Genomic DNA, 142,272 nt, shown 5'->3' with positions numbered 1-142,272 from the left:
GTGTTAATGGCGCAAGAGTTCGATATGAAGCCTGCAGATTCGACTGTGGAGCCGACACCTTTGGGGAAGGTGGGTTGTGCATCGAGCTTCAAGGAAAATGGAGCGATGCAAAGACAGTCGAGACGAGTAAATGCTGCGAGTAAGGTACATTCCAAACACTGTGATAGTGTTTTGCATTCTAACTTGTGTACTTGGCAAGAACGTGAGAGCCCTTTCGAAGTTCTTGAGCAAAGAGGCCGAGAGACGGTGGCCAAAGCGAGGCCAAGGGTGTTGAATCAAGAGGATTCTGTTCGAGTCAAGTTAGAATTTGGGCAAGAGAGTGACATAGCTTCTTGTCGTCGAGATGTACAAACGAGTAGGAAACCACGAGTTAAGAAGCGGCGGAAGCCAAGGCAAAAGTCCCAAAGGAAGGGAAAGGCTAAGGCATCAAGACGAGACTGAGGCGAATCAAGTCAGTGCCATTCGGAAGTCACAACGAGGACGTTGCAAGAATGAGTGGGGGAGAATGTCACGAGCCGCAGTTCAAAGCCCGTGACCATCGCACCAAATGTATCCAATGGAGGTCTATTGCTCAGATGGGGATCATTTGGCCCACGAGAACTGGCCCGATTCAATGAGCAATTGGAGGAGCCTGTCAGATTGAAGCCCGGTTGGCCCGATAACGAAGAGATTCAGGCTGATATAGTAACTAATCTTAGAAGATAGAGGGAATCTTATCTTGTAAAGATTAGATTGGATTTGATAAGGCTTATCTTGTAAATCCCTAAAATAAAGGGATATAGTTAATCTCGTCCGTCGATGTAATTGTATCTTGACCGTCGGTTTTGGGGGAGCTCAACTATAAATAGAGAGCCTCCCCCTCATTTGTACTGATTCCATTGTATTCTGAATTCTTAAGAGTAATAAGAGTTCTGAGAGCATTTACTCAAACACCTTGTGTGCATTCTTTTCTGTGGCTTTCTGTTGTTCTTTGGCTTAGCTTCTTTTGGCTTAAATCGCTTCCGCTCTTCAATTGGCGCCTTGGAGGAGTTCTTAAGGAATCCTCATTTGAGTTAAGGCTGACTTAGGCAAGTTTGGAGCAAACGGATCGCCTAAGGCCGCACGGTTTGCGAGACGAAAGGTCTAGCCCCGTGACACTAGTAGCAGCCATTACAAACGCAGAAGCAAAATCCCTGACAAACCCTGCAACAAAATAGCCACCATGACAGACCACGAGATCCAAAACATGAATTACGTACGGTCGCCAAAGCAGAACACGAATGATATTCGTTATATGCATGCATTTACGTTCAAATTTGAGGGCTAACAAGTAGCTATAAATTACACTGATATTTAAATCGGGAGACAATCTTATTTATAGGTCAATAGGTTTTATCTAGACTATAATTGAATTGTTGACTCAAAATTAATTATACCAAATTTTAGGAAACGAATAAATTTATTATTATTTTATATTAAATAAACATAATTATTTATGTATATAATGGTAACGATATTAAAATTGCCAAAATAAATAAATATAAAATTAAAATATTATAATTGCATTAAATAAAAGCTTTGATAATGTATCGAATCAAATTTTCCGTACAATCTTAAAGAAACTAAAGAGTCTTTTGTGTTTAATGGTTGGAGATCCTTTGTATGATATCATGCTGGCTTTCCTGACCATCTACGAATTTTTTTATTCATATTGAGCAAATTGAAAATTAATATGTTGAAAACAAAATTCCAAATATTTTATATTATTACTATTATTATTTAGTCACATGGTTGATGTTTATTTTTTGTCAAATTGTTGATGTTATTATATTCATTCTAATAATTATTATATGCCTGCATTGATGTTCAAATTTGAGAGCTAATAGTTAGCCATAAATTACACTGATATTTGAATCATTCAAATGGAAGACAGTCTTACATATATGGTGAATAAGTTGTTTGATTAGATACGTAATATGAAACTGAGTATTATTTCCTTTTTTGTTCAATTTTTTAATTCATGAAATTTGACTTCAACCTTAATTTTAAATTTAGTACCGTTTAGAATTTCCTTTGACTAGTGCCCCTCTTTCGTCTTGCATGGATAATCAAATTAAAAAAAAAAAACTGGGAAGTTAACATAGATGTTTCTGCTCACCACGCCACCCTTGAGCAAATGATATAAATAGACCTGAATTCCTAGGTAAAGACGAACCAAGTTAATTTACAAGCTCATTTAGTTTAAGAAAACATTTCCTTGAAGTATTAAAAAAGAGTTTAGGACATGGGTGTCAATGCTGAAATTGAGTTCCCTGTCATTGAGTTCCGTTCATCAGATTTGCAACGAGGAACTGGTGGGTGGCATAATTTGTGCAAGAGAGTTCGAGAGGCATGTGAGACTTTCGGCTGTTTCGAGGTGGTGTACGAAAATATATCGCCAAAAGTCCGAGAAGAGACATTTGGGTTGATGAAAGAACTAGTTGAGGTCCCAGTGGAGAGGAAACAGAAGAACGCTAGTCCCATGCCTTACCATGGTTGGGTTGGACCATGCAATCAGGTCTCTTTATTGTATGAAGGCTTCGGACTTGGAGATGCCTCCAACTATGACTCTGTTAAAAGTTTTGCTCAACTTATGTGGCCTGATGGTCACCCACGCTTCTGGTAACAATAATTCTTTTACCTTTTTAAATTTTAGGTTCTTATAGGCCACTTGTTCTAGCCATTTTATATTTGGACCATTTTTTGTTGGAGTTGAGCAAATTCGAGTTTTTGACATTTTTTTTATCTTTTGTGCCAGCAATACTATACATACTATGGCGACTCAAATAGAGGAGCTGAACAAGTTAATCTGGTTAATGTTAATTGATAGCTATGGATTAGGAGAGAAATGGGAATCAGTGATGATAAACTACAAAACGCTAGTGCGCTTTATGAAATACATGGCCCCTCCACCTGGGGAGTACGAGAGAGGACTCTTTGCTCATACTGATAAACCAGTCAGCACAATCATTTGTGATGATCAAGTTTCGGGGCTGGAAATTGAGGTCAAGGATGGCCAATGGATGAAGTTGTCTTTATCTCCTTCTTCCTTTTGCTTTGTGGTTGGAGATCCTCTCAAGGTATGCAAGTATATAAATATATGTGGTCAATGTTCGATTTTTTATTTACTCAAAACTGATCATGCATGCATAATTTATGTGAATAGAACTTGAAATATAATAGTCAAAATTTTGAACAATACCATGAAATACTGAGCGATCTTGACACTATATCTCTTGTTCAAAATTTTGATTAACCCCTTTACCTTTTTAATAAAATATACAAAGAGATATTAGATTAGTGATGTTGAATGTGAATAATAATAATATACTTATTCATGCTGATTTTGGAAATTGAAGGCATGGAGTAATGGAAGGTTAAAAGCAGTGAATCATAGAGTGATGATGAGTGGAGACAAAGATCGACTTTCTCTAGCAGCATTCGCCATTCCAGTTGAAGGTACCATAATCAAGGCACCCAAAGAGCTTATAGATGAGCAACATCCACAACTTTACAAGGACTTTGATTTCATGGACTTCTTCCTTTTTGCCTTTTCTGACCCGGCAAAGCACATTGACTCCGGCGAGCAGCTCCAAGCCTTTGCTTCTCTCTCACCACCAATTTCCTATTGAAACCATGTCTCTATCGACAAAGAGAAGCCCAATTTCGGCTTAAAATCAATTTTAGAATAATAATTTTAAGTCCTATACTCGAAATCCATTACTATGTTTTAGCTTGTTAATAATTGTATCGAAATCCATTACTATGTTTTAGCTTGTTAATAATTGTATAATTGTAGTACCAAAGGCTTCTAAATCTATCATGTAGAGTTATTTTTGTGTTCTTTTTGTCATGAATAAGTAATGGAACTTCCTTCGCCTTTTGTATTGTAAAAGTAATTATGGTGCATTATTTTTGAAGACTAGTTTGGATTCAATTAGACATACAAAATTTATGGGCAAAATGTTGAATACCAATACCAACTTATAATCACCTAAGTATAGTAGAAATATATTTTGTTAGTGCTTTATGTTGTATAAAGTTTAACTTATGTAGTATCTAAGTATAGAGTGTTTTGTCAGTAGGGAATGGATCTCACATTGCCTAGGAACAAAATACAAAGAAATTATGAATCTATATAAAACTCATATCCCATGTTACTTAGAAAAACAAAGGTAGTGAGACCTTAAGTCTGTATAAAGGCCTATGTTATGAGTATTATTTGCACTAAATTAAATATTGAATCTTCTATTTGGTTTATTTAAATTCTTCCTTTATTTTCTTATTTTGGAGCGTTAAGATTTAGTTTAACGGTGCCATGGGTGTGGGTGTTTTATAATTGGTAGTAGAGCTTGGTTGGAGGAGTGAAAATTTTCTTAGTATGCTTTATGGTTGCAACATTGTCAAATCTTCTACATCAGAAAAGCAATTTTCATAGTTACTTGAAGATTATCTTTGGTTGTATAATTGTTGGAAGAAAGCGTGGTAGTGTGAAATTGCATATCTACGCCAAATATTGAATCTTTTATTTGTTTTTTTTTATTTCTCTTTTATTTTATTTTATTTTATTTTATTTTTGAGTATTAGGAGGTGTAGCTAAATTTTAATTTAGGGATGCAGTAGGCATAAATGTTCTACACCAAACACCTAGTTTTAAATGATAGCAACATGTTCTCTTCTATCAGACCTTGTCTAATTGCCTACATCATTATCTACTTATCTATAAGACGAATGAATTGAATTATTTTAATTACATTTTCATATTTCATAAATATAAAAATTAAGATGTGAAAAAAATTAAGTAATGTATAAGAAACTAAACTAAATTATTAAAAAAATTGTTCTACAATTAAATTATTTAATTGATTGAAAATAAATAAATTGTTTGATTTTAATACATTTTATAACAATTCCCTTCATCGCACGTATCAGCATCGAAGTTAGTGTTGACCTCCCTGTTGACTCTATTTGAAATTGTGCCTTGCTCGATCACTTGTTTTGATTAAGGGAGCACCAACACTCTATGCTCTTGACCACCCGCTCTCAGCACCCTTTGGGAAGACCATCTGCTCCTCTAAGAAAAGGCCAAACACCCATTTTTTAGGTGTAAACACTATTTAAGTGTGAACACACCCTTAAGATCACGAGAGGCTCATTTGAGCATAACAATCTCATATTAATGGAATGAATAACAGAATGTGACCCCACGGTGCACATATTTTACATATTGGATGATGATAACTTTCTTCGTAACAATCTACTACATCACACTAATGGACAAAAGGACGTCTTCTATAAATTCCTTGATCAATGATGAAGAAATGATGAGTTTTCGAGCACCCTAAAGTTACCTTGAACAATATCTTCCTAGTCAACTGATCCTCTTGTCCTTGTTTCGGTTTTCATCCTCTTTAGGTGAATAGGCCTCCACAGCACCACCATAGTCTCCTCATTTCCCCTATTAGATTTGACTCTAATCCGACAGATTTATGTCATCTTATTTCTAGGATTGCATGCAACTATACTCAATTACGCAAGATCTACTCTTAAACAGGGTCTATTCAAACTTTGATTTAAGCACATCATACATAGATCAATACTCTAGAAATATTAAACAAGGTCTATTCAACCTTGGATTTAAGCAAATCAAACATGGATCAATACTCTAGAAATATTAAACCAAGAATTAAACACACAAAATTGAGAACAAGAAACTAAGTATTTATTACGTAAAATTAAAATCAAATGACAAAATCCATCATAGGGTTCATCTCCCCTAGGTATTTTGAAAATTAGTTCATGCTTGAAAATAAAAACATCCAAGATACAGTATAATCGAAAGAAACAAAGAAACTCATGATAACGTATTAAGAAATCAAATGGAAATCTTTAATCTTGACGGAAATCAGCTTCAAAATCGACTTCAATGGTGTTTTTTGAGTTATTTTCTTGAATATTCTATGATGGTTCACTCTTATCTTCTTATTTTTGTCATGTATACGTCTTAGAATGCCCAAAAACCTAAAAATTGTGATTTTCCATTGTTCAGTGTGCAATTCCGTGAAATCAACATGATCTACCACACGTCTATGTGGCTCCTGCAGCTTGCTCCGATGCTCCGATTTTCGCTTATTTTTCTCCCAAGTGCTCTATTAAGCATTAAAATATGAATTTAAAGGATTAGGAGTATAAAAGTCAAAATTAACATCGGATAATCACCCAAAATCGCATTTAGAATGAGGATAAAACATGTTACTTTTAGCATTTATCGATTCCTCACAAACTATTAGGAATTTACTTACCACCTATTGTTCAATGTTGGGTGTGGCTACTAACTAGAAAAAATATGAATTGTACCTTAGCAAGTCATGTAAGGCTATGCGAAAGCACTGGATTTCAGCTATCTTGGGTATTCTGATCTTGGGTGTCACTTGGGCTATATGATAGAGATATTAATTTTTCAAAATATTATTGCAAGAGTGCACTTGAAGCTAGTCGGATGGAAATCTAAATTACTTTCACAAGGAGTTCATCTCAGCCTCATCCGTTCCACTTTGTTAGCTATTCATCTTTACTCTTTCTAATGTGTTAAAGCCTCAAAGAAGATCACAGACAATATTGATAAGATTCCTTGCGACTTTTAGTGGGCTATAAGAAAAATGAGAGGCTTTTAGTAAATTCATTACTAAGTTGATGATTCAATTTAGAGTGGCATCAATTCAGTAAAACACTTAAATATAGGAATAGATAGATATTTCTATGAAAAAAACTATTTATTTCAGTTTTTGTATAATATCTAGTACATCCAGGTTCATGGGGATAGACCTTTCGTCTCGCAATCCGTGTAGCCTTTGGTAATTCATTTGCTTCAAATACGCCTAAGTCAATCTAACTCTCGCAAAGTGAGGATTCTCGCAGAATTCCTCTAAGGCACCAAAATATAGTCGAAGCAATCTTAAAGACAAAAGAAGCTCAAAAGAGCAGAATAGTCACAGAAACACAATGTACACAATGTGTTTGAGTAAATGCTATTAATATATTCTTTGACTCAAAGGATAGAATACAATGGATGGGGAGGCTCTCTATTTATAGTTAAGCTCTCCCAAAACCGATGGTATAGATCGAATTACATCGATGGACAAGATTGAGTCTATCTACAATTAAGGGATTTAAAGAATCTCCAAGATTACTGTAGTAGCCCATTTTTTCTCGGGCCCAGTACACTCAAAATAGACCAGACCAAACCAAATAATAAAACAGTCCCAGTCCATTACAAAACCTAATACAATCAAACCCAAATACAAGACCAACTAAACCCTAAGTAGCCCAGTGGCCCAAAACTTGAAAAATTTTAGAATGGCTAGAAACCCCAGGGCTTCTAGCGCCCCTCGCACCGTCCGAGGTGCTTCAGTCAAAGTCTGCTCCTCTGGCACCCTCATTTTACCAAAACAGCAAGTTGACCTTGCTATGTACCTGCAAACAGAGTAAAAAGGAAAACAAAAACGGAAGAGCAACAAAGATAATAGCATAAACGAAAGCAAAAGAATAGTGATAGCAATGTAATCGTGGCTATAAAAGCCACGAAAATAACTATGTAAGTTTTTTACACAGAAAATACAAGAGAAAAAAGAAAAATCAATCAGAAGAATCAAAGGTTGATATTTATTTGATTTTCTGGGTTCGTTTCGTTATTTATTTTTTATTTTCATTTTTATTTTTCTTATAAACAGAAATAAAAAGAAAAAGGAAGGGACTCACCTGTGTTCGGCTTCTAACGCCACCGGGACAACCGAGGCAGTCACCTCCGATGATAGTTGACTGGAAATCGAAAGGTTTCTTGGGTTTCTGGGGCTTTTTGGTTAATATTTTGGGGGTTTTAAACGCGGATTCGGGCTTAGAAGGTTAAAAAGGGCCAGACTTGAACTTTTCCCGCCCGACGACTGACGCGGCGGTCCCTTTGCCGAATTTTGGGCCGGTGCTCGGAGAAGGAAGGGGTTGAGAGGGTTTGATGAGTTTTTTTTTAGAAAGAAAAAAAATGAAAATTTTGAATGTTTTTTGGCTTAAATAGCCTAATGAAACGACGCCGTTTCACTTGGCCTCCCCAGGCGCCAAAATGGCGTCGTTTTGGGGAGGCCGACCCGAAATCGACCTGACCCGATGAAGGTCCGCGTGTTTTCGTACCGAAGGGTTATTTTCCTACCTGATCCTTCCGTTTCCGCATTGTTCTGCAATCTCGTCCTTTTTGTTTTTTAAATTTGGCCGTTTAATTTTTTGTGTATTCCATCTTAGTCCGTGCTGAAACGACGTGCATTAGGGCTGGGGATATTGCCCAATCGGTCCCTCGTCCTTCCAGCACGCCCTTTTTCAATCTTGGGCCATTATTTTTATTTATTTATAGATTTAAACCCCGAATTTTGTTTTAAAGTTTAATTTAGTCCTTTTGTTATTTCGTTTGTTTTATTATCAATAAATGTGATATTATTTATTATTAGTTTTGTTTTCTCTTTTATTTATTTATTTATTCATTATTATTATATTATTATAGAAATTAGTTTTGCATTACTCAATTTATTTTATATTCTATTTGTTTATTTTTAGTTATATATATATATATATATGCATATTTATCTTATTGTATCATTTTATTATTCATTATTTACTTCTAGCTTTTCGTATTTTCAAATTATTATTATTATTATTATTATTATTATTTACTCATTTATATCTTCTAATTCAAACTTTGTTATATATATACATACATGTATGTATTTGTTATATATTTTATAATTCTTACAAATGTATATATATACAAACATCTATTTTCTTTATTGTTATTATTGTTTCCATTGATGTACATTTATTTATTTATTTATTTATATGTCCATATTTTTAATGTCTTAGTTTTTATTCACTTGTTATTGTATATACATGATTGATTTGATTTTTTATTTATTTTTCGTTTTTGCTCATATTATTTTTGTTCATATTATCATGTTAATTATTCCATTATGAATATTAACACCATAATTCAAAAAAAATTTCTAGGTAAGGCAATATTTTGCATTTGGAAATTCGAGAAAATGTGCTCTAATGTGCTGAGTTTCGATTCCTCGTTTAGCCAAAATAGCCTAATACCCTCTTAAAGTTTCAAAGTAAGGGTAAGGTGATCTTGGTTTCGAAAGATTAAAGTATCGTATCCTAATGTGCTGGATGTGATATTCCTAATGTGTTGGATGTGATATTCTTTTTGAACAAGAGAATCTTAAATTCCAACCCATATTGTTCGAAAGTTTTTAGGATCGTATTTTCAAAATTCTTCAAAGTTTTCAATTTTTGACATTAAGACATCAACTAATCAACTAGGTACCAATTTTTTGGCGTTACGATGGTGTTAATCCTTCCTCGTACGTAACCGACTCCTGAACCCATTTTTTTAATTTCGTGGACCAAAATCGTTGTTTTAATAAAATTAAATCGTTTATTAAAAATAACCACTTTTTAAGGTGATCCGATCACACCTTATCAAAAAGGATTGGTGGCGACTCCCATATTCATTTTCTTTTTCAAAATCCAAGTCAACCCCGTTTTACAAAAAAAATGGTGTCAACAGCTTGGCGACTCCACTGGGGACTAAAATAAGAGAGTCAAACCACAAGTTGATTAATTTTTGTCTTTTTGTCGAAAATTGTAAATTCGATTTAAAATTACGATCCTTTTATCGCATTTTCATGGTCTTTAATATGTTTGCTTTTTTGGTTCAAGCCTTTTGATATTTCTGCACATTGCATTGCATGACCGTAGGTCACACCCTTTTAAGTGGGAGTAAGAAGCTAATCCTTCGTGAGGTTTTCACCTCCGTGCAGGATAGTGGATCGCTTTCGGGATGCATCTGTACCTATGTCTTCGTGAGATTTTCATCCCCGTGCAGCCATAGGGAAATGTATTCCCCTAAACCAAACTTGGTCCGCATGAGCCTATAATGGGTAAGGATCGAGGAATCTGCTGGTTCAGGTACCTTTGCCCTAGAAGCCAAACCACATATAGTGAACCTTTGGAACTTGCCTTAGGTAGAACTACGCCAAACCCTAATAAGTACCCAAATAGGTGCTTTTTTATTTGTTATCTATATTGAATCTTATTGTTGTACATGATACTAACTTGTGGTGTTTTATTTTTGCTGCATGGCATTTTGACTACATGACATTACATTATAAAAGGCGTTGATTCACATTCGGTTACTATATGGAAAACTCATCATGGAAAACGAATTTCTTGATAAAATGGAAAATAATGCGGTTGTCCGAATATGGTCAGAAAAATACAACTCGAGAAAGGTGATAGTCTGACGAAAGGGTACACATCAGAATTGTAGGACTTCACTTGTATCAGCGTAACTCAAAATAATCTCCAAGAGTTGAAAGAAATATGGGTCCGATGGGATGATGAAATCAAACAGTTATTTTACTGTAATTATGGTGATTTGCCGTATTTGCTCGACATCAAGGTGGATGAGCATTTATTTTGAGCTCTGGCCCAATTTTGGAATTCTGCTTATAGCTGCTTCACCTTTGGGAAAGTAGACATGGTGCCTACTATAGAGGAGTATATGGCCTTACTTCGTTGTCTGAGAGTTCAGGTGGATAAAGTTTATTCTAGAGCAGCTAATATTCTAACTTTTACAAAAAAGCTAATGAAAATCACTGGAATGAGTGAGCAATGGGTTACGGCGCGGATCAAACAAAAAGGGGAAACAAATGTATCCCTTGGAAAATTTTGCGAGATCAGATTTTGGCACACCCTGATACAAAGAAAAAGGTCGATGTTTTTGCTTTGAGTATTTACGGGCTGGTTATTTTTCCTAAAGCGTTAGGACACATAGACGAAGCAGTTACAGATTTGTTCAACCAACTTGATAGGAGGGTCACACCTATCCCGGCAATTTTTGCTGAGACATTCAGATCTTTGAGCGCATGTCGGAAAGCAAGTGAGGGAAGATTCATTGGTTGTGCACAGCTTCTGTTGGCTTGGTTCCACAGTCACTTCTGGAAGGTTGATAAGGTTTCTTGTCGAGTATTCTCTGAAAATTATTCTCCATTAAAAGAATTAGTAGCGACACCGAGACGTAATGGCATTACAGAGGAAAGATGGATGGCAGTCTTTCAAAATCTCCAAGATGAAGATGTTGAGTGGAAAGCTCCTTGGATGGTGTCTAACTAGATTTTGTACCGGTGTGGGGACTTCGACTGGGTTCCTTTGCTTGGAATTTGGGGAGCTATCGGATATACCCCTTTACTCGTGCTAAGACAATATAGATCAAGATAGTTCATACCGACAACACAGGGGCTGGCTTAGTGTGAGTTTTCTTACAAAGATGATAACTACAAGAGAAAGATTCGAGAAATGTCTAGCGCTTGGAAACAAATTCACCGGATGAAAAGATTTACCTCAGGAGCAATGGAAACTCCAGAATATTATGAATGGTGGTGTAAGAGGGTCAATTATAATATCCCCGAGCCAGGTCATGAAAACAACCAGTCGATGGAAGAACATCTACGAGTAGTCCCTTCTGAATTGGAAATTATAAAGTAAGATTTTGAAAGGAGAAATACGAAATTAGAAAAGACGATAGAGCAAATGGAAAAAGAAAAGATGAATTTGAAATTAGATGTGGATGTTCAGAAACTCGAGGCAGAAAGATTAAGAAAAGGAAAAACCAAGGCCGAGGAGGATCTAGATAGCTTAAAGACAGATTATAAGAAGCTGCGCTGAACAATGAGAACTGCTGGGTTGGGAAAAACTTCGGAGCAGTGGCGTGAAAAGATTCAAGAAGAAAAGAACAAAGCTGATAGATGGGAAAGGAAATTCTAAGAGCTCCAGACACGAAATGAGGCTTTAGTGGAGAGTTTGTCACAGAACCAAAGAGAAAAAGGTGAATTAAAAGATAAAGTGGCTGAGTTAGAAGGCTCTCTCCATCGGTATCGAAATCAAAACTCTGTGATAGAATTGAAAGCAAGCTTAAATAAAATTGAAGAAATAAAAGAAAGAACAGAAGAGTTAGAATCGGTATTGCAAAATTGTAAGATTCGGATCGAGTACTTGGAGGCTAATGAAGATCGTCAGAATGAACAGCTTCACTTTTTTCAGAACCAGGTCAGAAACAGATTTTTGAGCATTAGGGCAAAACCGTATATGTAATCTGTTTTATGTAAAGAATTTTGTTTTTTAGTAAAGTTTTCGAAATGAAATTGAATTAGAATTAACGCCTTTTTGTATTCATTTCACGCATTGCATCGCATCATATGCATTAATGACCATTAAAAGATCCTAATTGAATAAAAATATTTCAGTTATCCTGGAACATCCTTACGGCACAAGAAAGAAAACAAAAGCAATGGATCAAAGGTTAGAAAGATTGGAACAATTGCAAAAGGAAATGTAGGATCAAATGCAAGAACGACTGGATAAAATTCAGCAAGACATGCTAGAATCCCAGAAAGTTATGATGAACCAACTATCGCAATTATTGGCTGGAGCAAATGATAAAGGAAAAAGCCCAGTAATTGATTCTGGAGTTGATCATGAAGATCCCGTTTATCCTCCAGGTTTCACTCCGATAAATACCCATGCACAACCAGAAATGTGCCCACAGAAAGTACCTGTCACTATTAGGCCTCAATACCAAGCTGGTGCCGCAGTACCTATGAATTTTCAAATAGGCTCAGGTTCAAATCCAGGAGATAATCCGACCAACCCTGTCGTTCCTGATCTGGATGATGTAGCGGAAGTAGAAAAGGTAAAAGTGGATTTACCGAAGCAGCTTGAAGATAGGTGTAGGTGGCTAGAAGAAAAGTTTAGAGCAATGGAAAATGCCAATTACCTTCGCAAGATCAATGCCAAAGACCTGAGTTTGGTCCCTGATTTAGTTCTCCCACCTAAGTTTAAAATGCCAGAATTTGAGAAGTATAACGGGACTAGCTGTCCTGAAGCCCATATCACTATGTTCTGTCGGAGAATGATGGGATATATCGATAATGATCAATTGTTAATTCACTATTTCCAGGATAGTTTGATCGGAGCTGCGGCCAAATGGTATAACCAGCTGGGTCGTGCCCAAATTTGCTCATGGAAAGATTTGGCACAAGCCTTCATGAGACAATATAGCCACGTAGCGGACATGACACCCGATAGGATCACGCTACAAAACATGGAGAAGAAATAGAATGAAAGCTTCAGGCAGTATGCCCAGAGATGGAGAGAAGTAGCAACTCAACTCCAGCCGCCTCTTCTGGAAAAAGAAACCACAATACTTTTCATTAATACTTTAAAGGCCCCGTTCATCACCCATATGTTGGGAAGCGCCACTAAGAGCTTCTCAGATATAGTGATGACCGGTGAAATGATTGAAAATACTGTGAGAAATGGTAAAATAGATGCAGGGGAAAACTTTAAGAGATCGGCCTCGAGGAAGAAAGAGGGCGAGATAAATAATGTGAGTACATACAATAAGGGATATTCAAAGCCAATCACCGTTGGCTCGCCAAAGACGGTAGTTACCAGTCATCAGGGTCCTCTGAGGTAGGAAACCAATTCGAGGTCAGAAAGACCCCAATTTACACCTATTCCAAAAACTTATGGAGAGTTGTATCAAAATCTATTTAATGCACATGTGGTAGCCCTTTTTATCTAAAACCTATGCAACCCCCGTTCCCTAAGTGGTATGACACAAACACTCAATGCGAATATCATGCAGGGATAACAGGGCATTCGATTGAGAATTGTACTACGTTCAAGAAGGTGGTTGAAAGACTCATCAAAATGGGTATTGTAAAGTTAGATGACCCATCGGACCAAACGTAGCGGGAAATCCGTTGCCCGATCACACGGATAAAGGGGTAAATACAATAGCTGAGGGTGGAAGTAAGAGAATTAAGGCAGACATGATGGAGGTAAGAACCCTAATGAAATGTGTTTGGGAACAGATGGTATATATGGGTCTAATCACACGAGACTCAAACGAAAGGCCTAAAAGGGTAGAAACATATTGTGAGTTCCATGCCAAGGAGGGTCATAATATCCAGAAATGTGTAGAGTTCAGGACCATGGTACAAAATTTGATGGATAATAAGGAGATGGAGTTTTATGAAGAATTCAAGGGATTTGAAGAAAGAGAGGTCTGCGCCTCAGAAGAGGGACCCGTAGAAAGATTCCAGAAGGTCAATCACTCAGTAGTGATTATTTCACGGCCAAGGAGCAATGAAGCAGGGATACAGATACCACCGAAAGTTATAATTCAAAAACTGGTACCCTTTTCCTATAGGGATAACAAAAGGGTTCCTTCGAATTATGACTGTAACGTGACAATTCCAAGAGAGGGAAACCCGATAAATACTTCAGAAGAGAGCAATGATGATGGCTTCTACACACAAAGTGGAAAGCGTTACGATACATCAATTTCAAAAACAGAGTCTGTAAAAGGAAAAGCCTTGGTGGTTGAACAGAAGAAAGAAAAGGTGGTCCGACTTGAATCACCTGTCAACAAGCCAGCAACAGAGAATGAAGCTAAGGAGTTTCTAAAATTATTAAAACATAGCAAACAGAGTGTCGTAGAGCAGTTACATAAACAGCCAACTCGTATCTTGGTACTAGCGTTACTCTTAAGCTCAATGGTACATGGCAGCGCGTCAATAAAAGTATTAAATGAAACTTACGTCGCTAATGACATCTCTGTGAACAAGTTAGACCGTCTAATTGGTAACATAAGCATTGATAACTTCATTTTCCTTAACGACGATGAAATACCTATGGTAGGTATGAGATCGACCAAAGCTCTGTACATTACAACCCGCTACAAAGGGTATAAGCTGCCAGGGGTATTAATTGATAATGGATCAGCCCTAAACGTCTTACCCTTATCCACCTTGAACAGGTTGCTCATGGACAGCTCGCATACGAAAATGTGCCAGAACATAGTGAGGGCGTTTGATGGTACTGAAAGAAGAGTAATAGGAAGGATTGAAATACCCCTTTTAATCGGCCCAAGCATGTATGAGGTAGATTTTCTGGTAATGGACATCAAGTCTTCTTACAATTGTTTGCTAGGAAGGCATTGGATTTATTCGTCAGGAGAAGTACCTTCATCGCTGCACCAAAAGTTGAAGTTGATAACAAAGGGTCGGCTAGTGACACTCAATGCAGAGGAGGACATCATTACGGCGGTAACTAGTGACGCACCTTATATAGGGTTAGAAGAAGAAGCGATTGACTGTTCATTCCAATCTTTGGAATTTGTAAACGCAACCTTCATTTTTGAAGGGAATAAGATCCCCACACCCAGAATATCCAAAACAACGAGGACGGGCTTACAAATGATGGCTGGAAAGGGGCTCTACCTGGGAAAGGACTTGGGAAATACCTTTAGGGGAGGGTAGGGATACCCAGATTAATGGACAAACGAGACCGCTTTGGCTTAGGATATAAGCCAGATGCAAAGCAAAAGAGGAAAGAGTTGGAGAAAAAGTGGGAAGTGAGAAAAGCGCGTTTTGACGGAGAAGAGATTAAATGGGAGCCCATGATATTCCCTCACATATCTAGAACTTTCGTATCAGGGGAAACCATTTATTTTGAGCGGAGGACGTCGAAAAAAGGAATGGCAGAAGAAATGTTATGAAATCTGAGCATCAATGCTATATACGAAGAAGAGCTGGGAGAAGGGAATTCATCAGGCATTCACCCTTATGAGCCGGGAAGCGTTCTAAATAATTGGACTGCCGAGGAGATCCCTGTAACTTTTAAAGTCAATTCAGAGTAATATTCAGGACACACTTGTTGCTCTAAGCTTGGGAGCAACAAGAATCTTTTGTAAAAGGCATATGTCTAAAATCTTATTTCAATGAAATATATCATTCAGTCTCATTTTGAGCAAATATTCTTTTATTCTTTCCATTCCATTCATAAACATACTGTGCATATGAGTATTCTTAGATTCCTTTTCTTTGAATATCCTTTTCACCTCAATAACAGGTCCCCAGATATTAATGATATAAGCAACACTGCTACTAACTCAGAGTCCCCTTTTGAGCAAGACATGGGTATAGAAGATTCTCAGGATTTTAAATAGGATCGAGGTTGTAACTTATCTCCTGATTTGCTAAGAATCGTAGAACAAAAAGAAAAATAGATCCTACCTTATAAAGAGTCGGTAGAAGTTGTGAGCTTAGGGGAGGGAAAAGAAGTGAAAATTAGAGCTTGCATTGACGCGGAGATGAAGCGAGATCAGTGGTACACCGACTCCCTATAAAGAAAAAATGTAAACCAGTTCAACAAAAACTCTGAAGGATGAGACCTGATGTCTTGCTGAAAATAAAAGAAGAAGTTAAGAAGCATTTTGATGATGGTTTCTTACAGGTGGTCAAGTATTCGGAATGGGTAGCCAACATAGTCCATATTCCTAAGAAAGATGGGAAAGTACGAATGTGTGTGGACTACAGAGATCTAAACAAAGCCAGTCCCAAAGATAATTTCTCGTTACCCCATATTGATACCTTAGTAGACAACACTGCTAGTGACTCACTGTTCTCCTTCATGGATGGTTTCTCCAGTTATAACCAAATTAGAATGCACCCTGAAGACATGGAGATGACCACCTTCATAACGATGTGGGGGACATTCTGCTACAAAGTGATGCCGTTTGGACTAAAAAATGCGGGAGCAATGTATTAGAGAGCCATGGTAACCTTGTTCCATGACATGATGCACAAAGAGATAGAAGTTTATGTCAATGACATGATTGCATAGTCTAGAACAGAAGGGGAATATGTGCAAGTCCTTAGAAAATCGTTCATAAGGTTAAGAAAGTTCCAACTAAAACTAAATCCAGCAAAATGCGCCTTTGGGGCCAGATCAGGAAAATTATTGGGATTCGTGGTCAGTGAGAGAGGCATTGAGATCGATCCAAACAAAGTAAAGGCTATACAAGAACTACCCCCACCGCGTACTCAAAAAGAAGTTCGAGGTTTTCTAGGGAACTAAACTACATCGCTCGGTTCATTTCACAATTAACTGAGAAATCTGACCCCATATTTCGTCTCCTTAAGAAACACAATCTAGGTGTATGGGATGAAGAGTGTCAGACAACTTTTGAAAAGGTCAAACATTACTTGTCTAACACTCTAGTGTTAATGTCATATTTCCCAAATAAACCACTGATATTATATTTGGCAGTATTTGAAAATTTCATGGGATGCGTGCTTGGCAAACATGATGAGTCAGGACGAAAAGAAAGAGCAATCTACTATCTCAGTAAGAAGTTCACTGAATACGAGACGAGATATTCGCCAATTGAGAAAATATGTTGCGCTCTGATCTGGACAACTCGGAGATTGAGACAATACATGTTGTACCATACAACCTGGTTAATATCTAAACTGGACCCTCTGAAATACATGATGGAGTCGACTGCTCTGAATGGAAGAATGGCCCGATGGCAAATTATGCTGTCTGAATTTGATATAGTCTATGTGAACCGGAAAGCAATAAAAGGGAGTGCAATAGCAGACTTTCTGGCCAATAGAGCGTTGGATGATTATGAGCCACTAAACTTTGATTTCCCGAATGAGGATTTGATGTGTGTTGCAACCGCAGAAAAAGACTTTCAAAAAGGCGATCTTTGGAAGCTGAATTTTGACGGAGTCTCGAATGTTGTGGGCAATGGGATTGGGGCAGTCTTGGTATCTCTTGACGGTGATCATTACCCATTCACTAGAGGTGTATGAGGATTCTGCATTGGTAATTTATCAGCTCAAAGGCGAATAGGAGACAAGAGACTCCAAGTTGATTAATTATTGAAAACTGGTCCTAGAATTAATTGAGGAGTTTGATGACATTACCTTCTGTTATCTTCAAGGGATGAAAATCAGATGGCCGACGCATTGGCTACATTAGCCTCTATGATCAAGGTAAATAAAAAAAAGGATGTGAAGCCTATCCAAATGAGCATTTATGAGGCTCCGGCCCATTGTTACAACATTGACAATGAAGAAGAAAATGATGATCACCCCTAGTATCACGACATACTGCGATATGTAAAGAATTGCGAGTATCCTGGCCAGGCAACTGAGAATGAAAAGAAGACATTGAGAAGGCTGACCAATGATTATGTCTTAGATGGAGAGATCTTATATAGAAGAGGAAAAGATCAAGTGCTGCTAAGATGCGTAGACGATGTAGAGGCCAGGAAAATCTTGGAAGAGGTCCATGAGGGAATTTGTGGAACACATGCTAATGGTTTCACAATTGCCAAACAAATCATGAGATTCGAATATTATTGGGCCACCATGGAAGGAGATTGCATCAAATATGCCAAGAAATGCCATAACTGCCAAATTTATGGAGACAAGATTCACGTGCCCTCTTCACCTCTCCATGTCATGACTTCTCCATGGCCTTTCTCTATGTGGGGCATGGATGTCATTGGGCTGATCTCGCCAAAAGCTTCAAATAGGCATCGTTTCATATTCGTAGTTATTGACTACTTTACTAAGTGGGTAGACGCCACTTCTTACGCTAATGTTACAAAGTCAGCAGTCAGCAGATTCCTAAAAAAGAAGATCATATGTCGGTATGGGATGCCAGAAAGGATTATCTCCGCAATGTATTGAACTTGAACAACAGCACGATAGCGGAGGTCTATAATCAATTCAAGATCAAACACCATAACTCATCGCCATATCGTCCAAAAATGAATGGCGCGGTAGAAGCGGCCAATAAAAACATCAAGAAGATCGTAGGAAAGATGACTGAGACTTATAAGGATTGGCAAGAGAAGTTACCATTTGCCCTTTTTGCCTATCGAACGTCTATCGGGACCTCTACCAGTGCAACACATTTCTCATTGGTGTATGGAATGGAGGCAGTTTTGCCCATTGAAGTAGAGATTACTTCCCTCCGAGTTTTATCAGAACTGAAACTAGATAGAGCGGAATGGATTCAATCCCGATATGATCAACTAAATTTGATCGAAAAAAAGAGGTTACGAGCTATACGTCATGGTCAAATGTACCAAAGGAGAATGATGCGAGCTTATATCAAAAAGGTTCGTCCCAGGGAATTCCACGAAGGAGACTTGGTACTGAAGAAAATCCTCCCTATACAAGAAGACTTTAGAGGAAAGTGGATGCCAAATTGGGAAGGACCTTATGTGGTAAAGAAAGCGTTTTCTGGAGGAGCGTTGATTTTGATCGAGATGGATGGTAAGAACGTACCTAATCCCGTGAATTCAGATTTAGTCAAGAAGTACTTCACTTAAAAAAAAGAGTGAGGAGAGGCCAAGGTGAAAACCTGCAAAGGGCGCCTTGAGACCAAAGGGGTTTTGAATTGAAAATCTAGGAATGGGCAGTTCAAATTTTGATCAAAGGTGGGGCATACGATAGTTTTGTTCTCTCTGAATTAATAAGAATGAGAGATGTTACATCTTGGGGCATCAACAAAGTCTTCTATGACTTCTAAACACATATCAAGTCCATAAGGGTCCTCAAGAAGTTTGGGGCAGAGAAGCTCATGCTACGATATCTGGGGCACCTATTTTCATTTTATTCATTTTTTTGTATTTTTGACAAAATACGCCATCTTGATTAATTTATTCTCATTTTGTATTCTAGCAAAATTTGCTATCTTGATTCATTCATTTTGAGCTTTGCTCTCAACAAAATTTTATCTTGTCCATTTTGATAATCTTTTTCAAGCATTTTTCATTGAAATAATGATTACAGGACTAATAATATTCTAGCAAAAGAAGTTTTGCATATTACTCTGGAAGTTTCTAAATAGTACGAGGACCTAAAACAGGGCTATTATTTAGAACTAACCAACTTAAGGGTTAGAAGCATTGGAGAAAGAATAGTCTAAATTGTGACTATTTCTTTGGATTTTTCTGTCAAAGATACCGACTAAACAAGAAGGCATTAATGATAAAACCTTGATGAACAACAAGGAATGTCAACTCAAACATTAAAAATGGACCATTCTCATGACATTCTGCATTCATGCAAATATCATTCGTACACATCTAGTTAGGAAATTTGATTCATTCCGATCATAATATTCTAAACACTAGGCATAAATAGGTCCATGAAATGGATTTTGCGGGTCATGTTTCTAAAGAATAGATCAATGAAGTTACCCATACCCATGAAGTTACAGTGGGATGGGTTGAAGTCATCATAACAAGTCCTATCTCTCTGAGCAGCAGTGGAGTAGGTTGAAGATTGTAGATCTTATCTCCCTAAGCAGTAGTGGAGCAGATTGAAGACGGCGAATCTTATCTTTCCGAGATAGTAGGAAGCAGATTTAAGCCACCAGTTCTATCTCCCTGAGCAACAATGGAGTAGGTTGAATATTGTAGATCTTATCTCCCTAAGCAGTAGTGGAGTAGATCAAAGACGACGAATCTTATCTTCCCGAGATAAGATTTAAGCCACCAATCCTATCTCCCTAAGCAATAGTGGAGTAGGTTAAAGATTGCAGATCTTATCTCCCTAAGCAGTAGTGGAGCAGATCGAAGACGGTGAATCTTATCTTCCTGAGATGTAGGAAGCAAATTTAAGCCACCAGTCCTATCTCCCTGAACAGTAGTGGAGTAGGTTAAAGATTGTAGATCTTATCACCCTAAGCAGTAGTGGAGCAGATCGCATCCAGTCTTATCTCCCTGAAGTTGCAGTGGAGCAGACGAAAGAAACCAATTCTATCTCCCTAAAATTGTAGTGGAGCGGATTAAAATCACAGATCTTATCTCTCTGAAGTTGCAGTAGAGCAGATCGCATCCAATCTTATCTTCCTAAAGTTGCAGTGGAGTAGACTAAAACCACAAACCTCATCCCCTGAAGTTGTGGCAGAGTAGATTGAAGCTACAAGCCGTATCTCTCTGAAATGCAATGGAATGGATCGAAGTAACAAGACCCAGTGGACTGGAAAAAGGCTACCTGAAGAAGAAAGGCACCAGAACAAGTCAAGACTCGGTGAAACCGGGCAAAATTAGTCTTTCTTTGAAGTCTTTGCTCTATTCTCGTTATACGACAATGAGCAAAAAGGGGCAGCTGTAATAGCCCATTTTTGCCCGGGCCCAATCCACTCAAAACAGACCAAACCAAACCAAATAATAAAACAGTCCCAGTCCATTACAAAACCCAATACACTCAAACCCAAATACAAGCCCAACTAAACCCTAAGCAACCCAGTAGTCCAAAACCTGAAAAATTTTAGAATGGCTAGAAACCCTCGCACCGCCCGAGGTGCTTCAGCCGAAGTCTGCTCCTCTGGCACCCTCATTTCACCAAAACAGCAAGTTGACCTTACTATGTACCTGCAAACAGAGTAAAAAGGAAAACAAAAACAGAAGAGTAACAAAGATAATAGCAGAAACGAAAGCAAAAGAATAGTGATAGCAATGTAATCGTGGCTATAAAAGCCACGAAAATAACTATGTAAGTTTTTTACACGAAAAATACAAGAGAAAAAAGAAAAATCAATCAAAAGAATTAAAGGTTGATATTTATTTGATTTTCTGGCTTCGTTTCGTTATTTATTTTTTATTTTCATTTTTAGTTTTCTTATAAACGGAAATAAAAAGAAAAAGGAGGGGACTCACCTGTGTTCGGCTTCTAACACCGCCGGGACAACCGAGGCAATCACCTCCGAGGATAAGTGGCCGGAAATCGACAGGTTTCTTGGGTTTTTGGGGCTTTTTGGTTACTATTTTGGGGTTTTTAAACGCGGATTCGGGCTTAAAAGGTTAAAAAGGGCCAGATCTGAAGTTTTCCCCTTTTTCGACCACAGCGTACGGCGGCGCCGTCGCCAGTAGCCGGTGACCGATGCGGCGGTCCCTTCGCCAGATTTTGGGCCGGTGCTTGGAGAAGGAAGGGGCGTTGAGAGGGCTTGATGAGTTTTTTTTTAGAAAGAAAAAAATGAAATTTTTGAAGGTTTTTTGGCTTAAATAGCCTAGTGAAACGACGTTGTTTCACTTGGCCTCCCCAGGCGCCAAAACGGCGTCATTTTGGGGAGGCCAACCCAAAACCGACCCGACCTGATGAAGGTCCGCGTGTTTTCGTACCTGAAGGGTTATTTTCCTGCCTGATCCTTCCGCTTTCGCACTGTTGTACAATCTCGTCCTTTTTTGTTTTTTAAATTTGGCCATTTAATTTTCTATGTATTCCATCTTAGTCCGTGCTGAAACGATGTGCATTAGGGCTGGGGATATTGCCCAATCGGTCCCTCGTCCTTCCAGCACGCCCTTTTTAGTCTCGGGCCATTATTTTTATTTATTTATAGATTTAAACCCCGAATTTTGTTTTAAAGTTTAATTTAATCCTTTTGTTATTTCGTTTGTTTTATTATCAATAAATGTGATATTATTTATTATTAGTTTTATTTTCCTTTTATTTATTTATTTATTCATTATTATATTATTATTATATAAATTAGTTTTGCATTACTCTTTTATTTTATATTCTATTTGTTTATTTTTAGTTATATATATGTATGCATATTTATCTTATTGTATCATTTTATTATTCATTATTTACTTCTAGCTTTTCAGATTTTCAAATTATAATAATAATTATTATTATTATTATTATTATTATTATTATTATTTACTCATTTATATCTTCTAATTCAAACTTTGTTATATATATATATACATACATGTATGTATGTATTTTTATATATTTTATAATTCTTACATATGTATATATATATACAAACATCTATTTTCTTTATTGTTATTATTGTTTCCATTGATGTTCATTTATTTATTTATTTATATTCCACATTTTTAATGTCTTAGTTTTTTATTCATTTGTTATTGTATATACATGATTGATTTGATTTTTTTTTCGTTTTTTCTCATATTATTTTTATTCACATTATCATGTTAATTATTCCATTATGCATATTAACACCATAATTCAAAAAGAAAATTTCTAAGTAAGGCAATATTTTGCGCTTGGAAATTCGAGAAAATGTGCTTGTTTCGATTCCTCGTTTAGCCAAAATAGCCAAATACCCTCTTAAAGTTTCAAAGTATGGGTTTTGGAAACCATATGGTGATCTTGGTTTCGAGAGATTAAAGTATCGTATCCTAATGTACTGGATGTGATATTCTTTCAGAACAAGAGAATCTTAAATTCCAACCCATATTGTTCGAAAGTTTTTAGGATCATATTTTCAAAATTCTTCAAAGTTTTCAATATTTGACATTAAGACATCAACTAATCAACTAGGTACCAATTTTGGCGTTACGAGGGTGCTAATCCTTCCTCGTACGTAACCGACTCCCGAACCCGTTTTTTTAATTTCGTGGACCAAAATTGTTGTTTTAATAAAATTAAATTGTTTATTAAAAACAATCACTTTTTAAGGTGATCCGATCACACATTATCAAAAAGGATTGGTGGCGACTCCCATATTCATTTTCTTTTTCAAAATCCAAGTCGACCCCGTTTTACAAAAAAATGGTGTCAACAATTACAAAATCAAATCTTACCAGATTACAAATCTTCTAAGATTACTTTCCCTATTTACCAAGGTAACCCTAATTTACCATAAATTCCTAGGCCATAAAGACTTCAAGTAGATGGGCTTCGTCACTTGTTCTTCGAATCGGGCCAGTTTAATTGGGTCACATGAGTCCCATTTAATATATAAACCTCCATGAGATGTTTTTTGTGCTTTGGTCACGAGCTCTGAATCATGGCCTGTGACACATGACATAGGGACGTAGCTAGAGGAGGCAAGTGGCGGCCTTGGTCCCCTTAGCTAATTGGTATAATACTATTTTTAGTCCTTTTCAGTTATAAAATATTAAATTCTAAGTCCTTTTAAAGCAATTTTTTACATTTAACCCCTCAAATTTTTAAAACTTTATTTTAGCTCTCCGTAGTAGATGAATATAATACTTAATCTTTTTAAATATTCTTTTGAAAGATAAATAGGCGAATAAAACGAAGAAAAACAAAAGTCAATAGGGGCCAAACAAAGCAGGCATCCTCAACACCAACAAGAGTCAATCCAACATCACAGTACACGCCACTAAATAAGACATAAAATCAGACATGAACGACAGAAAACAATTACAGATATTTATTTAGCAGCCATTACAAACGCAAAGCAAAATCCCTGACCGCCTGCAGCAATACAGCCACCATAACAGTTCACAATTATCCAAAACAGGAAAGTAAAATGTACAGTGGCCAAAGCAGAACAGGAATGATATTTGATATATGCATGCATTCAAATTTGAGGGCTAACTACTAATTAAGTAGCCATAGCTGACAGTTATATTTGAATCATTCAAATGAGAGGAAAAGGAAGAGAATCTTATTTATAGGTCAATATGGTTTACTAGAAAAGAATAATTTTAACTATTCTTTATATGTAATAAGTAAACGTAAATTGATGGAATATAAGAAAATATGTTGGAATTGCAACATAAGTAAATGCGTGTTACAATTGCGTCAAATCAAATTTCTTTTAATAAATGTATTACACACCCTATTAATTGTGTTTTAACTAAGGCATCCCTCTCGTTTTGCTTGGATAATGTTATTTTTCTTTTCCTTTTTTGCGGCCAAAATATACCATTTATTAGTAGCCCAAATGGGTATTCTGGTCAATGATGTATTCACGTGAAAAGAAGTCTAATATTTATTACATGAAATTAGTATATTACTATATATGTGTTGAATTAGTAGACTTGAATCGTCATGTTTTCTTTTTTAAAAGGAAAAAAAATACTTCGTTTCACTAACAAATCAAAGAGCTAAACAGTCCACGTTTACATTTCGTCTACCCAAAATAATTAACTTGTTTGATTTGATACATTATATAAAACTGAGTTTTTTCAGTTTGATGAAATTTGAATTCAATCCTTAATTTTATATTAAATAGCGTAAAAGTTTTCCTTTGACCAGTGCACACCAATGGATGATCAAATTAAAGCACGGGGAAATCAATAGAGATGTTTCCTAGGTTGTTTCTCCTCGCCTCGCTACCTTTGAGAAAATGCTATAAAAAGACCTAAATCCCAACGTAAAGAGAAACCAAGTTAATTTACAAGCTCATTTAATTTAAGAAAACATTTCCTTAGAGCATTTAAAAAAGAAGTTTAGAACATGGGTGTCAATGCTGAGATTGAGTTTCCAGTCATTCAGTTCCGTTCATCAGATTTGGAGCGAGGGACCGATGGATGGCGCTGTTTGTGCAAGAGGGTTCGAGAGGCTTGCGAGACTTTTGGCTGTTTCGAGGTGGTGTACGAAAAGATATCAACAAAAGTTCGAGAAGAGACATTTGGGTTGATGAAAGAACTGGTTGAGGTCCCATTGGAGAGGAAACAGAAGAACGCTAGTCCCATGCCTTACCATGGATGGGTTGGACCATGCAATCAGGTTTCTTTGTTGTATGAAGGCTTCGGACTTGGAGATGCCTCCAACTATGACTCTGTTAAAAGTTTTGCTCAACTTATGTGGCCTGATGGTCACCCACGCTTCTGGTAACAATATTTTTTTACCTTTTAATTTTTAGGTTATTTTAAGTTACTTGTTCTAGTCATTTTGAGTTCTAATCATATTTTATTCGTGTTAAGTGAATTCGAGTTATTGACATTTTTGTTTGATTTTTTGTCACAGCAACACTGTACATACCATGGCGACTCAAATAGAGGAGTTGAACAAGTTAATATGGTTAATGTTAATTGATAGCTATGGATTAGGAGAAAAATGGGAGTCAGTGATGATAAACTACAAAACGCTAGTGCGGTTTATGAAATACATGGCCCCTCCACCTGGGGAGTACGAGAGAGGACTCTTTGCTCATACTGATAAACCTGTTAGCACAATCATTTGTGATGATCATGTTTCAGGGCTTGAAATTGAGGTCAATGATGGTCAATGGATCAAGTTGTCTTTATCTCCTTCTTCCTTTTGTTTTGTTGTTGGAGATCCTCTCAAGGTATGTATATGTTTTTTTTCTCAGCAAACAAATAAAATTTTATTAGAAATTTAGGCAAGTCAACAACCAAGCCAGACTACAACCAGTCCACAAATACAAAAAATAACCAAAGCTGGGAGAAATTTCAAAAATAAAATATAAAATTTAATGGTCAAAATTTTGCACAATTACCATAAAATATTTATTAATGTTGACACGAGAATTTGGTTCAAAATTTTGAGTTTATCTTTCTAGTAATAAAATATGTTGAGAAATATTAGATCAGTGATATTGAATGTGAATAATTATCATAAAATATTTATTAAATGTTGATTTTAAAAATTACAGGCATGGAGTAATGGAAGATTAAAAGCAGTTAATCACAGAGTAATGATGAGTGGAGATAAAGATCGATTTTCTCTAGCAGCCTTTGCCATTCCAGTTGAGGGCACCATAATCAAGGCACCCGAAGAGCTTATAGATGAGAAGCATCCTCAGCTTTACAAGGATTTTGATTTCATGGACTTCTTCCTGTTTGCCTTCTCTGACCCAGCAAAGCACATTGACTCCGGCGAGCAGCTCCAAGCCTATGCTTCTCTCTCACCACCGATTTCTCATTGAAATCATGCCCATATTGACAAGTAAAAGCCCGATTTTGGCTTAAAATTAATTTTAGAAATAATAAATTTGTGTCCTATATTCAAAATCCATTACTATGTTTTAGTTAATTATAATTGTATTATGCCAAAGACTATTAAATTTATCATGTCGAGTGATTTTTTATGTATGTCATGAATAAGTAATGGAACTTCCTTTGTTTTTTGTGTTGTAAAAATAATTATGATGGATTAATGCTGGAAGACTTGTTTGGATCCAACTTGACTTGGCTTACAAACAATTAATTTCATGGTACATTTAGTATTATCTCCATTACTGAATAACTCTATAATTAATAAATGAAAAACTGAAAATTACCCGATCAATCCTTCCGTTGGCTCATTATAACTTTGAACGAATTGCTTAACAACAACTGAGAATGAATCAGTGTTTGATAACAAAACATGGTCTTGTGATGAGGTTTTCTTTCTTACTAAAGTGCGGTCGATGTTTTGGATCAAATCCATCAAGGAGAACTTATGCTTACTGAATCTTCTTGGTGGGGCAGTCCTAAGGATAGTGTAGTTTTGACGAGGAGGATTGATAACCGTTTGACGATGGAGTGGGAACCTCCTTCTCCTGATTTCCTTAAATTCAATGCAGATGGCGCGACTATAGAGTGCCCAGGAATGACAGGTTCTGGTGGAGTATTAAGAGATGATAAAGGAGCGATGCTCGCTATGTTCTATGGTCTTCTCAGATCTTCGCTTCCATTTAATTTGTTGAGGAAATTGCAGCAATAAATCTTGCCCTTACTCTTTTCATCCAATCGAAAAGATTTATGCTAACGGACTGATTGTAGAATCAGATTCAAACATCAATTTGTTGGTGTAAAAACAAATCGGATAAACCATGGAAGCTTGGGGGCATCTTTTCAGACATTGTTAGGATGGTGACAGGGATTGGTTCAGTGTTTTTCAAAATGTGATTCCTGAAAAGAATGGCATGACAGATTCATTAGCTAAAGTCGGAAAGGAGAGGAGGTCAATGTTTTAACTCATGGTGGTAGTGGATTCTGCGAAAGGCTGGAGATATAAATGGGCAATGAAGCTTACTGTTTGATGGTTTTTGAGAGTTATGGACTTTGCATATAGGGACATCCTGTTATACTATTTGCTATTTGAAATTTGCTCAATTAGGTGGTTTCAGGCAGCTTTTCATTCAACATTCTTTTGCATTCGTGCTTGAAATGGTTTTACTTTGCAGTTGCCTTTTGGTGTTTTATGGACTTTTTGCCTGTTGTTTTTTGGTGCTTGTAAGGATGCTTGTCTTGGGTGTTTTTGTGCATCTTTATTGCACATTTGGGTGTTTCATCTTTCGCTGCGCAGCAGTGTTGTTGAGGCGTAAGGGTGTTGCGTTTGTATAACTTTTGGTTTACTCTCCGTTTTGGGGTTTTAATAAAACTTTTAATTTTTGGCCGACAAAAGAACAACTTCATTTCTAGATTTGTTCTAAATAACATTTTGTTTGCCCATTGTGATAATTTTTTTCAAACATCTGAAGTAACGATTAATGGACTGAATGTTCAAGCAAGAGGAATTTTGCATATTACTCTAGAAATTTCTAAATAATGTAGGAAACTGAAACAGGACTATTGTTTAGAGCACACTATTTTTAAAGTTTGAAATGTCTAAAAGGGAAAGTCTAAGTCAGGACTATCCTTTCAAATTTTGTTGTCCAAGCATGCATTGAACAAAATGACATGATGTCATATTGGTGACAAAGCTTCAATGAACAAACAAGCAATGATCACCAAATGATAAGAAGAGGTTTCTCGGAAGAGAAAATTTGCAATTGTGCATAAACTTTTGGTAACACCCTGGAAATGGTGTAGGTGACCAAGGAAATTCAGATCATGTACCCTTGAATTGTAATAGGAGAGGATTTGGAAGGAGCCAGATCTTATACTCTTAAATTACAGTAGGAGGAAGAGGGTTTTGAATCCCAAAATTACGGTGGGTTCAAATTTGAGAATCACAATTGATTGAACTTTGAAGATTACAGTGGGGGCAATCCGACCAAGTAAGAGATGGGCATTACCAACCAGACAAGATAACATTCCGACGAGTTGGCAATAAAGCCTTATTGAACAATGAGCAACAACAACTCAAACATTGAGGGATCATTCTCATGACATTTCTGCATTCATACAAATATCATTCATACACGTCTAGTTAGGAGCATTTGATTGATTCTGGTCATCCTAATCACTAGGCACAAATAGGTTCATAAAATAGAATATACAGGTCATGTTCCCCAGAGAACAGATCAATAAAGATAGCAGATCTTGCCTTCCTGTACTGACAGTGAAGCAGATTGAAGACACCAGTCTTGCCTCCCTGTACTGACGGCGGAGCAGACTGAAAATAGCAGATCTTGTCTTCTTGTACTGACGGTGAAGCAGATCGAAGACACCATAGTTTGCAATTAAAAAGATTGAAGCCACAACGGCGAATCTTACTTCCCTGGCGATGCAATGGAACAGATTGAAGCTACAATGGCGAATCTCGCTTCCCCGACATTGCAATTATAAGATTGAGGCCACAACGGTGAATCTTACTTTCCCTGGTAGTGCAGTGGAACAGATTGAAGCTACAACGGCGAATCTCGCTTCGCTGACATTGCAATTATAAGATTGAGGCCACAACGGTGAATCTTACTTTCCCTGGTAGTGCAGTGGAACAAATTGAAGCTACAACGGCTAATCTCGCTTCCCCGACATTGCAATTATAAGATTGAGGCCACAACGGCGAATCTTACTTTCCCTGGTAGTGCAGTGGAACAGATTGAAGCTACAACAGCGAATCTCGCTTCCTCGACATTGCAATTAAAAGATTGAGGCTACAACGGCGAATCTTACTTTCCCAGGCGATGCAGTGGAATAGATTGAAGCTACAACGACGAATCTCCCTTCCCTGACATTGCAATCTCATTTCCCTAGCGGTACAGTGGAACAGATTGAAGCCACGATGGCGAATCCCACTTCCCCAACATTGCAGTCAAAAAGATTGAAGCCACAACGGCGAATCTTACTTCCTTGGTGAACAGATTGAAGATAGCAAATCTAATCTCTCTGAAGTTGCAGTAGATCAGATTAAAGTTATAAACCACAGATCTTATCTCTCTGAAGTTGCAATAGAGCAGATCGCATCAGACTTTATTTTCTTAAAGATGCAGTAAAACAAGTTGAAGCAACAAGTCTTATCTCCTTGATGTTACAGTGGAGTAGACTAAAACCATGAATCTCATCCCCCTGAAGTTGCAGCAAAGTGGTTTGAAGCTACAAGTCGTATCTTTCTAAAGTGTAGTGGAGTGGATCGACGTGACAAGACACAGTGGACTGAAATAAAGCTACTTGAATAGAAGCGTCAAGAGAGGTCAAGACTAGGCGAGATCGGGCAAAAATTGGTCTTTCTTAGTCTTTGCTCTGTTATCGTTACATGACAACGAGCAAAGAGGGGCAGCTGTACAATCCCAATTTTTAACCCGGGCCCAAGAACCCAAAAATAATTCAATTAGCCCCCAACCCAAACTAAACCTTACCCACCAGCCCAAACCCGAATGGCCCAATTCCAAACCCACCTGACCCAAGCCACCGGACGTCCCATCCGCGCCTGCCCACGGTCACGTCGGCCACCCCACTTGCGCCATCACCTACAAAGAAGAAAACAAAGAAGCAAAGGACACAAGCAGTAGAAAATCGGCTATAAAAGCCAACAAAAATGTAACTTTGTTTCTTCTTCTAGCGATTTTGTAACAAAAAAACAGAGATTAGCAGAAAGAAATAAGATAAAAACTAAGTTTCAAGGTGATGGTCTTCATCATTTTACTTTAGACTTCTTTTTTATTTATTTTATTTTTATTCTTTTTGCATTCTATTTTATCTTCTTAATTTTCCTACACGGGAATAAAAAAAGGGGGAGGGAAGAGGACTTACCGTTTCGCCTTTTGGTTGCGCCGCCGTCGGAGTCTGTCCATCGAGGAAATCGGCCCTGAAAGGTCGAGCTAGGGGGCCCTTCCTCTTGGCTTTCCGACTAAGCGAACCTTGCCTTTGATTGGGTCTCAAAAAGGGGACTAGTGCCCTTTTGCGCGAGGCCGGCCACCGCCCGTGGTGGCGCAAAGGTGGCGCTGAGATGACCCAAAGGCCGGATCTCTTGAGAAAAAAAGAGGGGATTTTCGATAAAATTTTTTAAAGAGGAGTATGAAATGTTTTTCTGAAAAAAAATGGGTTTAAATACCCAAACCAAACGGCGCCGTTTTACCATTTAGGGTCAGGAGTCAAAACGACGCCGTTTTGGCCCTGACTCGCGCGGTGACCCGACCTAGGGGGAGGATCCGCGTGTTTTCTTTAAATGGGATATTTGCGCGCGCAGTCCCTCCGACTTTGCAGCGCATTGCAATTTGGCCATTTTTCATTATTTTCTTTTAATCTAATTTGGCCACAAAATTTTATTTCTGTTTCATTATAGTCTATAGCAGCGCAGCGTTTTGAATGCTTGGGAATTTTAAGATTTTGGCCCCCCCTCTTTCGGCTCGTGTTGCACTTTAGTCCTTTTCGTTCTTTTATTTTGAATTCGCCCTGTATTTTTTGTTTTTATTTCGATTTAGTCCCTTTTTTAGCAATTTTATTGTTTAATTAATTAATACCTTATTATTATTATTACTATTACTATTATTATTATCATTAATACTATTTTTGCTATTATTATTGTTTATGTTTTGTTAATTTCAATTTTTTATTATATATATATATATATGCGTACACATTTTTACAACGTATATATAAGCATATAAATTTTAAAACTCATATATATATATATATATATACATATTTAGATTTCCTTTTTACATTTTTATCATTTTATTCATTTCTTAACTCATTTTATTTATTTACGTTTTATTGTTATTATTATTTTATTATTATTAGTTTTTTATTCTTTTAGAATGTTTTAATATTATTTGTTTGCATATTTGTCTTGTACATTATGGATTTGTTTTTTATCTTATTAATGCCATTGTTGCTTGTATTATCTTTATACTATCGTATTTATTAGGTTTGCTATGTATATCAACGATATAATTTATTTTCGCATTCTTTTCATTACGACTTCGTGTTTTATTTTACTCGATATAACAAAATTTGTTTTAAAAAATGGCATTTCATGTTTAGATTCGAGAAGATCGCACCCTAACTTACTGGGTTTCGATTTTCACGGTAAATCTAAATGCACGAATCTTTTCAAACCAAAGTTTTAAATGATCTCGGTATTAAATAAAATCGCGTCCTAACTTACTGGTCGTGATCTTCTTTTTTTAAAATCCGAGATAGCTAAAATATCTTTTAAATAAGCATTTTTTTTTACGTATCGGGAATTCGAGACATTGTGTCCTAATTTACTGGATATGATTCTCTTTCTCGATTAAACGTGAAATATGCTTCTTTTCCCAAAAAAAAGTTTTAGCATTTTAATACAAGGATCGTATTTTTAAAATTCTTCAAGGTTTTTAATTTTCGACATTAAGACGTTAACTAATCAACTAGGTACCAATTTTGGGCATTATGAGGGAGCTAATCCTTCCTAGTACGTAACCGATTCCCGAACCCGTTTTTGTGAATTCCGTGGACCAAACTCATTGTTTTAATAAAATCAAACCGTTTATTAAAAACAACCACTTTTCGAGGTCATCCAATCACACCTCATTAAAAAGGATTGGTGTTTACTCCCGTTTTTTGTTTTCATTTTCAAATCTGAGTTGACCTCGTTTTCATCCAAAAAATGATGTCAACACTAATTTCATACTAATGATGTCAGCACATTGTCTTCTACCTAACTTTGTCTACTTGTTTATGCCATGTTGGTTTTCCAAACCATCTACAAAACCAGAGGCGAATACAGGGTTCGCAGAACATACAGTCGCCAAAGCAGAACACGAATGATAGTGTTATATGCAAGCATTTTCGTTCAAATCTGAGGGCTAAATAGTATCCATTGATACTTTGAGTTGGAAGAAAAAGGAAGACAATATTATTTATAAGTCCATAGATTTTACCTTGACATTTATTCATTCTTATCATAAATATATACATATTTCTATATGTAAAAGGATATAAGTATGTATTTTCTATTTATCAAAACCTATTTGCCTAATTTATTTTCCCAATGCTTATACATCATGCTAATAATTATTATTTCTTCACGTGATTAATTTTATCATTTTTTCAAATTATTAATGTTATTATATGCATGCATTGACGTTCAAATTTGAGAGCTAACAATTAGCCATAAATTACACTGATATTTTAATCATTCAAATGGAAGAGAATCTTACATATATGGTCAATAAATTGTTCCAGAATAAATTATATTTGGAGGATTTTAAAATATATAATTTTAAATACTAATGATATAATATTCTTTTATTAGTACCTAAAATTAATAAAAAATATAAATATGTGATATATTCATCTTTTAAAGATTATACAAATATACTTTTTCCAATATTATACAATTACTTAATTATAATTTAAAAGTCTTCTATTTTTAAATATTTTATATATTAGTTATTTTAATAATAATTACAAAATAAAAATATTTTATTAAAGAGTAAGACGTGATATCGAAAACTTGTATATCTAAAAGGATATAAAGTAAATAAGATAATATCCATTCCCCCACAACTCCATTGCTATCCTTATTAAAGAGGGGACTAGCTAGCTATCAAGACAGCTCCATGGCCGACTCCATGGACATGGACTTGCATTGTTTTATGTGAATGGGTTCCACCACCATACTCACATACAAGAAAGGAAGGTGGTGGAAGCCTAAAAATTGGTATATAGCCCCACCCTTTCAAGCGACCTTTTCCTTCCCCAACATTGACTTTTTCTAGCGACTTATGAACCTACTGTTACGTCTAATAAAGCAATATGCCAACTTGTGATGATGTTCATCCTTCTTAATTTGCAACAATTTTTTTTATATAATAATAAATTTAACCTTTAAAGATTATATTTTTATCAATTTTACTTAAGATAAATTTAGTCATTTATCTTTCAAAAAAAGTTAAATTGTTTTTCTTTAATGAAAATGTTGACTAAAAACTTAATTTTTTTAATGATGTTAGAGTGGCCACCCGTTGAGTTCCCAGTCATTGAGTTCCGTCCATCGGATTTGAAGCGAGGAACTAATGGGTGGCGCCGCTTGTGCAAAAGGGTTCGAGAGGCTTGCGAGACTTTTGGCTGTTTTGAGGTGGTGTACGAAAAGATTTCAGCAAAAGTCCGAGAAGAGACTTTCGAGTTGATGAAAGAACTGATTGAGGTCCCAGTGGAGAGGAAACAAAAGAACGTTAGTCCCTTGCCTTACCATGGCTGGGTTGGACCATGCAATCAAGTTTCTTTGTTGTATGAAGGCTTCAGACTTGGAGATGCCTCCAACTATGACTCTGTTAAAAGTTTTGCTCAACTTATGTGGCCTGATGGTCACCCACGCTTTTGGTAATAATAAATTCTTATATCTTTTTCATGTTTTGGTTCTTTTATGCTAGTTGTTCTAATCATTTCGAATTCATTTTTGTTTCGAGTAGAGCAAATTCCTGTTTTTCACATTTTCTTTTGATCTTTTGTCTCAGTAATACTATACATACCATGGCGACACAAATAGAGGAGTTGAACAAGTTAATCTGGTTAATGATAATTGATAGTTATGGATTAGGGAAGAAATGAGAGTCTGTGATGATAAACTACAAATCACTGGTGTGATTTATGAAATACATGGCTCCTCCACCAGGAGATTATGAAAGAAGACTCTTTGCTCATACTGACAAACCTATCAGCACAATCATTTGTGATGATCAAGATTCAGGGCCAGAAATTGAGGTCAACGGCCAATGGATCAAGTTGTCTTTATCTCCTTCTTCCTTTTGCTTTGTTGTTGGAGATCCTCTCAAGGTATATATGTGATTAATGTTCAATTTTAAATTACGCAAAACTTAAAATGCATGCATCATCTATATAAATATATAGAACATGAAATTTAAGGGTCAAATTTTTGAATTTATCTTACTCATAATAAAATATTAAGAGATATTAGATTAGTGATGTTGAATGTGAATAATTATCATAAAATGATTATCAATTTTAATTTCAAAAATTGAAGGCATGGAGTAATGAGAGATTAAAAGCGGTGAATCACAGAGTGATGATGAGCGGAGACAAAGATCGATTTTCTATAGCAACTTTTGCCATTCCAGTTGAGGGTACCATAATTAAAGCACCCAAAGAACTTATAGATGAGCAACATCCTCAACTTTACAAGGATTTTGATTTCATGGACTTCTTCCTTTTTGCCTTTTCCAATCCAGCAAAACACATTGACTCTGGCGAGCAGCTCCAAGCCTTTGCTTCTCTCCCACCACCAATTTCTGATTGAAACCATGCCCATATTGACAAGTAAAATACCGGTTTTGGCTTAAATTTAATTTTAGAAATAATCAATTTGAGTCCTATGCTCAAAATCCATTGCTATGTTTTAGTTTTTTATAATTGTATAATTGCATCATGCCAAAGGCTACTAAATCTATTGTGTCGAGTGATTTTTTATGTACTTTATGTCATGAATAAGTAATGGAACTTCCTTTTTCTTTTGTATTCCGACACTAATTATGATGGATTATTATTTGAAAATTATACACACCAATCTCTTGTACATATCAAACTATACCCACCAAGCCATTAATCAATCAATCCCTGACCGATACACTGTTGCAAGTTAACAGTATCAATCCTATCAATTATCTTCCCCCTAAGTCTAGCAAAAACGGTCTCTTAGACAATGTTCAGTAACTCCTTTGTTAATTTCTGAGTTCTCTTCTATTCCTCTCTTCCTATACAAAGTAAATTACAACATTCCAAACAAGTTTTTGGACCCTTTTTAAGTCTAGTATATGCCCACTGAAGCTCATGTTGGTGCCACCAAGCCAAAGCCCTTTTATCAATTTTACAATGTCTAACAGCAGCTTCCCAAATCTGTTGAGAAAATTGGCAATCGAAGAAAGAATGAGCCCTCGTCTCCAAACCACTATCACAAAGCTTACGTTGCCCATCCACATCAAGACCTTTTAGAATAAGTTCCCCTTCTGTAGCAAGTCTCGCAAGAATAGTCATCCAAGCAATAATAGAATGCTTTGGAATAAGTTATGGTTGCCAACCATACTTTTCAATTCCCCAAGCATCTCTTTTCCCGCTCCCTTAGTTGCATAGAGAAGAATACGTCCCAGTTATTATGATCGAATGTGGAGTCAACAGCATACTCCAGAACTCCTGCCACTTTATTTATCGCCAATCTGAATAAGTGAGGAAATAAAACTTTCAATTATTCCTCGTAGCATCAATGATCCATCTAGAACAACAAACTTGGTACATTTATAACCTTCCACAAGAAGCACTTTTCATCAGTAAAAGGAGTCGTATTTGTTGGTATTGGCTCATTTTTCCTACATGAAGAAGGGCATTAACAATGCTGCCTATCCACCACTATATAAAAGGCTTTAAGCTTTCACTTAGAAAATCATCCCAACAATTTTGTCTTCCCTCATTGGTCTATTTAAGTATATTTTGGGAAACCTTTTAATTAAAGTTTTCATTAGTGTGTAAATATTTTTTTGTGATAGAGAAATTATCTTTCGGTGTTGGTGCTCAAGGATGTAGGTAATTTGATAAACATCGTAATCACTCCTTTATTTACTTTATTTGCATCTATTGATTTTTCTAGCCATTTTAATATTTAACAATTATTTGTCAAGTAAATTCATTGTGTTTTGGTAGTTTCAATTTGGTATTGGTGTTCCCAATTCGATATTAGGGTTTGGTATTATAGCTAAAACTACGTGGGATATTACCCGGTGTCCACAACACTCGGTAAGTTAAAAGTTTACCTTACAATATACAATAGCTTTATCGACTAAAGGCAAAGCATATGGCAGTTTCATAAGACGTTAAACAGGTTGTTTGGCTTAATGGGCTATTGGAAGATTTAGGAATTGTTCAAAGTTGCATTAAGTTTTATTGTGGCAACCAAATTGCTATTCATTTAGTGAAAATTAAAGTTTACCATTCAAGAACCAAATTCAAGATTGCAAGAAATCTTTGAAGAAGGAAAGATTCTACTTCAAAATATTGCAACAACTAAAAATCTTACAATATGATCACATTGCATGTAATATCCGTGCTACACATCCATACTTGATTTATGTCATTTGGTTGTGTTAATACACATTATTAGGGATGAATTTAGTTATGATATATGTAACGGAAGTCACATTCATTCTATGCTAACATATTTAATGGACGAGATTGTTCCTAATACCTTTTGGATATGATGGTAAGATTTTCAGCTTATAAGGTTATATAATAAGATCTAATTATAAGGCAATTAGAATATAATTGTTAGATAATATGAACATCACATGTATAATAAGAATAATGTTAACCCAAATTATAAGTGATCTAATTTGGTTAATAATTATTGGGCTCCAATTATTAAATAAAATATGGGTCAAACATGTATAGATACTCTAGTAATTATTTTCTAATTAATTACGGGCTATTTAGAATCTAAAGTTAATGTGCAAAAGTTATATATTTGGATTATGGTCCCTAAATTACACATACGTAACTTTCTTTGACTCCAAATCGACATGATAGATCCTATTTTACAATTCTAACAAGATGAAATAATATTGGTCTATTTAGCATACTTTTGGATTTATCGTTATTTTCTAAACACATTTTATATATGTATATAAAATATTTACAAATATCAAACAATAAGACTAAATAAATCTCAAATATAAAATACTCATCAATTATATAAAATATTCTTTAATAAGTTTCACAAATACAATGCATCATTAAACAAACCCAAAATAAACAAAAAATTTATTTCATAAATTAAATAATAAGATCATCTCATACTATGCATATAACAACACATAATTAAATAAATTCAAAAGAAATAATAAAAATTTAAAATTATTTTTTGTACCTGTAATGGCCCAATTTCGTCCGGGCCCAAACAAAAGCCAAACCAAAAATAAAAATAACAAAATCCATTAAGTCCAACTCTAATTACAGATGGTCCAAAATACAAAGAAAACCTAATGGCCTAGTGGCCCACAACCTAAACTAAATTTTCAAAAAAATAGATAATAAAAAAACCCTAGTCGCCGCCTCCACGACGCCATGTCAACACAAACGACGCCCGAGGTCTGCCTCATTCACCAAAACAGCAAGGGAGCGCCTCTCCCTCCACCGCCACCTATAAAAAAAGGACACAAGGACAAAAGCAAGAACAAAGAAACAGTAGCGAAACAAGAAAAGAAAAAGAAAAAAATAAAATGTAAATCAGCTATAAAAGTCGGATTCAAGATATATTCTTGGACAGAGAAATAGATACGAAGAAAAAAGCAATCAAAATATACAAAAATCAAATACAGAAAGGTGATTCTTTTGATTTATTCTTATTTTTTTGAAACAAATAAAACATATAAGAGGGGTTATTTTTTCTTTTTACTTGTTTCGGCCGTCGAAGGGAAGAAGAAATCGAAAGCTCTCTTTACCTTTGGCCCAATTTTGTCGAGATTTTAGGGATTTTAAAACCCAAAACTGGGTTCCTAGTAAAAAGGGGGTTTAAAGGGGGGTTTGGCAATTTTTCAGCCACTAGAAACGGTAGTCACCGTTGCCGGCGACCACGACAGAGGCCAGCCATTCCTATGACTGGACTCAAAGGCCCTTTCAGAGAAAAAAAAAGGGGGGTAAAGTAGTTTTTTTTTTTTTAACAATTTAGAAATGAAATTTTTTTTAACATTTTTTACTTAAATAGGGCGTCAAAACAGCACCGTTTCAAGGTGGTCCGAAATGCCCCAAAACGACTCCGTCATGAGGCCGACCCAATTACCCGACCCAGATCCCCTGGGATCCGCATGTTTTTGTAAAGTGGTCTATTTGCGCCTTTGGTCCTTCTGCTTTTGCGGCTTGTTTCAATTTAGTCATGTTCTATTTTTCAGTTTTACCACTTTATTTTATTTTATTTCCATTTTGGTCCTTAGGCCGTACCTGAAACGACGTCGTTTCGGCTGACCCGACCCGAACCACCCCTAGGATCCGTGTGTTTTTTAGGGGGTATTTGCATTTTTAGTCCTTCTACTTTTAAATGTTTTTCAATATGATCCTATTTCCAGCCTTTTTCTTTTTCTTTAATTTATCCATTTAATTTTATTGTTTTTTTTCATTTCGACCCTCTGACCGTTGGGTCTCTTGGAACGGTGCATTTAGGGGTCTAGGAATAATTTCCCATTTGATCCCTGCTCTTTTTCGCGCGTTCGGTTTTGGTCCCTTATTCTGCCTTTTTTTATTTACAATTTATCCCCTTAAATTTCATTTAAATTTTGATTTAGTCCTCATTTATTTATTCATTTATTTACAATTTAGGCTCTTAATTTTATTTTGATTCCAATTTAATCCTTTGTTTATTTAATTTCAACCCTTTTATAGACCTTTTTATATGTATTATTGTATTTATTTATTTATTATCTCTTTATTTTTATTTTTATATATATTGAAAAATTATATTGTTTACATTCCTCTTATTTGTGCATTTTTGTCCGTTCATTATTATTGTGGTTATTGTTTTATTTTTACTTTTATTTTTATTTTATTATTTCTTTTATTATACTCTCACGTAACTATGCATCTTTCATTTTTTTTTTGAGATATCTTATTTATTTTAATATTTAGTTTGGTATTATGATCATTATTGTTATCCTTATTGCCATCAATCAAAGCCATCATTATTATTATAGTTATATTATTCATGATGCATTATTATTGCCATTGCTGCTATTATTTAATTTCCTATATTTTATTTACAAGTGAACTCTTGTACCAACTTTTTATATTATACTTCCATTCTATTTTATTATTGTTACAATTGTGCCCCGAACCGTGTTTAAATATATTTATCTATTTTTATATTATGTCCAAATAAGTTAAATGTACACCACTTTACATGTTACGTTCGTTTTTGCATGATGCATAAAAAGGAAAACTTTTAAATCGGGGCAATTGTTCATTATTTTTGGAATTAGAAGAGCCGTGTTCTTCACTTACAGAATATGACTTCTTTTTAAAATCGAAATAGTCGAATATCTATTTAAAAAAAAAGAGACTTAAGTAACGAACAAATGGCGTTTATTCTTGTCTTCGAGGATTTAAGGTATTGTAACCTAACTTACGGGACATGATCATTTCTTCTCAATTAACCTGAAATAAGCCATTTTCTCAAAAATTAATTTAATTAAGTAATGTCTTAATACAAAAAAAGGATCGTGTCTTAAATTCTCTTCAAATTTTCAATTCTCGATACTAAGACATCAAGTAATCTACTAGTTACCAATTTTGGGCGTCACGGGGGTGTTGATCCTTCCTCGTGCGTAACAGACTCCCAAACCTATTTCCTGGATTTTGCAGACCAAAAAGTATCGTTTTAATAAGTCTAACATTTTATTAAAATGAGTTTTGAGGTGACCCAATCACATCTAAATAAAAAAGGATTGGTAGCGACCCCATCTTCTTTTGTTTTAAAATAAAAAGTCGATTTCAAAAAAGGTTTTGGTAGTACCGGTCGGCATGAGCGAAATCAACCAGCATTGTTGATACTGACCGAAAATTTCTTCCGAAACAAAACTTAAAGTTTATAATTCTAATTTACTACTGGAACAGAACATTCTAACCGGTACAAGTAGTTAGAAACGAAATTGACTACTATGGTAGCACCTCCCTCGTTTTGCTTGGTCATATTTAGTCTAATAAAAATTTCATGGTGGCCGAGGCAAAAAAAAATCATGGTGCACCCCCTTTGCTACTATCTTATTATAGGGCTACAAATTGAAATCAAAGATGGACAGCGGGTCAAGTTGTGTTCTGCTGGAGATAATTGTAGCTGATTTTGTTTACTTGACTATATTATATTTGGTTTTCCTATCTTCGAGACCAAAAATGAAAATTAAGATGTAAACAAAATCAAATCATAGATTAAAAATTAGATAAATTGATCAATTTGATCCAAAATCCAAAATTTGTTTGATTCGATATATTATATAAAACTGAATATTGTTTTTTTTCATTTTTTAATTGATGAAAGTTGAATTCACCAATCGTGTGACCTGTATTCTACCTCTTCATGTGGAACTAATATTTTAATATTTATTACATAAAACCAATACTTAAATATTTCACTAATCATGTGTTGAATTAGTAAACATGATTTTAGGGATGCTTTATTGCAAATATAAAATTGAATCATATTAAATCAATTATAAATATACGATTTTAAAATTTATTTCTATTTTGAATAAATAAACGAAGAGTTGGAATATTAATTTTTTGGATAAAGTTGTGTCTATCACCCCGATACTTTTACATATAACACTATTCTATATTATGATCTAAATTATTTTTAATATAAACCAAATTTGAATTATTCATCCTTTATTTTAAAATATAATACACATTCGAACTTTGGATACAATATTGTTGCGAGGGGCGGCTACGAACCTCGAACATAAACCCTAAAAGAGATAGGAAGAATATGCGAAAAAAGATGTATAGTATATAATCGACTATAATTTTTTCCTCTTTTTAATATTTTTTTAGGCATAATGATTTTCCCCTCCAATTTTATCAAAATAAAAAGTCATTTTAGTCTTTTATTTTAAATTTTCGTCTCTTTTAGCTATTAAACTTGCATTATTTGTTAAATCACCCCAAAATGGAGGGAAAAATTAACATATGTTAACTTTGATGACGTGGTATACACATAGATTGCCACTTGTATGCCATGTTAGTAATTAATTGGTTTTTAAATTTTAAAAATATTTTTATAATTTTATTTTTAAATATTTTTTGAATTTGAAAAAATTAATTAATTGCTTACGTGGCATTTAAATGGCAATCTACGCCTTTGTCACATTAGTAAAGTTTACAAATGTTAACTTTTCCATCTACTTTGGAGTGATTTGACTAATAACGTAATTTAAAAGCTAAAATAAATGAAAAATTAAATAAAAAGTTAAAATGATTATTTTATTTGAAAGCTCACAAGTCTAAGTACCGTATTTGCTTGGTTAATGTCATTATCTTCATGTGAAAACATATGCTAATATTTATTACATAAAATTAATACTTAAATATTTTACAATATTTGAATTCAACCCTTAATTTTATACTAAGTATAGTATGAAATTTCCTTTGACCAGTGCGCCTCCTTCATTAATCAAATTAAAGAACTGGGAAGTCAATAGCGACGTTTCTCTTCGCCTCCCCACCTTTGAGAAAATGCTATAAATAGACCTAAATCCCTACGTAAAGAGATACAAGTTAGTTTACAAGCTCATTTAGTTCAAGAGAACATTTCCTTAGAGCATAAAAAAACAGTTAAGAACATGGGTGTCCAAGTTGAGATTGAGTTCCCAATCATTGAGTTTCGTCCATCGGATTTGAAGCGAGGAACCGATGGGTGGCACCGTTTGTGCAAAAGGGTTCGAGAGGCTTGCGAGACTTTCGGTTGCTTCGAGGTCGTGTACGAAAAGATTTCAGCAAAAGCTCGGGAGGAGACGTTCGGGTTGATGAAAGAACTGGTTGAGGTCCCGGTGGAGAGGAAACAAAAGAACGCTAGTCCCATGCCTTACCATGGTTGGGTTGGACCGTGCAATCAGGTTTCCATGTTGTATGAAGGCTTCGGACTTGGAGATGCCTCCAACTATGACTCCGTTAAAAGCTTTGCTCAACTTATGTGGCCTGATGGTCACCCACATTTTTGGTAATAATATTTTTATTTACCTTTTTAACTTTTAATTTGCTTGTTCTAGTCATTCGGATTAGGATCATTTCTGGTTCGGGCTGAGGGAATTCAAGTTATTGACATTTTGTTTTTATCTTTTGTCTCAGTAACACTGTACATGCCATGGCAACACAAATAGAGGAGCTAAACAAGTTAATTTGGTTAATGATAATTGATAGTTATGGATTAGGGGAAAAATGGGAGTCTGTGATGATAAACTACAAATCACTGGTGCGATTTATGAAATACATGGCCCCTCCACCGGGAGATTATGAGAGAGGACTCTTTGCTCATACTGATAAACCTGTCAGCACAATCATTTGTGATGATCAAGTTTCAGGGCTAGAAATTGAGGTCAACGGCCAATGGATCAAGTTGTCTTTATCTCCTTCTTCCTTTTGCTTTGTTGTTGGAGATCCTCTCAAGGTATATATGTGATTAATGTTCAATTTTAAATTACGCAAAACTTAAATGCATACATCATCTATGTAAATACATAGAATATGAAATTTAAGGGTCAATATTTTGTTGTCACTAGAATTTGGCTCAAAATTTTGAATTTATCTCACTCATAATAAAATATTTAGAGAAATATTAGATTAGTGATGTTGAATGTGAATAATTATCATAAAATGATTATTAATTTTGATTTCAAAAATTGAAGGCATGGAGTAATGGGAGATTAAAAGCGGTGAATCACAGAGTGATGATGAGCGGAGACAAAGATCGATTTTCTATAGCAACTTTTGCCATTCCAGTTGAGGGTACCATAATTAAAGCACCCAAAGAGCTTATAGATGAGCAACATCCTCAACTTTACAAGGATTTTGATTTCATGGACTTCTTCCTTTTTGCCTTTTCCAATCCAGCAAAACACATTGACTCTGGCGAGCAGCTCCAAGCCTTTGCTTCTCTCTCACCACCAGTTTCCGATTGAAACCATGCCATATTGACAAGTAAAATACCGGTTTTGGCTTAAATTTAATTTTAGAAATAATCAATTTGAGTCCTATGCTCAAAATCCATTGCTATGTTTTAGTTTTTTATAGTTGTATAATTGTATCATGCCAAAGGCTACTAAATCTATTGTGTCGAGTGATTTTTTATGTACTTTATGTCATGAATAAGTAATGGAACTTCCTTTTTCTTTTGTATTCCGACACTAATTATGATGGATTATTATTTGAAAACTATACACACCAATCTCTTGTACATATCAAACTATACACACCAAGCCATTAATCAATCAATCCCTGACCGATACACTGTTGCAAGTTAACAGTATCAATCCTATCAATTATCTTCCCCCTAAGTCTAGCAAAAACAGTCTCTTAGACAATGCTCAGTAACTCCTTTGTTAATTTCTGAATTCTCTTCTATTCCTCTCTTCCTATGCAAAGTAAATTACAACATTCCAAACAAGTTTTTGGACCCTTTTTAAGTCTAGTATATGCCCACTGAAGCTCATGTTGGTGCCACCAAGCCAAAGCCCTTTTATCAATTTTACAAAGTCTAACAGCAGCTTCCCAAATCTGTTGAGAAAATTGGAAATCGAAGAAAGAATGATCCCTCGTCTCCAAACCACTATCACAAAGCTTACGTTGCCCATCCACATCAAGACCTTTTAGAATAAGTTCCCCTTCTGTAGCAAGTCTCGCAAGAATAGTCATCCAAGCAATAATAGAATGCTTTGTAATAAGTTATGGTTGCCAACCATACTTTTCAATTCCCCAAGCATCTCTTTTCCCGCTCCCTTAGTTGCATAGAGAAGAATACATCCCAGTTATTATGATCGAATGTGGAATCAACAGCATACTCCAGAACTCTTGCCACTTTATTTATCGCCAATCTGAATAAGTGAGGAAATAAAACTTTCAATGATTCCTCGTAGCATCAATGATCCATCTAGAACAACAAACTTGGTACATTTATAACCTTCCACAAGAAGCACTTTTCATCAATAAAAGGAGTCGTATTTGTTGGTATTGACTCATTTTTCCTACATGAAGAAGGTCATTAACTATGCTGCCTATCCACCATGATAGAATTAAGTTACTCGAATCCTTATTTAAATAAAATATAGTGGTAAAATAAAATAAAAGTAAAATCCTTATAGAACTACATTTCTTTTATTTTATTTTAAAATAAGTTTTTTTAAACCTTATTAAACTCCATCTTTTTTAGAATAATGATAATTGATAGTTATGGATTAGGGGAGAAATGGGAGTCGGTGATGATAAACTACAAAACGTTGGTGCGGTTTATGAAATATATGGCCCCTCCACCAGGAGAGTATGAGAGAGGACTCTTTGCTCATACTGATAAACCTGTCAGTACAATCATTTGTGATGATCAAATTCCAGGGTTAGAAATTGAGGTTGATGGCCAATGGATCAAGTTGTCTTTATCTCCTTTCTTTTGTTTTGTGGTTGGAGATCCTCTCAAGGTATGTATGTGTATAAATATAGCGGTAATTTTTTTATTTTTAATTTACTCAAAATTTAACATGCATGAATGATCTATGTGAATAGACCATGAAATACTTATTGATGTTGACAACAAATCTCTAGTTCAAACTTTTGAATTTATCTTGCTCATAGCAAAATATAGAGAGAGATATTAGATTAGTGATGTTGAATGTGAATAACTATCATAAAATACTTATTGATGTTGATTTTGAAAATTGAAGGCATGAAGTAATGGGAGATTAAAAGCGGTAAATCATAGAGTGATAATGGGAGGAGATAAAGACCGGTATTCTATAGCAGCTTTCGCCATTCCCATCGAAGGTACCATAATCAAGACACTCAAAGAGCTTATAGATGAGCAACACCCTCAACTTTAGAAGGATTTTGACTTCATGGGCTTCTTCCTTTATGCTTTTTCCGACCCGGCAAAACACATCGACTCCCGCGAACAGCTCCATGCCTTTGCTTCCCTCTCACCACAAATTTCTAATTAAAAGCATGCTCGTATTGACAAGTAAAAAGCCTGGCTTTGGCTTAAAATTAATTTTAGAAATAACAAATTAGAGTCCTATACTCGGAATTCATTACTATGCTTTAATTTGTTATAATTGTGTAATTGTATCGTGCAAAGGTTATTAAATCTATCATGTCGATTTATTCAAAAAAAAGTTCATTGTCGAGTAATTTTTGTGTATTTTATGTCATAAATAAGTAATAAAACTTCCTTTATATTACGAAAATCACTCAACAATTATATTGTGCAAAGGTTACTAAATCTATCATGTCGATTTATTCAAATAAAAAGAATCCATTGTCGAGTGATTTTTGTGTATCTTATGTCATTAATAAGTAATGGAACTTTTGTGAAAATAATGTTTAAAGACTATTTTGAATTAAATTAGAAGTTTGAATATTTCTTGTGTTTATGAGCAAATTTGTCTACATGTTTTACTCCATATGTCCTTGTTGAATTGTCTACATCATTATCTTTTTAAGTTATTCTACTATATTAAATATAAAATAATTATTTTATACTATAAAATTTTAAATTATTTATAAATTTAAAATAAAATTCAATTTCATTCCTTTAATTAATCTCAATTTTTAATTTTTATTTTATTAATTGTTGCAACACTTCGATTCAAATCTATTCATAAAATTTTTATCTCATAGACCAAGATTATCGTCTTAAAATTGAAGGTGACAACTTAGAAAATTGGGTTCCAACTTACAACACATAGCTTTACAATTTTCATAACTTCAAAAATTAAAACCTTTAATGGTACGCTTGGATAAGAATTTTCAAAATTTGAAAATTTTTAGAATGTACATTATTTTAAAATATTATAATTTTTAAGAGAATTTAAGTTAATGAAATTCAATGATTTTATAAAAATAGTTATAAAAAATTAATGATATTAAAATAAATAATATAAAATGCAATATAGATATCATTTTATCTATAAAAATATTTTAAAGACTATAAAATATAAAATATATTAAAATTAAATAAATATTATATTTTAAAGTTAATGGTTTTTTCATTGTGAGACCACGTGTACTAAATAGGAGACGACGTCTATTTAAGTGGAATTTGTATAGAAAATTTGAGTTACTTAAAACTTTTGTTATTTTTTTTAAAACCTTTATGATTTTCTATTGTGTTTATCCAAAAAACTTATATTTTGAGGGCTATTTACCAATAAAAGCTTATTTTTTATAAATTTATCGAAATGGGCCCGGTATTTTATTATTTACCAGAATGGACCATTTTCCGGCAAATTGCGTCCACGTTAGCGCGATGTCAGACGTGGCCGCGATTTCCTGACTTGTAGGTTTTTGGATTTTAGGGTTTAAGATTTTAGAGTTTTTAGAATTTTTAGGGTTTTGGAGAAAAAAGTAAACAGATAAGTCGCGCCCACGTGTACGCGCTTCTTTATGGAAACATCTGCCCTTGAATCTACAAATGTTGAGCATGCATTCACTGAAATACTAACTCAAATACATCATGTGATCAGTCGAAAAGCACTCGAAGGAGGGAATGATCAAACAACATTGCCCAAGGGACAAACCATCAATGTCGGCTGTCGGGATGATGTTTCAGCTGTGAAGAAAGACGGCTGCTATTCTGCATAATTGTTAGATGATTCCGAGTGTCCAAATTTGCTTCCTCATTAAGCACAAGCTTTCCTCACCGTGATCTTTCTCAAGATCTTTCGTTGAATACGAAGAAATCACAGCATTCTAGGGATTTTCTTATAGTTTGTTCAGACAGATCTAGTTTTAGCATTTTAAATGATTTTCATTAGTTGTGGAGAATAAATTTTAAATTAGCTATCATAATGTTTTGTATTTTCAAAGGAGTATTTTATGTAATATAACAAATAAATAGGGATAATTTAGGTATTATAAATAATTTAAATAATTTAGTGCAACTATATACATGAAATTTCATTAGATGGGCAAGCGCGCTTTGTTGCCACGTCAGCAAAGCGCGCTGACGTGGCCGCGATTTCTTGGCACGTCCCCTGACATCGCGCTAACGTGGACGCGATTTGCCGGAAAATGGTCCATTCCGGTAAATAATAAAATACCGGGCCTATTTTGGTAATTTTAAAAAAATAGGCTTTTTTTGGTAAATTGCCCATATTTTGAAACAAAAATTTAGATTTGTTCAAGGGTAGGTAGCCTGCCTAGCCTCATTGGGCTGACCCAACTAGGGTCAGACTTGGACAAGAATTTTTATACTTCGGATCAGCACGAGCTAGCCCGAATTTGATTTAAATAATAAAAAATATTTATAATTAAAATTTAGTTATAAAAATATATAAAGTAGCAACTTGAAAATATAAGTTTGATATTTTATTAATTTTTTAATAATAAAGCGGGCTTTTTGAACGGCCCAACCCACCCAAAAAAAAGCTTAGACTTAAAAAATATTTTAGAATTAGATATCAACTCAGGAACACCTCTATTCTAAATCCTCACCTAAACACGCTTCTGAGTTGTATAAATATCTTTCCTTTTAAATTACCTCTGTAATTAATTTATTTTAACTTGTAAATTTACAATTATGAACAATTTTTTAACAAATTATAGTACCTAAAATTGCACAAACTTTTGGTTTTTGGGCTTAAAGAATAAGCTTACCAGCTCAATCATACATCAAATTCAATTTGACCGAAAGACCTGGGCTTTGAAATTTGAATAACGAACCTACACTAATATTGGGCCAATTTAACACTAATCTAAACTAATTAATTATCAATTTTAAAATAAAACTTCAATTTGTTTAAATTTTATTATTAATTAATCCTAAGATTAAGTCAAAATTCAATTTAGTTCCCAGTATAATATAGCAAATTCAAAGCCCTATCATCATAAAAAATCAAAATAAAATCCAAACAAAGTTAGATGTATATAATTTTGATAGTACCTAGTCGATTGCTCTTGTTGAGGTTACTAGTAATAATCTTCTACTGGTAGTAATCTCCTTGGCCATACTAATTGTTTTCGTATTTATATTGGTTGTAATATGAGTTCTGATAATATTAGTTACCTTACTCCTAGTTGATCTTGTTAACTCGTATTTTTAGAGTATTTCATACCAGTTGAATCATAGCTTTCTGTCCAGTTCATACAAACGTCATCAATTGTTATAACAATTTAAGTATGCAAAGTGTAGAACAATACAAGGATGGTGATTCACACCATAGGATGTAGAGAGCTACTAGAGGTGACGTTTTGGAGGTGTTAAAAGGTAGTATCTGAGTAGAGTGTTAGCTATATATCTGGTCTTGCGTCTCTCTCTCGTTGGAAGAGAGGGTATTTATAGATGAATAAGGGTTTGAAGTGGATCCCTCATAGCATGGTTGCCTTCTTAGTAGAGTTCAATCTAAACCTAGACTAGAGTATAGTTTGAACTTAACCACTTTCGACGTGTGGGGGTGTTCATATATAGCAGGCGTAAGGAACATTCAAGCCTGGGGGTGTAACAAAATTAAAACCAAAGATTCCTTTGTCTTTCATGGTTGAAGATCTTATCATGGTAATGATACTAACATATTATCTTCTAATTGTCTTTTATGATCAAATATCTTTTCATTATGCTAACATGTTATCTTCTACTTGAACTTGTCTATTTGATTATATCATATTTGTTTTCCCTGACTGTCTACAATGCTATGAAGGCAAATCCGCCGAATTGAATGACCTATTTATTTATTTTGATTGCTTAATGTTATATGAAAAGAATATTATAATATTTATTACAAAATTAATACTTAAATTCTTTACAAAATCTATGTCATGATTTTGATAGATGCTTTTTATGGTCTTAGGGAAGTTAATAGATGCTTCTCTGGTTGTTTCTCTTTGTCGCCTTTTAGAAAACGATGTTATATATATAGAAGTTTATTGCTACGTAATGAGAGACCAAGTTATATAATTTACAAGCTAGTTACTCTAAGAATATAAACTTGTTAGAGTATTTTTTAAAAAATCAAGCACATGGGTGTTGATGCTGAACTTGCGATCCCGGTCATCGAGTTTCGGACCGGTTCGCGGGATTTGGAGCGAGGGACTGAAGGATGGCACCATTTGTGCAAGAGGGTTCGAGAGGCTTGCGAGACCTACGGTTGTTTCGAGGTGGTGTACGAAAAGATATCGAGAGAAGTCCGAGAGGAGACGTTTGAGTTGTTGAATGAACTGGTTGAGGTCCCGTTAGAGAGGAAACAATTGAACGTTAATCCCAAGCCTTACCATAGCTATTTTGGACCATGTAGCCAAGCTTCTTTGTATGAGGGCTTCGGCATTGAAGATGCCTCCAACTACGACTCTGTTAACAATTTTGCTCAACTTATGTGGCCGGATGGTCATCCTCGATTTAGGTAATAAAAATTCTTCACCTTTGTATTCTTTTTAGTTAAATATGTGAATTTCATGTGTTGGTTAATCTGATAGGATCAATTTAATTCAAATAATTACTTCTTTTTTAAATTTTGAACCAAAATTAATACATTGAAGTATTAACCAAATCAGAACTTATTCAAATTTAATAAAATTGAACCAAATACTGCTCCTATCTAGGGGTGAGCATTCGATCGAATCGAATCGAATAAAAAATTTTCGAGTTAATCGAGTTTTCGAATCTCATTTTATCATCCTAACTTTATTTGAAGTTTTCTTGAATCGAGTCGAGTGAGATGGAATTCGAATCGAATCGAATCGAATATATTTGTTCGAGTTAAATTTTAAAAAATAATTTTGGGTCCTTGTAACCGTTGTCACCCATCGTAATAAAATTTGTCTACCTTAATCAAACTTTTTATTAACTTTCATCACCTCATAATTTATTTATTAATTTTTTATATACTTGTTAGCTTCTTTGCTTGCTTAGTTGTTTCAATTATCTTGATTCTTGTCACTATGTATTTTAGAATTAAAAATATATTAAATGTAAAAATATGATTTTTAATAAAAGTTATTTTAAAAATAAAATGTGAAATTGATACCAATATAAAATTTTAACACGAATATTTTATGGCATAATTAATAATTCAATTTTAATATAAATATTCAATATGACTAAACAATTCAATAATATAAATGATATAAAATGTGAAATTTAATTTAATAATATAAATAGTAAATATAAATAAAATTATTACTATTTATGTTTAGTGATTTTTTGGATAATTTTGATTTTTATTTGAGAGCAAAGGGTGAGAAGTAAAAGTTTAGGGGAAAATAAAAGTTTTGGGGAATAAAAGTTTGAGGAAAGTAAATAAGGGGGTAAAATTTTGGAGGAAAATATTAAAAAAATTGGAGGGGGAGGGTTTGGGGTAGATGGGAGGTGGGATGGGAAGGGAATAAAAGTTTTAGGGGAAAAGTGGGAATGAGTAAAAATTTTGGGAGAAAATAAAATGTTTTGAGGGTTTTTGGGAGTAAAATTTTGAGAAAAAGTAAATGAGAGAGTAAAATTTTGGTGGGAAATGGATTTTGGGTATTGGGGGGTTGGGAGGGGAGGGGAGTAAAAGTTTTGGGGGGAAAGTGGGAAGGAGTAAAAGTTTTGAGGGAAAAGTAAAAAGGTTTGGGAGTTTAGGGTAAAACTGTCAAATATTGTAGTTTGATATTCGAATTATTCGAGTTATTCGAATTCGAAAACTCAACTCGATTCGAACTCGAAATTCGAAAAAAAAATTCGAGTTGATTCAAATAACTCGAATAACTCGATTCGTTTAACTCAAAATTCGAATTTTTTTTCGATTTTTTCGAGTCGAATCGAGTTTTGCTCACCCCTGCTCCTATCATATCTGCTTTTTTTGATACAATGCCTGGAACTACCCATAACTCCTCCCTAACATTTAAATAGGAGGATAATACGTTTCAACACACTTAAATCTATGTCCTCCTGCACTAGCGACAATGCCACTACCAATCAAGTTAAAACTCAATCAACAATAAAATGACTCCTTTAAATATTTATATTTTAATAAAATTCAATTAATAAAAGAGTAAATTTATATTTTACCTCAAAATTATCTAGTTCAATTTTGATCTCCCATTATAAAATTTCTAGCTTCGTCCTAGCGAATTCAAGTTTCTATCATTTCCATTTAACATATTTGGAATTTAGACTCGTCAAGCTACTCAGAATCATAAGTTTTTGGAACTTTAAAAAAAATTCTAAATCCTTCAAAATCATTATAAATGTCAACTGATTGATATTTTGTCAATTTAAATCTAACAAGTCATTATGTACGTCAACTGATCGATCTTTTGTCCTAGCCAAACCATTAACACCATGGTGAAGCAAATGGAGGAGCTAAATAATATAATCTGGTTAATGATTATCGAAAGCTATGGATTAGGAGAGAAATGGGAGTCATTGATGATGAGATACAACATGTTATTGCGGATGATGAAATACATGGCCCCATCATTAGGTGAATATAAGAGAGGATTGCTTGCTCATACTGATAAACCAGCCAGCACAATCATTTGTGATGATCAAATTTCAGGACTAGAAATTGAGGTGAAGGACGATGAATGGATCAAGTTGTCTACATCACCTAATTCTTTTGTTTTTTTGGTTGGAGATCCTCTCATGGTAAATTTAATTACTTGATAATAATTGGCTTTCATTAACATATATTTTATTTGATCATATCTCTAGTTTAATTTTCAATTAATTTTTCACTGATAGACTATTAAATACTAACCTAGATTTATCTTTACATTTTTAATGAGAATGATTACAAACTTCTACTTTTAAATTTCCATTTAATATTCTTAATCAAATTATTGTTAGTTATCATAAAATAATTATTGATATTGAAAATTGAAGGCATGGAGTAATGGAAGAATGAAAGCAGCGAAGCACAGGGTAATGATGAGCGGAGTCAAAGATCGATACTCTATAGCAGCCTTCACAATTCCAGTTGAGGGTACCATAATCAGAGCACCTAAAGAGCTTATAGATGATCAACATCCTCAGCTTTTCAAAGACTTTGACTTCATGGACTTCCTCTTTTTTTCCTTTTCCGAGCAAGTAAAGCTCATCGACTCCCCTGACCAGATCTACGCATTTGCTTCTCTCTCACTGCCAATTTCCGATCAAAAGCATGGAAGTTAAAAATCTCGATTTTGATTTTAAAATTAGTGTTGTGGATTGCATCTTTATCTCATAATCCGTGTTTTAATATCGTATTTGTATGTTTTAATTTGTCGTAACTGTGTTTAAGGTATTATTTGTTGTAACTTGAAAGCACCTCGCCAATCATATTTGTATGTGATTTTTTTTTATATCACTAGGAATTTAAGATTTCTTAAGCCAAATACCCGTTCGCATAATTCATAGTAAGCTTATGTGTGAAATCTGAGTTGTCCTCCGCCCGAGTCATCCATATTATATAAACCATGTTTACATAAATACTTTCTTTATGTATAATTTAGGAGAGAAAAAGAAATGTTCCAGATTGAACCCAAATTCTCATATCACATGATAAAATAATAAAAGAGATATACGGATAACCCATATGTCCAATCATTTCATCATAAAACATGAGCTAAACTAATAATTCTAATTCAATTAAACATTCCAAATTCAATTAAAATGCTAACACTATTACTTGAGTTAATAAATATAACAAACCGATTCCATTAACTTTTTTATTTGTTCAACTTATTTCGATTTCGATTCAATGGTGATTCCAAATAATTCGCTCAAATTCAATATTTTTGTCAGAATTAATACATTTATTAATTATCAATTCAATCCATCATATTAATCGATCTAATTCGATTCTAACAAGATTATTGCTTTGAAATCAACAACCACATGGAACAAAACATGCTGCAATCACCAAATTCAATTTCACATTCAAACTTTGCAACTCCTGGTCAAAGTAGTTAGTCTTCCCACGTTGACACCTACCTATATACAACAAGCGCTGAGATCAAAACATGAGCCATATTCAAACCCCAAAAGAAAATCCCTAATATCCGCAACCCTCCATTAAAATAATCAATCCATGAGTACAAAAAATTCCTTAAAAAGCTAGTTAATTTTTTACATGAAATTATAAATTTATCATGACATGCTATAGATTAATTAAAAATTAATTCAAATATTCACAACACATAAATTAGTCATACACGTTTAACGTCATTAGTATCTTCCTTATCTTCATTAATTGGGAAATTATTTGCTAGCAAGTTGCATTTGGATTTGCATTTGCACACCATTTCAATTTATCTAAAAATAGGCTATTTGGTTTAAAGGGGGAAAACTGGTCTTTTGGGGTTAAAAGGGTAAAGTTAACCAAAATTATGAAAAGTAAAGATAAAATTATCGTAAAATGAACATTCCTAGTAATCTTATATTATCAACTTTTAATATTATTGATAATATTATTGATTGAGTTTGAGTTCGATTAGTATGAGCATTGTTGCCAATGCAGATGGATATGGGTTCGAGTGCGCTGAAGTGCATTATCCTCCTATTTATGGGTTGGGGAGAGGTTATGGGTAGTTTTAGGCTGTAACACCCCGAACCCGGCCTAGACGTTATGGCCGAATCTGGCGATGTCACGTGGAATGGAATTTGAAGATAAGATTGTCGAGTTAAAACCGTTACAGTTAGTTAGCTTTTATTTAATTCGAAAAAAAATAAGTACTAGTTGATTTGCTTTAAAACTTGTCTCTTAGCAGAAGCTTTTGTAACCAATTAATTTAGGGAAAATCATTTCTATTTATGAAAACCTTAGTTTTTAGAAAAACCGTGTTTTGTTGAGTTGCAATTTTAAAAAAATCCATAAAAACAGTATAAAGTCCCAAATTTAAAGTCAACCAATCCATAGTCCAAAAGTTACATCAAAAACCCCAAATAAGTAATAAATTTTAGACATTAACGGAAAACAGTCTAAAATTTATGTGTGGCCACCGTCGAGTCCTCCGCTGCACTTACCAGTCAAGTCTGGGGATTACCTGTACAGATTAAACAAAAAAAGGTGAGTTTTCGCAAACTCAGTGTGTAATCCCCACAGAAAACATGCATACAGATATTCAACAGCATTCAGTTAGATATAGTCTGGGACCTGGGCCCATCACAAAATCAGTTTGGGCCTTAACCCATTCAGATACAGTCTCAGAAATACATTAGGGCCTAGGCCCATATTAGATACAGAATGCAGATATAGTAAATCAGAATCCTACCCACCAGCCTCTCCCACCATCTCCGTCCAACCCTACACACCATGTGGGGATTAAATCAACTCACTCATCCCTACACACCATGCTGTACCGAAATACGGCACATAATCAGAAGGTTGCAGCTGAGCTGCCAGATAACAGGCTTAATAGTCTTTCAGACACTTCCTCCAAATAACATCAACCCACCCCGATGCAATGCAACATGCAAAATATGTCATGCCATTATGCAATTAATAGTACATACATTCAGATATCATAAATCAGAGAAAGAAATGACAGCAAGCAAAATAAAATAAAAAATATGTAAAAAGATGGTTATAAAAGAGCCATTTGAACCGATTGTAAGGGTTCCTCTTTTTTTTTAATACAAGAAAAGAGATTCAAGCAAAAAACAAAAAAGGCAAAGTAGATCGAAAAAGGAAATCTGAACAGGCAAAGGTTTTTTTTTTTTTAGTTTTCGAAATATTTTTTATTTTTGTTTTATTTCAAAAACTGTATATATACATATATATTTAGCAATATACAAAAAAAGAAAAAACTTACCGTTTGAATTTTCCAGCCACCGTGTACGGCGGCGCCGTCGCCATCGCTGGCGGCCGATGTAGCGGCGACCAACCGGAGCCATTGCTGGACCTTCAGGCCATTTCAAAGAAAAAGAGAAGGGTGTTTTGTTTTTTTTTTTTTAACTATTGAAAATGAGTTTTTTTTTTAGATTTTTTTACTTATATAGGCCATCAAAACGACGTTGTTTTGAGGCTGGCCTTAAACGCCCAAAACGACGTCGTTTCACCCCTAGGATTCGCGCGTCGACCCGACCCACCAGAGGATCCGCATGTTTTCGCTGTTGGGGATATTTGCGTAATTGGTCCCTCTGCTTTTGTGTCGCTTTCATGCAGTTTTTTCATATATTTGCAATTTTGGCTACAGAATTTTTCTTCTGTTTTAATTTGGTCCCCAGACCATGCACACGCGCCTCACTGGGACGACGCCGTTTGATCAGCGAGGGAATATTTCCCTTTTTGGTCCTCTTCCTTTCACGCGCATTGTGATTTAGTCCTTTTTGTGCTTTTCATTTTTAATTTCGACCCTAAAACCTTGTTTATTTTCAATTTAATCCTCAATCTGCTATTTTAGTTATTTTTCCAATTAAATTAATTATTTTAACATTATTAATATTATTATATTGCATCATTATTATTTCTTATTAATATTATTATCCTTATCTTTTATACCTTTTTATTCTAAAATTTTGTTATATATATATACATATACGCATACATTTTTCTAATATATATACGTATATTTTTAAGGTTATTATAAATATATTTTATATTTCATTTTTATACATACACATACCTATATCTATATCTACATATTTTAATTTAATACATATAGATATACATGTACATACTTATATATATTTTCCATATTTCGTAATTTTAAAATATATATACATACATATGTTTCTTTCATATATATTTCATAATTTTAAAATATATAAATACATGCATACATTTTATAATATATGTATGTACGAATATTTTTGATTGTCATAAATACATACACCTGTACACATACTATTATATATTCTTCTATATTTCATAATTCTTATATACATCCATATACATATGTACATATTTTAATTTACATACATATATATGTATACATACATACTTACTATATTTCTATTTCATAATTTTAAAATAAATATATATCCATATATTCTTCTTATTTTTATATACACATGTATATATTTTATATTTCCTTGATTGTTTCGTTGTTTCGCGTAATGTCTACCTTTTTATGCCTATTTTATTTCAAAAGCATTTTAATTCGACTCGTTTATTTACTATTTATCTTACATTAATTAATTCGTCTCTGTATTTATCTTTCATTTACTTGCACTCGTGCTATTCATGTTTGTCTTTATCATTGTTTTGTCATGCATACCAACGATATGATCTATTTTCGCATTTTTACGACTTCGTGCTTTATTTCACTCGATATATCAAAATTGGTTTCAATTCGTATTTTGAGATTCGGAAAAGTCGTATCCCAACTTACGGGATTTCAATTCTCCCGATAAATCTAAATATACAGATCTTTTCAAACAAATTTTTTACGATCTCGGGATTTAACAAAAGATCATGTTCTAACTTACGGGACAAGATTTCTTTTCTAAACCCAAGATAATCGAATATCTCTCAAATAAGTAAATTTTTCGGCATTCATTCTCTTATCGGAAATTTTAGACATTGTGTCCTAACTTACGGGACGTAATTCTCTTTCCCGATTAACGTGAAATATGTCTCTTTCTTGAAGATTTTTAACATTTTAATAAAGGATCGTACTTTAAATCTCTTCAAAATCTTCAATTTACGGCATTATGGCATTAATTAATCGACTAGGTACCAATTTTGGGCGTTACGAGGGTGCTAACCCTTCCTCCTACGTAACCAACTCCCGAACCCATTTTTTGAATTTCGTGGACCAAAATCGTTGTTTTAATAAAACCAAATCGTTTATTAAAAATAACCACTTTTCGAGGTGACCCGATCACACCTCATTAAAAAAGATTGATGGTGACTCCCATGTTCGTTTTTCATTTTTAAAATCCAAGTCGACCCCGTTTTACAAAAAAATGGTGTCAACAATGATAAATCAAGTATGTTATTACAACCATCTCATGATTGATCTTTGGGCATACTCTAAGAGTTTTAACCCATAAACGACTAAACCTTACCTTCAACCGATTAACAGTAATTCCCACACAAACTAAGACTCCGATTAGTGATTACGAGCCCTTGAATCCTCCCCTAATTGGTATAAACAAAACACTTTAGAAGAAAGTTAACACACGGAGACAAATCACTTATCTAAAACTTACCGAACGATCACAGACAAACATGGAGTGACACAAGGCAGAGTGAGAAAAGAAAAATCAAGAAGATAAAGGATGAAAGAAAGTAGAAATTTGACAGCAATGAAGAGAAAAACAACAAGAGGGTGGAGGGATTTTGGGGAAAGTAAAAAAAAAGGAAAAAAAGATGAACAGAATATTTGATAACCACCTCAATCCCTTATTTCTCTCCATCAAACTTCCCACTAAATCCGCTACTCAGATTTTTAGTCCATCTTAAACTCTCCTGGACGCACGAGCAAAAATAATGCCCACATCAAGATTTGAACACAAGACCTCCTTCACACCTACACTCCACTTATCCACCAGATTAACAAACTCATTCTTATAATTATTTGACAACTTTTACTTAAAAGTCTACTGACCAAAGATAGGGCTTATTCATAAAAATATCAAAATTTGTCCAATTCTTGGCTTGAACTTGGAACCTCCCAAACACACCCAATACACATAACCACTAAAGTATACTGATATTTTGTGTCACACATTCACAATACACAAAATTAAAATTTTGGGCGTTACATAGGCATTGTGTCAAAAATCGAAATAGTCCTCCTATGTAAAATTTCTTGAAACGTAGATATTTTTTGGCATAATGACTTTCCAACTTTACAAAAAAAAATCATTTTAGCCTTAAATTTAATTTTTCGTCTCTTTTAGCACTTGAACTTGCATTTTTTGTCAAATCACCCCAAAATGGATAGAATACCCTTTATTTTCTATTATATTACTAAATTATATTCATATTATTTTTATATTACATCAAATTTTACATTTTATATTTTATTTAATAGAATATATTCTTGTAACTGGAAGTCTCTTTTTGGAAATTATCTAATTAAGCTAGGATTGTATTCCACTCTCAATAGGATTATTCTAACTTAAACGAGGAGAAAAGGTTATGTTACTTTAGCTAAGACGATTATGATAGCCACTGACTCCATAGTTATATTAGTAGGTCTCTACTTATACATAGAATTACAGTAATTAATTAAATATCGTTAAGCTCTGATGTCTTATAGATGGAATTTTAGTGCCTCTATCGGTCAATCATACAACAAATTGTAATAAAAATTATCTATAATAAGATTATTGCGTAAACAACGTCTTATGGAGATTAATTTATTAAATGAAGCTCATTTGACACACTTGAACTGATTTAATTTGTTGAACCCATGAAAAAACCTATTTACTTGAAGCATTGGTGGCTCAGTGAAACACTCCAAAAAAACTAGAATTATCAAGATAATTAATGTAAATCTAAGGGATAAGATTATATAGAGTTTAAATCCCTTAGGACTCTCATCTTGTTGATAGGCAATAATCTTAATCATTGATGTAATTCAATTTGTATCAACAAATCTGAGGGAGCTCAACAATAAATACAGACATTCTTCTCACTTGTAACATTTCATTGTATTTTATTCTTGAGTTAAAAATACCTTTGAGAGCATTAACTCAAATAACTATTATTTTCTTATGGCTTTTTTGTTTGTTCGTAGCTTTAATTTCTGCAACAATTTTCATTCTTCAATAGTAAAGCTAACTAAAATGGATTTGAAGAATAAAAAGTATAAAAATAAAAATATTTTTATTAAAGAATAACACGTGATATCGAAAACTTGTATATCTAAAAGGATATAAAGTAAATAAGATAATATACATTCCCCCACAACTCCATTGCTATCCCTATTAAAGAGGGGACTAGCTAGCTATCAAGACAGTTCCATGGCCGACTCCATGGACATGGACTTGCATTGTTTTATGTGAATGGGTTCCACCACCATACTCACATACAAGAAAGGAAGGTGGTGGAAGCCTAAAAATTGGGTATAGCCCCACCCTTTCAAGCGACCTTTTCCTTCCCCAACATTGACTTTTTCTAGCGACTTATGAACCTACTGTTTCGTCTAATAAAGCAATATGCCAACTTGTGATGATGTTGATCTTTCTTAATTTGCAACAATTTTTTTTGGTATAATAATAAATTTAACCTTTAAGAATTATATTTTTATCAATTTTATTCTCTCTCTTTTTTAAATAAATTTAGTCATTCATCTTTCAAAATAAGTTAAATTATTTTTTTAATGAAAATGTTGACTAAAATCTTAATTTTTTAATGATGTTAACGTGGCCACCCATAGGGTAATCTACTTGTACTTCATGTTGATATTATACTATTTGCTTTACATGCCACATCAACAAATAATTTAAATTTTATAAAATAAAATATTCCAATTTCAAAAATATATAAAAAATTCAAAAAAATGATGAAATACATATGGATTGTCATACGAGTTGCAATGTTTAAAAATTTAACGTTTTAGAAAGTTTTTTTATTTAAAAAAAAATCAATTCGACTCTTTGAAAGGTTGATAGTCAAATTCGACTATTTTTAAAAAGTTAAATGTCAAATTTAGCTAAAAACAATAAGATCAAATTAACAAAAGATATAAACATTAAAGGCTAAATTTATCATAATACCAAACTTTTGGGCCCATAATATGTGTTGGATTCCTTCTGTGTACATTTCTTATGACAGCTTCCAAGATGTTTCAGTGAATAAAGCTTCAACATGGACTGCCACCCTCCATTTCAAGCATTTTCTTGCACTATATATATATACATATGGACCACCTAAGTTTACAAAGTCTACATATTTGTATATATATAATTAATGGGGAGTAATCATAAAAAATATAGCAGCTCCTGTTTTTCCTATTGGGTACCTAATATCAGCACAAAATCCTTTCCTTCTTCTTCAAGTTACCTATTTAAATGCATTAATAAGATATATATAACTTGCTAATTGGTTTTGAAATAAGATATATATGTGATCCAAAGTATAGTTTATTTTTGGATAAGTTCAATTTCACAAGCAATGTATAAATATTAGCAAAGTTATGAAAAGGAACACATGGTGCATACTTTTGTACATCATGTGAGCTTGTTGCCGACTTGCTATTTCAATCACAACATACTCTTTCAATGTGTCCCACCTGAATTAATTTTTTGGTCACATATGTTAAGTGAAGAGTTGGTAATCCTTTGTCATATTTCCCAAATTGATGTTCAGTGCCATTAATTGCATATTCCTCTTGCTCATTAAACTTCATAATCCTTCCCAAACATGATTAAAGGTCCCTCAATAAACTTGCATTTTGAGTGTCAGAATTGCATATTGCTTTGCCTAATTAAACTTTCAATTTATGTTTGGAATTTGTAAATATGGTTGGGTTTCACTACCTTACAACCACAAATGAGAGACGAAAAATTACTTTAAACATAGATATTACAAAGAGTTAATTCTACATAGGCGATCCAAAGGGGACCCTAGATAAAATGGGCATATTGCAATTTGAACCCCCCCTTATTATTTAGAATTACAATTTAATCTTTTTTTCATAATTTTTTTAAGTTTGTCACCCAACAATATATATTCTTATCTTGCCCTCTATGTTCAGGGGTATAGCCAAAGGGTGGCAGGCAGGCAGGCACCTTTACCCCTCTTGGTTGAAGGGTTTAAATGCTTAGCGCGTTTTAAACATAAAGAGAAAATTTGTAATTTTTGCCCCCTCCAGATAAATTTGTCTTATCTCGATTCCCCGTCATATAATTCTTGACTTTGCCTCTCTTTCTATGTTTATAGATCCTATTGCTTAAACCAACAAGAAATCTTTTCATAAATATTTAATCACCAAATAATCTTCAATAATACAAATTTAACCCATAATAAGATATGTGCATAGAGATTTTGTAAGTTAAGGTTTTTGCATATGCCCTTTGTTAACATACCTACATACATACAAATCATCTAAAAGATCCTACAATTGATCACTCAATGATAAGTAAATGTAAAAAATAGAACCATGGTCCACTAGGTGAGAGTAAGTGGGGTTTACTTTGTAGCTTTTGAACCCCAAAAGATGATACCTAAAAGTGACACTTATGCAGGGGGAAGTGCATGAAACATGATCCATTGTTTGCGGACAAACAACAACAGATCCATTGCTTATGGCCATGCAAACAATAAAATGAGTTTCCATCTTCCTTTCTTCCTTTTCTTTTTCTTTTTCCTTTAGTTTTTCTTTATAGTCAATGCCCCTACCTATTTTCTCCCTTATTCTTAGGAAGTCCAGGCATTTTTCACATGTACATAGATCTACTACATACACAAGTTTCCAAACTATGGGTTAACTGAATTCTCGAGTTGAAATATATAGATAAAGGTTGAAATTATAGAAGAATTAATCCCATCTAACATCCCTAAACTTCAAAGTATCCTAATTGAGAATGTCTGTTCAGATCTAACATGGAGCATATTTAAAATAAGTTGATCAAATTGTAAACATATGTGTACCTATCTCATGAACAATTTAGATTTGATGTGTTAAAATATATATTTTCCAAATTTTTGTATAGTAAACATATATGTTAACAATTTGACATTTAACACTAATGCTTTAAAACTTAATTAAAACAAGTTGAAATTTTGGACAAAATTAAAATCTAAAAAGACGTTTGTTTTGTACACCTAATAACCTTTACAATAAATCAATCATTCACTTAAAAGACAAATGCTTACTGGGTGTCAAAAGTACAAAAAATATTTACGAAATTAAAGTATTTTTCATTTTTAATGAATTTATAAAAAAATTGATTTTTTAAGATTTATAGTTATTCCTTTTAACAACATTATCTTTAAAATTCGATACCTAAAATTATAATATAGTATAATGCTCTTATCTTTTTTTTAAGGTATCTATTGTAGCGAGTCCAATAACTAATCATCCGCATTCTATAGACCCATTAAGGGGGTAAATGTTGATCACGAGTTTTAAAGCTACTCTATACCAAAGGCGATGATCGAACCCTCGACCACTGGTTATGGTACTAGAAATAATGCTGTTATCTTTAACCAAAGGAAACAATCAAAAACTCAGAGTTTAGAATGGTACGTTTCAGTCAAGGGGCCCTCTAAAATTATGTTTGCTTTTATAGTTTTATATTTATGCGAAATTAAAAGCATTAATTGGTAACTGGGTTTTTATAGCTACTCCATCAAGCATACATAAATACATGTCTATGCCTTACAATATAAACTTTTATTCATTCAGCTCCCACTCTTTCGCACTTCTACTTATTCTGACATATTGCCTTTATTTTACAGGATTTAAAATTTAAAGTTTAGGGTCTACAAAATAATAAAATATCATAATAATAATAATAATAATTGAAAAATTAAATATATAAATAAATTTGATATGTTATATTTTTAATTATATTTATAAAATCTAAAACTCTCAAATAATTACTTATAGTAATTTCAATATTTGGTGTGTGAAGGCTTGAAGGTGACAACTATCTAGAAAAGAAAAATTAAATCGAATGCCAATAAGGGTATGTATCAAAGATCTCATTCAATGTAATATTAAACAAAATACAGTGTAAGTCATCAATATTAAAATCACGTGAAGTTCACATGATGAAATGTGCTTGTCATCAAGCACCAATGTAGTTAATAGACATTGGAATTTTAGTCTAAAAGAAATTATTAAATTATGGTTTTAATTCTTATATTATATATTAATTTGAGAATTTAGTTGCTATAATTTGATATAATAGAAGGACTGAGTTTTAACGCAATTTGTATGGGTATTGTTGTCAATGTAGGAGGAGGTTGATTCAAGTGTGTTGAAGCGCATTATCCTCTTATTTATGGATTGAAGAGGGACTATAGATAATTCTAAGCATTATCTTAAAAAGAACAAGATCTTAAACTCGAAACCTTGTTTAACATTAGAAAAAATGATGATTTAAACTATTTCTTTTTGTGGGTACAACTCATATATCTTTAGTAGGAACAAATCACTATCTCGCACGTATTATAATTTAATCACACAATCGTCCAAGCATTAAGGTCGTAAGATTTTTTTTTTTTTAATTCCACCCAATGAGATTAGTGATTTAGGTTAACCTTAACATGATCGAAAATATAAGGACGAAATTATATCTAATTAAATCCATAAAATCATTTTTGAATTGTGTAGTGTCAACTCCCTTATAAACTAGGGTACCTTCTATTCTTTTTCCTTCATACAGTGAGTACTCCGACAGGAAAAAAAGTGAGGGAAATTATAAGATTAAGATCGAGAGATGGATAGGACAGCTACAATTCCAGTTATTGAATTTTCAGGTGAAGACATCAAAAATGGCAGATCATCATCATCACCAGATCAGAGGTGGAAAGCATTATGCAGCAAAGTAAGAGAGGCATGCGAGAGCCACGGTTGTTTCCTACTAATGCGCTACGACAAGATCCCAACCAGCTTATGCGAAGACATGTTGGTAGGGATCAAGTCATTGTTCGACCTCCCCGAGGAAACCAAGACCAAGTACCAGAACCCTAAGCCTTACCGCAGTTACCAAGGCAAATGCCCCGTGGTTCCTTTACACGAGAGCTTCGGCATCGACGACGCCACTCGTCTCGAAGCCGCTCGAGACTTCACTCACCTCATGTGGCCTCAAGGAAACCCTGCCTTTTGGTAATGTTTCTTCATCCTTTCTGTCTGGTTTTTACATGTTTTTTGGTGCTGAATGATGGGTCAATCAATCTTTTATGTTTGGTTGCATTGGCTATATGTATTCAAGCTAAAATACCCTAATAACATTTGATTTTCATTGCTATACTTTGTTGAAGCAAGTAACTTTCTGCTTTCAAAACAAAACCAGCTATAGTTTGATGAGATTTTCTAACATTTTTCTTTAATTTTCACTAAAAGAACGTACGGGGTGTCAAACTTTTCACTTGTTTTAGGAAAACCAAAAGGACCCTTTGTCACAATCAACCGAAAAATGAACTTGAAAAATCATAATATATGTATATTTATCTCTAATGACAATAAGAAAGCTATAGTTTTGACATGATAATGGCTGCCACCAAACACCTTCACTACCAGCCAATTCCATATTTAATACAGTGCTTATGCTTGAAATAGATTTGCATTTAATATACATTGCCAATGCCAGCTTTAAATTTCTTTAAAAAAGAAAAGAAAAAACATTTTTGTTTATTTTACAAACACATGCCTTCGCCAGAAAAAAATCATCATTCATCATAGAGAAAATAAAACTTATGGTCAGTCTCTTTGTAACTGGTCTTTTGGCTGCAGTTTCATTTAAGTCTTCTGTCAATTGCTCAGCTGTAATCTGGTCTACATATTGGCCAACTCAAAGCACTCCATCACCAATCATGAAATCCAGCATTAATAACATAGACAGACTGTTTAAATTCATTTGCCATTTAGTGTCAAAAATGGTAAAAAAATTTAAACAATTTTGCGTATTAGTGCCGTTTACAACGTCACTATTATTATTTAGCGACGTTTTTTTGGCTTCTCATTTCCGTCACTAAAGATTGATGGTGACAAAATCATAATTTTGTCACCAATTTATGTACTAATTGCACTCTTTTTTTAATCATTATGATAGTGAGATACTCAATATGATGAGTTCAAAGATGCTAGAGCTAAGTTTTATGATCCTTGAAATGATATTCGAGAGTTTTGATATCGAAGAAAAGAAGTATGAAGCTCTGGTGAGAGATAGTGTAAGCTTTTTGAGGGTGATGAAGTATAAAGTACCGACAAGTGAGGACCAAAATTTAGGGTTGGTGGCTCACACAGACAAGAATGCTATCACTATTCTATGCCAAAATGAAGTGCAAGGGCTTGAGATTGTCACTAAAGAAGGACATTGGGAACAAGTGGTGGTTCCCAAAGATGCTTTGGTTGTCATTGTTGGTGATGCACTTAAGGTAAGTATATATTAAAAAAATAATCATTCTTTCATTCATCATCCTCTCTTTTTCACTATGGAAATACATGATAGTTACCAATTTAATTGAGGATTTACATGAATATCATATAATAAAGAAATAAATTCAATAAATTTAATGTACCACTTCCTAAAAAATTTTGATTGTGAGAGAGTTTAATTAGTAATCACTTTCAAATAAGATGTCCTATTTTTAACTTTTTATTTGCGTCGTGTGCATCCCAAATATTTATACTATTTATAAACCTTCTAAAAAATTCCTTGTACTTCAATAAAGTTTTTAACATAATAACTCGACTTAACAAAATTCAAACAAACTACAACAACAGATGAAGTGTTGGTAAAATGAAAATTTTGTAGTTATTGAAGTTTTCTTTTGAATGAGAGAATGTTGAGAATGTTTTTTTTTTTTTACCAAAGGAAAAATAGTTACAGCTTTTTCTTACGTGGGGAAGGTTTTTAAGAAAGATTGTTGAATTGGTTTAGAGTTACTTGACTTTAATAGTTTATTTTTCCTGCAAAATAATGCCACGCGGCAACTTTTGTCAGTAATTAACATCATTAGAGGGAGATACTAAATTGGTAGATGATATTTTGAAAGTGGAAGTATTACATTAAAATTTTTATTAAAGTATAGGGGAATTTTTTTTATTATCCTTTCTTTTGTATATCCCAAAATTAATAATTCAATTTAAGTTATTTTAACCTAAAATTTTAATTTTTACCTCTCAATTTTTTTTAATTTTAACTTGATCTAATTCAAAATTCTTAACTTCATACAGTAAATTCTTGAAAATTAAATAAGGAAATACAACAACCAATAAATAACATATATCTTGAAACTTGCATAATCAAATATTATAGTAAAACAACCTAATATAGTAAGGTTTAAATACAAACACATGTTTTAAAAATTATTTTATTATTTTACTAGCCATTTATCAAGTTTTTAAACTTCACGTTAATTAGGTACATTCACCACCTCTTAAAAAAATGTAAGAAGTTGGACACTTGAATACATCTCTAGAAAAGAAAATGTAGAAGCAGATCGAATAGTTAAAATAACTTTTAATAAAAGAGAAAGATTGCAATTGTTTACATATAATCCCTTTGTTTTATATATATAGGCATGGAGCAATGGAAGACTTGTAGCAGTGAAACATAGGGTGGTGATGAAGGGGGAGAAAGAGAGGTACTCTTTCGGGCTGTTTACAGTGCCAAAAGAAGGAGCAATGATAGAGGCGGCGCGTGAACTTGTCGACAATGAACATCCGCTCCTTTACCGCCCTTTCAAATTCGCCGACTATTTCTCCTACTTTGTCTCCAATCTAAGCGACGATGCCCTTGAGATTTATGCCGGCGTTTGACTCACTCTCATTTTCTTCTCTTTGTTTTTTTAATTAATTTTTTGTAAACTAGTTTTATTATATATGCTGTTTTTTCTTTTTATATAAAAACAAAGTTAAGAATATTTAAATGAGATTTTTTTTATAATAAAGGATTTAAGAAAATAAAAATTATTTAATAATTGAATTCGAAATTTTTTGTAAAAATAATAATATGAACAAATATGTTTTGTTGTCCATTGACTGATGCTTCACATCACGTAAGCCATCGATGAGGGGTTGGTTTGCTTCTTGGTGTTCCATGCTTCCTACTGTCCGTTTGGTCTACCTTTATGGCCTTTCGCTTTTGACAATTCTTGTTTGATGTTTGGCGAAGCTCTTCTGCTTTTATAGTGGTGAAATGTTGACCAGGATCTGAGTATGCCGTGTCACTACTTAGAAATTATTATCTTATACTATTTTTCGCGTAAAATTTATAAAATCGTAGTTTGAATTAGTACCAGCCAATTGGCGTACAAGACGCAATAGTATAATACACTTTAAAACCCTTAAAACTTTACTGCAATTTCATTAGAAACGTAGTTTATCAAAGATAAGTTTTATATACAAATTCTTTCTCAAAAATAAACATATTGACATCACCCTCCCATGTCATGCATAATACAAAATAACAGATTTCTCACGGCAATACAGATCCTCTGACGTAGCCTAACTAAATTTCCTTTTCTTCAACAGCAAGCCTGAGAAGATAAGGAAACAGCGACCAGCACACGAGAATTTCCTACTTGAGGTGTGCATGTTGATGGCCAATTGCAACAACCACGTTGTTCTGAATGGGCCACAAGTTGCAGAGACCAACACACGAGAAGACCAGGGAGATGGGCCAGCAGTATACACAAGACCCACTCACAACCGCAAGGCATCTCAAAAGTTTACTGAGTTTGTTATGGGAGCCATATCAGCAGAGGAATAACGGTTTGGGGTATAAAGAGGACAGAAGAATGATGAATTAGTTATGCTACTCTATTGTAAATCTGAAATTTTATATTTCTCATCTCCTTCTCTCTGTGATTACTGGTTTTTGGTGTTTGAACTTACTGACATTCTGTTGCAAAAATAGATTGAATTACTCTTTCCTAGCTTGTTTTCCTTTGGGGATATTTTACTTTTGGTTGAAGGAAATCATTACACTCCACACGTTTGGTCCCGGTGCTCTCTCCCTCTTCTTCTTTAGCTTGGAGATAGGCCACACGGCCTCCTGGCCCAATACTCTTTTTCTAAACAGACCAGGCCTCAGGTAAGTTTTTTTAGCCCGGCCCAAATTTGTAAAAAAGAAGTTGCTTTTTGCTATTGTTTTAGTGTCGTTTCGCTATTATTACTACTATTTTTATTGTTATTGTTTGATATTATATAACTCTTGTTATTGTTTCTTTTCAATTTGTTGAGAAACATTTATTTGATATACTGTATTTTTAAATTTATTTTTATATAAAAATAATTATATAAAAAATTAATATGGACGGACTAAGTCAAGCTTGAGTTTTAACATTTTTATTCAGGCCAAACCAGATCCTAGCTTAAAATTTTATTGAGGCCCGACTTGACTCTTGATCGTCTCTATTTGGAGGTGGCAGAGTATTGTTAGGGTTTTTTGGGGACTGGGCTTAGTTGGGCTTTTTCCTTTGGGCTTATGGTTGTATCTTTTTAAATTTTTAGTCTGTGTTTGGTTAAGTGGAAAAGTAAAATAATAAATAATACTAATATTTCTTTCAAAAATAATATTAATGTTAATATTGGTAAGTGGTAAAATTTATATAAATAAAATTAAAGAAATTATATCAATTTATAAAGTCAACTTGCAGCATCATCTAGTGTTTTTTATTATAAATATTTTTATGATTAATAAAATTTATTAAACAAAATTGAGCTTTTTGCATTGCTATTAAATATTATAATATTTATAATATTTTTATATCAATCAAATGATAAATTAATTTCAAATTTTAAATTAAAATACAATTATTATATATTAAGAAAATGATTATATTTTTGGTGCAATTTTTTTGCACGTGTGTGATATAAGTAGAAACACTTGGGCCGAAACTGCATCCAATGGGCCCATTTAATGCTCAAAACCCTCAAACCATAAGCCCACTAACACCATCTTCTTCTCTAGCGTCTAGAAACGGTTTAACAGATCGTTAAAATTAAAGAGCTCGCTTTGAGTACCGCGTCAAGCTACGTCCGACTCAGTGCCCGAGTCAACGATTCCTCATCCTTAGCTGAATCTGATCCTGAACAATGCAAGAGGGCAGCAGCGAGCAGGAATTTAACAGTATAAGAGCTTCAATTGCGATGTTGAATTCAAATTTAGATCAACAGGTTAATCTTTTATCGAAAGTTATTTATTTTTTGTTATTATTATTATTAGGTAAATTTCCACATTTCTAATGACCTATTTGATGATACAGAATCAAAGGAAGATTAGCGTTCTCAATGAATTACAAAATTTACAAGAGAAAATTCGAAAGGAAGGTGCTGAATCCAAAGTGAAGAAATTCGTTTCCCTTTTGGAGAATTTAAAGGTTTGAACTTCTTTTTCCACTTATTGATATGTTTTAATTATTATTGCGCCATTTGAAAAAAAAAAAGCATTTTTTTTCTAATAAATTCTAGAATCTTGGATGCAAATTGTAGTTATTATTTCTCAAACGTTTTTCCAGTTACTAGAAAGACAAGAATCTGAAATTCGGTGTGATTTTGATGAAAAACGTTCTTCACTGGAAGCTGAGGTTAGTGATTTGGAGGAAAAAATAGCAGCTGGATCTGACAGCAAGATGCTTTCTCGTGGTTTAGATGGTTCTTTAAATGAATCATTGCAGAAGCTTAATTCAGCAAAGAGGGTAAAGTAACTTAACTTTTCATGGACTTAATCGCTTTTAAGTATATAAATAGTGACTAACAATTATGGTATATTTGGGTCATAGGAACTTGCAGCTAAACTGAGGGCAATAGTATCAATAAAGCGTCAGCTGGATGATGCACCCTCCCAGTCAGAACTCATCCAGTATGTTCACCTTCCTTTTCCATTGCTGTAAAGTTTTAGGCCTTGAAATCTTGATATTACATAGGTTGTCTGTATATGACTAGTTTGGTGATCATTCATGAGTTGTACTCAATTCTATGTAATCTGAGGTTTTATACTTGTAACTGTAAAGTGAGGTTTTATACTTGTAACTGTAAAGAGCATTGCTATATGAAACTTTTAGAAACAATTTCAACCAAATAGCAGTATGAAGCTTTTCATTTCATTTCAAATATGTTTGTACGTACAACTTGGCACTGCCTGTTATTATCCATATGATAAATCAAGAGTTTAGTTCTGGAGAATGTAGGTTATCCCTTAGCAATGTCTGCTTCCTCTGGGAAAAATAGACAGAAAAGAATAAGAGAGCAATTAATTTTAGAATTTAATTTTCTTTCTTCTAGGTAAAGTGTAATACCATTGTTGATTTAGCCATCACTTGCAGGTACGAGTGCCGGTTGTCAGAGCTGAACGCTCATATTCAGGTGTGATTTTGACCTAGCTTCTTTTTAACCCTTTGCTTCACCTTTTTTTTTTTTTTCATTTTATGTTAAGTTCTTATAGCTCTATTAGTGCTAATATTCAACATTTGTCTTGTAAAGGAAAAACTTCAACAAACTCGGAAATTCTATGCAACCTATAATGCTCTCTTGGAGATTAAAGAGTTGATGCTAAAGGAAACTTCCTTGTTGAATTCCATAAATTCACAGGTACAACTCAAATGAGTGATATTTCTATCATTTGTTTATGGTCTGTTATGCTTCTGTCTCTGAACTTTAAAACATTGAAGTTTCAACTTGTTTCTTCCTAGTTAATATAAGTTGCTTTTAGATCCTTCACACTACTTTGCCAGCAAATAAATATAGGTTAATGTTTTGACTGATTTATGCTCTAGCCATTTTGTAATTAGATAAAGAGTCTGGTATTTTGTTGAATGCAGTTTTCTTTGATACTTTTCTGCTGCCTGCTAACATGGTTAATATATTTATTAGCTTCACCTATCTTTTTCTGTGGTTCAGTATCTAGATGCTTTCATTTCTTAACCGTGAAACAGGAAGCAATTTTTAAATGTTAACAACAGTATAACGGCACACCTTGTAAAGATATAAAAAACAATATTAAATGACATAAAAGAAAATTAATATAAGAATTACCAAATGGAAATAGCATCTTTCGCTGTTACATAAAATGGTGACTCTTTTCCAAAAAGAGAAAACATCTACAAGTTTAGTTTTACTAACCAAATTGATGGTTACAATAACTTAGTTCAAATGATATAATGACATCCGGATTATTTGTAAACTCTAAACCTAATTCAGATATTGTAACTCCAGTGGATTCTTGTACTATCATAAGTAAAATTGTCAAAGTTTATACCAATCAAATTTAGATATTGTAAACCCCATACCTAATTCAGATATTGTAAACACTAGTGGATTCTAAAAGTAAGTTCAAAAGATTGATCATCAAGTAACATTGTCAAAGTGATCAATCAAAGTCTTCCACGTGTTAGGCCCTCAGTTATAATGGTGATTTGCACAATCAAATTCTCATGACTCTGAGATGAACTTGCTTTGCTTCGAATTCCAATACCATCATAAGTTATACCTTTTTAAAAATTCCAATACTGCAAAGGTTTAACCCTTATTTCTGTTTCCTAATGATGAAGGAAAACCTTAATCAAGCATTATTTGCGGTATATCCATGTTCACTCTGATTAGTTCTATGTCATCCTCCGACATTTGGCACTGTATAGTTTCTAACCTTTGCTGACATGTTTTATATTTCCTTTCATACAGTTTCAGGAGGCCATTGCTAGCACTACTGGTCGCATGAAATTACTCGAGTCCATGCAGGGAATTGTAAAGGGCAGCCAACAGGTAATGTTACCTTCCTTCTAGCAAGTTGAAAAATAGCAGGGATATATTTGCTTATTCTCACTTCAGTTTGTTCGTCTTGAGTTTGTTTCAACTACTCATTTTCCCTTGTACAGTGCAAAACTTTTGCTCTGGTATGGATTAATCAAACCTGTGTGCTTGGAAATTTAATGCAATCTAGTAAATTGGTTATCACATGAATGCCATTGGGAAGTTGAGATGGTGATGACATGTGATACTTTTAGTTTGTGGTAAAATATCAGTCATCATCCTCTATCTAGCTGACCATCTCTTGATCAATATAATAACCTAGGATGAGATTACCTTCTGCTTTTGGAAATCAAAGAGTGAGAGGAAAAAAAATGCAGTTTAGAGAGAGAATAAAATCCTCAATTCATTTACCTCCACTTTCCTATAAAGTATCAACCAAGCAACCATAGCTCTTTCATCACAAAGAATGTGACAGTAGATCTTTGAGGAAAATCCAAATTTGTGTCAAACACCCCAATACCAAAACAAACACCCACGAAGCATGTCTCCAGCAATTAATGTTCACTCCATTTCCAACACCACCTCAATTTCAAGGAAACAATAGTTTCACCGGCATTAAGACAAATCAATGGGGCCTATGCTGCTATGCCTTGTATTTTGCTCATATGGTCTAGAAATTTCTCTGAGCTACAATTTTTTTGGCCTCTTATCTAGACCTTACCCTGTACATTATACTGCTCTAAATGGTGAGGAAAGGCTAAATGGACTTGAATTTCCACCAATACACTTAAGCCACTGTGTAGTCTAACAAAACTGCTTTGAAAGTTTCCTTTTGTGTAGGTAGACTTGTGCACATTCCATGAAAGAAAAATGGTATAAAAAGGCATGCCTTAGTTTGCTTTCTTCTTTTGTTAATTCCCTTTTATCATAACTCTTTATATGCTGTATTTCACACTGTCAAAAACAGACCCATACAATGCATCTTTTGCATTAATAAGACTAGGATAATGTGGTGCACTTTCAGGAAAAATAGAGATATAATTTAATGATGATTGCTAATTAAAGAAGGCAATAAAAATGTTGTCAAGTTTTGGAAGTTCATTGTTGAAATTGTGTTGCCTTAAGTTTAGAACTGAAATAAATATAAGTTTTATCTTCTCTATTTACTTTTATACTATCTTTATACATATTTTTTATATTAGAACCAAACACGTTAATTATTCAGTTCCTAGTAATTTATTGTTGCTAAGTGATTCATACAAACATGGAACTTTTCCTGGTTAACTGAATTGAAAGTGCAGGAGTTAACAGCTCCATTTCCTACAGAAACTAAATAATGATATTAACCTACTTTGATATTGAGGATGTTTGAGTTTATTTGGGGTTGTAATGAGGCATTTCTTTTGCAGAAGCTAGGGAAGGTGCAACTTGGGCTTCAAGAAGAGCAGAAAGTTTGTGATGCTCTCAAAGAGAGGTATACCGCTGCAATGGCGGAGCAAAGACGCTGCTATTCTCTCTTAAAAGCTTTCCAGGTAGGTAATATTGCACATAATGGTTATGAAATTCTTTTTAAGTCATTTTAAAGAAGAAATGATGCAAAAATTGGAATCCATTTAAAAAAATTGAAAATAAGCTGTGTGCTAGTTTCCATGATCTAGCAGAACAATACAATTTGGTGTTCTAAAATTATGAGCTCTGATGCTCCATGTTTTGTTGAACAAGGATGTCAACCTTGCCTGCTCGCTGATGGCCTAATTGTTACTGCCAGATGCCATCCTCAGCTACACTTTATATGAGCTAGTAATAAGGAGATAACTAGTTCATACTGAATTCTTTGCCCAAATCATTTTTTGAATTCAATTGCATGTTTGGGTGGATATTGTGTTTCAGTTCTCATGATCTTCCTTTGCTGCTTAACTCGGAATTTTTACAAAGAGCTTATAATTTATCAGGAGGAATGTGCAAGGAATGAGAAGCTTCAGAGCCAGACTTCTGCCTAACTTCAAATTGGCATGTTGAAGCATCATTTGTACAGTCAAAGCTGCAGATCTCGTGCCTGCTGGGTGTCTAAACGGGACTGATTAAGTGATTCACTTCAAAAACATCCAGGTGGAGATCAAATTATCTTTGACCGAAAGCAAACCTTGTGGCCTACACAGGTTAGTGCTTTCTTGGTTTTCATATGCAGTTGATGATCCACACTGATGGTGCATCCATCTCACTAAATTCTACACAAACATTATTCACATGAATTGACATAATTACTGGATATAAATTCTTATTGTAAAATAGTTGCCTACGTCAGTTTTCAGATATGCTGGCAAAAATTTATGTGTGAACTGCTGGAAGATTTCATTCTTTTTCTTGGACAATCATAATAACAATATCCCTTGTATTTTTTTTAACTTCATCTGACAAGTGTTTCAGCATTTGATTAAATTCTAAGTCATAACATTGTCATCGTCATGCTAATACTAAAGCAAAGGAAGCTTGGTTTGACTTGTATGAAAACATGACTGCCTTGTTCTCAGGAAGTTTTTCAAGTTTCAAGAATCAAATGCAAGCAATGTTGTTGTTAAGTCAAATTTGTCATCTTATATGATTGGTTTCTTTCAAGGTTTAACAAGAGAAATTGTTACAGTTATATATATAGACCTTTCAATGGTGCGTGTCTAATTGGTTTTGGATTGAATCAATCTGAATCAAAGTCAAATTGAGTTTTAAAATTTTCAATCATTTTGATTCGAGGTTAAGTCAATTTTGAGTTAATATTGTTTTTTGTTAGTCATTTCAGGTTTGAGGCTCAAAGTTTTTAGGTTGGGTCATTCTAAGTTCTTGTTGTTTCGAATTCGGATAAATTTAAGTTCAGTTTATTGATTTTTTAAGATAAAATCAGGTTGAACTGGATTTAATTTGAGTTTAATTGAGTGCTTTCGGTTCAAGCCAAAATTAATCAGTCTAATTATTTACGCCAAGTTCTCAGGTATATACACACAAATCATTTGCTATGGTTTGGATTTCAAGGAGATTCGAGAAATTGTCGAAATGGTGCGAATGTATTGGTATTTTAAACAATTTATTAGGGCTAAGCAAAATTCGATTCGATTCAAAAAAATAAATAAATAAAATTAGACATCGAATTAATCAAATCGAATTATTCGAGTTATACGAATTATTTGAGTTAACTCGATTCAAGTTTCAAGTTCGAGTCGAGTCGAGTTGAATTTCACAATTCAAATAACTAGAATAATTCGAATAATAAATTTGTTTAAATACCTTTTGTCTCTGTCAACTTTGAAAATAAGTAAATTGATCTCTCTCAACAAAATTACAAAAAAATATTCAAAATAATTTTTAAATTCAAAATATTTATAAAATTTTTAAATTTTATGTTTAAAAAAATCTAAAAATATATATAAAAAAGTTAAAATTTTAAAATTTCTTAAAATGATAATTTTGGACCTAATTAAGCATTCAAATTTATTATGAGCCCAAATGATGGGTTCAATAAGATCTTGCCAATAATCACGTCCGCTGAATAGAAATATTAAACTAAAAGTCCATACAAAATGAGCACCTAAGAAAAGAATGTCATATGCAAATAATGAAGAACCATAAGACTGAATTGCCTGGGATGCTTGTGCCCATAAGAAATCGCGTAGCCACCCATTAATAGTAATAGAACTTTACGCAAAACTCCCTCCTTTGATATGAGTTACCACCCCTTGATCACTTATAATACCCCAAACATCTGAACGTATTTTCTAACTAAAACGGAAGAATCTTATTTTTATTATAATTTTTTGAAAGATTTTTAAATATAAATGGTTTTAAATTTATGTGCTCTAACATGGAATTAGTTATATATCTAATTTCATTTTTCTTTACTCAATTCGAAAAAAATTTTAAATTGAGTTAGGATAATAAAATAGGACTCGTGAACTCGATTAACTCGAAATTTTTTTACTCGATTCGATTTGATCAAACTCTCACCCCTAGTATTTATATATATGTTAAGTTTTAATTTTTTTTAATAAATATAAAATATAAATATTAAAATTGGTGAAAGCAAGAAGAATATTAAAAATTTTGTAGCAGTCTGGATGGGCTGATAAAGGTCAATATGGATGGATTGAAAGGGTTATAGCATATTATAGTAGTGATAAAAACAAAACTAATAAACTAAAATTATATTCTATCAATTGGTACGACTATGGACACAATTAGTCCTTTCCTTTGTCTTTTTTAGCAAAGTTGTTGGATAAAGCCCAAAGAACATGGAGAAATTTCAAAACCCAATAAATGCTGGCCACATTTTTGAACTTTAAACTAACCATATAAAAAACTCCATTTGAGGCTCAAAATCTTACAAATCAAACTTTGGGGAATTTTGGAGAAATTAAAAAAGCACAGAGAGCATAAGAAAAACAAAAAATGGCATCCTTGAGCTTAACTAGCATAACACCCCAACCGACAACAGGATTTTCATTGAAGAACAACAACAATTACAGTTACCCGACAACAAAGTTCCTTCCTAAGAAGAGACATGTTCTTCTTACATTAGCAACACCTTCTCCACAAACCAGTTCATCAACAACATCAGAACAGCCTGAAATCGAGCTGGAATTTCTTGGGGTACTTTCTTTTTAAGTTTTTTACATCCAAAAAAGATCAACCCATTTTTTTTATTTTCTTTTTCATAGAGATTGAATGATGAAATATGTGGTGGTGGCACAGCCGAAGCCAGGAAGTGATGGTTCGTATCCAGTGGATAAAGCTACAGCAATAAGTGGACAAAAGCTGCTGAGGAACATCATGTTGGATAACAACATTGAGCTTTATGCTGCCTATGTAAGTTGCTTTTAAAAACAATCCTTCTCTTTAGTTTCTGTTTCGTATAGTTGCGGATCAGAATTTAGCTCCTACTTTCAACACATTCATTATTGTCTACTTGAAAAGTTGAATTATAAGATATCCAGGTTATCGGTTGAATCAATCAGACTCAAGCGGTAGCATGAGTTCAAGTTCAACTACACATGACATCACACAATTGATGAAGTAATCTCACTTCATGAACCCAACATATTTTTAACCACTCCAACTCTACGAAAATAAAATCTCCCCAAAAACAATGCCTAATATTTTAATTTCATACTTTTTTTTTATTTTTATTGTAATATTCCTAAGTTGAAATTTTGAGATTAGGGAAAAGTGATGAACTGTGGAGGTTTTGGAAACTGTGGAACTTGCATTGTAGAGGTATGAAAATTAACTACTCTGTCACTCATTTTATTAATTGAAGGAAGCTTAATGTGGGTTATTTTCATTTTAATCAAAAAAGCATCAAATTCAAATAAAATAACCCCATTTTTTATTCTTTAATATTGTGATCAGATTGTAGATGGGAAAGATCTTTTGAATGAAAGAACCAAGGATGAACTTCGATATCTCAAGAAGGTATATGCTTTTTTTCTCAAGAAGGATGAATTTTACTTATTTTTATAATCTAATAAATATTATTATGAAGGTGTTATCATATATGAAATCTTTAAAATTTAATCCAAAATAAATTTTAAAAAATAATATCATAGAATCTCAATTTTATTATTTCAACGATTATTTTTTTCTTTTGTATTTTACAAATATATATCATAAATTTTTTACCAATATGGTGAATATATGATGTACAGAAACCAGAATCTTGGAGGCTTGCTTGTCGAACTATTGTGGGAAATAAGGAGAACTCTGGCAAGGTATGATGCTGAACTATTTTGCTAGCTTGAAAGGGTGGGAGTACATACTATATACTTCTAACTATTGCCAAATATAGGTATAGAGTTTGGATGGAATCTTAGATTATTTAGTATTCGAGTTATTTCAATTTGTTTTATTCAGTATTTAATACTTAAGTTTAAATGATTTTGGGTCGTTCTAGTTTCAAGTTATTTTTTATTTCGAGTTATATCGTCAAATCATATTGAATCAATCAGATCAAATTTTCATATTTAGTCAAAATTAACAAGCTATATAAACACATTAATGTGTTTTGATTTGTTGATTTTTAAGGTTGTTGTTCAAAGGCTGCCCCAATGGAAGAAGTGAGAAAGAGATTCATGAGTGAATTTCATAACATTTTATGTTTGCCACTCATTTTTTTTACTGTGAATTTTTAGTTAAAAATTTGTATTGTATTTATTAGAACATTGAAATTTTATGATGGTAGGATATTTGGAAATGATAGGACATGAAATAATTTTATATTAGTACTAGATTATGATAAATAATGAAGAAATGTCCTAAGCCATCAAAAGATAAATTTAATGCTTTTATATTATCCGATTATGATCAACTTTGTAAGGGATCTAGAATGATGTAACAAATTCAGTAATTCACCCAATTTCCTCTCTTGTAAAATCCTAAACACGCATTTTCAGTTTCTCTCTTTAAAAGGTCAATTTCCTTAAATTTTGAAAAAAGACCTAATTCACTAATTGACTTTAAAAACGACCTTTTTGCTAATTCTCCATTTGTTATTCAAATATAATTATAAAGATTTCAAAATATGTAGAAACTTTTTTAAAATGAGAAAGCTCACAGTCCAATGTTGAAGTATTCAAACATGATCTCAGGTTTTCAAAATTCAAATTTAACATTTTTTCATTGCTATAAATAAATTAAATGCTGAGGGAAATTAGTTAAATATTTAAGTCAAGTTTTAAATTTTAAAATCAATCAATTTAATCTTCAAATTAAAGAATCATTCTAATCAAGTTGCTCCATAAATTTAGTTAAATTTCAGTTTTAACTTGGGGATTCAATTACAATAATTTAAAATTTAACCCATAAATTGGGAGGTTTAATGCAATTAACCCAAAAACAGATAAACGTAGACGGCAAAAATGAGAGATAAGCCAGTTGTCTCAGTCCACAGCCAGCCGTACGGATAGGGGGGAGAAAATCCAACAGGTGTTTGAAATTTCAAAGTGCAATTCTTTAATTATTACAATTACTATTTATGCCCCTCTTATTCTTAACTATTTTATGGATCATCCATGCATACAAGCAAACAAAAGTAGGTTCAATCCATACATCATCATCAGATAAATATTATGGTTAATATAACATTCAGTACATGAGTTTGGTTTTAACGTTCAATTTGGTATCCTAATTTTTGTCCCAATTTAACACTTGAATTTAGCTTTAATGTTCAATTTAGTACTTAAACCAAATGAAAACATACGTGTGTTCTCAAAAAAAAAGTATAGGTACTTAATTGGGACAAGAAGAAAAACTTAGGTAATAAATTAAATATTAAATCCAAACTCAAAGTGCTTAATTGGGAAAAAGAAAACTCAAGTACCAAATTGAACATTAAAGTCAAATTTAAATACTAAATAGTATATTAACATTAAATATTAGGGCAAGTTACATTTTTCTACTTTTACAGTAGCCAACTCAGAACAAAAAAGATAAAATTAAATAGTTGAATAATTATTTTGTAATTTTTTATAATTATATAATAAAAAAAGAAATTTTACAATTTTATTTACCATCTCCCACCCGTATAAAGCAATACTCAACAAACAAACCCCCCTTGAGCATTTAACTCCTCACCTTTGAAAAGAACTAGACGCAGCAACAGCGCCTATCCACTCATCGAACGTCGACGTTATCTTTTCCGGTCACTTTCTCAGCTCTCACAATCCTTCTAGTTTCTGACCACCTTGGTACGATTCACTTCCGTTGACTGAGTATTTAATAGTTTCTTTTTATTCTGTTTGTTCAAATTTTTATTAGGGGTTGATCGTTTTTTGAATTTTAGTCAACGCTTCCCCCTTTTTTGCAGCTTAGGAGGAGGAATCGAGTTTTCTTGTTGATCGAGGAACCTAGTGTTTCATCCTTAAGAGGTATGGTACTCATTCGATCTTAAATACGGTTGCTATTGACTTTGATTTGAATAGTTTTTGGAAGTGAATTTTTTTTCCCCATTCTTGATTTTTGTTGAAAATTTTTGTAGGAATTAGAAGAAAAAATTTCTTTAGCAGCTGAAGAAACTGAATTGGCCACTCCGGTGGGGGTGGTGGGGGTCGGAATTTGGGAGGTGAGGAGGGTTTTCACCATTGATAAGAGTTTAGTTCTTGAATTGAAAGTGAAGCTGTTATCTTAATTGAGTTAGTTTAAGAATTTTTAAGAACTGGATTTGGATTATCCCCTCTCCACTAATTTTAAGATGAAATTTGCATAGTTTAAGACTTAATTCCATCCATAAGTTTCTTATTTGTCATAAGAAAGCGTCGAAGCCTTTGCTTGGTTGAGGAGACTGGTGAGTTTTTAATTCTTTAAATAAGCAGAAAGAAAGTAGATTGGATGTTTTTAAGGTAAATCCACGTTGATTTCATGTGCTGGTGTGCAGTTTGAGGGTTACAAAAAATTGACTCTGGGTATGAGCCTAATGCATGCCATTAGTTAGTTTTTTTCTTGCTATCTTTTAAATTTATTGTGTGAATGGTAATCTGTTGATTGCTCTGATGTTATTTGTTATTGGCCATTTATACTTCAGAAAGTATACTTAGGTTATATATGTTTCTTCTTTTCCATATATTAATTTCTGAAAGCTCAATGGTGCAAACCCTTTCATTCATTCTTTTGGATGGGGTTTAGGGCATTTTTTGGTTCTTATAACGAAAACCAGTGGGTTCGGTTTCTCTTTTGTCCTTTGAGTTTGATTTCTGCTTAGCCACTATTGTATATTCATTTCCTCAAGGGGGAGAAAAAGTTTATATTCTTATTCTGACTTAGTTGCATCTTATTTCTCAACTGAACAGGATTTGTTAATTTATCGACATCTTATGGTGCCAAATAGTTTAAGTCAATCATCAAAACTTGAACTATAACAGGGAAAAAAGCGTCTCTTGTTTCAGCAGAGTTAAGAAGTGGTACATAAAGCAAGTAAACTTTTTATAGGTTTCTATGCTTTCATCATTTTCAGTCGTGTTGGTGAACTTAGATGGGTGTTCCCTCTTTGGGACTGCATTCTGAATATCAAACTGACACTTGTCCATTGTTAATGGAGCAACCAAAGGACTTTAATGGACATGTTATTGACATGCCAAGGATTGGTGATACTTCTTCATCCAACTCATCTTATGAAACAACTTCGAATGGGTTGGATGTTTTGCAGCATGTGGATAGACCTTCTACTAGTGCAAGAGCACTAGTTTCACAACCTTCTCAACCTTCTCAACCTTCTCAACCTTCAACATCTTCATCCAATGGTACAAATTCAAGAACCTCATCTTCTGTAAGGAGAGGGGATACCCGTCGGAGGAGGAGTCCGTTGAATTCTGTTTTGTGGATTTCTGTTGAACTTGTTCTTACAGTGAGCCAGATTGTAGCATCTATTGTTGTCTTGTCTTTGTCACGGAATGAGCATCCCCGTACACCATTGTTTGCATGGATTGTGGGTTATTCATCTGGATGTGTAGCAACCCTCCCTCTTCTGTATTGGCGTTATCGTCATCGTAACGAGGCTTCTGAGCAAGACTCAGCTCAAAATCGCCATGCTTCACTCAATAATGCCCCTGCCAGATCCTTTTCTCTCTCTGTTACTAGGACTTCTGATGGGGGTGATCATCGAACTGCAACTACATCACCTAGAGGTGGCCAAAACATGGGAATAACAAGTGCCAGGTACAATTTTCTTTTTCGGAAATCAGGAAAAGAAAAAAGCACGAGAATTATACATCCTGTCTTAAGTTTGTTATGTTTGTTAAATTTTAAGATGAGCATCCAACCTAAAACCAATTAACAATAGGTAGAGTGACCCTTGTTATATTTATGTGTCCAATATACCCTCAATTTAACCAATGTGAGATTCACTTGATCTCCCTCAATACAGACCTTCAAATGTAGAAGACAGCAAACCTATCTTGTGGCATGAACTTCGCATGTGGAGATAATGACATATCATAAAATGGTAGAGTGCCTGCTCTGATACCATGTTAAATTTTAAAGATGAGCATCCAACATAATATCAATTAACAATAGATGGAGTGGCTGTTGTCCTAGACCAATTAAGGAAGGCGGAAAACACTTGCTTTGCTTTCACGCCAAATTTTAAGATGGGTATCCAATCTAAAAACCAATTGATAATAGCTAAAGTGGCTGTTGCTATATTTATGCGTTCGGTATACCCAATTTAGTTTGTGTGAGATTTACTTTGACTCCACTTTGATACTATGCACTGATAGCTTCCTTGAGTTTGGACTGGAAATATGATAGGTTTCACCATTTGATACTGAACTTTGACAGAGAGTCATCTCAATGAAGGTTATAATGGTCTATAGCCTTGGGGGTTTTTTTTATGGCCCCATAATCACATTTAGTATCCAATCAGCTGATTTTTATATTGCAGAATAAAAGCTCTAGTGGAATACTTCAAAATGATTTTAGATTGCTTCTTTGCTGTTTGGTTTGTGGTTGGCAACGTCTGGATCTTTGGTGGGCACTCATCTGCCAGTGAGGCTCCTAACTTGTACAGGTAGTGGCCGTTGCAGATTGCAATATTCTGCATTTAAGTTTTCATTTGTACTTTTCTTGACGATTCATCCATTTTGTTTCATCTTTTTTTCTTTCCAGGTTGTGTATAGTTTTTCTTACAATTAGTTGTATCGGATATGCAATACCCTTCATTCTATGTGCTACGATCTGCTGTTGCCTGCCTTGTATTATTTCTGTCCTTGGATTTAGAGAGGATCTATCACATGCAAGAGGGGCCACACCTGAATCCATTGAGGCTTTGCCAACATACAAGTTCAAGGTGAAGAAAAATAGAAATGGTGATGGTAAGGATGTCAACTCAGGTGCCAGTGAGGCTGGGGTTGTGGCTGCAGGAACGGAAAAGGAAAGGATCATCTCTGGAGAAGATGCAGTGAGTGTTTCCTTTCATTATTGTTTTCATAATTCAGTGACATGTCTTGTATTCCCAATAAGTATTCCCGATGATAAGATAAAAAGCATGGTCATTATATGGGCTTCTGAACTGCTTGGCTTCACAATTTTCCATTATACTTAACTATCTGATATCTCGGCGACCGGTAGGACTATGCTCTGATTACTTGGGAATTATCAACCAGGCTTTTTTTCCCCTAGATTTTTCTTCCTGTACATACTGATAGTATCGGAACTGCTCGGATTTTGAACAGGTCTGCTGCATTTGTTTGGCAAAATACACAAATAACGAAGAGCTAAGGGAGCTCCCATGTTCTCACTTCATGCACAAGGAATGCGTTGACAAATGGCTAAAGATCAATGCATCTTGTCCTCTTTGCAAGAACGACATTGGCGAGAATGTACTGGATGCAATATCCGGGACGAGCACAGCCAGCATCTTGAGCTCACTGTCGGGAGCACATGATAACCAGCGACGAGGTGAGAGAAGTGTGGACAACAATTATAGAAGCTCTGGGTTTTAATGATATATAGTAATAAATGTAACACATAAAAATATATATAAATATATATATTGATGAGTTGGAAATTGATATTGTGTGTGGTGCCAGCTGCATACAGTTTGATGGTGTTTCTACTAATGTGTTGGGTGGTCGTCCCTTCCATTCTTTATGGTTATCTTACGGGATGAAAGTGAAACACTGAGAATCGAGATGTAAGCTTGTTACTCTCACTTGACTGTGACTGACAGACACAACACAAACAAAAACAAACCAAACACACGGCAAATTCTTCTATCACCAAAATATTGTTGTTGTTGTTCCCCCATCACATTGGCATCGTGCATTTGCTATGTATGATCTGTTTACTCTCATTATCTGCTATATGTAATTACTCGCACACAACATATACATACATATATATATATAATTGCAACATTTGCAAGATATATAGGTTTTAGTTGGGATATGTTGTATTGGGGCTCCAAAAACAATGAAAATGAATGTAGTGCTGAATTTGAAGCTTTTCTTACTTCTCTCTTTTTGTTCATTCGGGTTGTACAAGTACACGAGTCAAGTTGAGCTCGTGCCGGTGCTAGAAAAATTGAAAATTGAAGGTAATCGATTAATCTCCTACTTTTATCCACTAAATGATCAATTTAAGTTTTAATTAATATTATTGAACCAACTTAACATCAGTTAGGTTAGGTTTGGCGAAAATTTATATATTTTAAAATTATAAACATATATTAAAAGTAGATCAAGATTGATTGTGAAATTTCATGAACATAACTTAGTTTAAAAGCTTGAATGAACCGAATTGATTAAATGACATTAGTCAGTTAAATCATTTTGAAGGGCTTGTCAACCTCAAATAATAAATTTGATTTTAACTCGTATGGGTCGAATCAAGCGGGTAGCTTTTTATGAACGAGCTTATATGGTACATGAGGTTACAAAAGAAAGAGATTGGGGATTAAGATAAAATAAGCAAGGGTTTTTTCCATCGTTAAAATATTAAAATACATAAATTTTAAATGTATCCCTTCCTTTATAAATTATATCGCTTAATTTCCTTGATTAAATGTCATTAGATTTGTGAAATCAGAACGTAATCCAACCTTTCATAATATCATTTTTTTAAAGTTCTCAATCCACAATTACATATATCCAGCATTCCTTTTGTCTCATCTACAGCACCAAAAACATGTAATAAACATACAAGTTTTAGTGTCAGCGGCTGCCTAATGAAGAATTCTTAGCAAGCAACTACAACCCTAAAACAATTTAAAATTTTCGTTTTAGTTCATTCAAATACAACTAAAATGTCACCATTTTCACTGAACCAAAGCCCACTGTTTATTTCATATTGTCATATGAACAACAATAAAATACATGTTCATATCTCAAATATATATATATATAAGAACGGGGATTTGTTTTTACCGCACTGGCTGTTGGTTGTAATGGTTCTTCTCTTTCTTCTTTGCTGCAGCTAGCCTTGCACTCCTTGCAGCTGCTTCTTGTGCGGCAGCTTTTGCGGCAGCATCCATCTCTTTACTAGATTTCTTCTTCTTCATAGACGCCACCTTCTTTAGCCGCTCTTTCACATCAACGGCAGATGCATCCTCCTCGGTCTGCTCAGTCCCAGCAACTTCATCTGGTCCATTGGTGGTGGCATCTGCACAAGTAGGCTGATCCTGTGATTCTTTTCCTTCCTTTGTTTTATCTTTCTTTTTCTTCTTCTTGGCACTTTTAGACTCTCCTACAGGGTTCTCCTTCTTTTCTCCCTCCCTGTCTTTCTTCTCTTGTACAGCATCTGCAGATATAAAAGATAAAAAGGCTTAACTTAGTACAGTATAGACTTTCCGTTGTAGATATTCAAGCATGGTAATCGTTCCGGGACTATAAATGCAATCTTACCGATAAGTGAATGATAGATAGCCTAAAGAGAATATTTTATGAATATAAAAGGTTGCATGCATGCGCTTGACAGAGAGAATTTCATATCCCAAAAGCAGACTCACAAACAACTTCAAGATCATTTATGCATTTTGTCCCGAAGAAGAAACATCAACCATCCATTATTGTATGTCAAAACAAAAATCACCCTAAAATTTGATTCTACTGCTTTCTAACCTCGAAAATGGGAATAAATAACAAAAAGACCCAACTTCCCACTGAAAATAGGGAACACTGTCGCAGGCAAACAATTACAGAGTACCATAAGAATAATATAAGCAAAAAGTAGGTTAAAGCTACCGTGTGACTCATCCTGGCCATTGCTCTCCTTCTGTGTAACTCCAAAATCAGCAAGAAGAGCCTCCAGCTCTGCAAGTTCCTTTTTCTTCCTTTCTTTCTTTGAAAGTTGTCTTTCTGGCTCCTTGGGTGGTGGAGGAACCTCAGGAGCCTTTTCTAGCACGGGCTCAGGATGTACTTGACTCTCTGGTTCATGGTCATGATCTTCCTCGATATCGTCATCACCTCCCTCTAAAATATCTTCTTCGCTCTCACTTTCCTGCAAATTTAAGATCAAATAAAATTGATACAAAACTTGCGGAAAGCAAACTAATTTCCATTATTCATTCTATATCAATTCAATCGGATAAATCACCAATGCTCAAGGGACTCATCATTTTGGCAAATAACAAAAGCATAAAAGGACCTGAGCGTTAGGAGATCCCAGAAGGAAACCCCAGCTGGCCCTCTGTTAGTAACAGTAGCTATGATGTTACATCTTATATGCCATCCAAATATTCTCCTAGACAAGTGTAAGTCAAGCCTATTGCACTTGTTTGTTTCCCTTCTTCAACCAGTTTAAATTGCAAGAAGCATACAATGAACTTCCACTTAGAACAAGAGAACTAAAAATGTAACACGACTATGGATAATAAGTGAATTGACAAAATGAACTGATATGATCTTTTTCCCCCACTTCTCCTTAGGAGGATTCCACAACAAATTTCCTATCTAAAGGAGAAATAAGATCCAAATCCAACGATAGAAGGCAGGAGTGGGAAACTAGATCATGTTACTGGTAGAAAAAGAGTTAATATCATAAAAAATGTATAGTAAGTTTATAACGTGATCATATTATAAAGTACTGGAAACACCCTAATACTAAATTAGAACAATATATAAAGGCAAACTAAAACCAAGAGAAACCACCATTCATTTCTATGATAACATAACATATATACATATCTATATAACATCATTCACAGAGTAAAGACCAATATTTTCTTCACTTAAGCTCTGTCAGTCAATAGTTCCGTTGTATCAAATGTTTCTCCTTTTTCTCTATTTCATTTTAGAGCAAGGTTCCTGAATTAACAACGTCAATCATAGTACACTTCAAAGTATCGCAATCCAAATAATTAGAGTATTCAAAGATGAACAAATGACCATGGTCTTCACCGTAAACTTGCCTATAATCCACTGCTGGCAAAAAGAACCATGAGTAGCATCTATTACTCAATTTACTTGGAAAATCCAGCAAGTTTTTTTTTTACTTAACCCTACTCTACAAGTTCCTTGGAAGCTTTTGGAGTTCCCACAAATACATTTGGCACAATACCATCGGTCAATCCATTAGCTTCTAAAAGTTCATTTTTTTCCCGTCCATTCTACCATTTCCCATCACGTAATCATCCAGAACCATTCAAATAATAACAAAACAAAATCCAACCAGAGGCTTTAATAATATAAATCTTCACAAATTGCACTACAGAATTCCATAGGACCAATTCTGAAAAGAAAAGACTAACTGATCGTTTGAGAGACAAATTAAGTCACCTCTACATGGGAATTGTTGTCTTCAAGACTGTGAGACGGCTCAGAGGACCCCCAATCAGGCTCAGGAGGAGCTGTTGTAGCATAATAATCATCGTCATCATCAACATCGGCCCACGATTTGCCCGTAAGCGGCGCCGGAGCCCAAAAGACCTGCGGCTCGGCTTCTTGTTCCGGCTGCTGCTGAGACTTGGAAGAAGATTTCTTCGAAGAACCTCGGTCCTTATCAGATTTCTTTTTCCTCCTGAGAGTTTCAAGAGCCGCGAAAACGTTCGTATTATTGATCACTAAAGAACCCTCCTGTCTACGGCTACTTCCTCCCGCCATTTCTCACCGTTCCCTCCCAACCGAAGTCAAAAAAAATAATAATAATAACCGTCGAATCGAAAAATATAAGAAACCTAAATATTTAAAAAAAATAAAAGAGAGAAACGGAGATCAAGATTTGATTAAAAAAAAGATAGAGAAGGCTAAAAAGAGACTGTGTTGGGGTTTATTCAAAAATGGGGAAGTGATACAAGATAATAAGAGAAGAGTGTTTGTTTCTCGGGAAAATGAGTGATGGAAACGGATGGGTAATGGTGGAAGAGCAGAGGATGCAAAGTGTAGGGTTTGGGTGGTAGATAATGTAAACTAAAATGGACTAATGGGAGAAAAAGCGAAGCGGTGGATGTGATTTTAATATGTTGTCTTATGTGCAGCTGTCTATCGCTCCGCTTCCACTTACGTCTCTCACTACTCTAATATATATATCCTACCCCACTCCATCCAAATCCAGATTTTTATGTGATTTCGTTTTTTTTTTATATATAGAAATTTAACGGGTTTTTTACATAAATAGGTTGAAAAATAAAAAAATTTACTGAAATAGGGTGTCAGAAAAAGTATTTACTAAAATGGGTTACTTTTTTTATTGGAGCCTATTAGATAGGCATCAATGAATAAAATAATAATAAATTTTTTTTTGAATAAAATATTTTTTTTTACTTTTTCGGGTTAGTATAAAACCCGTATAATACATAGTATTGGCGCCTATCTGGGAGGCGCCAATGGTGGTGCCATTCTGAGAGGCGCCAATGGGCCGGGCCGGGCCGGGCTTGGGCCTATTATTTTTGCCCGGGCCGGGCTTGGACAAAATTTCAGGCCCATATTTTGGGCCGGGCCCGGGCCTAGGAGTCGGGCCGAAAATTTTTTGGGCCCGGCCCGGCCCATGGACAGGTCTAGGCGCCAATGAAGGCCTCATAAATTTAGGATTATGTTATAAATTTTTGTGTTTGTAATTATTTAAAATTTAATTTATTAGTAATAAATTACTAAATTACTAATAAGTTACTAATAAATTTATAACATAATCCTAATTTACTAACAAATTAATTATAAAATAATTACAATATTCATACAAAAAATTACAATATTACAATATATACCGACATTACAATATTCATACAAAATTATAATATTACAATATTCATACAAAAAATTGCAATATTCATACAAAATTATAATATTACAATATTCATACAAAAAATTACAATATTCATACTAAATATAGATAATTTATAATTAATAATTAATAACAAAAATATTACAATTTTATATGAATATTGTAATTTTGTAATTTTGTATGAATATTGTAATATTATAATTTTGTATGAATATTGAATGTCGGTATATATTGTAATATTGTAATTTTTGTATGAATATTGTAATTATTTTATAATTAGTTTGTTAGTAATTTAAGATTATGTTATAAATTTATTAGTAACTTATTAGTAATCTAGTAATTTATTACTAATAAATTAAATTTTAAATAATTACAAACACAAAATTTATAACATAATCCTAAATTTATGAGGCCTTGGCGCCATAGACCTGCCCATGGTCATGGCGGCCCGACCCGATGGCCCACTGAAATATAGGAGGGTTCGGCCCGAATACAATAAATATATTTTTATTTTTAATTTTTAAAATACTTTTTTTTATTTTTAAAAATTTTTTGGTGTTTATTTAAAAAATGGGCCGGGTCGGGCCGGGCTTGGGCATATGATTTTTTTCGGGCCGGGCCTGGATAAAATTTTAGGCCCATATTTCGAGCCGGGCCTAGGAATCGGGCCGAAATTTTTTGGGCTGCCCGCCCATGGACAGTCTAGTAATGGCGCCTCTCTATAAGGCACCTTCATTGGCGCCTCTCTGAGGCACCTTCATTGGCGCCACCGATAGGCGCCACCCGACCCGACCTGTTGACCGTATTTTGACCCGTATTTTTTTAAAAAAAATTATTAAAAAAATATAAAAAAATATTTTATTCAAAAAAATTTTATTATTATTTTATTCATTGGCGCCTATCTAATAGGCTCCAATGAAAAAAGTAACCCATTTTGGTAAATACTTTTTCGACACCCTATTTGAGTAAATTTTTTTTTCAACCTATTTATGTAAAAACCCAAATTTAACATTATAAACAATTTTAAAATTGTAAAAGAAATCTCTCTCATTCTACTCTTCAAATCATGTAATATATATTTGTATTTTAATTTAGCCAAATTTAATATTTAAATCTTTGTACTTTAATGTGATATTTTTTATGAAATAATTTAATATGCACACTAAATATGTATCACCATTGTGACTGCCTTGCATAAAGCCAAACCAAACCACATTTCATCCATTGCTATCCTTCATTTTGGGGACCCGAATGGAAGATTTCTCGAATATGACAACGATATAGTTAGGAAATTTTGAGTGTTAAAAACTGCTCTAATCATAGTCGTAAAAAAAAATCTGCTACTGCACTTTGAAAATCAAAGGAAGACCTGTTCTATTAACACAATGACAGAATTAATACAAAACAATGAAAAGATGACACGCTAAAGTGTATAACGAGGGAGAGCCAAAAAGCTTTAGTAGGACAATGCCAATCATAGTTATATCTTCGCTTTTGTTTTGTTCTATTGTATCAAAAAAATAAAAACCCAACTAAAGTGAACCTTTAAAACTTGATTATTGGTATAGTTGGGCACAATATCATACTCCTTATCAAAAGTAGATAAATAAATAAGCTATAGTTTTTTTAAATACCTTCTACAAATTGCACGTTTCTACTCATACATACACATCACAGTAATAAAAATGGGTCCAATCACAACACAGCAGGACTGAATTGTGGGCAAAAAGAAAGATGGTATATATGAAAAGAACAGAACAGTCAGAAAAAAAAAAGGCATTATCATTATCGTTCTCTTTTCAATCTCAGCTTTGTCACACACTTTATTGACTATGCCACAAAGAATAGGAATACCATAAGGAAAAAAATCAATACAAAAAATATCTTCATCATCAACCACCTATTAGACGATATGCTGTTTAGGTACTTGAGCAATGCTCCTTGTGCTCCCTCCACATTTGATAATGTGTCATCCATGTTCTCATCAATCCTGTAAAATAACATATCAAAAGTCCCAATCAGTGGTCCTTAGATGCAATAAATGATTCAGACCGTGATATCGATGCACCTGTTCTTATTGAGTTTATGCCAACATTTTATCTTTACCCCAAAATGGTTAAAAGTACCATAGGGATTCCTGTACTAGGGAGTCCGATTGCATTTTACCCCCTCTGCTAAAAAATGGGCAAATTAGTCCTTGTACATTAGATCAAAAAGCAAACTGGTCCTTTTGTTTAAAATTTTGTCCATTTTTGCTGTTAAAAACTGATCTTTGTACATCAGCACGACGTAGACGTGGCATGCCACGTGCCACTGTCAGATTATTCCACCAGCCACACCAGTTTTTAACAATATAAATGGATAAAATTTTAAACAGAAAGGACCAGTTTGTTCTCTGATCTAACATACAAGGACTAATTTGCCCATTTTTTTAGTAGAGGGGGCAAAATGCAATCTGACTCCTAGTACAAAAGCCTCCATGGTACTTTTATCCACAAAATGCAACAAGCAACATGACTTTGTTTACTATAATAAACAAATGACATTCACAAATTCTTCCCAAGTACCAAATAGATAATGCATTTTCAGGACCACATCACTAAGTGGTAAACAAATGACTGCATGGCCAGTCATTTGTTTAGGAGGCCAAGACATTTACAAGACTTACAACCACAAAGTCAGAAGTCAAAATCAGTAGAACAAACACCATGATGCAGCTGCGATAATTTATAATTGATTATTGAATTAAATCATTGTTTCTGGCACGATGCAATTATGTGAAACTCAGATATTAGAAAATAATATATATATATATATGATAAGTGAAGTTCCTTCAATAAAAAACCTGATAGCAATTTCTCCTTGCTGAGAAACCAGAGTGGCTAGCTGGTTGAATATAGTGCCTAGCTCATGAATAGTGGATTCAACATTTTGAAGAGCTTCGGCTCTGCTCTGCATGTAACTGTCTTGCAACGGAACCATTTGTTGTTGATGCTGTTGTTGTTGCTGGAGCAATGGCTGACTCTCCGCATCCACCTGCTTTCTGTACAAATAAGAACCAAAATTGAAGTTTCACTATCAAACAGAATTTCAAGTAGATATAGTTCAAATAAGAAGTTAAACCCAGTTAGAACTAAAATAGAACAGTCAACAGCAGTTTTTTTAACACAAAAGTCAACAATAGTTCATTCCAGAAAACTAGAAAAAGAAATGGATTGTTAAAAGCAGGGGTGGGAGGATTGCATGAAGAATAAAAGCAGATGTGCAGCATTCAACCATCACAAGCACATGCGAACTGCACAAAAAGCAAACAAGAAATACAATTCTGTGCCTGTTCTGGACAAAAGAGGACAAATATGCAACTGTTACAAACTGCTACAAACGTACAAAAAATTTTAAAATGTGTTATGAACACGAGAACAGGACCGAGTCACAAGACAATTGACGGAGAATCAAGTCAATTGCCTTCCCTTTATCTCAATTACCTATAGTGATTGATAGTTCAGTTCATCAAAGGGAGACTAAAACATTAAGACTCGTTAGAGATATGCAAATCTAAAACTCTTTAGGGCCTTCTATAGAAATCCTGCTTGGGGTTTAGCATTCCATAAGTCCATTTAAATAAGGACTAGTCTTATTACATAAATAGGAAACTTATTCTAAAATGAAAATAAATTAACTGAAAGAAAATCAAAATCAAGAAACCCAAGGAATTAAATCAAATCGCAACCTGAGCCTTAATTAGAAAATTGAAATTAATGGCCTTTCCTAACGTAGGTTCAGCCAATGACAAAATGTTCCATATCCAGTAACAAGTTCATCATTAAATGGACTTGCAAATTCCAAAAATTCAGTAATTATTGTAAGTGCTATATTATTTCATGCGGTTAATAAGGCATGTTACATGTACCAAAGGGAAAGTTGCTTAACTGCAGATCATCTGAATAAGCTGTTACCTTGGAAACAACTGAGATGAAGATGCAGACCCATTAGCCCATTGAGGAAGGTTGTTTGAAGCTCCTGCTGCTGATTTGGCAGCCAGGGGACGCTGCCGTATAAAAGGATTTGGAGAATCCTTTGAAGCAGTGGAAGAAAATAACTGTCTTCTATTCTCGTGAACCTTTAAATTCTGGACAACACAATTTGATTGCCAGTCAAAGGAATCAATTGCCAATGACATTACTACAAGGAACAGTAGCAAAACAGATCAAATTAAACTAAGCAAATAGACTGAAAAACTCAGCCTTACCTCTGTTCGCATGGTGAGGACATCTTTAAACTCTTTTGTGGCACTCATTAAGCGATTCTTCAAGTCATCGACAACTGTGGTTGAATGACTAGATGTGTCACTGGAGACACCACCTTCATTTTTAGAATTGCAGAAAAGTTGCAGGTCTACCACAGCAGAATTAAGGGCAGTGATATCCTGCTTGATAACTGCAGTGAGCTCTTGAATTTCCATAGTAGGGTCATCAAAAACTGAAGTCCTCTTGGCCACTGAAAAGTAAAATATGGGATTTTTTTTAGTATCACAATAATAATAAACTACTATAAATATCTGGTCTTTTTGTCTTCTATATATGTTACTGACAATTGTACACACTGGATTTCATCAGGTTTCGCTACAGCAATAGTATGATCTAAACCAAGACAACCAAGATTGGACAACTTGCTACTTCAATTCTTACGATCAAGTTCTAACAATTGTTAATTCAATTCCTATCAAACCAAAGACAGGAAAAATAAGGGGAAACGGAAAAAGTTCATGGTTTTGACTATGGAAGTTTCTGCATAGCATAATATCTGCTTAAAGTGTAGTACTCGAGGATATACAAAATAATCCAGCAGTAAAACTGTAAACAAAAGGATAATGAAGTTTCTCTTACTGTGACCATAATCTTGAGTATTTTGTCTCAGTTCAAGGATGACCAATGACTAAACTAATTTAAAACCACCTTTCCATAGATGTAAGCAAAGTACAATTTGAGCATTTGACAAATGAATAATTTCCAAATCCACTTTGTACTAACCATAAATATCATATACAATAAACATAACCAAACAAATATCATTACTCACTGGTATCATTAAAGAGTTTGTCAGGGAGAAAAGGAGAAGGTGAAAAAGAGGAAAGAAAATGATTTTGCCTCATTCTTGGTCAGAAAGACAACAAAAGCCATTGCCATTTCCTGCAGGTGCTGATGTGGCTGGCAACCCACCCAAGCCCACAGGCCAGACCAATTAGGTCCATACTTTAGAGCCTATGCAAGTGTCTGACCCGATTAAATTATTGTTTTAATAATAATAAATTTATTTATCATTTGAAAAATATTTTGGATATTGGTAATAAAATAACATTATATTATTTTTATACTAAAATAATATATAAATGGGCGACCAAGGCTGATTTGAGGTTGACTTTTGAAAAAGGGAGGTTGGTTAGGACCGAACTGGCCCTGCCCATATTAACAAAAGTCAATCCTCTCAAATTACAAATCTTAAGGGAGAGAAAATTTGATGGTGTAAGTTTACTGCTGCAAAATGTAAAAACTTACTCACCTTTGTAAAAATGTTTGCCCTTCTATCTACACCTCACTTGAAAAGGTTATAAAGGATAACCATGTGTTTTCATTTTTCTTTCACTTTTCAATTTTATCAAGCATTCTTTAGAAATAACATTTTAATTTCGATCATTCTTAAAAATCACAAGCGAACAGTTCAACTAATCCTCCATTTATATCGGTGCTACTGATACCGCTATTAACAATGGTGGAAAGAAACAAAATATATTTTCATTCCTTTCACTTTTTGTTGCCTCTGAATATTCTAGCCTTACACTTTTCCACACTTGATACCAGATAAAGCATCAATGAACATCTTTCTTTAAAATCGTACTCTTAAGAGACTTTTGGACCCAACAGGAGCTTTGAATCGTTTCAAGCACATTCTTCCCATATATTGTTTGACTGAAATAGTTTCAAGTATCTAAGTTCATTTTTACACAACCCATAAGTCCATTAAATCTATAACTCCTCTTAGAAGCTCCTAAATACTAAGCTACACGCCCGGAGAAGCTAAATTTCAGGATTTAAATAACCCATGCCTAGCTTACCTTCATTTTTTTTTCTAAAAACGATATACCATATAAAACTTCCTTTTAAAGAAAACCAATTACAAATGATTAAATGAAGCAGATATGAGTACTTACATTTTGCTAACTTTGAAAGCTTCTGCGAAGTCTGATGAATCGCTAATCCAATCTTCGAAGCCCTCCTATTAAACTCCGATTGATGCGCAACCACAGATCTCTTATCCTCCGCTCTCGAACTACTGCTACTCGGCCCATTTTGGCTCGGTCCAGACGTGATCGACTTCCTTAACCTCTCCGACACGCTCAGAAATTCTTGCGTCCGATCCCTAAATGACGATTGTACCGCTTTTGCTTTCATTTTTTCTAATTAACCTCCACGATCTTTAAAAAATGAGTCTCTAATCTAACATCTGATTCCCTGAAAAAAAAAATGAAAAGGATTTTTTTTTTAAACATAATTCCGTAGCTTTTCTTTGCAATTAAGCAGAAATTAGGGATATGAACGAAGATTCTTACTTCAAACTGGAGAGATCTGACACCGAAATATCTCATACCAGTTCAATCTTTGGAACGAACATTGTCGTATAAACTCGAATTTTTTTTTTTCAATAGGAGAAGAAATTGAAGGTCTAGATCTAGATCGAGATCGACATCGATATCAATAAAAATGCTAATAATTTGCAACGAGTAAACGATGAATGCGATTGGTGGGCGAATTTGAAAGCGAAGAATTTCCGGATGTGGCTTTAAACAGGGAAATTGCAATAATAATAGCGAAGGCAACGATGCAATAGAAAGGAATTTTACTATAGAATTTGGGCCTTTGTGCTGCTTAACATTTAAGAAGATCCTTCAATTTTATTCATAAATTTAAGGGTAAATTACGCCAAAAAAAACAAAAAAAGTCACCCAACAATTAATAATTTTATACTTTAACCACTCAATTTTAAAAAATCTCAAGTTTGTCATTAAACTATCCGAGTCATTGAACTATTTGAATTTTAATGTTTTAGGAGCTTATTCTCATCTGTCGAATTTAGGCTCGCGAAGAATCAGACCAATGTGGCAATGTTACAATTTCTTTAAACTCTAGGATTGAGTTGTAAATAAAAAAATAACTCTATAAATTTTCTAAAATAATTTATTTAGATAATTTTCTCTCTATAACTTTCTCTTGAATTCAAATATGTGAAAAATAATAACCGATAATTCTCTTTATATAGAGAGAATTTAGATAGTTCAACTGTGATTAAACTTAATCACTTTAATATTAAATTAAAATAATACTTATCAAAATAAATATTAGATTTAATTTAATATTAAATATATTAAAATAATATTATTTTTGGATTAGTTAATTTGAAATCAAATTATCCGGTAGGAGTGTGATTCCTCCATTGCTGAATTGCTGAAGGACCACCTGTCGACTGTCAGAATGTCTTTACCGCCCCAGCACCATCGTGTTCGATAGTGTCATCGCAGGTGCGACACCTTGAGCTAGTTCGGCTGTTGCTGGTTTAGTCCGGGCCTAATGACGGCCTAATTGGTCTAATCCAACCACCAGTTGGACTGTTGGCCTGATTTCATATATCAGGTCCGATTCAACCAGTTTTGGGTTCTCGGGCCCAATTTTCAATCTCAAATCCAATTTCAAGTTCAATTACACATTGGATCAATTGTCTGACTTGAAAATTAATTTTTAAAAATATCATATTTATTTTAATTAATTTAATTTTGCTTGAACAAAATTAATGTTTCCAAAAATCACTAAGATTTTCCAAAATTAATTTTTCAAGAAAATTATTTAATTAAATTCTCTAATTGAGCAATTCTCACAATCACCCAATTTAACTCCAAATCGAATAAATCGATTCAATTAAATTATTTCTAAAGTCGTAAAATTTAATTCCGATTCAAATAGAGCCCGATTGAGCTTTTGTTGAGCTAACAGAGGGACTAATCGAACATATACTGTAACACTCCTATACCCGGTTCGACCCAAGGAATTTGATATAGGAATATTACATTTGGTGCCAAGTGATTTTGGCTAATCACTAATATATTTGAACATTAAAAAAAATTATAACTTATGTTTTAGTCCCTACTACTTGGAACACACTTGATTTCCCTAAGTACATGCTATTCTATTCAAAATTTTGAAACATACCCTATTTGGCACTTGGAGATGTGATGAGATGGATGCTCACAACCTCAATTACAACTCTTCAAAATACCTAATCTGCGCACAGAAAACAAAACCGTACGCTAAGTAAAACTCAGTAGTATTTCTATAATCCGAATATTTAAATATAAGAAATTACAAATATACAATTAAAATATAAACATATATTAATATTTAAATATTATAATAACCATATCATATTTCATTTGTTTCACAAATATCTCAATTCTCATACTAGCTATATAAATAGTTTTTCACAATTTATTTCACATTTCATTATACAATTGCATAATCCATTTCATATTCATTTCATGAGCATATAACTCATAAATTTCATATATTTGCAATATATTTCATATTCTATTTTCAATTCGCTATATCACTTCCATTTTTCATATCATGATATTTCAATATCAATCATAAAATTTTATTATTCATTTACCTCTATTAACACAACTCGGACTCGGACGGATACACGGATCCAACTAAAACACACCAATTTGGCACCCAGTGCCTCATCGGATAATACGAAGTAATAATTTGAAACCCAGTGTCTCATCAGCTAAACCGAAGTAAATTGGCACCTAGTGCCTCATCGAATTAATCCGAAGTAGTAAATTGACACCTAGTGTCTCATCAACTCAAAGTTGAAGAAATCCCTGAACTCTTCCAATCATATGGCATGTCATCTATATTCGACTCAGCTCTATACAGTTAATAGGATTTAATTTCACAATTCAAAAACAATCAATATCCAATATCAAATTTTCATATAATCACATATATATAAATTCAATTCAATATCAAAATGTCAAATACTCACCTCAATCACTTACCATAACATTTAATCAAAATACAATAATTAATAACTAAGTTCGGATTATAGAAATACAATTAAAATTCATCAACACAACACAATTCAATCTCACATTTAATATTTAAATTTTTACTCAATAGTTGCCTAAATTTCAATTTAGTCCCTAAACCGAGACTAACTTTATTTATTTACATTTAATTCTTTATTTTCATACAAATTCTACTTTAGAATAAATTTAATTCACTATTTTCACTTAAATCCCTAAATTTTGATTTTTCACAATTTAGTCCCTATTACTCAAAATTTACAATTTATTCTACAATTCAATCCTTTTTCATTTATAACTTAAAATCTATCAATTTAATCCCTAATACTAAAATTATTCAACATAGACAACACTTAAAAACTCAATAATTTCTAAAATTTCGACATGAGTCGAGTAGTATTTAATACTGGATTCCAAAAACATAAAAATTATAAGAAAATAGACTAAATTGACTAACCAATTGAACTTTGAACAATTGAAATCCCTAGCTTCTCCTTCCTTCTTTCTTTACCCTTTTTCTTTTCTTTCCTTTCTGTTTGGTTTCTACCTTTCTTTCTCTTTTTCTTTATTTTTTTGTTTTTATGCCACCTCACTTAAAGAACAATGGCATAATTGCTCATTTGGTCCTTTAATTTTTCTTTAATCTATAATTCAACTTTTATCCTTTATGCAATTTAGTCTTTGTACCTAATTACTCTTAATTCATGTAAATTCACCTAACCCAAACCTAATTAACCACACAAGTAGCTTTGTAAATATTTTTAATAAATATTTACGAGCCCAGTTTACAGTAACAAAGTCTCAAAAATGCATTTTCTGGCACCCGTGACTATCGAGTCGTTACATATACTATTAGGCTATAGTAATTGTAATTATGTCCAGAAGCATTGTTCCGATAATTCACAATTTATTTAATCATGGAGTCACTCCGCAAGAAATACCAATATTGAAAACTCCTTATTATATACTATTTACAAAAGCAGTTTATCCAACTGCTTTATCAAATGGCCTTATCATGTGTATGTTACCCTCATATGATATTCTTGCTTCATTTGAGTTAAATTCGCTCACTCAATACAATCTTATTTTATCTTATTGTGTCTTCTTAATTATTAATATGACCACCTTCAATAAATGATTGTAATAAATTGCTTGTTCTCGAACAAACAACCTGTAGTCACATTCCATATTTATCAATCCACACGGTGTTAATGAGAGGATATCATTAACTTTTTAATCGAGCTATGAATTCCATTGTTGCTAGTAAAGTTATTCCATACACAAGTCATGTACCCAATATACCGACAATGGGTTCGATCATCTTTAAAGCATAAGCCTCCACTTATATCAAAACACATGAGTTACATACGCATGATCAATGACTAACTCAATATTTAGGTAAATCACACTATGAACGTCACAAGTAAATTAATTCAGATAGATTCAAAATTGATTAATCTTGGGTCCAGTTCAATGTATCAGTCTTCTAATGAATACATTTATGTCTCTACCTGTGGAGTCAGATGCTCCAATAGCCAAGACTAGTCACCTCCCCAATTGGAATTGTAGACGACATAATAATCCTTCCAAGTATTTGAAACAAATGCTCACTTTGATCATTTTACAGGATTACAAGCTTGTTTAGATTATCTACTGAAGTAAGTTGTCTTTCTTGCAATGTAAACGTTCTTACAGTGCCACTTATCATCAGTTTTAACTCAGACAAACAATGAGTTAATATTTGCTTGTCACAATTTTGTAATGTATGTAAAACATGAAAGACAATCACCAAACATATAACAGTGAAATGTGAAATAATTTTTTTTACTTATTCATCATTCAAATACATAAAAAATAGTTACATATTTAGTACAATATGGACACATTTCTCAGCACTATAAGCTACGAATGGACCCTGTCATTGGTACGGCCTTGAGTTTAGACCTATACTTAAAAGGTATTGAAATACTTATATAACCAATACATGATTTTAGGAAGTGATGTTGCCACATCATTATTTTGTTGTTTCGTTTTATGTTTTGTTAAAGTTTTTATTTTCCTTGTTGATTTTTTCTTTATCTCCTGTGGACTTAATCTAGCTTAATAATCTTGATGTAATGTCAGATTATGAATTTAAATAGACTTGTGATACCTCACACTTGATCAAAAATTTAAATTCGAGTGCATGGCATTACATTACGTTGTCGAAGCAACTCAAACTATTTCAAATCATTACATCAAACAATTTGATATGCAATCATAATAATTTTCGTACGATCAATAAAATTATGCATAAACATGATGAATTAATGTAAAAAAAAACTCATATAAAGTGTTTATTAATTAACATGATCAAATGTGAAGTTAGGATTCGAATCCAAACTCAAAGAACCAAATTTAACAATGTGTCTCGAGACATTAAAGTTATTGTCTTGAGACTTAGTTCTCCTATTTTAAACCCTTAAATTTGATGTTTGAATGTCTCGAAAAAAAGAATGTCTCGAGATTAAGGGACTCTTATCTCGAGACCTAAAATAAGGCAAAATATATTTTAGGTTCGATGTTGACTTGTCTCGGGATAACAAAACCCTTGTCTTAAGGCTATGCAAACCATGTCTTGACACATACTTATTCAGTCTCTAGACCATTACCCAAAAAAGTACCATTTAATCATTTTTTATCATACTATCTCGAGACATGACTAATGTACCTGGAGACCTAGCTACCAAAAATGCAACTTTTTCAACAAGCAAATGATGTCAAAACATTTCTTAAATCATTACAACATTACACCAAACCAAAACACATCATAACATGTAAAAACACAATCAATAACTTAAAAATCATGGAAAACCATGCATCTTATATCAACATTGGTAAGTAAATAATTAAACCAACTAGATACACATTTTAATTACTTAAACCAAAGTTACGCTTCATAAATTTTTAACAAAATGACCATTTTAACTTACTTTAACCTAATACACACCTATAATCATGTCACTAATGTGACTAGTCCAATTAAACTAACCATTCATCTAAACTTTAGATACTCATATTTATATTTCCATATGCCATAAAGTAAATAAACTCAAAATCATCTTACTATTCAATAAGGCATGCATCATTACTGTATTTACAAATCAAAATATTATAAAGACTCCAAAATACTTCCTAATCACTTTGATATATGCCATACATAACTAAACTTAGTAAAATCATTACAACGATGGTTGAGCTAAGAAATTAAACATAAGCTTCATGTTTAATTACAACTCAGTAAAAACATTACATGCCATGCATAACATAATTAATTTCTTATTCTCATAATAGCCTTGAATTCTTTGATTTAACTTTTTCGGACAGCTCAACGAGTAAATTTAATATCGAAATTGACTATTCCAACACCGATAAAAATTGAGCCATTACAATGAATAAATATTCCACATTAAACAACCACAGTATACAAAATTATATTTACTCAATCTTTGATGTGGCTCAAGTTCGACGTTCAAATTTTGAGATGTTACAAGACAAGTTTGCTTAAAAGGCCTAATACCCCCACCCCTCCAAAATTAAAAAGGAGATGTCCGGAAAAAATAATATACTCTTTGCTTATAGGTATCATTTTATCTTCTTTTGATACTATCATTATATCCACTATTTGTATATCTTCTCTTCCATTATCCACATTCGCTAATCACTCTCAATTCCACTACCCACTATTTTAACACGATGATTCCCACTCTTTTTTTATTATTATTATAACCATTTGATAAATTTTTTAAGGTATATAAATGTTTTATTTTGAACTCTTCGATTTTTTGTAAACTTGAGCACTCTAAAATTCTTTTCGTATCTCTCTTGTTATTATTTCTATGGCAACCACAACTCTCAACCTTTTTAGCCTCTTATTGTTTACATCACCACCGTACTTATTTTCTAAGGTTTGCTCTGATGTTCTTTTTCGTAATCTCTTTACGACACTTCATTTTACTAATTTGTAACGTTTTTTCACTTAATAAAAAAATTATTTATAATATTTAAAATATATATTTTATAATAACATTTAAATGCAAAAAATATTTAATTTAAATTTCGTGTAAAACTTAATATTATTTGAATCGGATCGAGAATCAACTAGAATATTGATATGGAGAAAGCATCGAATCAATTAATTCGAGAATCTATACAAATCAATTGAATCGATTAAATCGGATGTTTAAAATTTTTATTTTTATAATTTTATAATAATTTATCTAATTAAACTGGACCGTTGATTCCACCTCCAATTCAGCTTAAGAAACCTCGGTAAAACCAGTTGAAAGCAGGTGAGTCGGGTTGGGTCGTGTGGTAACGAAGTGTTCTGGCGGGAGAAAAAACATTTAATGTTGGACAAAAGTGTAATACAAGCAAATTTCGTGTAATTTAAACTCTCAGATTTCCATCACGTCACTGTGCTGGACGTTTAAACAGTTACCAGCTTTAGCGTAGCACTGCCTCTCTCCAACGCGCCACGACGATAAACTCGCCGCTTTAACTATACACAGTAAGCAGTGATAAAATCCTTCAGCCACGTGTCCATTTATTAAAGCGAATACCTTTTACGCTTCACGCTAGCGAGTGGCTTTTCTCACTCCCGTAATGGCGCCTACTCACTTAAAAATAAAATCAAATTGATGGCATTTTTGATATTTCACGAAACATCAGGGTTAATTTACCAATACGAAAATGGAAATGAGGAATAAAACTTTTTTCTTTCTCCCTTTTTTCATTTACAGTTTTAGCAAAATGGAGCCGCTTAACTACCACACCTCTCTTTTGTACCTGCAAAATCTAAACCGTCCACTTTTCAGTAAACTCAATCGTGGCCGTTCGTTAATCAAGTAGATTTAAACAATCGAACCATACCTCACCACACAATGTAAATCCGACGGCAAGTATATCGCCACGTAGCTAAAATAAAATAGCCTAGTATATATAATTTTTATCAATTTTCAATCTAAAGAAGCCCTAGGATTTTCCGTTTGTCACGGTAAAAAAAAAAAGAAAACAAAATTATAGAGAAATTAAAATTAAAAAAATTCGAAAAGTCTATCGAGGATTCAAACCCTAGCCTACGAGAACACTCTTGATTTTCATGATTCGGCGGAGAAATTGATCTTTTCTGATACATCGATCAGGTAAGTAATGAACTTTATAGCGTTTATTTGTTAATAGTTTAATTTATTAAAGAAACCATTTGAATATATAGGTATTGGGATTGATTGTCTAATTTATGGGAAATTTGAGAGATTATTTTTTTCATTTTTGGTCAATTTTGGGTGCATTTTTGGTTTTACAGATCTAAAACATGCATGATGGGTAAATGTAAAAACTAAAAAGTGGGAGATTGGGGTTTCCCTGTTTGCATTGAGGGGTTGTTCATGGAAAATAGAGTAGTGAACTCTCATGGAGCGGAAATTCCTAAGAAATCAAGATCTTTGGATCTTAAGAGTTTGTATGAATCTGGTGATTCAAAGGAGTTTTTTAAAAATAAGAGCTTGAAGAGGAAAGAAAGTTCACAAGAAGGTGATGATGAGAAGAGGAGTATTATTAATAACAAGAGAAAGAAGAGTAGGAAAGCTCTGCCTCTCAGTAGTTTTAGAACCAACCATGATATTAGTAGTAGCAAGAGTTTAACTGAAGTTTATGATGGGGGTGTTTGTTCTAGGCTGCATGGTCCAGAAAGCTTGAAGTTTGGTTTGAGTCAAAACTCAAAGAATGGTTGCAGTGCTAATGGCATTTCACTTAGTTTGGGTGACAGTGGTACTAGTATTCCCAGGCGTAAACGTGGGTTTGTGAGGCGAAACAAGTTTGAGAGTGGTCAAGTCTTGAAGCCGGATGGGCAACCTAGTAGTGTAGTTGTTGGTGTTAGTGAGGATGTGAAGTTAGCCAGTGAAGATTCCAGCACTCAGAATGTGTCTTTGAAGGTTGAAGAAGAGAAGCTTATTGATGATTTTAAGGAAAATAGAAGCAGTGAGCCAAGTTCAGTTCAGCATATGAAGGAAGAAGATAGTGTTGCTGGTTACTCAGCTGTAAATGATGGTGATTCTTCTTTTAAAAGGTCAAGGAGAAAGCCTAGGAAGAAGAAGGATACAGTAAAAGGGGGCAAATCTTTTGCTAAGAAGGCTGAGAGATTAGTAGATTCTTCTGTAAAGCCATTTGGTGATTTGCAAGATGATGATGAAGAGAATCTTGAAGAGAATGCGGCAAGGATGTTATCATCAAGGTTCGACCCAAGTTGTACTGGCTTTTCTTTGAACAGCAAAGTCTCTTTATCACCGTCTGAGAATGGATTATCTTTTCTCTTAGCTTCTGGTCGGGATGCTAGTTCTAGGTCTAAGAAATTTTCTGGTTGTGAATCTCCCTCTGTCGATGCTTCGGGTAGGGTATTGAGACCAAGGAAAAGACATGGAGAGAAAGGCAATTCAAGGAAAAGGCGCCACTTTTATGAAATTTTCTCTGGAGATTTGGATGCAAACTGGGTGTTAAATAGAAAAATCAAGGTGTTTTGGCCTTTGGACAAGAGTTGGTATTATGGCTTTGTCAATGACTATGACAAAGAGAGAAAACTTCACCATGTAAAATATGATGACCGTGATGAGGAATGGGTAAATTTACAGAAAGAGAGATTTAAACTCCTGCTTTTTCCAAGTGAAGTTCCCAACAAATCTGAGCCAAAAAGATCTCAGGGTGATGGGGACACTGGTGATAGAATCAGGAACATGAAGCTCAACAAAGAGAACAGGAAGAGAAATGCCATGAAAGAAGATGACAGTGGTAATGGTAGCTATATGGAGTCAGAACCCATCATATCCTGGTTGGCGCGCTCTAGCCGTCGTGTCAAATCCCTACCTTTGCACGCTGTGAAGAGGCAGAAAACATCTGCTTCTCTTAGTTTTCATCGGCAACCATTGTCTTGTGATGAAGCTGTGGATGAAAACGGTTGTCTTCATGGGGGTTCCTTGAAAGCAAGAAAAGTTAAATTGTTTGGTTCCTCTGCACTGTCAGATAGACCTGTTGATGGTAGAAGGATCGAGGATTCTTCTTTGGGTAGTTGCCCTAAAGACGGTAAACATCCTATCGTTTATTTTCGAAGGAGATTTCGCAGGACAGAGAAAGTTTTGTGGCAGGCTTCTGAAAGCACTTGTGGTGCCAGCCTGGTGTCTAAACCAATCGCTTTTCTTGGCTCTGTTGATGACTTTCAGGATTTGGGAGAACTTGATGTTTGTCTTGGACGGTTGGATCCTGAAGGAGATATGTTGTTTACTGATAATGCAGGGCAGTTACAATTAAATATTTCGCTATTACATTCGAAGCGGTTCAGGTTTGGATTGAGCTTCCCCATGCTCTCTGTCAATGATTTATTTGGAGCGAAAAGCTTTTGGCTGGTTCATTCATTGTTGCTGCTTCAGTGTGGTACGGTGATGACTATCTGGCCAATTGTTCATCTAGAGGTCCTTTTTGTTGATAATGAAGTTGGACTGAGGTTTCTCCTGTTTCAAGGATCGTTGAAGGAAGCTGTAGCTTTTATTTTCCAGGTCCTGAAGGTATTTTATCGACCTGCTGAACAGGGGAAGTTTGCTGATGTGCAGGTGCCTGTAACTTCGATCAGGTTCAAATTTTCTCTGACTCGAGATTTTAGGAAGCAGATTGTCTTTGCTTGTTGTTATTTTCATGAAGTGAAGCATTTCAAATGGATGTTTTTGGATTGTAAGCTGAAAAGATATTGTGTCCTCAATAGGCAATTACCTCTGTCTGAGTGCACTTATGATAACATTAAGGCACTTCAGAATAGAACTAACCAGCTGTTTAGTTCTCCTTACAAAGGCTCCTCATCGCTTGAGGTATGACACTTCTCCATGTTGCTTTGCTATTGAAATCTCAATGTCAAAGGTGTTCTTTTGGCATATGTGTTTTACTTGTGAGTGTAGTCTTCTGATGAAAAGAAATATTTTTTTTTTCTTTTGTTATTTGCCCCTAAAAACCACACTTTCCCTTGCAAAAAGAAGGGAAGAAATGAAATCCATGCTAAAGAAAGGCCATGTTAGTTTTAGTTTTACCATGCAAGTCCTTGCTGGTGATTTAACTATCAGCCATGGGTTCTGGAGAGGTGTTTGTTTTTGCTGTATGGTTAGATATCTAATGCCTATCTTTTGTTTTGTGGTTGCTATTAAATGTTTGAATTTTGTTTGCTATTGAACAGGGCTCAAGGAGAAGATATAGGCTGGGTCTCAGCCGTATGGGTGTTTCCAGAGGATCTAGTTGTCTGGAAGTTGGCCAACTTTCTTCCAGTTCTGAGAAACAGAACAAAAATCTTCCTCTGTTTACTCTTTCTTTTGGTGCTGCGCCTACTTTCTTTTTCAGTTTGCATCTTAAGCTACTTATGGATTATTGTGTTGCTCGCATCAGCTTTCAGGATCATGACTCCATTGAGAATCCAGAAAGCTCTGGCAATTTGTTGTTGGATGAAAACTCTAATAGAGAGGACTGTGTGAAAAAAAGTTTCGAAAGTAGTTTAGGAAATTTTCCGAAGGCTTCATCAAAGGTTGCTTCCGTCACTGAGTTAATGACTCTTGATCTCTCAGTTTCTAGTGATGGTCGTTGGAGAAAGTACTTGCAGAAGCATGCAAATAGTGATCAAATTGTAAATGGAAGTCCTGCCATCTATCATAAACCTGAAGAAGTTGGAGCCTCAGCCATTGGTCAATTAGAGAAGCAAAAATGTGACTATTCAGAGTCTCAGCAACCGTTTTTGTCGTCAAAGGTTGTTGATGGTGATAAGAAGGGTTCAGGGTCTAGTTCCGTTTTGAATGGTATTAGGGTTGAGCTTCCACCCTTTGATCAATATAAAAATCATGTTGACAGCAAATTACCCAGCACTCAACAGTCTACAGATTTGACTTGGAATATGAATGGTGGTGTTATCCCAACTCCTAATCCTACTGCTTCAAGAAGTTATTGGCATCAAAATAGAAGTAGCTTATCGATTGGATATCATGCCCATAGATCGTCAGATGGAAAGGTTGATATCTTCCACAATAATTTTGGAAATGGACCTAAGAAACCACGAACTCAGGTATCATATTCAATGCCCTTTGGAGGTTTAGATTACAGTTCAAAGAATATAGGTTACCACCAGAGAGGTCTTCCTCACAAGCGAATTAGGAGGGCAAATGAGAAGAGATCATCTGATGTTTCTAGAGGTTCTCAAAGAAACATGGAGTTAGTATCTTGTCATGCAAATTTGTTACTTACCCTTGGTGACAGAGGATGGCGCGAATGTGGAGCGCAGGTTGCTTTAGAACGTTTTGATCATAACGAATGGAAGCTGGCTGTGAAAATGTCAGGGTCAACAAGGTGCTCTTACAAGGCGCATCAGTTTCTGCAGCCTGGATCTACCAATCGTTACACACATGCTATGATGTGGAAAGGAGGAAAGGATTGGACCTTGGAGTTCACGGACAGGAGCCAGTGGGCTCTTTTCAAGGATATGCATGAAGAATGCTACAACCGAAACATTCGTGCTGCTTCAGTTAGGAACATACCTATTCCTGGAGTTTGCTTGGTACATGACTATGATGAAAATGCAACTGATGTGACATTTGTTCGCAGTTGTTTCAAGTACTTGCGGCAGGTTGAAACTGATGTCGAGATGGCTTTGGATCCATCCCATGTTTTTTATGACATGGATACTGATGATGAACAGTGGATTTCAGGAATTCATATATCTTCACAGAGTGATGGTAGCTGCAGCACATTGGAATTTTCTGACGAAATGTTTGAGAAGATTATGGACATGTTTGAGAAGGCTGCATATACTCAACAGTGTGATCAGTTTAATTCTGATGAAATAGAAGAGTTCATGGCCGGAGTTGGGTCCATGGAATTAATCAGAGCGGTCTATGAGCATTGGCGGGAGAAGAGGCAAAGAGTTGGAATGCCTTTAATTCGGCATCTCCAGGTATGTTTTTCATTGATTTGCTGCATTATAAATCGATGTACTCCTTTTATTGAGATATAGATTATTGGCAGATAATTTGTGGTTGCGACTCCTATAGAACCCTAGGTGTGAAGCTTATGGATTTCTTCTCTTTTCTTCATTCAACTTTTCATGTTCTCCTTTAGAATTAGATCAGGGATTTGCTTTTGATATCAGCCCCTTGTGGCCTGCAGCATAAGGTGTATGGGCCTGAGAATTTTACCACATTCACCGTGGCCTGTTTATTGTTCATGTTATGTGTTTGTTTTATCTTAAAACATTTTATGCTCTCTAACTCTTGATAAAATTTTCTGTTGTCATTCAGCCACCATTGTGGGAAAGGTATGAACAGCAAGTGAGAGAGTGGGAGCTAACCATGTCTAAAGTTAGCTCTATTCCGTCCAATGCCGTCGAGAAGCCACCCATGTTTGCTTTCTGTCTGAAACCCCGGGGCTTGGAAGTTCCAAACAAAGGGTCAAAACAAAGATCCCAGCGGAAGATTTCAGTTTCTGGTCAAATCAACCCTGCATTGGGAGATCACGAAGGTTTCCATTCTTTCGGTAATGTTCTTTACCTGTTTCACTTCCTTCTGGCTTTATATAATGATGTTATCTTTTAAGAGTTGGACTTCATTTGTGATCATTTCAGGCCGAAGATCAAATGGGTTCCTATTTGGGGATGAAAAGGTTCTATATCCTATGCATAACTATGAATCTTTAGAAGATTCCCCGCTATCTCAGGCATCGCCAAGAGTATTTTCACAACTAGATTCAGGTATCAAGGGATATTTTAGGGATGGATTTGATAAGCATCATCATCAGAAACTTCGAAGAAGCGAACCAAAGAAAATTTGCACTTTTCTATCACCAAACGAGTCCCAAATGACGACTTCATATAGTCAGAAACTAACCGGCAAGCGAAATGGGATTCATCAGCAGAGCATGGCCTTTTCAGAGTGGCCAAGCGTGCATCATTACTTCTCAGATGGATTACAAAGGCACGGCCCCGAACAGTTGGATAATCCTGATACCGACGAGTTCAGATATCGGGATGCCACTAGTGCAGCCCGGCACGCACTTAAAATGGCCAAGTTCAAGAGAGAAAGAGCTCAGAGATTGCTTTTCAGAGCAGATCTAGCAATTCACAAGGCCGTTGTTGCTCTCATGACTGCAGAGGCAATCAAAGCATCTTCCGACAATGTAAATGGTGACGGGTAGAATTATCCAATGAAATACGTGTCGAAAGAACGAAATTTAGCCAGCACCATGCAGTTTCGGAATTTGAAGAATACCTAAACAACTGACAATTTTTTCCCTGGAATGGATCCGCTTTTTCCTTTCTCAGTGATGATGGCTTCAGGGAAAGTACTAACAGGAGAGCTGTGAGCGGTAACACTAGTTTTTTTTGCTTCTGCTATATATATTGTGGCAGTTTTTTGTGCGCCTTCAGTTCACAGCTCTTTCGGCCGGTAAGTTTCTTTAAATCCCTGCGGCAAGGTTTACTCAGGTTGAGTCCGATTGTTGTTTGATCCTGACGGTAAGGGGTGTACGGAATTTTGACAGAGCCGATCTTTGTATAGAATTTTTTTAACCCCTCCCCTCTTACTTTCTTTTGTTCCCCGTAGCCTTTGATATCAATGTAGCAGGTGTGGGTCAAATAAAAAATACAGCACCACGGCAGAATTAACACGAAAATTTTCATGCTTGAATTGAAATGTTTGGAGCATTTGGCATATGCATAAAGCTTGAATTGAAAATTTCAATTAGACCCTCAATTTTTTTAAAAAATTTTCACCAAACTCCCAAAACTTAAATTTCAGGGTCTGCACGTGCATAAAACAATTATTTTACTTGCATATTTTTGATAATCAGTCTGAACTTTATGCTTGACGAAAGTAAATGGACATATCTTAATTCGTCACATGAAAATTATCCAATAATTGATTCGGTCTTAATTTTAATCACGTTTTACGTGTAATACGTGTCCATTTTTCATTCGTGCTTTCAGTAGTTTGCGGTATCAACTTTGCGTATCGTATCCAAATATTTCAGCTGTCTTTATATTAATCAATAATCATAGGAAATATCGTAAAAACTTAAAACCATAAATAAAATATTAACAAGGATTATTTAAAAACTTTTACTAAATTTAAAATTAGGCGGGCTTGATAAACACAACATTAATTCCTGAAAATGTTAAATATAAATATTATAATATAAAACTAAATAGTACATCAATAACAATGTAAAATTCGAGTGAACCTCTTAAAAAACAACTAATTTAAATTATTTTACAATTAACATGAGCTAATTTATGAAGAAGATAAACTTAAATATTAAAAAATACAAAAAATTATTTTAATTTGAAGGTTTATGTTTTTTTTAAATCATTGAAAAATTGTAAGAATGGATCGACCGTGTAATATTACAAAGATAATATAATTTAAAATTTATTTTTATTAAGGGATAGGGATAAGAGTGATCATTTTCAATATTTTCTTATTAAACAATTTATCAAATAATTTTAATTAAATATTTTACATTTATCTAATATTTTAGCAAACATTGCCCATAAATAAAATTACGTGACAAATCTTCCTTTCTTTTCTTACCAGATATTTTTCTCTCTTTTTTCTTTTCTTTTACTATTTATAATATCGTAATAATCTCTCCACGTCAGCCAGGGGGTTTTCCGCCCAATAATCTTAACATCAAATCCACCTGTCTGGTTGACTATACACGTGTCTTCATTGAAATAGATCTGTCAGGCATCAACTTTTTCGGTCACATCAAATCCCGGCCGCCCATTCTTCGAATTATCGTTCTTTGCTTCCATTATTGGTGTGTCCTACTTCACCGACAGTTTTGTCAAACACATTAACGTACACTCAAACTTTAATAAATATTTTTAATTGTAAAATAATATAAAAAATTAAATTGATAATTAAATAGTTCTTAATAAATGCTGATAGTTTAATGGGTTAATACTAAGCATATCCTCAAACTATTGCAATATTTTAAATTGGTACTTAAATTTAGGATGTTCTTGTGAAGTTCTCAAAGTTTTAATATTATATCAATTAGATCATTATGTCAAGCTAATGGGTATTTTAGGTGTTAAAATGCAAGTTTGAATATGTAAATATGTTTGTACTTAACGCATAGATAGTTCGAACTGAATGTGTAAAAAACATAGATAAGGTCAATAAAAGTGAATACAAGTGAGGCAGGCAATGGCCTTACCCCAAAAGTGGAATATTATTTTAAAATTTTTTTTATAAATGATCAAATTAAAAGTTCGTAGCCTCCGAAAATGAAAAGACTTTTGTTTAGCCTCTTCAAAAATGATGAAATCACATGATAAAGTTACACTTTGACCTTTTCAAAATTTCATAATTCAATTCTAACCCACTTGAAAAAAAAATTCAGACATTTATTTTATTTTTTAGCACTTTAAATTTAATACAATATGTACAAATGCACTTGCAATTTGTTCCACGTACTTTAAATATGCCCCACGAGCGTAACATTAAAAATCCATACAAGCTATTAAAAGGACTTAAATTGAATTATAGTTTTTTTTAAAAGATTAGAGTAATTCAGCCATTTGAAGCAAAATAACCAAGGACTTTGCTTGTTCCCATTGAACTTTTCTCTTTAACTTTAGATTTGAGCTGACATTTAATATCCAAGCAATTGATAAAGTTGATAAAAAGACCTGATTGACACGACATTGATATTTTGATAATTTAATTAGAACATTTTAAAATTTAAGATCAATATAAAATTTAATTCAGAGTTTAAGGACTTTTAGTGAAATCAACCCTAAAAATTTAAATCAACAGTCGAATACGTATTAATCAGCACTGATAGTTTAATCCTACCGAGGGTTCAAGTTCTCATAAAATGGTTGCGTTTGTAAAATATAATAATCCTTTTGTCTATTCTTTTCGTCTTCTTGTGGAAGATATTTTGAAGTGCAAGGGTAAACCCGTCATTTCGACGTTTAAATTTTGTGACAGCTATGACAAAATCCGAAACCAGTAAGTAACAGCTTTCGCTTTCGTATCGTATGGACCAAAATAATTTTCGAAGTCTCGAGAAATGGAAGAAATCCGATCATATTTTTCCAAACAGCTATAAAAGGGCAATCACATGATCATCGTTTTTTCACAAAGCAAAATAAAATAAAATGCTCTGATTTTTCGAAGTTGAAACGATTATATTACGTTTGCGATCGGACGTTTCTCATCGGGATCACCGCCGTTTGTTCTTATTTGGATCGGAGCGATTTCTCTAAATTTAAAGTTCGTTATTCAATAAAATTCACTTTAAGCTTAATAATATTGTTTTCTTCATGTTGTTGCTTGAATTATTTGTTTAGGTAACGTGCCAAGCAAATGTTTTTGTTTGAATTTTAGTGATTCCTTGAATTTTTATTTAGTTTTCCGTTTGGTTTATGAGAGAATTTGAGAGAAACGGAAGGAAAAAAAAGTGATTGAAATTATTCGTTTCCTTCTCTAGAGGACAAACATGAACGTTTTGGGAACTAGGAGAGCTGGTAGATTATTGAAACGGTGGTTCCTATTTAGCTTAAGATCGTGAAATTTTGATTGATTGTTGATTTTGCTCGAAATTGTTTGTGTTAGAATAATTTGATACAACTCTCAGTTTTTAATATTCTTGCTGGCTGATTGATTTGAGCTGTGGCTGTGTTGCTGTTGCTTTTACTGGATTTATTATTGTTTGTCATTGCTGCTGCTGATTTCTGTTTGCTTGAAAGTTCATCAAACCGTTGTTTGTTTCTACTGAAGTGGTTGCTTCTTTTTATTACAAGTTTCTTTGTCTCTTTGCTTCGATGGTATTTATGTCAATATTGTGGATTAGATTATTATAATTATGTAACCTGCTGTTTAGAGCCTTCAGCATGAGCATTTGATTTCTATCAATGAAGTATTCTAGCTTAGGTATTGCTTGTTGCCAAGCAATACTATAGGTTAACCACCCTCGATGGTGTCTTTTATGTTATTACTTGTGTATCATAGCATACAACCAATCGACATGTTGCATCATGAAGGCGTCTTCGTCGGTATTAACCCAAATGTTCTTTAATTAAGTCTGCTTTTGGATGTAAAGGGGAAAAACGAGCTTGCATTATTTAACATAGCATACAGCCAATTTGACATGATGCATTATGAAGGCGTCTTCATCGCCGGTTATGAGACAATGATTAATTTTAGATATTATTAACCAGGAAGTTTTAATTTTAATTAAGTCTGCTTTTTGCTTGGCAACCAATTTTTTTATTCTCTTGACACAAAATGTGATCTCTTTTTGGGTTTGGATAACTTCCAAGTCTTCGTTAAACTAATAAAAAAGAATAATAATAATAATGACTTTACCAGCTCATTTTAGAGTGCACTTTGGAGATTGGTATGCTGATATAGTGTTATATGTTTCCCCAGCAAGGAAATCCCAGATTGATATTGCACTACATGTGGGATGTGGGAAATGTGAAAATTTTGTGTTGGCTCGGTACCTCAAAATGTGGGGTTGATTGCAGCTGAGGAAGGACGCCACAGTTTTGATATATGTACTTTGAATTTTATTTGCTCCTGCCGCTTTGGTTAGAATTCATTAGGGATTTGTGTGCGGATCTCTTTTTTAATATTAGCTGCAGGTGTTGAAGATGCTCAAGGCTGCAAAACCCCTAGGATTAGTTGGTCTGCATGACCCTTCTTTCCCCGGAGATTCACATCTTTACTGGTTATGAAATTTGTTAGTGTACACAATCAAGGGGCTGAAGCAAGTTGGATGCTAAATTTGTCTTCCATATCTCAGCCAATTGATACTTCTCCAAGTTGCCATTTCCGTTCATTTCTTCCTCAGATTTGAACCTTCATTGCATTTGCTTGATTTTGTTAATGACAAACACTTGTTTTTAGATATATCGTCACTTTGCTGCTCATTTTTTATTTTCCCCCTTCTAAACTTCGATTGAAGAGTGGTGATAACATAAGACGAAGTCATTACTTTGTCTTGTCCCAAATTATGGGGTCAGCCCGAGCAGCTATGATTCATTTCCAGAAACCTTAGGAGGGTGTATTCACAATTGGCAAGGGCCAAGAAATAAAAGAATCTGTGCTAATAGGGTTTCTACTAAAAGCTTACTATCTACCTAGAAATGAATGGGTGGTGAGCAACCAGCTTGGTTTATATCCGACTAAAAATCTTCTGGTAGTTGGAGATTTTCTTGTAGAACTTGATTTTGTGAGAGAAATGATTAAGTTCCAAATAAGGTCAATTATTTCTGAAGATTTACCTTCTCAAGTTATAAGGATGTGAAAGTTTTAAGTGATGAGTAAAAACTATTCTCAGAGGAGAGACTTGGTGCAGAAATGTGATATAGGTAGGCTTGTTGTTGTGGACAACAACGCGGCAAAATTTTGCAATCAATCACTCTTTCCCTTTTTGTTTTTTTCTTTTCATTAGAGAATATGTTTGATTCTTTGATATATTGCTTTTACCATAGGTTGGGACGTCTATGGTCGTCTCCAGTATAGTTGGATTTGGGTCCAGAATTTCAAGCAATCAAGTTATCATGCAATGCTATTGCTTTCTAATTCACTGCTGGAGGCTCTGGAGTTCCTCAGTGCTGCATTATTCTTGTTTTTGTAGGTTTCTTTTTGTAGTTCTACTTATTTTGATGAATCCTTCGCTTGGAGTACTGCTGATTGGAGCTGTTCAACCTTTCTTGGATTATTTTGTTGCTGATTCCGACTGGTCTGCAGCAGTGTAGAAGAAAGCATCAATTTGATGGAGTGCTTGCCTGGCTTGTTCAAGCCACTAGATATGTTTAAAATATTGGAATCTTTGCTAAATTTGTTATTATCTGCAGGTTTTTAGGCTTTGCACCAGCTTGTAAGATAACATACGGTTTGATCTGGAAATGTCATTTTCAATGGAAGAAGTGGAAATTAAGCATTCTGGAGCTAAAGAGCTTAGCTATCAGCAACAAAATGAAAGCTGCGAAGTATTTGAAGAAGAGGTGAGGGGATCATTCTCACCACAGTCAGGTGGAAACCGTGTGGATAAACAAGAATCAAATGATGCAGAAGCAACTGAATTGCTGGACAAGGGGTTTATGGAGTATGGGTAAGTTCTGATCTTTTCCTTTACGTTAATTTGTTTCTGTTCAGGTTCTGTTCTTTTATTTGTTGGTTGACGATGTGTTGTTGATTTTCCCCTGTTTTCTCCAGTTGCCCACATTATCGAAGAAGGTGCCGGATTAGAGCTCCCTGTTGTGGTGAGATATTTGATTGTCGTCACTGTCATAATGAGGCAAAGGTTAGTTTACGTCCTTAACATTTTATGATCAACAGTAGTTGCTATCTATATTACACTAGTTTGAGAATGTTATTTCATTAATTTGAGTGTTACGTTTTTTTACTTTGTTTATGGTAACCTTTTAAGGCCATCAGATTTCAATATTTATATGCCTTAACTGAAAATATGTTGCGATAGCTATAACAAATTAATTCATTCTAACATGCAACTGGCAAGTTTAGATTTATCATCCAAAAAACATCTTTACCTTTTGTTAGTTTCAATAATATTAACATCTAACTGATTATTATTGTGCTCAGAACAATATCAATGTTGACCAGAAGCTCAGACATGATCTCCCACGCCGTCAAATCAGTAAGGTAAATATATCCATAAATTCAGCCTAGTTTCTTGGTGAAAATCTTTTTCTTTGTATTGGTGGCATCTCTACTGTATGCTCCATGTTGCTAACATTTACCCATAACTTTTACCAGGTTATTTGTTCGCTATGTGGCACAGAACAAGAGGTAAGTTATGCGATTAATTCTAGTTTTCATGACATTCTTGATGACAAGGAAAATTTAGTTTTGCAGTGTTTAGCATTTTAGAGGCTCTTTGTACTTGGTTGGATTTCTTCTGAGGTTGTTTGCTTTTGATATTGTTTTGAACAGGCTCAACAAGTTTGCATCAACTGTGGTGTTTGTATGGGGAAATATTTCTGCAACTCCTGCAAACTTTTTGATGATGATGTAAGTGGATAACCAAATGCAAACCAAAGTTTTTCCGTGTTTTATAGTTCTGTGATTTGTTCTGTTGTCTCAGCTCTTTATGATTTGCGCAAAGAGTTAAAAGATGCACGCAATGGCATACTAATGTTTGTTTCTACTGTGCAGACATCGAAGAGACAGTATCATTGTGACGGTTGTGGGATCTGTAGGTATGTTGTTCATTTCCTGGTTTTCTTCGCCTTAATTTATGAAATTATTTTTACTTATTTCGCCCTCATTCACTTCTCTTTTTATCTTTTAATCTTGTCATTTTCACAACTAAATAATAATGTTATTTTCTCCCAGGATTGGAGGGCAGGAGAACTTCTTCCATTGCCACAAGTGTGGTAAGCTAATCTGAATCCATCTTTATGTAAGCTTTTATTAGTCTTATTGGGGTATTTGAACATCACTAATACTTTTATCCGTTTGTTTTTATGTTTTTTGTTGCACAAAGGTTGCTGCTATTCAATTCTTCTGAAAAACAGCCATCCCTGTGTTGAAGGAGCGATGCACCATGACTGTCCCATATGCTTTGAGGTAATTTCAAGTTCTCTTATTTACCATCAATTATGATAATGAATTACTTTGATATTTTACCTAACTGAAAGACCTCTATCTGTATACGCAGTTCTTGTTCGAATCGAGACAGAATGTAACTGTTCTGCCATGCGGACATACAATTCACACAAATTGTTTCAAGGAAATGAGAGACCATTTCCAGTTAGTGCTTCAGCTCAATCTCAGGATTTTACTATTACCTACTATTTTGTAACTACTCTATTATTGACTGATATTCCAATCACTTGAACAGATATGCCTGCCCTCTGTGCTCCAAATCGGTTTGTGACATGTCAAAGGTCTGGGAGAAATTCGATGAGGAGATCGCAGCTACACCAATGCCGGAACAGTACCAAAACAAAATGGTTCGTAATCGTGAATGACAAAGCCTTATACTAGTTAAGATTTCATTTTCGTGGAACAAGTTTTACTTAGAAAATTCAATTGTGATTCAACAGGTCTCGATCCTTTGCAACGATTGCGAGACAAAATCTCTAGTTCGGTTTCATGTCCTGGCTCAGAAATGCCCGAATTGCAAGTCATACAATACTAGGCAAACACGAGGCTGAAGTGGCTTAGAGTGGGATGTAGAAACCGACTTGGATGGCATATTTTCCAAATCGATGCATCAAGCATTGGGTTCTGGTTAAGCTTCTGCAACGTGTAATGGTACCAGTCGTGGCGCATGGTTCCTTCGGGGGTTCGGTTTAGTGCTTGGTATTTTCAATTCTTTTGTAGATGATTTAATCAATAGGCCAACAAATAAACATTTGCTTTTATGGTCCTCTGTTTAGATTTCCTACCTTAATGTAGGAGAAGATGGATGTTTCATCCTTTCATATTTTCTAGAAAATGTAACATTTTTCCTTGTCGTTAAGAGTCAATACTTTTATCGTACCCGGTGCCAGTAGAATCCTTGTTTTATTCGGCGCAGCTCCCTTCATATACAAGCTCGCAATATACATATACTCAGTAACGAGGATTTCAGTTTCAAAGACTATCAAGACTTTGACTTTGTGGTTTTAAGTCAATTGAAATCTTTTTAAATTATAAAATATATAGTTTTAGAATTATTTAAATTTATAACTTCACAATTTTAAACAAATTAAATCATAACCATGCTACTTTTGGGGGCAATGCCGTGTTTACCTTTGGCACCGCGCCCACGGTCTACTCCCGAGTAAAAGTATCATATTAAGGTAAAACAACGCCGCAATTCTATCAAGGAGTCGAATTATATTTTAATTTTTATATGTATATAATATATATTAGATTAAGGAATACATTAGTTATTTTATTAAATTTTTATTTATTTGTATTATTAAAATTTAGTGTGATAAACTGAATACTTAAATAACAAGACGTGACATGTCATATTGAAGTACAAGAACTAAATTTAAAATAGATAAGATATTTAATAAAATGACCAACTCTTTAATTTAACTTACAATGAATTGTCCATTGGCAAAATTCAATTGGACCCTAATAGAATAACCTTCATAACCATATCTGGTCTGACTTTTTATATATTCAAAATTTGGTTTAATTTATCTACTTACCATAACTTAATGTTGGCGTGAACAATAACGATTTTAAGAAAGTAATCCATCTCAACAAATAATTAATATTCTTAACTAATCAAAGATATTATAAAAAATGAAAATAAGTTAAATTAAGAATTCGAACATAGTAAAAGGACCAAAACTGAAATTTGACCATCACACCTCAACACGTTTGAGAGCAATAAAAAAAGTGAACTGTGCTCAGCTTGCATTACAGATCCCCAAATAAATAGTATAAAGTAGCACCAAGAAATGTTACAAACACAACCTAAAAACCAGCCTCATAATGCAAATGCAGTACCATGCATCATAGTAACAACTAATAAAGAATTTAAATGAAACTGCGCCATATTATTGTTATTGCATTTTACTAAAGTTCCCCTAACAGAGTAAATGAGCTCAATATAACACATGTAATATATGATCAAGTAATGTAAAAGGTCCAATTCTTTCCTCCCCTGCCTCTCGGGTTACCGATTTACCTCTTCAATCCAGCTTTACGGAAGAGAACAAGTAATGCACGAACCAGAAAGATGAAAGGAACCCGATCGTGCCAGTGGCCAACATGATTGCGAGGACCATGAAGAGAGAATACCCCAAGTAGAGAGTTGCAGAGACCGGTCCACTCAAACTCTTGAGATCGAATATGAGGTAGTTTACGGAGTATAAGAAGATGTAGATGGCGACTGAACCGGAAGCGAAGAAGGATTTCCACCACCATTTCCAGTCTTCTACGCAGAGATGCATGTAAGTTAACACCAATGATACTTCGGCACAAACCACAACGAGGAGGACCATAACGATGAGAAGAAAGCCGAAGACGTAGTACACGCGTCCCATCCATATGCTTGACATGATGAAGAAAAGCTCGATAAAAAGGGTACCGAAAGGTAGAGTCCCAGCACCAAGAACTAACAGCCATGATGGGTATTTTTGAGCTGGGATTTCTCGAGGGATCTGGTTGGTTCGGACAGGGTATTCAATGTGAGGTGCCTTGGCTCCGAAGTATCCTCCGACTAAGGTGAGTGGAACCGAGATGCAGAACCATAGTAGGAGTAGAATGACAAAGAGCGAAAATGGGATAGCTCCAGTGCTGTGACTTCCCCACAACAGGAAATTCAAAATGGTGAGAATTAAAAATGCGATACCAGGGAAAAAGCAAGCAGCTTTCCATGCAACCGAAGCCCATCCCTTGTGATCACCGCAGCCGATAGTTCTCCAAAGCCGAACTGCAACATAGCCAGCTGCAATTCCAAGAATCATGTAGAAGAATAGCATACCTGTAATGAGAGTTCCACGGGATGCTGGAGACATGAATCCAAGAGCAGCAAACAATATAGTCACAACTCCCATACCAAGGATCTGAACTCCATCACCGACCATAATACACAAAAGAGCAGGATGGGACGGGGCACGGAAAACATCCCCGACAACTAACTTCCACCCCGACAACTCCTCGTTCATCTGCGCTTGAGCCTCCTTGTCAAGCTCCTCATACCGAGTCAGATCCCGCCTAACAGTCCTTAAAAAGATCACAAGAACTATACCAGCAAGGAAAGTGATCACCATAAGGGAATTCAAGATCGAAAACCAATGAACTTTCGATCCTTCCATCTTCAAATAAGCATCCCAACGAGACGGCCACTTGATATCACTCTCCTCAAAGGCAACTTCATACGTGAACACAAATGGCTCACCTTCCTTGATAGGCACCGTGACGGTAGTTGTATCGCATTTAATCTCGGATGGGTATTTATCATACATTTTCAAATCCTTAACCACGTTACCATTATGCATAACACTACAAGGAATCACCTCGAATCCAACAACCATATACCCCGGCACATCGGATCCACCTTTACCACCACTGGGGAAAACATCAACGGCATCCCCAGTCCCCATCACACGCGCCACATTCGTTTCCTCGTACTTATGAACAAGAACCTTAAATTTCAAATGATTAAACACATAATACATATCTTGAAACTTAACCCCAATCGGATACCCGGTCCACCTCGAAACAAAGCCCTCTTTCACCGTATACCTAATCGCCGGCAAATTATCGAGAATCAAATTAACCTGATACATCTCATCAATCCTCTCCTTCAACAACTTAAACTCATCAGCCGATAACTTACCCGATTGACACAAAAAGATCAAGGTTTCATTAGTATACATCTTGAACCTATATGGTGAGTTCTCAATACGATCTCCCATAAGAAGTTCACCCAGATTCTCAGCACTATCTTTAACACCCTCAGCAGGTTTACAAAAGGGTAAACTATAATAGCTAAAGGGCATTTCAGTATCAATTGAAGTTAAGGAATTCACTTTAACAGATAAAGGATCCCCAACTTTATATTTGTGAGGGTAACTACCAGGCAAATAAAACCCATACCCAGATTGAAAAACCAAGAAAATCGTTAATACCCAGATCCCAAAACTCGCCATTGAGTTCAGATTTAGTCAGATCTGGGTAAACCCAGATCGAGAAATGGGATTATAAGCAAATATTCAAAGGTTTTCGATGTGGGTTTTTGAAGAAACAAGGGATTATTATGAGTGTAGCAGTTGGATGTAAATATAATGAAGAAAGTATGTAAAGAAATGGATCTGACTAACCTTTATGAAAAGAGAAATGAGAAATAGCGGAGAGACTAACGTGAAGGGGAGTCTCTATGAAGAAAATTGAAGTCCAAACATAGAGATCTTCAAAGTGTATTATATTTTTTTTTCTTTTAATTCTCCAAGGAAACGGAAATTTCGAGAGAAAGAAAGCGGCAAAGGAAGGTAAGATATAACGGGCCTCGTACTACTAGAGCTTTGTGCGTTACTGCTAAACCACAACTCACCGACACCATGTTGAGACGGATTTTTTGTTTTTTGTTTTATCTTCTTTTTAATTTAATTATTTTTTTTCTAAATTTCTTTTTAGAGCTTGTTTTATATATATATATAACCGTCAACCCAAATGTCCTAAAGGATTCGGGTCTTCAACCATTGATTTGGATGAACCCAACTTGGAAGAGGCGTACTCGCCAAGACAACTCGCAAGAAGAGTTCACGGGCACACCTCACAAAATGGGGTCGCGAACGGTGTTCGCAGGAAGGATTGCGAGCCCTACAAGCAATCAGCACCAGAAGCAAGAAATGTCAGAATTGGAGGTCCCAAGGTCGAGACAAAATGGTAGGCCGAGTTATGAGTTATAATAATAGGAATATGTATAAATACTCCCAATATTCCTCTCGAGGACATGAAAAAAAAACACTCAACAGAGCTTAATCACAAACCTACAATCTTTTCTCTTTTTATGTTATTCTTTGACGAGTCGATAATGTCATCTCAAATATCTAATTGCCGTCACCTCTCCCACGGCCTTTCTCGTTGCCACCAACTCTGACCTTCTTGTAGGTTTTTTACCACCAATTTTTTTCTTTTACCTTCTACCTCTGTCATGGGTGGGGTCATTGACTTTCCCATTGCGGAATCATTTTTGTGTCTATTTTTAGAGTTGGCTCCAAATCTTGATCTTTGTAGGCTACCGGGTTTTGATTGATTTTTTTTAGCTTTCTCCACATCTATTGTTTCAGATCAATAGTGGTGTTCCCATCGTCTAAACAAGTGAGAGCGTGAAAAGAGCCTCTTTCGCATCATGGTGGCTATGATTGCTTTGATGATCAGTCAATTAAAATTACCAGCATGAGTCCCCCCTTGCTTCCACGATAGTGGGCAATGAATGCTTGTTTCAAGCAAAGGCTGATCTTGTTCTTCATGCTTCCAATTTTTAAATTATTGGCGTTTTGATCATTTGTCTCGAACCCAACCTATTTATTTTAATATTCAAAAATAAATTTAACTTAAGATTTTATTAGAATCTTGATGCCTTGAGTTCGAATATGATCAAGACAACCCTTCAACTATTTGCTAATTCTAACGACTAAATACTTTTAACTTGATTATTTATATTTGTATGTATATTATTAAAATAATTAAAATTAAATTATAAAAATGCATATAAACTATTTAAAAGTAAACATCCAACACTAACGCTTTGATAAACAACATTCAGTACAAGGCATTTGCATGATGGGAAGTTCACAAGTACATACACCCACATATTAAATGATTTACAATTATGATTTTCACAATTTATAAATGAGTCTACAATAATATTAAATGAGATGAAAATAATAGCCCCAAAATAATGAATAACATAGCAATTAATAAAACTAAGTTTAATGGAGCTTACATCTAATTTATCCACCCACATGAACAACATAAATACACATATTTTAAATATATATATATATATATATGATAATTCACGATTAGAAGGTTAGTATTCATTTTTATACGGTAGGGATATATTCACACCACGTATGCACACATTACGTTCAAAGGGAGTTAACACATAAGGTTAGTATTCTATTTTAATGCCCTATATCTTTGTTATTTTTAAAGGATTGAATCAAAAAAAATTCATTTTGAGAGGGACAAAATGTAATTTTATCATTACTATTTTAAAATTTTATAAATTATAAAGAAGTCTAAATGGAAAATTTTTCATTTTAGGGAGTTGGGACCCCTGCCAGCCCCGTGACTCCGCCACTTGTTAACCAAATAAAGGCTTACCACTTATTTCCCTAGAGGCTTGAATCCAAATAAGTTCTATCAGTGAACATCTCTTAACTATCAGATCAAACACGGGAGTAAAATTTTATCTATTTATCTATATTGTTATTAAGATCTTTTATTCCATAGATAGACAAAGGTCTTGGCCCCTTTTCATTAAATGGAGCAAGTATAATTTTATCCTTTGTTTTTTTCTCTTAGTTAAAGATTTTTTTTTTCATTTTTGGTCCCTTCTAAAAAGTTTTAATTCAGTTTAAATCCTTTTAACACAATTTTATAATATTATCTCAAACTTCCCCCTTAGTTAGTTAAATTGGGCATATGAAGATCAAAGAAAGAAGAACCATAGTAAACAACTAAATAAATGGGTTGGAAATTGAAATAAAGGTTCCAGTTTAGAGATACCAAACATTACATGTAGGAGCTATGACCAAAAGCATTAATGGATTACTCATAACCCTTTTCTTTTCCTTTTCCACATTTTTGCACTTAAAACAAGATTTCTATTGCTTCTCTCACAAGTCAATGCCATGCCAAAAATAATGTTCAAAAGGGATCCCAACGCATATGTCACACCAAACGTTATTAAAAAATCATTCATTAAGATTTTTCGGGTTAAATATTAAAATTATATATATAATTTGTTTTAATGTGCAATGTACAATGTTATATATAAACTTTGATCTTATTCGATTTTATATATAAAATTTTGATTTGATTTAGTTTTCACAAATCACTAACATTATCGAGTTAGCGTTAGAGGTGCTCATGGGCTGGGTCAGGCCTATGCAAGGTATTTAAATCACTTTTTCAAGCCCGACTCAATTTAAGATAAGTAAATCCAGGCCTGACCAGACCACCCATATTTGATTTTTTTAGATTAATTTTTATTTAAAATTATATTTTTTTAATATATATATATATAATACACTATATGCATTTAAAAAGCTAAAATAAAACTTTTCTAACATATTAAAAATACATTAAAAAATATTTATATTAAAAAACATAAATATAATAAATGTTTTATTATATTAAAAACACAAATAAGTATAATAAATACTTTATTGTATTAAATATAAATTTTAAAATTTTATATTTTTTGTTGGGTTATTTAGTTGGGTAAGTTTTTTGAAAGTTTTGGGCAATAGGTTTAATTGTTATTGGATTACTGATTTGATATAAATATAAATATATAATTAATATAATATTGTTTTATAACATAACATTCGAGTCGGGCCAAAAAATTCTTGCCCAAGGACCAATTCATTTAGAAAACGGACATTAAATTTTACTCAAGTCTATTTTTGGGTGGACCTTTGAGCCTAGGCAGGTTTAATTAGTGTCATTTTACGTTGATATATTACATATACAAACATTTATATTAATCCAATATGGAAATAAATGCATATACACATTTCTTTAAACGTGTACAATTGAATTAAAATTAAAGTTTCATATATAAATATAAACTATAGTCCAAGTGTCATATGTAAAATTGCAACAAATCAAATTTTAATTATATTTTTGTGTGTAATTTTTTACCAATGTTGGTAATTTTAATTTCTCTATTTTTAAACTTTTACTAATTTTATGTATTCTATATTTTAATGAATATACATGAATTGTGAAATCAATGCAATTAAATTTTTAACGGTCTAATCAATTTTTCATAAAAATAATTTAACTAAAATTTTAAAATTATCAAAATTAAAAAAAAAGCATTGGAAGTTAAAGTTATCACCACGTCAAAATAAAAAATTGGAGTGCACTGAACCGGGTCAAATAAAAATAAATAAAGATAATTAAGTTTATTAATAGATGAGTTTTATATTTATTTAAATATGAATAATAAAACTAACATAAATATTCTCAACAAAATTAAAATTTTGATTTACAATATAATATTTTTAGAATAAGAATGAATGACTCAAGGTTTGGGTATTGGACATGAAATGATTTGCACCCAATTCTCATTATTTTTGAATTGGCAAATGCCCAAGCCCATGCCTTGAATGAAACCCATTTTAACCATCAACTATAAATTTAAATCATAATTAGAGTTTTACGCGTATTATTGTACCAAATTAAAATTCATGTACATAATTACACATTAAATTAAAGTTTATGTATAATTTTAAGATTTAACCCTTCTCAAAACAATATATAATTCAAAATAGAGCAACTAGAAGAAGTTTAAAAAGGAAAATTGTTTAAATAATATTTAATTTTAATTTTAATTTTAAATGGCTTGATTTGCATATTTACCTTCATGTTGTTCAAAAATAATATTTTTTTAGTGAATTATAATAACAAGACAAAGAACAAACAACAAGCGCAACTAACGCGACTCAAACCCAAGCTACACCTAAGGTGGTAAACACTCTTGACTATCAGGCCATCACATGGGATTTATTCAAAAATAATATTTAAACAATATATATGTTGAACATTAATCTTACTATAAGTTGTTATCGTATCTGTTCTTTTTAATACAATGTCTAGAACTACTCGTAGCCCCTCCCCAACTCTTAAATAGGAAGATAATACGCTTTAGTGCACTCGAACCCACATCATTATGCACTGACAACAATACCAACATCAATCGAGTTAAAACTCAATCGACTATTTTTCTTTACTTTTAAATGCATTTAAAATAGTTAGTACATATTTTTATTTGTGATCTTACGAGGATACGTGTTCAACAAGATAAAATATATTTTTTTAATTTTAATAAAAAATTAAAATAATTAATGTACATGTTAACTCGTAGATTAATTTAAAGTCAGTATCTATTTCTAAATAATTATAAGTAATTTTGATTTTAATAATTAATAAAAATTAAATAATATTGATTTAATAATTTTTAATTTAATATTTAATATTTAATTTTACTATTAATTAAATATATATATTTTTAGAATAGCCCGGCATTAGCGGGAAGTTGATGCTAGTAAAGACATAAACATAGTTGTCATGCATTTCATTAGAGAAACAAATCATTTTACACATATTCTATTAATTTCATCATTTTTTCCCTTTTTTAATATATTTTTCGATTTTTTTTATGTTAGTTTTATAGTCCATGTTCGGGCTTCGTGGCTGTCCTTCCAACAATGTCATCTCCAAGGCTTTTAACATGTATCTCTCCTTAAGAATACAATATGTCTTACCATTGCACCTAACACTTGTCTTTTTTTTAATATATTAACAATATTAATTGCTTTTGATTGTAGTTATATAGATATATTAATTGTAATTGCAAATTATAATGGTAAATCGATCTCCAATGTTTATGGTATCTCAATTTTAGAAGTATTTATGGATCAAGTTTGTGATTAGTTTTAAAATCTCGAGATAGATTAATTTGATCTAATTCACTGATTAAAAAATAAATAAATATATAAAGAATTTTTTTATTAAGATTTACATATTTTTTTATAAATGTATTTAAATAAAAATATTTTTATTATTTTTAAATATTAAAATAGATCATTTGAACCAGTCAAGGTCAAACTTGATCTTAGTTTCGAAAATTTTCAAAACCGAGCTTAAACTCAATACAACCATGAACACTTCCTCTATTCAATTCTCAACACTTTCATAATTATTAAATATATATATATATATAAGTTATTAACTTTCAAATATATCAAGAATGATTATAATTATGCATTACATATCGATATTTGACCCTCTAACTATAAAATTTGTTCAGATTTTATATACAATCACTCGTAATAACAACATTGCGCTATAATACTCAAGTTTTAGAAGAATCAATTTTTTATGTTTTATTTTAGCTCTCTATAACAACTTTTCACTTATAACACCATATTGATAGTTATGAAGTAAATTTATAGCTATTTCATATAAGCAAACTTATTAATTATCATTTATTAAATGAAAATAAAATATTTTTCAATGAGTGGAATTAAATAAATAAATTTAATAAATTATTAAATTTTTTAACTAAATATTCTACTATGAATTTGGAACATCATAAACTTATAAACAAAATATGGGCAGACAAATTGGGTTGTTATAGAGTGATGCGATTTCCTAGACTTGAAATGTTTGTAAAAGGGCTTGAATGGGATGGACTGTCCTGAATAGGTTCAAATGATGGTGGAAACCTTGACCCATAGCAGTCTTAGCTAAAGAACCTTAGCTATATTAAAGTTAAGACCCGTTTAACACTCGAACTCATTAGAACCTCAGTATAAAGAAGTCGCCACACTTCGCTATGGTGTACGTAGTGATAAGATAGGTGAACACCACAAACTCGAAGAAGTTTGATAAGTTCGGTTTTAGTTTAATTAAGAACGAAAGAGAATAAATCTCACAAATAAAGTTTATAATCAGAATAATCTAACCTTACAAATGGGAAGTTTCAAACTATTTATAGAGCTTAGGAGACTAAATGACATATTCGACCATTAATGTACATACATTTATGGTGCTATACAATGTATAGTAAGATACATGAATGATTGGGTGCAATGTATGACCAAATGGTCACATTCTTCCTCCATAGACGTTCATGAATCACTTGGGTGCTTGAAGAGGCAATTCATCCCCCTTTTGAAGTGCATGAGTGGCCAGATTCATTCCTCGTGCAATACAACCATTTTCATGCAAAACTTCTCCCATTGTCCTTCATGCATGTATAGGTGAATTGTATGCTTCATTAATCTTGCAATTAAGACCTTTGCATGTGCATAAATGTTCAGTGAAGCCACAATTTCATTCGCCAAACCGGTGCATGCATAATGGATGTTCATTGGACCGCATTTATGGTGCTTCATTTCCTTTGGACGTTCATGCATTTTGGCTCATGCATGAATAACTCAAAAAGTCACATTAAGCTCTCATTCTCCTAACCGTCCATGCACCAAAGTGTAACTATGTATTCAGCCAAAATTCAAATGCATGAATCGATGCATTTGGCCCTTGAATGTGAACGATTTTATGAACCAAAACAATTGCATGGATTTTGATGATTCCTTGAATTTACTTTTGCATGCATTCGACTTTAAATGTAGGTTCATGTTGGATTTAAAGTGGCCAGCTGAACAGTCCCTACAAAACAAATATAAATAGGACATTAGATTATTCTCAACACTACAAAACAATCCATTATTCAAATTAACTCGATGACACAAAAAGAACAAACACAATATATTATATATTTGTAAGCATAACACCACTATGTATGAAATTAGACTCTCAACATAAGTGAAACGGCACACACATAATTAAACATGATTCTCTAGACTGATAACTAGAGTCACGAAAATAATCAAAATGACACATGCGAATAATTCATGATGACTAAAAACAAATCTAATGTAACATCCCGATTTTGAGTCTAGTCAGAACAGTGGTTTCAGGACCACAAATTCGACGAGAAAAAATTTATTTTAAAATTTTGACATGGGTTTCATTATGATCGGAATGTTGCATGAAAATACTAATATGAAAATTTTATCGATTTAGTGATTAATTAAGGAAAGGACCTATTTGTATAAAATGTAGAAATTGAATTCTAGAAGCTAGAAGGGTTAAATAGCAATGAAATTCAAAACTAGAGGTCCTTATATGGAAAATAGACTATCAATCAAAAGATGATAGATTTTTATGGATGAATCATCCATAGAATTCGAGAAAAGAAAAGGACTAAATTGGAATTTGGAGAAATTAAAAGATGATAATTAATTACATGAACATATCATCTTTTTCTATCATCTTCTTCCCAAAAATTTACATGGAAACCCTAGGAGAGAGAAAAGACACTTTCTTGGCATAAATTGGTAAGTAATCATGTCCCGTTTTTAATAAATTTTATAGTTTTGAGATCGAGATAACATGTTCTCTCTATTTTGAGGATTTATTTGAAAAGTTATCAAGGTATGGAAATTGTTCCATGGATGAACATGCTGAAAATTGAAAATTTATGGTAGAAAATGAAAGGTTGTTAGTAAATAAACAACTTTTACAAAGTGATTTTGGGTGAAATCGAAATTTAGGGACTAAATGGTAAACTTGTGAAATTCAAAGGAAAATTCTAATTTTTGTGAAATATATGGACTATTATAGATACATATGAATTTTTTTTAGGCTTGAAAAGGGGATTGAATTGCATGAATTTCATTTTTCGAGCCAAGGGACGGAATAGGAATTAATGAAAAGTTTAGGGGCAAAAATGTAATTTTTCCAAAGAGTGATTTTTGAACTAAATTGAATAATGTGAGTGTTAAATAAGTTAAATGTTTTTTTATAAATCAAGAAAGACGAGAAATTGACCTTGATCGATAAAAAGAAAAGTGAAAAAGTGAAAAATTATGAAAGAATACATTTAGCAACAAAACAGTTTAGACAACAACAGTTGTGTGATTTTGAAAATTCACCAAAAATCATAGAAATTGAATTACAGGATGAAAAAATATTAAATTAAATCTTATTGAGTCTAGTTTCTCATAGAAGAAACGTTGTAAGTAATGAAATTATCAATCATGAGATATAATAAATTTTGTGAAACAGGGTCAGAATGAATTTGGGTTACCCTTTTCTGACTTTAGAAAATCATAAAAAATTGAATAAAACTAATTATGAGCTTAAATTTATGTTTAAAATCCTGGATGAGTCTATTTTCAAGAGAAGCAAACGGTAACATCATCTGAATTCCGTACGAGGAGATAATTAATTTTTAGTGAAGAAGGGTCTGAATTGTCAGACAGCAGAACAAGGATGACATTAAATAATAAACTGTACTTATTGGATGAACCAAAGATTCTAAAAATTTTATGGTAAGAAGATATGTGAGTCTAGTTTTAGATAAAATTTTCAAATCTCAATTTGGAGTTCTTTAGCTTAAGATAGAATTAATTTAGTGACTATGACTCCAGTGAACAGCTTATTATAAGCAAACAAGTAAATAGTGGTATTATGTATATATCAAGGATGTGGAATGGAGTGGAGGAGGAGGAAAATATATGTGAATATTAAGCCAATATGAGTTTATTTTAAAATAACTAATTTACATGTTATAGGTTTAGGGACTAAATTGAATAAAAGTAAATTTTAGGGTAATTTTGTAAAATTTCAAAATGACCATATTGCATGAAATGAATTATTTTATTATTTAAGTTAATAAATTGAATGAAATATTAATTTAGATCAAGATCGGTAGAAAATCGAGGAAATAAAAATTACCAAAATGCCATTGTATATTGGTATTTCGCAAATTAGCCTCGTAAGTTCGTATGAACTATATTCTGTACAATTTTGATTAAGTAAATGTTATTTGGTGATGAATAATATATATGTATATGTGTTAGTATTGAACCGAATTTAGAAAATTGTGAATTGAATGAAATTGAAATGAAGTATGAATATGTATGAGCATTTGATGGTATACTGATTGGAAAGTGAAAAATGTATTGAATTAAATTGTGATTAAATTGGAATGACTTGAATTGAAAGTATGAGAAAATGATTGAATTGAAATATGATTCGAAAACCCTATTAACTAGTCGGGCTGAGTCGGATATAGTTGGCATGTCATAAGATTGGAAGAGTACGAGTTTTTGCCGGTTTACTGATCAGGCACTTATGTGCCGACTACTATTACTGTTACTGGTTCGGCACTTTGTGTGTCGAATCATCATTATCATTCTTATTCTTGATTCGACACTTTGTGTGTTGAATATCTTATCTTATCATATCGATTCAAGACTTTGTGTGTCGAATCGTTATTATTATCATATCGATTCGACACTGTGTGTCAAACCGTTACTATTACCGATTCGGCACTTTGTGTGTCAAATACGATTCTTTATCTTTATTCTGATTCAGACTTTGTGTGTTGAACATCATTATCATATCACATTACTACTCACATCGATTCTTGATCGGTACCATGTACGGTTTTAGGCACAATGTGCCGTACTGATGTGTTTGGTTAGAATTCACGTATCTGTCAAAGCCCGAGTCTGTTAATAAGGGTAATTAAATAAAAGTTAAATCGAATGAAATGAAACAGTTGAGCTATTGAAAGAAACGTGATTGTGGAATATAATTCAAAAATGTGAATTGAATATGAAAATGTGAAATGAAAACATGAACTAAATATTCATGAGATAAATAATGGCTCAATGTGATAGTATATGATATTAACTAATAAAAGCCAAAATTGAATAGTTATTGGAAATATATTGTCGAATTTAATACTCAGTTTAGATTGAACGCGAGATTGAGTACAATCGTTCTGTGGCAAAGGATGAATTGTCGGATAAGACCATAACTGGGTTATGGCACTACAAATGTAAGATCATGGCAGGGCCATGACAATGCATGTGTAAGACCATAGTTGGACTATGGCACAAAAAGAATGATGTCCTCATATCCGCAAGCCGCTCTTCGATTCAGTAAGAAATGGTAAGACACTTATGTGTTTGTATTGAAAGATTTATAGATTATTATTGATATCGATTTGCAGGAAGTGTGTTTATTGATTATATTGTATTTGACAAAAGAAATTATGAAGTATTAGAGTTATTTAAAATCCTACTAAGCTTGGGATAATATGTTTAAGTGATACTGTGGAATTAATCATCTTGTGAGTTGATGAATATAGTTTCATGAGTATTGTGATATCAATATTGGGTTATCCTTAATATGTATAGATTTTATATTTTAAAAGAACTAGTATAATTAAAGACTACACGAGCTTACTAAGCATTCATTGCTTACGTATTTGTTTTTTTTTTATTTACCCTATAGATTATCGGAAGCTTGATTGGGTTGGAAGCTTGTCGGAGATATATCACACTATCTATTGGTTATATCGTATGTTCGAATGATTGGATTTTGGATATAGTGGCATGTATAGGTATTTTGCTTAATAATAGCCTATTTCCATTCACACGAGCAGAGACACGGGCATGTGTCCCCTACTTCTAAGAAGAATTTTGAAAAGTTGAGAAATGACCGTATTTAATTTGTAAACTCCGGTAATGCTCTGTAACCATGTTCCGACGACAGATTTGGGTTAGGGGTGTTACATCTAATGATAGAAAACTAAGACATGCGTTTAAACATAAATGGACACACAAATTATCATGTAATAGAAATAGACACATTAAAGATGCATAAGACACATATTAATGATTCATAAAAAATAATAATTAAAAGCTGTGGAAATATAAAATAAGATGAATGATTTTGGGCCTTAAAGGCCCACATGCAAATGTTGCATGGGTTTTCAACGCTTTCATCTTGAATTTAGGCCTATCAAACTTGGCCCAATATTGAGACCTTTGAGTTGAATCCCATGATGTGACCAGAATCACATCATAGAGAGAATTAATTGTATTTCTTTTTGGCTCAATGTATAAATTAATATCTGAATTTGACATTTTTTTTAGCGTGGTACTTATATTTGGAAAAAGTTATAATTTGGTATTTAAAGATAATTGTAACACCCCTAACTTGTATTCATCGTAGGAACAAGGTTACGGAGCATTACCAGAGTTTGCAACTCAAATAAACAGACTTTTCAAACATTTCATAGTATATAATATTCATGTCATAAGCCAATCGAAATCAAACATATTGTCCCTTATACAAGCCCTTGAGGCCCAAAATACATGTTAGAAACAAGTCGAGACTAAAACGGATACTCAAAGATTTTTTCGGAAAACATTAAAATTTTCCAATACTGCAGGGTTCACACGACCGTGTGACTCACATGGTCAAGAGACACACCCGTGTCTTAGGCCGTGTAGACATTCAAAATAAAAACACATGACCATGTCCCAGCCCGTGTCCGTGCTCGTATAACTCTCTGACTTGAGTCACACGGCCAAGCCACACGCCGGTGTGCTAGGCCGTGTGAGCATACTGACTTGCATTCTTAAGAAGATACGGGGAACACATGCCCGTGTCTCTTCCCATATGGACGAAAATAAGTCATTTTTCACGCCACATTTCTCACACAATTTGGTACCAACCTAAACACAACAATTTGCATATAACCAAGTCATAAATAGACATCCAAAACCAGCCAAGATCAAGTTTAAAACATGTAATATCATCACATACAACCAGTATGGTAAAGTCACATATATATACACTTCAAAATATATTAAACACAAGCCACATAAGTGGCTAGTCTCAACATAACACTTATATGCCAACATTGGCTAAGTTAACCTATACATGCCATTATAACCGGAATTAATATACCAAAAGTACCAAAAGAACCGATGGATAGTGTGATATAGCTCCGACAAGCTTCCAACCAGAAGGAGCTTCTGAATCACTATAAAATACAAAAAATAACATAGAGTAAGCATTTAAGCTTAGTAAGTTCGTATAGCAAAGAAATCAACTTATCATTTAATCACATTTAAGGTAAGCATACAAAACATAACCAACTCAATTTGACCAAAAGTCTAAACACATATCCTCATCAACCATGTTAGTCATGTAATTCATATAAATATCAAGAAACATGTATGAGCTCAACAATAATCAAACTTCCATGTACATATAATTTCCACATCATGTATCTATCTATCATCTACAAATCATTTCCATATATCTCATGTAAATACATGTAGTAGTTCGTATTAAACTCATGTATTATCGTAACAGAACAGTGCTCGTTGAACCATTTAGAATATCATTGGATACGCGGGTAGTACACACGAGGTGTACTGAACTGTAATCTGTCATTTCATGTACATGTATGCTCATACGAGCTGTAAACGGTAAGCTCTTCCTAGCTGAATAACAGTAAACTTCTCCAAGCTAAATAACAGTAAGCTCATACGAGCTGAGTATCGGTAAGCTCATAAGAGTTGAAATCGGTAACTCTAATGACATGTCATTTGTATCCTACGAATTCCTAAGGTTCAAACGAGCTTGGTAATCATCATACGTTGTCAGATATGTGATCGATATTCATATATGATGATAATGCAAATAATATACATCTAATTCAAACAAAGCATACAAATTACACAATTTAATTACACGAACTTACCTCGATGAGTGTAAGTAGATACGAAGGCGACTAATCCGATATTTTCTCTTTACTTCGATCTAACTTTGTACGAGGTCTGATAGGATCTGTACGAATGAATTTAACTCATTTCAATATAATTCTCATTCAATTTAATCTAACATGGAATTTTGGCAAAATTACCATTTTACCCTATACTTTTAATTCATTTATAATTTAGTCCATAGGCTCGAAAAATGAAATTCATGCAATTTAATCCTTACTCAAGCCTATTCGATTTTTATACATATTAATAGCAGCCCATGTATTTCACAAAATTCACAAATTTTACCATAAATTTATCACCTTTTTCAATTTAGCTTCTAATTGACAATTTTACCAAAAATCTCTTTACAAAAATTATTTATCTAACAACAACCATTCATTTTCTATCATCAAACTTCAAAATTCAAGCATGTTCATCAATGACAAAACCCTAATACTTTAATATTTTTTGCAAATTAATCCCAGATTAGCTAGATTAAGCTACAACGATCTCCAAAACATATAAATCACAAAAAACAAGACAAAAATTCATACTCAATTGAGCAAAATAAGCTTGCTGAAATTTCAAGCTTCCATGGCTAGCTTTTACTTTAAATTTTTATGGAAGATGATAATAATGAAGGATAATAGTTTGTTTTATTTTATTTATCATTTATTACCTATTTACTAATTTAACCTTAAAAAAACTAGTCAAATTTTCAATAATAACAATCCATACTTATCCACTAACAACTTTAATGACTAATTACTATATGAGGACCTCCACTTTAAAATTTTATAGCTATTTAATACCTTTAGCTATTAATTCACAACTTTTGCACTTTACACAATTTTGTCCTTTTATCGATTAAGCATGTAAACAATAAAATTTCTTAACTAAATTTTTATATGGTATTTCTATCATAATGTAGACCATAAAATAATAATAAAATAAATTTTCTAACTTCGGATTTGTGGTCTCGAAACCACCGTTCTAATTTCACCGAAAACGGGCTATTACTATAACAATGTTAACTTTTAGTGTTTAATTCAGGTTTTAGAATTGATTTGATGAAAATTCATAATTAGCTAATTATATTTAACAATCATCTTCCATCAAATCAACTTGAAAAATAGAATTAAATCACATCCATCGATCGTATTTAACAAATTTACAATTAACATTAAATTTATTCTATTAACAAAATCATGAAAAAACAAACTTAATCATATTAGCAATTAATTTTCATCAAATTAAACACTAAAAATTAACATTGCTACATTTAGATACCAAAATATATAACTTTTATCAAATATAAATACCAAATTAAATAATAAAAATAACACAAATGTCATATTAGAAAATGTGTCAAACTCAAATATCATATATTATATTAAGCGTTTCTTTTTTAATATTATTTTCGTCTAACGAGATTTACATGTTTAGTTATATTGGAAATCTTAGTGTTAAGCCAAATGCATTTTTATTAATTATTGGTTGCTTTTAAATGAAACATTTAAAAGAATTCTCATTTTTTATCATATTTGATATTTTTAAGGTAATATCTAAAATTACTCATAACCTTTCCCAACTCATAAGTAGAAAGATAATGCGTTTCAGCACACTCGAATCCACATCTTCCTACATTGGTAACAATGCTCATGCTAATCGAGTTAAAACTCAACCGGCCGCTTATATTATATTCATGTAAATTTATATTTATATACTTTTTATTGAATTTGACATATTTGTATATTTATATTATGTTTATTTAAATGTATTAATTATTTTTCCGCTAATATCATAATGGACGGATTAATTAAATTGTATTTGTCTACTTCTAAACTGAAAATTATTATCAAATTCATTGGACCAACCGATGAGATTTGGGTAACAACAGCTACGTATCAATCTGAACACATCAATAAAGCTGATGAACTAACTCATTACCATAATCCCTCTACACGTTTCTTACCCAAAAAAGAAAACCCTTTTAGTGCAATTTCCTTATAAAAATTTTGGTCAACAAAAGGAAGCCCCGATGCTTTTTTTTTTTTTTTTACAACCTAAGATGTTTCTCCTCAAAAATTTGATCGGATCAAATCGGTTAGCCAGATAGATCGATTTGTTCAAAAGTCGGTCCAGAAAAAAGTATTGAATAAATTGATTTGAGAGTCATATTGATTAGTTGCACTGAGTAATCAAACCAGATTTTTAAATTTTAATATACTTTATTTTTATGAATCTTTTAATAATTTATTTAATTGAATTGAACAAATGAGTTGGATTGGTGAACAAATGACTAACCAGTTCAATCACTGATCTAGTGCTATAAACTTTGTTGAAAACAAAATTTGAGATTAATGTATACTATTTTATTTAAAGAATAATCAAAATTGAATATGATATGAAGCATATTGAATAACGAAGATAAATAAATAGGGAAATTATTTGATACACTGATTTTGAAGTATTTAGGTTGCATAAACTAGGTTAAGGGATTGATAAGTGTCCTATAAAAATATAATTAAATATTTAAAAATGTTAACCCTTATAATTATGTATTTTTTATCTCCTTATTTATTTTTGATTTTGCAATTATTATTATTATTTTTATCCCAACATTTATTTTATAAAGATGTGATTTTGGTGAACGAGAATAATACACAACAATAAAAATCACATCCCTCAAAAAATTATCAATTTAAAAGGTTGTTTTTCAAATTTAAAAAAATATTATCAATTTATTATTAATTCAGCTTATTTTTAACTGATTTAAAAACTCATAATTTAATAATACATAATCAATTAAATTATAATTTTTTTTAATTTTGAAAAAATATAATAACTATATGCTTATAAGTTATAAGGATTTGGAGGGAACCTCAGGAGTAGGACACGGCTCCCACAACGCTGATGGCCCACGCCATTGACGCACATGCTGCTCCGCATATATTCTCACTTTGACTTCCCGTCTAATTATGAAATTAATCCCTTTACTTTATAAAAATTAATAATTTAATTGATTTACTTTTATTTTACCAGAATTTGATTCCTGTACTTTATAAAATTGAAAAATTAGTCTATTTGTTTATAAATACATGGAATTGAACTGACGTGTTTTGCTAATTTGGTGAATATAATTTGTTGAGCTACTTTTTTTTACTTGTTCCTTCGATATAAATTATTGTGACGGTTTAATGGTGTTAATTAATTGGCTTAATTTTTTAATTTTCATAAAGTATAATGATCAATTTTTGATAAACTAAAAGTTAAAAGGACTATCTTTTCAATTATTAAAAGTAGAGGGATAAAATTCATAATTAAACCTCATTTAATATACCTTAAACGATTCCTATAAATGTCACAATTTCCATCACATTGAAATGATCGGCACGTCGCAATTAAAAAAACACACACACACACACACGCACACACGCATTCGCGGATATTTTTGGTTGCCTTGACTAAGGAAAACACATGGCCGCCGGAGCTGCCGATGGAATTTTCTGGTCGCTTTACGAAGGGTGCATATCCGGCAACGAAATCGGCATCGAGCGCCGGCCGTACCACAAGAACTGCCGCTGCGCACTCCACGATAAGTCGCGAGGGAACTGTCCTCGCTCAATCGCTAAAAGCAATAACGTATCGTATCCCATGAGGAGAGCGTGGAGTGAAGGATGCTTGATGATGACGGCGGCCGCTTCGTCTTCTTGCCATTCGTCACCTTCTTCGTTGCCGGCTTGGGCCGGGAAGCACCACTTGGGACCGTCTAAAGAAGAGGACGAAATTGATCTGCTGGGAAATGGTAAAATTGTGAAAATGAATACGAATTTAATTGAATGAATTCAGCTTTATTTTTTCTGGTTTTAGAATAATAGAAGGGATGGGAAATTTTGTTAGTTTTCTATTGAAAAAAAATGGAAGATCTGAAATATATAGTTTCTGATTCGTTGGCATTGTAAATCATAGAAATTAAATCAGTGATTACCTGAATTCGAGTGAGCATGATATGGAGTATGTTTTATGAATGTGAATTTTTTATATATATTTTATTTCTTATATACGTATTTATATTTCAATGTTACTCAAATTTATAATCTATTTTTAAATAGATTTTTCGTAATTTTTTAATTGAGTTAGGATCCGATAAGGGATGACAATAGAAACAGGGAGAAACAGATGTTAAATCTACCACCACTCCATAGTTTGCATGTTCTCTTCCACCACTCTCTTTGCTCTACTATGAATGTATGCTATTGAAATCCGCTATCACCTTCATAGATGTTAAATGCATCCATCTTCACCCCACATCATTTAACTGCATTATTACAATTTTACTCTTTTAATAAATATATAAGGCAATTATTTTATATATGACTAGTATAGCTTTTTACAACTCGTTATGTAATTATCTTTTTATTTTTTACTACGTCTTTTAATACACTTGTCGATCTCTTAACTCATTTGTAGAGTCTAAAAAATTCAATTGATATTTCAAATAATAAGATAAAATTAACAATTACTATCACCGCTACTTACCCACTATCCAAAAAACTCCACCCGCTACATCCATTCATTATAATAAAAATTATGAAATGATTAATAAATAAAATTATTTTATTTTATTTTTATCCATAAATAGCAAAAAAGATGTTGAATACAGATCCTGTTTTGTCAAAATAGCTCTAATTATATTTTTTTGCCTTTTTTGGCCTTTTTTGGCCACCAGCTTTTGTCATTTTTTTCAATTTGCTTTTCCTAACAAATTTAATGAATAAATTCAATGTTTTAATTTTCTTTTCTTTTAAAAGGTTTCAATCTTTCATACTTTGTTTACCGAAAAGTTTTTCTATTGACTTAATTTTTTAAATAATTACGTTTATTTTCTTTAAATTAAGAGTTATTTTTTAATTTAATGTATTGTTTATTTATTTTATTATTTACCACATGTAATTATTTTATTGGGTTATCTTAATAATAAATTACATCTCATTAAAAATATTTCACATATGAAATTTTACATCATCCCATTAATTTTTTTAACGGTACTTTTATTAAATCAGTTAAAAAAACAGATTGAAAGAAAGAACAAAAAAAAAATTGATGGAAAAGAATTTCAAAAATGCAATTAGGCCGCTAAATTTATCATTAAATTAATTTTAAAAAAGAGCAAACTCGGGAAACGTGGAGCCTGTTCCCAAGTGAGCATTTTGTGAAACACGTCACACGTTTTCTCCTTTTTGAGTTAAAGGGAAATTTGATCACGATTTTTCTTTCAACGACAGGACTTATAGAGAAACTTCCTGAATTATCCAACTCTCTTTGCTTACCAATATTTCAGTTACCATTTAATCACAGTGTTGGATCTTCGAATTAAGAATCAAATGAATATTTTCAAAAAGATTTAGGACTTAATTAAAACTTTTTAAAATTTTAAGAATCAAATGAAAATTTTCTAAAAATTTTGGGAGCCAAAAACCTTGAGCCCCAGCAAACATCTGCCCTAGACATGCGGCAAGTTAAAACATATTATAATTATTTTCTATTAATTTTTAGAATATGTATTTTTTATTATTAACAATGTCTTATAATATAATTTTATAAACTTATACATTTACTTAAGCCAAAAATAAATTTTACACACTGATAATGCAGTAAATATAAGTATGTTTTTTTTTTAACCCAGCATTTGGTTTATTGGCCATGGATATCACTTTAAGCCTATGTCATAAGTTGGAATTGTAGAGATTACGTGCTTATAATATATGCATGCGATTGATTTGCTTTTGTTAAATGCGCGTGAGTTGTATAGTTTAATTTTAGAGTGAATTATATTTAAAGTTACTGAACTATTAATAAATTTACGTTTTAGTCATTCAACTTCAAAAATTATAAAATAGTCATCAAATTATTCGAAAGTTTTTATTTAAACCACTAGGCCGTTAAGTTTTTTTTTTAAGTCCAGCTAGCGAGCTCCAAATTACGATTTGGTGATCGATACAGCGGATCGATACCCATTGACAAGTAGAAGAACGTATCTTGATCCAAGTCGATTTAACGGTCAATGTCGGAGATTGGAGAAAAAAGATATTTGGATTTTGGTTCACAAACTCGTGACATTCAAAGTTGTTTCTTAAAAAAAAATAGAACTGTAAAAGAAAATTGTAAGGAAATCTATCGATTGGTCCAGGAGGTGTAAACAAAGAAGGTCATATAACAGTGATTTTAATAACCCAGTAATTGAAATGAAAACTTTTGAATAGTTTAATTATCATTTTGTAATTTTTTAAACTTGAATGACTAAAACGTAAACTTACCAATAATTAAAATTAGTTTGTATATTTGTGGGATGCACAATATTTATCAATGTAATTGTTTTAATTAACATAAAAATCGTTAATACATATTAATAATATATAAAATAGATGTTTTATTATAAAGTTTGAAAATATTATATTAAAATGATGGTAATATATAGAGATGTTAATGGTTAATATAAATTGAAGAAATTTGGATTTGAAATATTATATTAAAAAGATTATAGTAAATAAATATGCCATTATTTTATGAAAAATAATTATAATTAACAATAATAAAAAGAATTTTATTATAAAAATAATGACAAAAAATAATTTTAAAAAGAGTTTTATAACTTACAATATACATATAATAATTAAGTTATGTTTAAAGTAAATTATTTAATATAATTTTAAAAGGTAAGGAGTAAAAGAGTAATTTATCCAAAGTGTAAATAAATGCTTAAAATGAAAAGTGCCGTGTGTCAAAAACAACTGTAATTTTCATCATAGGTTTTTTTTTTATACCATGCTTAGAACTATCAATAGTCCCTCCTCAGCTTTTAAATAGATGGATAATATGCTTTAATGCATTCGAATTTACGTCTTTCTATATTGATAATAATACCGATGTCAATCGAGTTAAGGCTGAATCTACACTTATTTATTTAAAATAGTGTGAAATAATATCGTTTGGGTTGTGAAGATCTAACTATATAATCTTGATGTAGTTATACATGGTGGGCTGCTTATTTCAATTCATCTTTAACTACTTAATTATTTTATAATTAAAAAGATATTAATTCTAGTAGGTTCCCAAAATTCTCAATTAATAGTGTAAAGAAAGATTAATATATATTTTAAAATAAATCAATAATTAATGTTTAAAAGATGTGATTTCCTTCAATAAATAGCCAAAAAGAAAATAGTAATCAAAATGGAAGTCAAGCTGGCTTAAGAGTTGGCACATGGCCCACTCCTTCAAAAAATTCCTTCCATACTCATTTTATTAAATTTAAAATTAAATTAAAAAAAGGGGAATCCAAATTTTTAACCATAAAAATAATGCATTTTTATTAAAAGAAATAATATGAGAGCAAGCTTTTGGGGGAAAATATATATCTGAGTAATTTAAAAAAAAATTATATTATTTTTTAATTTTATTGTTTTTAAAAAATAAGAAGGATATATTTTTATTATTTTTATATTTTTAAGAGCTATTTAAATTTAATTTTAGAAGGGAATGGATTAACATGTAAATAGATCAAAAGTTGAAAACTATTTAACGTGGCTTTGCCTTTTTTCGATCAATTAAAAAAGGATAATTGTTTCATCATGTCCTTGAATATTTTATATAATTATATTTCAGTTCGGTGCTGTCACTATTTGTGAGGCGTTACCACTAAAAAATTAGTTTTTTTAAAGGTAATGATTAAAGCTTGATATAGTGGCGGTATCGACAAGTACTATAGAAATCGAGTTATTTTCTTAAATAATATTTTATCCAAATCATTTTGTTAATTAATTAATATTTTAAATTATTTTAATAAAAAGAAGTTGAAAAAGAAGGTAAAAGAAGTTGGGAGTTAGGGGTTGGGAGCCTAATGTTAAAGGCTTAAGAAAAAGCAATAAAATAAAATAAAGCATTCGGCTTAGCTGTTTGGGCGTGGATTCATAGCCGACCTCAAATTACAAAAAAAATTTAAAAATTAAAGTTGACTAAAAGTCTTGCATTCAACTAAATATCCAGCATGTGCTTTGCTTTTTTATGTTTTGCATCTTAAAACCCACCTGTCATTGGGAGCCTCCTTCAACTACACCTCATTAGCTCGGCTCGGCTCCTTCAAGCCAAATGCGTTTTTTTAACTCTATAAGTAGAGTTTTACCAGAAATTATTTATCAAAGGTCACTAAATTATTAACAAATTTATATTTTTATTGTTTAGTGTACAAAATAATCATTGAATAATTTGTAAGTTTTTATTTAAGTCATTAGACTGCTAAAATCGTTATTGTATGGCTTTTTTTTCATATTGTCTATATCAATCGGAAACTTTTTATCTCCTTTTGTTAGGGATAAACTCAGTTAACCAACAAACAAAGTGAATAAAAAAAAGAAAGATCAAACACGTAAAATTTACGTGAAAAAACTCCTTAAGAGAGGATAAAAAATCACGACCAAAAGGAAATTTCACAATAATAAAAGAAAGTACAAAAAATAGAGAGAATTATAAAAAAAAAGACCCGAAGCCCAACAAGAAAGATCCTTCGAAACAAATAACAAAATTCTCTTAATCTTAATAATTTTTGTTGCGTAAAACCTAGAGTAACTAAGGCCTCTTTATAGGTTTGAAATTCGTAGTATGACTAATAACAACTCTAGGTTAATTAGAGTTTAAGTGAGAAACTAAAAATAGAGTTTAATTAGGAGAAAGAAAAGC

At 33.3% G+C, this 142,272-nt stretch overlaps 14 protein-coding genes, 1 long non-coding RNA gene and 1 pseudogene across 21 annotated transcripts in view; 13 read left to right on the top strand and 3 right to left on the bottom strand.

Annotated features, from left to right (window-relative positions):
• The window catches only part of LOC128036080 (uncharacterized), a 3,310-nt gene extending 2,380 nt beyond the window's left edge, over window positions 1-930 (top strand). Inside the window, exon 2 of the long non-coding RNA XR_008192941.1 lies at window positions 563-930. This is a non-coding gene — a long non-coding RNA (uncharacterized LOC128036080). The remainder of the gene's footprint in view (window positions 1-562) is intronic.
• A 1,262-nt stretch (window positions 931-2,192) lies between these two features.
• On the top strand, window positions 2,193-3,917 carry LOC105781764 (probable 2-oxoglutarate-dependent dioxygenase AOP1). Its single transcript, XM_012606282.2, has 3 exons — window positions 2,193-2,640; window positions 2,777-3,098; window positions 3,378-3,917. Exons 1-3 carry the CDS (start codon window positions 2,264-2,266, stop codon window positions 3,648-3,650), a joined length of 972 nt encoding a protein of 323 aa, XP_012461736.1. The 5' UTR covers window positions 2,193-2,263; the 3' UTR covers window positions 3,651-3,917.
• A 21,165-nt stretch (window positions 3,918-25,082) lies between these two features.
• On the top strand, window positions 25,083-35,299 carry LOC105781763 (probable 2-oxoglutarate-dependent dioxygenase AOP1). Of its 2 annotated transcripts, none has more exons than XM_052626879.1 (3): window positions 25,083-25,558; window positions 25,695-26,016; window positions 34,809-35,299. In XM_052626879.1, the coding sequence occupies exons 1-3, from the start codon at window positions 25,182-25,184 to the stop codon at window positions 35,079-35,081; spliced, it is 972 nt and encodes a 323-aa protein (XP_052482839.1). In that variant the 5' UTR covers window positions 25,083-25,181; the 3' UTR covers window positions 35,082-35,299. The 2 variants fall into 2 exon arrangements, with proteins under 2 accessions (XP_052482839.1, XP_012461735.1); XM_012606281.2 differs by lacking the exon at window positions 34,809-35,299 and adding an exon at window positions 26,344-26,833 and having other exon boundaries at window positions 25,103-25,558.
• A 6,800-nt stretch (window positions 35,300-42,099) lies between these two features.
• LOC105781767 (probable 2-oxoglutarate-dependent dioxygenase AOP1) lies at window positions 42,100-43,702 on the top strand. The gene is made up of 3 exons (XM_012606287.2): window positions 42,100-42,527; window positions 42,656-42,974; window positions 43,213-43,702. The coding sequence occupies exons 1-3, from the start codon at window positions 42,151-42,153 to the stop codon at window positions 43,483-43,485; spliced, it is 969 nt and encodes a 322-aa protein (XP_012461741.1). The 5' UTR covers window positions 42,100-42,150; the 3' UTR covers window positions 43,486-43,702.
• A 1,034-nt stretch (window positions 43,703-44,736) lies between these two features.
• On the top strand, window positions 44,737-45,510 carry LOC105781724 (probable 2-oxoglutarate-dependent dioxygenase AOP1.2; annotated as a pseudogene).
• Window positions 45,511-49,469: 3,959 nt separating this feature from the next.
• LOC105781758 (probable 2-oxoglutarate-dependent dioxygenase AOP1) lies at window positions 49,470-52,855 on the top strand. Its single transcript, XM_012606266.2, has 3 exons — window positions 49,470-49,905; window positions 51,806-52,127; window positions 52,365-52,855. The coding sequence occupies exons 1-3, from the start codon at window positions 49,526-49,528 to the stop codon at window positions 52,650-52,652; spliced, it is 990 nt and encodes a 329-aa protein (XP_012461720.1). The 5' UTR covers window positions 49,470-49,525; the 3' UTR covers window positions 52,653-52,855.
• A 10,757-nt stretch (window positions 52,856-63,612) lies between these two features.
• Window positions 63,613-66,957, top strand: LOC105783327 (probable 2-oxoglutarate-dependent dioxygenase AOP1). Its single transcript, XM_012608715.2, has 3 exons — window positions 63,613-64,195; window positions 65,142-65,466; window positions 66,614-66,957. Exons 1-3 carry the CDS (start codon window positions 63,807-63,809, stop codon window positions 66,851-66,853), a joined length of 954 nt encoding a protein of 317 aa, XP_012464169.1. The 5' UTR covers window positions 63,613-63,806; the 3' UTR covers window positions 66,854-66,957.
• An 855-nt stretch (window positions 66,958-67,812) lies between these two features.
• LOC105783328 (uncharacterized) lies at window positions 67,813-74,195 on the top strand. Its single transcript, XM_012608716.2, has 10 exons — window positions 67,813-68,129; window positions 69,009-69,214; window positions 69,304-69,417; window positions 69,556-69,735; window positions 69,820-69,899; window positions 70,363-70,402; window positions 70,520-70,627; window positions 71,717-71,797; window positions 73,195-73,317; window positions 73,738-74,195. The coding sequence occupies exons 2-10, from the start codon at window positions 69,134-69,136 to the stop codon at window positions 73,783-73,785; spliced, it is 855 nt and encodes a 284-aa protein (XP_012464170.1). The 5' UTR covers window positions 67,813-68,129; window positions 69,009-69,133; the 3' UTR covers window positions 73,786-74,195.
• Window positions 74,196-76,143: 1,948 nt separating this feature from the next.
• LOC105784531 (photosynthetic NDH subunit of subcomplex B 3, chloroplastic) lies at window positions 76,144-78,048 on the top strand. Its single transcript, XM_012610438.2, has 6 exons — window positions 76,144-76,420; window positions 76,523-76,636; window positions 76,991-77,044; window positions 77,180-77,242; window positions 77,476-77,538; window positions 77,852-78,048. The coding sequence occupies exons 1-6, from the start codon at window positions 76,220-76,222 to the stop codon at window positions 77,885-77,887; spliced, it is 531 nt and encodes a 176-aa protein (XP_012465892.1). The 5' UTR covers window positions 76,144-76,219; the 3' UTR covers window positions 77,888-78,048.
• A 1,302-nt stretch (window positions 78,049-79,350) lies between these two features.
• Window positions 79,351-83,767, top strand: LOC105782515 (E3 ubiquitin-protein ligase At1g12760). Of its 2 annotated transcripts, XM_012607297.2 has the most exons (8): window positions 79,351-79,512; window positions 79,632-79,692; window positions 79,803-79,886; window positions 80,611-81,475; window positions 82,200-82,325; window positions 82,424-82,715; window positions 82,990-83,215; window positions 83,347-83,767. In XM_012607297.2, the coding sequence occupies exons 4-8, from the start codon at window positions 80,793-80,795 to the stop codon at window positions 83,424-83,426; spliced, it is 1,407 nt and encodes a 468-aa protein (XP_012462751.1). In that variant the 5' UTR covers window positions 79,351-79,512; window positions 79,632-79,692; window positions 79,803-79,886; window positions 80,611-80,792; the 3' UTR covers window positions 83,427-83,767. The 2 variants fall into 2 exon arrangements, with proteins under 2 accessions (XP_012462751.1, XP_012462752.1); XM_012607298.2 differs by lacking the exon at window positions 79,803-79,886.
• Window positions 83,768-84,347: 580 nt separating this feature from the next.
• LOC105782517 (uncharacterized) lies at window positions 84,348-87,722 on the bottom strand. Its single transcript, XM_012607300.2, has 3 exons — window positions 87,031-87,722; window positions 85,498-85,753; window positions 84,348-85,054 (listed from the first exon to the last, which is right to left on the bottom strand). The coding sequence occupies exons 1-3, from the start codon at window positions 87,352-87,354 to the stop codon at window positions 84,678-84,680; spliced, it is 957 nt and encodes a 318-aa protein (XP_012462754.1). The 5' UTR covers window positions 87,355-87,722; the 3' UTR covers window positions 84,348-84,677.
• A 2,465-nt stretch (window positions 87,723-90,187) lies between these two features.
• Window positions 90,188-95,394, bottom strand: LOC105783501 (syntaxin-32). The gene is made up of 6 exons (XM_012609004.2): window positions 95,079-95,394; window positions 94,680-94,980; window positions 92,721-92,968; window positions 92,428-92,600; window positions 91,317-91,514; window positions 90,188-90,461 (listed from the first exon to the last, which is right to left on the bottom strand). The coding sequence occupies exons 2-6, from the start codon at window positions 94,918-94,920 to the stop codon at window positions 90,302-90,304; spliced, it is 1,020 nt and encodes a 339-aa protein (XP_012464458.1). The 5' UTR covers window positions 94,921-94,980; window positions 95,079-95,394; the 3' UTR covers window positions 90,188-90,301.
• A 7,074-nt stretch (window positions 95,395-102,468) lies between these two features.
• LOC105782825 (uncharacterized) lies at window positions 102,469-109,345 on the top strand. The gene is made up of 5 exons (XM_012607833.2): window positions 102,469-102,790; window positions 102,952-105,496; window positions 105,856-107,613; window positions 107,957-108,191; window positions 108,280-109,345. Exons 2-5 carry the CDS (start codon window positions 103,034-103,036, stop codon window positions 108,846-108,848), a joined length of 5,025 nt encoding a protein of 1,674 aa, XP_012463287.1. The 5' UTR covers window positions 102,469-102,790; window positions 102,952-103,033; the 3' UTR covers window positions 108,849-109,345.
• Window positions 109,346-111,770: 2,425 nt separating this feature from the next.
• Window positions 111,771-117,181, top strand: LOC105782284 (probable E3 ubiquitin-protein ligase RZFP34). Of its 5 annotated transcripts, none has more exons than XM_052626647.1 (12): window positions 111,771-111,937; window positions 113,096-114,785; window positions 114,890-114,977; window positions 115,277-115,336; window positions 115,451-115,483; window positions 115,628-115,705; window positions 115,850-115,893; window positions 116,030-116,070; window positions 116,181-116,263; window positions 116,355-116,446; window positions 116,538-116,649; window positions 116,743-117,181. In XM_052626647.1, exons 2-12 carry the CDS (start codon window positions 114,580-114,582, stop codon window positions 116,851-116,853), a joined length of 948 nt encoding a protein of 315 aa, XP_052482607.1. In that variant the 5' UTR covers window positions 111,771-111,937; window positions 113,096-114,579; the 3' UTR covers window positions 116,854-117,181. The 5 variants fall into 5 exon arrangements, with proteins under 5 accessions (XP_052482607.1, XP_012462381.1, XP_052482605.1 ...); XM_012606927.2 differs by having other exon boundaries at window positions 111,778-111,937; window positions 114,529-114,785; XM_052626645.1 differs by having other exon boundaries at window positions 111,778-111,937; window positions 114,309-114,785.
• An 847-nt stretch (window positions 117,182-118,028) lies between these two features.
• Window positions 118,029-120,669, bottom strand: LOC105782633 (transmembrane 9 superfamily member 11). The gene has a single exon (XM_012607495.2). The coding sequence runs from the start codon at window positions 120,295-120,297 to the stop codon at window positions 118,333-118,335; it is 1,965 nt and encodes a 654-aa protein (XP_012462949.1). The 5' UTR covers window positions 120,298-120,669; the 3' UTR covers window positions 118,029-118,332.
• Window positions 120,670-136,910: 16,241 nt separating this feature from the next.
• On the top strand, window positions 136,911-137,570 carry LOC128036072 (uncharacterized). Its single transcript, XM_052626866.1, has one exon. It carries the CDS (start codon window positions 137,014-137,016, stop codon window positions 137,377-137,379), a length of 366 nt encoding a protein of 121 aa, XP_052482826.1. The 5' UTR covers window positions 136,911-137,013; the 3' UTR covers window positions 137,380-137,570.
• Window positions 137,571-142,272: the final 4,702 nt, after the last annotated feature.

This window comes from Gossypium raimondii, chromosome 13 (assembly GCF_025698545.1).
Source record: "Gossypium raimondii isolate GPD5lz chromosome 13, ASM2569854v1, whole genome shotgun sequence".
NCBI lineage: Eukaryota > Viridiplantae > Streptophyta > Magnoliopsida > Malvales > Malvaceae > Gossypium > Gossypium raimondii.
Note: the sequence above shows the minus strand (reverse complement) of the source record. Positions and strands in the feature narration are given on the sequence as shown.

What these genes read in the sequence shown, in the direction of transcription:
- LOC105782633 (XM_012607495.2), bottom strand. Translation starts at nt 120,297, where the DNA reads ATGGCGAGTTTTGGGATCTGGGTATTAACGATTTTCTTGGTTTTTCAA.
- LOC105782825 (XM_012607833.2), top strand. Translation starts at nt 103,034, where the DNA reads ATGGAAAATAGAGTAGTGAACTCTCATGGAGCGGAAATTCCTAAGAAA. An exon ending in AAGGCTCCTCATCGCTTGAG is followed by an intron (nt 105,497 to 105,855) that starts GTATGACACTTC and finishes GCTATTGAACAG; the next exon opens with GGCTCAAGGAGAAGATATAG. An exon ending in CTTTAATTCGGCATCTCCAG is followed by an intron (nt 107,614 to 107,956) that starts GTATGTTTTTCA and finishes GTTGTCATTCAG; the next exon opens with CCACCATTGTGGGAAAGGTA.
- LOC105781763 (XM_052626879.1), top strand. Translation starts at nt 25,182, where the DNA reads ATGGGTGTCAATGCTGAGATTGAGTTTCCAGTCATTCAGTTCCGTTCA. An exon ending in GATGGTCACCCACGCTTCTG is followed by an intron (nt 25,559 to 25,694) that starts GTAACAATATTT and finishes TTTTTGTCACAG; the next exon opens with CAACACTGTACATACCATGG. An exon ending in TTGTTGGAGATCCTCTCAAG is followed by an intron (nt 26,017 to 34,808) that starts GTATGTATATGT and finishes CAAAAATTGAAG; the next exon opens with GCATGGAGTAATGAGAGATT.
- LOC105782284 (XM_052626647.1), top strand. Translation starts at nt 114,580, where the DNA reads ATGTCATTTTCAATGGAAGAAGTGGAAATTAAGCATTCTGGAGCTAAA. An exon ending in CACGCCGTCAAATCAGTAAG is followed by an intron (nt 115,337 to 115,450) that starts GTAAATATATCC and finishes AACTTTTACCAG; the next exon opens with GTTATTTGTTCGCTATGTGG. An exon ending in GAAATGAGAGACCATTTCCA is followed by an intron (nt 116,447 to 116,537) that starts GTTAGTGCTTCA and finishes TCACTTGAACAG; the next exon opens with ATATGCCTGCCCTCTGTGCT.
- LOC105781758 (XM_012606266.2), top strand. Translation starts at nt 49,526, where the DNA reads ATGGGTGTTGATGCTGAACTTGCGATCCCGGTCATCGAGTTTCGGACC. An exon ending in GATGGTCATCCTCGATTTAG is followed by an intron (nt 49,906 to 51,805) that starts GTAATAAAAATT and finishes CTTTTGTCCTAG; the next exon opens with CCAAACCATTAACACCATGG. An exon ending in TGGTTGGAGATCCTCTCATG is followed by an intron (nt 52,128 to 52,364) that starts GTAAATTTAATT and finishes TGAAAATTGAAG; the next exon opens with GCATGGAGTAATGGAAGAAT.
- LOC105782517 (XM_012607300.2), bottom strand. Translation starts at nt 87,354, where the DNA reads ATGGCGGGAGGAAGTAGCCGTAGACAGGAGGGTTCTTTAGTGATCAAT. An exon ending in ACAACAATTCCCATGTAGAG is followed by an intron (nt 85,754 to 87,030) that starts GTGACTTAATTT and finishes TTAAATTTGCAG; the next exon opens with GAAAGTGAGAGCGAAGAAGA. An exon ending in TGGCCAGGATGAGTCACACG is followed by an intron (nt 85,055 to 85,497) that starts GTAGCTTTAACC and finishes TTATATCTGCAG; the next exon opens with ATGCTGTACAAGAGAAGAAA.
- LOC105781764 (XM_012606282.2), top strand. Translation starts at nt 2,264, where the DNA reads ATGGGTGTCAATGCTGAAATTGAGTTCCCTGTCATTGAGTTCCGTTCA. An exon ending in GATGGTCACCCACGCTTCTG is followed by an intron (nt 2,641 to 2,776) that starts GTAACAATAATT and finishes CTTTTGTGCCAG; the next exon opens with CAATACTATACATACTATGG. An exon ending in TGGTTGGAGATCCTCTCAAG is followed by an intron (nt 3,099 to 3,377) that starts GTATGCAAGTAT and finishes TGGAAATTGAAG; the next exon opens with GCATGGAGTAATGGAAGGTT.
- LOC105783328 (XM_012608716.2), top strand. Translation starts at nt 69,134, where the DNA reads ATGCAAGAGGGCAGCAGCGAGCAGGAATTTAACAGTATAAGAGCTTCA. An exon ending in ATTCAAATTTAGATCAACAG is followed by an intron (nt 69,215 to 69,303) that starts GTTAATCTTTTA and finishes TTGATGATACAG; the next exon opens with AATCAAAGGAAGATTAGCGT. An exon ending in AGCTTAATTCAGCAAAGAGG is followed by an intron (nt 69,736 to 69,819) that starts GTAAAGTAACTT and finishes TTTGGGTCATAG; the next exon opens with GAACTTGCAGCTAAACTGAG.
- LOC105782515 (XM_012607298.2), top strand. Translation starts at nt 80,793, where the DNA reads ATGGGTGTTCCCTCTTTGGGACTGCATTCTGAATATCAAACTGACACT. An exon ending in GAGGCTCCTAACTTGTACAG is followed by an intron (nt 82,326 to 82,423) that starts GTAGTGGCCGTT and finishes TTTTCTTTCCAG; the next exon opens with GTTGTGTATAGTTTTTCTTA. An exon ending in ACATGATAACCAGCGACGAG is followed by an intron (nt 83,216 to 83,346) that starts GTGAGAGAAGTG and finishes GTGTGGTGCCAG; the next exon opens with CTGCATACAGTTTGATGGTG.
- LOC105784531 (XM_012610438.2), top strand. Translation starts at nt 76,220, where the DNA reads ATGGCATCCTTGAGCTTAACTAGCATAACACCCCAACCGACAACAGGA. An exon ending in TTGAGCTTTATGCTGCCTAT is followed by an intron (nt 76,637 to 76,990) that starts GTAAGTTGCTTT and finishes TTTTGAGATTAG; the next exon opens with GGAAAAGTGATGAACTGTGG. An exon ending in AACTTCGATATCTCAAGAAG is followed by an intron (nt 77,243 to 77,475) that starts GTATATGCTTTT and finishes TATGATGTACAG; the next exon opens with AAACCAGAATCTTGGAGGCT.
- LOC105781767 (XM_012606287.2), top strand. Translation starts at nt 42,151, where the DNA reads ATGGGTGTCCAAGTTGAGATTGAGTTCCCAATCATTGAGTTTCGTCCA. An exon ending in GATGGTCACCCACATTTTTG is followed by an intron (nt 42,528 to 42,655) that starts GTAATAATATTT and finishes CTTTTGTCTCAG; the next exon opens with TAACACTGTACATGCCATGG. An exon ending in TTGTTGGAGATCCTCTCAAG is followed by an intron (nt 42,975 to 43,212) that starts GTATATATGTGA and finishes CAAAAATTGAAG; the next exon opens with GCATGGAGTAATGGGAGATT.
- LOC105783327 (XM_012608715.2), top strand. Translation starts at nt 63,807, where the DNA reads ATGGATAGGACAGCTACAATTCCAGTTATTGAATTTTCAGGTGAAGAC. An exon ending in CAAGGAAACCCTGCCTTTTG is followed by an intron (nt 64,196 to 65,141) that starts GTAATGTTTCTT and finishes TCATTATGATAG; the next exon opens with TGAGATACTCAATATGATGA. An exon ending in TTGTTGGTGATGCACTTAAG is followed by an intron (nt 65,467 to 66,613) that starts GTAAGTATATAT and finishes TTATATATATAG; the next exon opens with GCATGGAGCAATGGAAGACT.
- LOC105783501 (XM_012609004.2), bottom strand. Translation starts at nt 94,920, where the DNA reads ATGAAAGCAAAAGCGGTACAATCGTCATTTAGGGATCGGACGCAAGAA. An exon ending in GCTTTCAAAGTTAGCAAAAT is followed by an intron (nt 92,969 to 94,679) that starts GTAAGTACTCAT and finishes TTTACTTTTCAG; the next exon opens with TGGCCAAGAGGACTTCAGTT. An exon ending in TCATCTCAGTTGTTTCCAAG is followed by an intron (nt 91,515 to 92,427) that starts GTAACAGCTTAT and finishes TTATTTGTACAG; the next exon opens with AAAGCAGGTGGATGCGGAGA.
- LOC128036072 (XM_052626866.1), top strand. Translation starts at nt 137,014, where the DNA reads ATGGCCGCCGGAGCTGCCGATGGAATTTTCTGGTCGCTTTACGAAGGG.